The following is a 139,541-nucleotide window of genomic DNA, read 5'->3' as shown; positions in this document are numbered from 1 at the left end:
ATATGTTTATAAATTAATATAGATTATGAAAGACATGCAATACACCAAAAAGTGCGATATCTATAGCTTCGGGATAATTCTGTGGGAGGTGATGTCACGAAAGAAACCATTCTACCACTTAGAATTAAGTGAAGAAGTGGCCATTCCATTTTTTGCTGCCACAAAAGGTTAGAGTGTACCTAACATACTCAACTGCTTCTAATATTCTTAATTTTGTAGGAGCTCGACCACATTTAGATGACATCCGGAATATTCCAGAATACGAGCAGATAATAGAACTTATAGTACTCTGTTGGAATGGAGATGCAGAGAAACGACCGACAATGCAAGAAATAATAAGTAATATTAGTAATTTGTACCCAATTATGGATGTGGAAGAGCCTAACTTAAGTCTGAAAATACCAGTCAAAAATGAAGTTAACAGATTGATTGATGAAGATATGAATGCAATTCAGAAAAATGAATGGACAAATATTACTTTAGAAAAGGTATTTACAATATATAATATTATTATATAAATAATGACAATCTATTTGTACAAATTTCAAAAAGCTCATTTCTTATGGTGCCTTTGGAGATGTATATAAGGCTCTCTGGAAAACTGAGAAGGGACCAAAGATAATTGCAGTTAAAAGATATAGACCTCATTATTCGATCAAAGAACAATTAATAAAAATTCATAGTTTACAACTAAAGCATGAGCATATTCAAAAATTATATTGTCTATCCTTTGATCACAATAAGCGACCTATCGAACTTATGGAGTATCCCGATTGCGGAACTCTCTATAGTGCTGTGCATGATCGTACAGTGAATATTTGTAATAATGCATATGAAATGTTTTCTTTAATGTGGATGTTGCATTGCGCGAAGGTAAATTTCGGATGTATTATTTTTGAATCCATTATTAATATTTTCCTTGAATTTATAGGGTCTCAAGTTTCTGCATGAACAAAAGATTGTTCATCGGGAAATAACTACAAGGAATCTGTTTCTTTTTAACAATTATCAAACCCTAAAGATTTCACTATCTGAAGCAGTGATGACAGAGGGTGCATCAATAATGCTTGGAAATTTTATATATATGGCTCCAGAAGTTTGTATTTAAAAAAAAATTGTTTTTACCGAAATTAGTGATATGTTTATAAATTAATATAGATTATGGGAGGGATGCAATACACCAAAAAGTGCGATATCTATAGATTCGGGATAATGCTGTGGGAGGTGATGTCACGAAAGAAACCGTTCAACGATAAGGAATCGCTACCTCTACTTTTTGGAATTATAAAAGGTGCAAGAAGGTTAAAATGCTTTTGAAATATAATTAAGAGTCTAACAAATTGTTTCTCTGCAGGTCTTCGTCCAAATGTAAATGATGTCGTCGATATTCACAATTCGGATGATATAAAAATTTTGATTACAAAATGCTGGGATGCGAATCCACGGAATAGACCTTCTATAAAGGAAGTACTCGCAATTATGGAAAAATATTCTTTTTATTAAGAGAACGGCAACCAAATTTTGAATATTATGAAAAAGATTATTACAATCTGCACGTTTATTTAAAATTATGTTATTATGCATATAATTCATTAATTCATTTTTCAATTCACGTTCTTATAGTTTTTGGTTATAATTTATAAAAATATAATAAGAAAGTTGCAAAGATAGTTCTCAAAAGTCTTTATTTGTTTAATTTGTTCACATTTTGATCGTTTTTCAAGGTTTCAATATCGATTTTAGAACATTTCTTCTCTGTTGAAAACCTATTAATTGTATAATACTACAACAATCAATAGCAACGAAATAAAAAAAAAACCTCTTCTCATTTACTCGCAACAGATTTACATCGTTCGAGTTTCTGATGTTTAACCAAGTAATCAATATAGTTCAATTGTTATTATTCAATTATTATTGGTAGTACTACCTAAAGCGATGAAATAATCTTTAAGAAGAATTAAAACACTTGGAGCTACGGCAAGAGTAATTACTTGCTACTTGGTCACATTGTTTTGGAATGCTGTATTTTAATTATTAGGTACGAAACTTATCAGTTGACTTCAATTGTTTGGATGAAAAAGAACTCAAGTGCGCATATTAAGAAAATTATAACCACAAGAACTTAAAACTTCTGCGTCAATACTCTAAAAATATAACCCCTAGAAATTCAGCAATACCAAGCAAAATCACGTCATTTGAAATTCGCCAACCTTTGCTATTATACTTAACATACGCGTTTAATATGACACATAAAATAGATTGGAATGAATTGAGTTTTTAAAACGAGGTTGGATTAAATTGAAATTAGCGGAAATAATGTTATTAAAATATAATCAAACAGATTCTCGGATGGGGTAGTCAAAAGATGGCCCACAGAAAATCGTGATTAAAAGATTTGGACCCTTTGTGAAAGACTCCGCAATTGAAAAAGAATTCGGTCTGTTATCGTTAGCCAACCATGTCATGGAATACGCAGACTGCGGTTCTCTCCATAACGTTTTGTATCAAGAAATATGCCATATGAGACGTATTCACTGAATGCTTCAACGTGCCAAAGTAAATTAATAAATACATAATGTAATACCTTTCTCACTCGTTAATCTAACTCATAGGGTATTGAATACATTCATGAATTTAGTCCGCAAATTCTTCATCTAAAACCACAAAATCTACTAATTTGCAATCAATTTTCGACATTGAAAATTTGCGATTTTGGTACAGCTAAAGAGTTGGATACCAAGATGTCAAATATTGTACTAATTCCGATTTCACAAAATAAGGTCAGTATAGAAAATTCCTACACTAAGAAATGCGATGTTTATAGTTTCGGCATCACATTTTGGGAAGTAATGTCAAAAAAAGAAGCCATTTTACCACTTGGGAAAAACTGTGAACTTTAATATTCAAAAGAACGCCATAGAACGTAATTTTTAAAATGCTGTAAATATTCATTTACTTACCATTATTGTTTTTGTAGGCGATCCACTCATAATTGTAATTCAAAATATCCACAAATCTGATCAGATAATAAAACTTATAGAACAGTGTTGGGATGAAGATTCTAAGCAAAGACCAGCTATGCAAGAAGTTATAAGAAATATTGAATTTTGTTATTCCAAGGACGAAGATAAACACTTTATAGATTTGAGATTCTTCTTTAAAAAGCGTGAAGAAGCTTGAAGAATATAATGTCTGTTGTGTAGACATGGATGAAGATGGTTATTCTATCGATTATGAAGTCGGATGTTTACCTTATGAGTTTCGATTTAAGCCTCAACCAACTGTCAAAATTAACTGGATCAATATTTCAATTAATGAGCTATTAACATATACACAGAAAAATAATTCTAGTATAAAATTAAGAAAAAAATAAATCGAAAATGAAAATTTTAAGTCTCCTCTTAAGAATGCTTATAAACTATAAGTTTTATTTCTGTTTAATGTTTATGTACATATGTATATAAATGCGATGTTTCGTATATGTATATAAATAAAGCGCCAATTACTTAAATATTTTTATATAATAATAGTACATTAGCTCTGGAACCTTCAGCGACGTATTTAAAGCAATTTGGAGAACTAAATGCAAGAAGAAGATAATCGCAGTTAAAACATATAGACATATAAACAGTTAAACTTTTAACAAAACTATTTATGTTACGATCTTGCCATGAAAATATATTGACATATTATGGCATAACAACAAATACTGATGGCAGAACTTGTCTACTCTCAGAATATGCTAATTGTGGAACTCTCTATATTGCTCTTCATTTATGTGACTCTTCATATTGCAAATGCATTAACGTGGTTGCTTCAATTGGCCAAGGTAAATTTCATTTATTATCTTTTAATCGTGTAATAAAGTATTCTCGTTGCAAGTGTAAAATGTCGAAATTATGCATCAACAAAACATTCTTCATGGCGATCTTAAACCAAAGAAACTGCTTCTTTTAAACAATTATCAGACTCTAAAGATTTACATAAAATTATATATACTTACGTATATTTCTGGATCGATATAAACATATGTCCCAATACCTTCCGTATTAACCGTTGCAAGTTCTTTAATTGTGCCAAAATCACATATTTTCACCGTACGATATTTGTTGCAAAGCAAAAGGTTCTTAGACTTAAGATCCCGATGGACTTTTTTTGGTCATGTAAGTATTCCATGCCCTAAGAGCAATCGAATTCTGAATACGGATCAGATTTTAAAGTCAATTCAGCTTACCTTTGCTATCTGGCTCATCCAATTAAGCTTTCCATCTAGTGTTATTTTTATATTCGATTCATGCAAGCAGCTGTAGAGTGAACCACAATCGGCGAACTCAAAAAGCATGCAAATTCTATTTTCGGAATCTTTTGTTACTCCATAAAAAGTGATAATATTCGGATGATTGAGAACTTTTATGTTTTTAATTTCATTTAAAATTGCTTTTTCATTATTTCCTGCATCGTTTATGACGCCACGACGCGATTAACAACAATCGCTTTGTTTTCAGTTCTCCAATGTGCTTTGTAAACATCACCACCGTCTATCTATAATGAGCAATAAACAGCATGAATGATAAATTATCAAAATGACTATAAAACTTACAAAATTACCCAATTGAAGATTGCCGTACTCCACATTAAAATCAATGTTTTCCATTATTGATTGTCACAATATTAAATCTTACTAATTCTTTTAATGAATTTAAGCTGATAAGAAAACATCGATAATTCGTCATCACAATGATGGGATTATTAAAGACATTCACACAATATTTTTAAAGCGATGAACTCAATTGCATAAATCAGTTGCATACTTTTAAGCAAAAGTAAAATCATTCATAGTTTAAAGACACTTATTCAAAAAAAAAACTGTTTAGATTGCTTATTCACTTTGAAGAGATAATTAAAAATGAAAATCAACGATTTTGTCAATAAATTACAAAGCCCTGAAGAGCGCTAATGTTTAATCGAAATTTCTAATATATGTGTGAATAATATATGTAGAAGAATTATTCATATCATTGTTTTCCATTTTGATTTTTAAGCTTTTGTAAAAGCGTAGCGAGTCGCCAATGTCTCCTTTTTCGTCTTCTTCTTTACTGACGCTTCGAGAACAATCGCGCCACGCTCAGCCCGTATAGCCGTCCCGCTCGGACCTCGGCTTCACCAATCAACCATCGTTTTTCTTCATATTTTTATTTAGCACTAACAATGTTCTTAACATTTACATTACTAATCTAATTATGCTAATTTAACAGTCATGGGAATTCAAATTTTTTTTTTTAACTGTCTGCTCCACGACATATATAATATACAATTGCAATGTTTGTCTTGATTTTTCTGTATTTGTTATTGCTCGAAAGTAATGCTAGCAAAACAAAATGTGCTTGAGTTGTTTGCAAATGCAATTACACACATGTTTATCAATAACAGCACCTTGACAATGCGAATTCAAGTTCTCTCAACTCAAGTCAAATGCCAAAAGCATTTTATACTCGAATTTGATTTATTTTATTTATGGCATTCAAATGAAAAACAAATGCAAGTGCAATTAAGTGTATACACAACACTTTTTTTAATGCCAACTATTGGTGCAAAATTTCCAAAATTAATACTTGCAAAGCTTTACGAGCTCTGTGAAACTAAAAACCCCGCAAGCCAAAAACTATTTCAAATAAATTACGAACGCAAAGATTTTTTCTGGTTATAAATACTATTTGTTTATTTATTTAAATATTTTGTAGAGCTAATAAACATGATAAATATAATCTCATAGCTATTTGCATCTCTTTCTTTCTACGCTCGCACAGCCAACGAAACTCTTCTATGCTGCGCATTCGTGTGCGAGCGAGAACGCGAACGTCCATGGGAACGCCCCCCTGGAATGACCGCGAGAGCGGCCACGAGAGTGAGAGCGATCGCGCTTTCTGTCTGCACCTCGTCGAGACAGTCGCTCTCGCTCAACTACAGAGCTTCTCCTCACAACCAAAAGCTCGTCATCAGAAGAATCGGAACCTTCAAGACAACGACAGCGATCTCGTGTTGAGCTTCGCTTCTCTGACTCTAATTGCTGCAAAATATCTGTTATCATAGATTGAGCTTTATTTGCTTGATCAATTAGTTTGACCAACAAATCTGTCTTATCATTTGACATTTTAATTTTATGGTGATAACACTGAAAACTTTATAAAACTTAAAGAACTTACTAACACTTCTGTATTGCTACTGTTACTGTATTGCTGCAATGCTCACTGCGAACTGAATGAAAAGCTCAGCTGGGCCGCAGCTTTTATACGCGTTTGGTAAACGTTTACAGACGTTTTAGCTTATCAAACGTTTGCAGAACGTTTGAAAACGTTTTCTCTTATCTTTCGTTCATTTTGTATGTGCGATAAACGTTAATCACAATAATGCTGACTCATATAGAAATGTTTGTATCGCATTCAATGTAGCGTCAATTTATTTAGCACCCGTCAAAAATCGTGCCAATTGGCATGACAATCCAAAAATTTCAACAACATGTTGAAGCTTTGCGAATGTCGGTGGAAATCCACCGTGAAGCTGAAGAGAAAAAAAGGAAAAATCAAATATTCGCTCGCTAAACAGCATCAGAAAGCAAAGAAAAGTGTAGGATAGCAGAATGCAATTGAATTACCGAGGGGTATATTGACTGCCTTGTACCCTGCAATAAATAATAGTATTTTTAATATATGGTATATGAAATGTAACTACATTAAAATTTATCCAAGCAAGATAATTTTGAACTCTCATCATAGGACTAAATAAATTTAAATAAATAAATGAATCAAGAATAAAGAATAATTCGTAATTATTGATAAAATGAAATAATAGTCAAAGAGTATAAAACTTCTTCCCTTAAAATATAAGTGTGTTGCAAATTGGAATTATAGTTTTAACCATCATCTTGAACATGTCAATGTTAATATACCCCACTGTCAAAATTGATTAGAGAGTGTAACGAGAAATCGCGACTATCGCGCACACAAACAGCATAAGAATGAATCCCACGCAGGGCGGGCGGAAGAGAAGAGAAGATGCTTCAAGTTAGTTTTGCCATGAAATCCCAGGAAACTTCAATTGTCGATGGGTCTGAGTTTGGCCAAAGCACATTTCATGCACTGCAGAAATACGTGTGCTGGGGTAGACCACGTTCATCCAGTGCCTCGTTGTTGTTGCCTTGCCTTAGTCTCTGGTCTATGCTGCTCAAGTAGCTTCAAGTTAGGAATTCATTGTTAGTTATGCGATTTCATTGCTTGTTTTCTTTGCGAATTTCTTGCGACGACAACGTCGAAGATGAGGAGGACAACGGCGGTCGACGACGACGACGACGACGACAGGATGAAGATGAGAACATCCAAGCACAACTAAACGCCTTTCATTGGATTTCGGCATGCCAAGCATCAGGATTGGAATCACGACCAACAACGACAACAACAGCGAGCAGGAGGCGGGCAAAAACAATGGAGAAACACAAGAAGACAAGGAGACAAGGAGACAAGGAGAGCTGTGTAAGCCACCCGCTCAATCGCATTGCATTGCACGGCAGCAAGTCAAAGTCAAAGTGTTCGACATTATTTGAAATTCATGAGTGGCATTCTCTTCAGCTCGACTCGGCTCAGTTCAGTTCCAGCATCCACTTGGGCTGCCTTTACTTTGTCTGCTGAAATAAATTCAAGTAACAGCAGCTGATAATGGCATATTACCCCACCCACCTCCTCCCCTTCCCCGCTATTGTTGCTGCCTGCTCCTTGATTGTAATTGAACACGCACGCTAATTAAGACACCAATAGTTTTAGTTTCAGTTTAAGTTGCGGATTCTCTGTGTGTGTGATGTTTGTTGTTGGTGTTTGGTGTTCAGTGTGTGCTACGCTTTGGTTATTTGGCTCTATGCTTTTCTTGGTTTTGGTTTTGCAATCCAATTTCGAATTGGTTTCTGCTGCCTCCTGCTTTCGCATCGCATTTAACGCAATTATTACGCTAATTAACTGTTTAAGTTTATGCTAATTAGGCGCAGCTTTATTTTCACAATACATTTCCTGGCCAATGTTCAATTAAGAATTAAAAGAAAGCTCATTGCCAAAGTGCCTCAGGCACATTAAGAATGCATGAACATTTATTACACATACGCAGCGTGTGCTCTCTGAAATTGATTTCAAAATTATGCCCCGACAAAGGCCATAAATAAAAACAAAAATAAATAATATGTATGCGTATAATTTGTATATAATAGCGTCATGCATAAATATAAATTGTTGAATTTATATAACTAATAATTTCATGTGTGCAAATTATGTTTAATATTGATTGATAAATACTTACACTAAATATTAGACTCTCAGCTACCCGCTCACCGTGTGAATTAAAGGTAAACATACTTAAAATAAACCACCGCACAATATTAAAATATACCAATATACCATATTTGGTATATCGAAAATATATATACATTATATAGACATCCTTTTGCCACACAGTTATAATACCCCTCTATTCTATGAGTAGCGGGTGTAAAGAGGTAAATGTGAAATATTCATTAGTTAATAGATTATTGATGCATATAAAATTAATTTTAAATTATGTTAAAATATTAAATTATGCATAAAAAAGCATTTATATTAGATTCGAGCTGCATAATTAAACGTTAAACATGAATTTCTTTCACATTAAATATTTGTATATTTTAGGAATTGTTTGGAATCATTTTCTACAAGCAACGATGTTTGTAATATGAGTAGATATAAAATTTAGTCTCTTCCCCCTCAAAACATTATATAAATAACATATAATCGTAACATGTATAAAAAAAAATGTAAATGTCAACAAATGTCAGCAACAATATTTTAAAGTGGAAATTTCTGAAAGTTTCTCCACAATTTGTATCTCCCCTCATGCAACAATGTCTGCAATGTGAGTGCATATAAAATTCCTTCTCCTTATCATTGTTGTGCGTTTTTCTCTCCCCTCTTCAGCTGCAAACAACTATCACCATCTTTAACTAATGCACGTACTATATCATCGCTAAAAATCTCTCAACATTTTCTGCACTCTTTAGCACTTGTTTCCCTTCCCCCCTCTCCGTCCTTACATATTTCCTGCTTACACTGGTGTCCATTGCAAGTAATGCTTCATTCCTGGCATTCGCACGTCACCGTCGTCACTCAGAGGCAAGCGGAAACAGTTAGCAGCCATCATGGCTGCCCCTTCTCCAAAATGTCGCTTCCTGCTGTATGCGCTTGCATTTCTTCAAGTCTGACAGTATGTGTGTGTGTTGTGCATGCATGTGTGTGAGTGTTTGTGTAATTATTGTAGGTCCAACGTCAACGTCGTCGTCGCCGTCGTCGTCGTGTTTGTGTCGACAACGCCGCCAACTTGTTTGCATACAAATTAAACTCGTCATTTATGTGCGCGCTCTCTTTCGCGCTTTCTCTCTCTCTCTCTCTCTCTGTCTTTGCTGCTGTTGCACTCTTGTTCTCTTTGGGTATCTCTCTGCTGCTGTTGCTATTGCTGTTGCTTTCTTCCCTTTTTTGTGCTCTTGGCGCGCCCACTCAATAGCGCGCTTCGCTGCACACTGTAGATTAATTTATCATCTCGCTTTACAAGCATTCTATGAGTGTAATGAACTTTTAACAAGCAACTGCCACGCCCACAATAAATCGCCCCCCCTTTGACGCGTTAGTTTTTGCGCATCCAATTAGTTTTCGCAATTTTTTTCAATGCTTTTATTAGCGCAATGCAAATATTTTTCCACTGGTCCACTACACATCCATCAAGCGTACACAAATTGTACATAATATACACTCTAGAGTATGTATGAGATGTGATTTGCTGTTGCCGCTGTCGCCTCATTAAAGTTTAAAAACATAATTAAAGTTTTGCCACACGCAGAGAACAAGAGAGAGCCAGAGAGAGAGAGAGGGAGACCCTTGGGAGAAATGCCTGGAACCAGGACTAAAGGTTGACTAATACGCGCAGCTTTCACGCGCCGAAAGGTAATTAAAATGCTAATAAACACTCGTTAAGTACATAATAACCCAACAGCAGCAGCAGCAACGAGGACAACGAGGACAACAAGGACAGCAGTGAAGCGAAATAGAAGGCCCAACTAATGCGACTTATCTGCAAATTTACACCCGGCACGAGTTCTCGACACGTAGCACACTTTGGTCTCGGGCCAAATTTGCTGAATTTATATCTCAAATATTCGCATACACACACAGACACACACACATACACATAAAGAGGGGTCGTTTTTTGGGGTCTGCACACTAGTCGAGTCGACAAGTAGCAAAAGCATTACTACTCTTACTCGCACTTATTATGCGTCCGATGTCGCCTCTAAAATATGAATTACAAGTGAGATTTAAATAAATTAACTCACGCATATACACACAGCAAGAGAGAGAGAGAAAGATAGATAAAGATATAGAGAGAAAGCAATAGAACACTCGATACACATGCTCGGTTAGTCGAATCCCTGCCACACAAATAACAGCAACCTGACCAACTGAGCAACTACAGACTCTCCCCTCTCCCCCTTTAAGTTAGGGGTTCTTGTTTTAGGCCTCATATTAGTTTCACTAAAATTACATAAACATAAAACCCAGTTGAGTGTGTGCGTGTGCGTTTATGTGTTTAAGCAGTTGGGCTATTAATTTGTGTATATGTGTGTGTGTGTGCTTGTGTGCGAGACTGTAAGTAATGGGTGCTTTGAGCGCTCTTCTATGCGAATCTCAACCGACGAAACTGTGGAAAAATACTGAGATTAATCTACGAGTAAAATGTTGCGTGGTATAGCTTTAAGTAAATATTTAAATAAATATAAATTCTCAATTATATCGAGTGAAATATTAATTTGCAATTTTAAAGAATTTTTCGAATTTGAATTCCAATAAAATTTAAATTCACAGGCAAAAATTGTTAGAATTATTACGTATACGTAATGATATATGCCATGTTTTGAAATTAAATTCCTACTATGAAAAAAAAAAACAGTTTCCTAAGGAACTTTTATAAATAACATTTAGTTCTGCATCACTTTTATTATACATTTTATTTTGAATAAATAAATAAATACCGTTTGCGTATGTGCAATGTATAAGCATAGCATAAATTATTTATTTCAATAACTAGTTTAACAAATTTTTCAAGCAAAAACAATTTTCTGAATTCAAAGTAAATTTCTTGGTATACATTTTATATAACGTTTAAGTTGATTAAATTATTACGTATACGTTTTGGAGTGCATGCTGTTCAGAACATTACAATGTAAATACATTTAATATACTCATATTTATTTTAAAACTTTTTATAATAATTACATACATATGTGTCTGCCAAATCGCCTACTATACCCATATCTCCCTTTACTCCATATATATTTTTGATAATACCTTTAAAATTTGATATATTACCAAAGAAATTAATGAATTATGAATTTAAATTCCTTATTGTAATGACACATTAATATAACTTAGTAAATTTTAATATTCTCTGAATCAACGTGATGAATTTCCGTAATAAGTTTAGCGCATTTCCTTTCGCTTTTCATTAAAATGAGCATTTGGAGGAATGTTTGCAAAGGGACCTAGGACAACAACACCCTATACGGAAAACAGGTTGCACCCTTCAAGCCTGCTTAAAATCCACAAACACTAAACTCAAATTTTAATTAAGTTTTTTCAAGTGTTTTTTGTGCTTATGAAGCTGGAAGCTGCCCAGGCACTCGCTACGGTTCTCTGACCCTGTGGTCCATAAATTGCCAGCAATTTCTCATGCCATTGTTGTTGTCGGGGAGGGGGAAGTGTTGGGGCTGGTGGTAAGAAGAAGATTCAACCCAGAGCGCTGTTATTTAATATGTCAAATATGTTGGCCTTGCTCAGATATTAGGCTCCAAGGCAAGCAAAAGCAAGCACATTAGAAATTATGACATAAAAATATAATAAACTACAGAATCAGCCCACAGACGGAGAGTGTCAAATATTGAGTGCACTCTCTGAGAGTGTTGGTGTCTTCTGGTGTGTCTTCTGGCCAAAATGGTTAGTCAAATGTGTTGGGAGCGTGGCAAAGCAAATGCTTGCATTATTCAAAACTATTGTTGGGCATTAAATATGTAAGAGCATTTGGGTGAATGGAAGGAAATGTCAAGTCAAAGTTTGCAACTTTATTATGCGACTTCGTGTAGTTGTTGCTGTTGCTGTGGAAAATGAGCAAGGAAATGCGCCCGTTACGAAAATTTGCATAAAGCTGATGCAGTGAAAGGCTGAAAGAAAAGCGCGCAAGTGTTGCCACATAAACAAGCAGGCGATGAGCGAAGCGTTACAAATGCCAACAGGTTAGCACCCATCACCCCGACATCCCTTCGATCCCTTTTCGCCCTCTTTCTCCCCGTCATAACACCTAGGCCATGTGTAGCTCTGTTGGCTTGCGCTGGCATTATGACAATATAACAAAGCTAAAGTCGCCTCCAACGCTTTCCGCCCTCCGTTCTCCGTTCTCCCATTGCCTTTCGCTGTGGCAACAGAAACGAATTTGCATAAATAACAAAAACATATTTAAGCCAGCTTCCAGTCTGCACCCGAGACCCTCGCATCCTCCTTCCCAGCTCTGACTCTGACTCTGACTTTTGAGCGTCTGTGATGCCAAAGGAGCAGGTTCAGAGTTCGGGCTAGGCCAGGTCATGGCACAAGCTGGCAAACTTCCTTGGCAAGCGGCACCCGGACAGTTACCTTCAGCATTTCCCAACATTTTCTTTTATTTTCGCTTATTTTTCTTGTGCGTTTTTCTTTTCTTGTGCTGTTTTTCGGTTGCTCGGGCGTTTGTTTGCGCTGTGCATAATTTAAGGACACGCAATGAGCCGAGGAAGTTGCGTTGACTCCTTGCGGATATCTTGTCTGCTTGCTGCTCGCTGCTTTCGGATAGTTGATTTCTTTTTGCCCATAAAAATCTGGTAAAAGAAAAAACGTCATTCGTTTTTCGTATTTTCTCTATGGGGTTTCCACACTTTTCCGGCTGCTCTGCTGTCTTTGGCAAATATGCATGCAAAATTATTTGTAAAATGTGACGCCAAATATTTGAAATGAATGCAAAGCGGCAAATAAACGACAGCCAGCAACCGGAATAGCAACAGGATATGCAAAAACGCGTTAAGGAATTCCATCGTTTTCTTCCTTAGCTGCTTTGGCAAGTTTTTTGTGAGGATAATACCATAAAGGGTAAAGTTAATTTAGAGCGAAGTAGATTTGATGTTGGCACCCAACGGGTTTCAACGGGTTTGTTTTGCTGATTTATTGCAGATAATATTTTGATAGTTTCAGCATTTTGAATTTCTGGCAATAAATAACAAATAATTGGAATTGATACGCAAAACAATTGCAAATAAATCTCAAATATTTATACGGGAATTTCCAAATATTCGCTGGCAAGTTATGCATGAATATTTTCAATATAAGCAAACCAAAATTGGCAACGCGTCAGCTGCAAACTCATCTTACCCCAAAAAGTATGCTACAAAATATTTATTTCAAAAATTTGCTATCGAACGCTGATTATCACAACTTATGAAGTCCAACAATATAATATTATTTATTCTATTGATATTTAAGTCACTGTTTTATAAATTAAGAAATATAGAAAAATATTGTAGTAAGCCAAATTTATTTCTTTAACTCAAATTACCCCAAAAAGTATGCTACAAAATATTTATTTTAAAAATTTGCTATCGAACGCTGATTATGACAACTTATGAACCCCAACAATATAATATTTATTTATTCTATTGATATTTCAGTTTCACTGTATTATTAATAAATAAATATATATAGAAAAATATTGTAATAAGTCAAATTTATTTCTGTAAGTTGGTTACAAAAAGTGTTATGTGAACGTTACAAAAATCGAAAATAAATTGTTAAATTTAATATAAATACAATTTATTTATAATTTTAATATTATTTCTATTACATTTTATGTTCTGTATTTTATATGTTTCCTGAATTTATTATTATTATCATATTTTATGTTCTGTGTTTCCAAAATTTATTATATTTTATATTCTCTGGCCTATGTTTTTCTATAAAACTATTAACCCCATTAATGCTGTAGCTGCGTGCTGCTTTGCGAGTGCATACTGCAGTTAGCTCTAAATAAATTTTCAAAATGAAATCATGGCCCGTTTTGGAGCTACCCCAAGGAACGCCAATCAATTTAGCCAATATCAAACAGTGGCGCACCCTGTTTGCGATGCACCACGACTCGGGCTGGCAGACAGATGGAGAGAAGGACGGAGGGACGGAAGGACGGGCAGACTGAGAGTGCCAGCGGGCTCCAATCAATATGCCCCACAGACCGCAGTGCACAAGTCCAAACAAGAACTCGGAGCCAAAGCCAGCGATAATGTTGCTGCGGTGCGCAAAACAACAACTGCAATAACTGACAGCAGCAACAACTGAGAATAGCTAGAAAAACCGCAACAGCAGCAGAGACAAGCTCAATGTGTCGCGGAGGGAGAGAGAGAGAGAGAGAGAGACAAAGAGGGAAAGAGAGAAAACGGTAGAGGAAGCAATAATTTAATTCTGCATTGCAAATGCAAACAAATTTTGTTGAGCCGCAGAGAAAAACTTAAACCGCAACGCGCGCGCGACAAAAACAAGCAGAAAAACAAAACTGAAGCGCGTAGCCAAGAGGCAAAGTGGAGCAGAAGAAGCAAGGACGAAGCAGGACGAGGCAGGACGAAGGAGCACTGGCAAAAGTGAGCGAGTGTTTATTTTATAGCCGGCATAGAGAAGTTGACTTTGCCCCGGTTTCCCGGCCAAAACCGCCAAACGTTTTGCCATTGCTGTTTCATAGCTTCCAGTTACCTCCCCACTCTTCTTCACTCTTCTATAGCCAGGGCGTCGGTCTGTTATTATTGAAGAATTATTACGCGGAGAGGCAACAGAAGTTGCCAATGCGGGGGACGCCAGACGATGAGGACGACGACGACGACGACGATGCCTAATAGCGCAAAGCCCCCGCACAATATCCCAGCTCGGTTATGTTCCTGTTTCGTTTTTGCCCTCTTCTCCCTTTTTTTTATACGCTTTTAGATTTATATATTTGTGCATAAAAAGCGAGTGTAAAAGTTTTGCATATTCATGGCGCTTTAAATGTCGTCGCGATGTCTGAAGTGCAGCAGCCGCAGCTACAGCTACAGCAGCAACCACAAAGGCAACTAGCAATAATAACAGCAATAACAGCGATACAAACTTGGCAAATGCTCTACGCAATGAATGAGTATAGAGGATTAGTAAGAGAATATGCAGACAAGATATCAATTTATATTTAAATAAAATATTTTGGTCATCTTTAATCCTTTTAATCTCTAAAATAGTATATAATTTGATTAAAATATCAAGACTTTAATAAATCGTTGAAATAAGTATATTTGCATTGTGATGATTTTCATTTCGATTTATTCCTTTTATTCTCTACTACATTATATAATTTGATTGATACAATTAACAATTTTTGATAAATCGTATTGTTATTCTAATAATTTTTTTTTTTTGATTTGAAGTTAAACTAAAACCAAAATGAGCTCATTCCTTATAGTCGATAAAACGTTAAAAAAAACGTCAATTAAAATGTGTCTTCTAGAGGTGGAGAACTATCGATGGTACTATCGGGACTATCGATGGTTGGCCACTATCGACACGCTCTCGATAGCGGCGCGCACTCTCGATAGTGGTCAATCGCTATCTTCGATAGTGTTCGATATTTCTTCAAATATCTTTGTATACCCGCAAACTCCGTAGAGTCGGAGAGGGTCTTCAACAAAGCAGGACAAATCGTTTAAAATAGGCGTACAAAATTATTGGTTGAAATAAATATATAAAAAGCAGTTAAGGTAAACCTAAAAAATAAAAAAATTATATTATTCAAATAATAATTATATATTATTTCCAGATAAAGATTGGAAAACCAATTTCATACTCGCATATTTTTAATACATATGGATTATTTCAAAAACTAATTAAATTATTTTCTTTTACTACACTATCGACAACTATCGAAGATAGATTTTCCTTGCTATCGTCGATAGCCGATAGTTTTTAGATCAATCAGTCTGCGATAGTCTGCGCCATCGATAGTTCTCCACCTCTAGTGTCTTCCAATAAAACAATTTTTAATTTAAAAGAATTTTTAAGCATTTAATGAGTAAGAATATGATGCAAGCATATGATAGTAAAAATATTTTGAAACATAATAAGTATTCTTTAAAATACACATTAATATTCCTTTAACATTAACACAACTGTTAAGTTATTTAAAAACTATCACAAATTTAGTTAATTTCAATAATCCAAAAAGCAAGAGTATTTCGTATTCAACTCGTAAAAGTTGTGAAAAAGTTGCCAAGCTTTTTGCGGAACAGCTGCTAAGGACTGAACGAGAGCGCGTATTTCTAGGGGGAATGAGATGGGTAGTAAAAAAAAAAAGAAGAAGTAATAACATCAACCATAAAAGTAGCAACATCAGTTGGCAACTGCATGCAAAGCAAACAACAGAGCGACAAACCAACCAAAGAGACAGACAGACAGACATCGAGGCAGACATATGGACAGACGGACCGATAAACCGACAGACATATAGCAGACGACCGTAACAGACATATTGTGTCTGCAAAACTTTGTTGACAACAACAACAACAACAGCAACAACAACAACGAGTGCAGCGATGGTGTCAAGATACAACAACAAGGAGAAAGTGTTTTAGCAGTCGAGTAAAGTCGAGTCGCGACTAAAAATCGCGGCCAATGAAGCTCATGTGAAAACAATGAGATTATTGGTTGAATTTATGTGCGATGGCTTTCTCTGTCTCTATCATATATACATCTCTCCCTCTCTCTCTGGTTCTTTCACAGCGGGCTTTGCCCAGCCGCCCAGTAATTGTCGACTTGTCAGCACATTAAATGGCCATAAAACGTTGGCAAACTGGCAAATCAAAGCAACTTGTCCCGCGTGGAGAAAACTTTTCTAATTTATGGCCACATGGAATGCAACAGTTAAGCGTCATCCAACCCCAACGACCTCAACCCCTGACACCGCCAACATTTACATGCTAGCTTCAGTTGAAGCTGAAGCAGAAGCTTGGAGCCTCGTCCACCTGGTTAGAACGACGCGAAGTTGCTGTAAAATTTATCATGACACTAATGAGCATGAAATAGGACAAGGTTTATTAAATTTCCTTTTTAAAATGCGCACATGGCAAGTTGCCCAGCTGCAAGTTGCAATGCAGCAAAAGCGACTGCTGAGGAGGCAACAAGTTCATTTTTTTTTTCTTTTTACTTCTCTGCTCTTCGCTTTACCTTCGCTCTGCGCTCTTCGCTGTGGCCATCATTCTCGTGGCGACATGGACATGGCGCCATTGCGACTTTCACACCCTTTTGCTACCTATTAGCTGGCTAACTCAACTCCCCGCATTCCCAGCATCAACAACAGTGTCCCACTTGGCCGCATAGACGTCCGAGCAGCTGCCGCCCGCCTGGGTAGCGAAATGAAAAATGTCCGCAAGTGAGAAAATGAATCTGCCCCATGTTGCAATTTATTATGCCAACATAATAAATATTATATACAGATGCTATGCCGTCCTCCTTCTACTTCTCCCTCTCCCTCTCTCTCTCTCTCTCTCTCTCTCTCGGTGGGGAGCCTGGCGCCCCTCTTTTTTGGGGAATTGCAGAATTTTTTTTGGGGGAGGAAGGGAGAAACATTGTCGTTTTGTGACAGTTTGAGAAATGCTTGCAGTCTTCTGTCCCCCACTCCCCCTCAATTGCTTTGCCTAATTGCGGCAAGGGAACATCAGCCATTTTAGTACGTACAAAAAGCATGAAACAACAAAACACAAAACTGCAGTAAATAAAATATGACCAATAGCAAACAATGCGGCAAAAACTACTTTTCTAACATGCAAAATACCAAAGAAGCATCTCGGAACTTTTCTCTCATGCAGCTGCGAATTATAAACGCAAATAAGAAAGAATTCTGCTATTGAGTGTCCAGGCTATAACATACCCTGTAAATTTATTGTATGAATTCAGTTTTTATGATATATTATATGTATGATAAATGCAAAAGGAAACAAGTAAGAAAGCTAGTCGAATGTGCTCGACTATGAGATACCCGTTACCCATTTTCAATAAAGACGAATATACCGAATTAATAAATAAAAAGAAATGAAAAAATATACCAAAGACTATAACTGGTATATTGATATATTACTACATTTAAAATATACCACAGAGTACTAAAATTACCTGATTGTCAGCCAGTGCAAGTAGGCGTTTTTTTTTTCAAACAAAAGCATTTCTTTAATAACTTCTATACTTTGAATCTGGAATTAGAAATCATAAAGACTACAGTTATTATTGAATGTACTAAAACTTGCGACTCTAGCTTATATAATTTGAATGTTATTTCCTGGAGGAACAAAGTTATAATACTCTTCTACTCTATAGATAAATATTTTTCTAGATTTTAACATAGTCTGCAAAGAGTATTAGTAAATTTTGTAATTGTCAAGATATTTGGTAAGTACACATTATATATTTTGAACGTGTTCGCCAATAAAAGCATCAGACAGACAGACAGATAGAATCAACCTCAGCCCAACAGACTGACTTTAATCAGTTACTTAATTACACTCGATTGATATATTACAAATTAATAATTAAAAATTTAATTTTGTATTGTGTACAATTAATTTATTAATTTATTATTAATCACTCTATTATACCCTACTTCCTTATGAGTACGCGGAATTTCCCTTTCTTCGCCTGCTCCCTCGCAACGCTACATAAATTATCAAAGATTTTAATCAGTTTCAAATTTTTTCAACAGGTTTGCCAATTTTTTGCTATCTAATTGGAAAGATCTTTTGTGCTGAATAAATATAATATTATTGCTCATTTCACTTGTGCGTGTGTTTGGGATTTCGTTTTGTTTCGTTGTTTTTCCGTTTCCCTTTTGTTTGGGGTATATGAAAATTTTTGCTACGCACCCCATAAATAAATCATTCAAATTGTCAACACGAATTTATTTGCGTTGCGTTTTCGTATCGTGCAAGTTACTTGCGGTTTCCCAAGCGGAAATGAACCACATGGATGTGTGCGAGAGCGAGAAGTTGCTGATTGTGCGAAAGGGATGGATGGCTTGAGAGCTTGAAAATCTTTATTGTACTCGTATTGAGGGGCGTAAGGAGGCAGCAGCATCAGAGGAGCATTGTGCCCTTGTCAGGCATATCAACTTGCTGGCAATGCATTCTGACTGAGTGTGAGTGTAAATAATTCTTTATGTGAGTGAGTGTGTGTGTGGGTGTGTGTGTGTGTGTAACAATCTGTGTCTGTTAATGTAACTGTTTGCGTGTATCGTCGTTGCCTTGGTCGCCTCTGTGGTGGGCAGCTTAGTTACTTGTGGGAATACCCTAACTCAAGCGACGACAATAATCGCTTTCAATTGAATTGCGAGCGAAACCAAAATGAATTTTAAATGCGGCAAAGGAATGAGGAAAAAATAAACATGAGACATGATGGGAAACAATTTTTGAATACTTTATATAAAAAACTTGGAAAGGAGAAAGTTTAATCGAAAAATAAATAAAGATAATTTTTTTTGCGAGAATATTAAAGTTACTCCAAATATTTATATACTTTTGTCAACTTTGAACTTTAATTTTGTTTGAAATTTATTTTGTACCTAGCACGAGGATTTTTTAACTTAGCTATAAATCAATTCAAATACAAATACCTCAGTCAATATAATTCTTAAAATATACCAAATTAATTTACCAAAAAAGTTGTAAAATATACCGAACACTAGATTAGATATATTGATATACCAAATTAATAGACAAAATAAAATATACCGAAGACTATATTTGGTATATTTATATATCAAATTAATATACAAAATAAAATATATACCAAATTAATATACAAAATAAAATATACCGAAGACTATATTTGGTATAACAACATAGTACTACATTCCAAATATACCATAGAGTACCAAACATACCAGATTTTCAGCTAAAGCAGCTCATAACGGATTGCAGTTGAAATTTTTTGATATACAGCAATATAAAATAATTTCTGAACTTTCGAAAGAGTATCTGTGCTTCGTTATACTACTGGAACTTCTTGCCTTCCTGCTGTTATTTAAGCAAATTTATTTGTGTGCTGCTGGCTCTGCTTGCACCTCTCCTCTATAGTTGCTCCAGTTGCTGTTTCTGCTCTTGGTGATGACGATGGTGATGGTGGAGCTGTAGATGTTGCTGTAGCTGTAGCTGTTGCTGTTTGCTTTTCATTTCCGGCCACGTCGACAAATCACAAACAACCTAAAAGGATATTATCTGCAGCAAAACTGTTTCCTTGGCCACACTATCATCATCTTCTTCATCGTCGTCGTTGTCGTGGAGCTGCTGTTGCCGCTCTCATGTTTATTTGGATAAATAATTTGGAAAACATTTTTCGTTTTTCATTGTATGCTTTCTTAATGGCCTTTTAAGTGGTCTCCCAGTTCACTTCAAAGGCAGCCACAGCTTAATCTGGTGCAGGGTATCAAACCTTCTAGCGGGTCACGCAAAACAAAAAAGAAACCCACAAAAAAAAGAATCAGAAAAGAGTGTCAGTTAATCCGTCGAACATCTCAATTTCAGTCTCACGTGCGCAAATAGAAAACCAGAAATGAAACTAAACTGATTTTCGGGTCTCTTTAGAATTAACTCGGACCCAAAACGAGAATGCTAATTGGCTGGACAAATGTTTGTCTCTCTGAAATTTCCACTTGTCATCGTTGATGGTTCATTTAGAATGCGGTCTGTACTTAGCATTGACTACGACAACGTCACCCACAGTTGTTCTTCAAACGCGCTTCGACCATGTCGGCCCTAAGGTATCTGATCTTTGGCCTCACACTCCACTCCGCCTTGGCGGCTCACAATCTCACCGAGTTCCTGTTGCATCGCCAGCGTCGCGGCCTCATCTTTCAGAACAGCGGTTCGCTGAAGTTCAGCATCGGACCCTCGATGCCTGTACCTCTGGGTGATCCTGTGTCCTTTCGCTCCTGTGTCCTCTCCTATACGCTGCAGGGCGGCACCTACAGTCTGCCCACGACGCCCATTTGGCCATGGGATAAGTGGGAGGTAACATTTGCCAGATCTATGCAGCAAATGCGTCGGAATATCGAGAGGCATACGGCAGGCGGAGGCGTTAGATATGCGGACGATGCACGTTTGTTGGCCTACATTGCGCTCGAGGAGTATTTGGGCAGAAGGAACAATGATATGACTGTGGGCAGACAATGCCTGCTGCGTTCCATATGCGAGAATGCCCAGGTCCATCATCATGTTGGCATTTTCTCCGAAATCCTAAACATTGTGCTGAGGTGAGCAAACAATTTAGCCATGTTCTTTGCCCCCTCGCACTCTACGAGTATGCACTCATCATTGCTCATCTTTGAACCATCTCTTTTGTAGTCCGGGCAAAGCGGATTTAGATAACTCGTATCACGATGCCTTTGCTGCCGGACAGGCGGGTGCTAATTGCCTGGGCCTCTTTAAGGCATGTCCACGTGGCCTCAACTTCCTCGACGAGCTGCTGATGTTGGAGCACAGCTTTAACTGAAGGTTTGATTGATTGGATTTTCGTTTGCTCCGGTTTGTTCGTTATGGATTGATGACGCATGGACGCATGAGACAACAATAAAGTTTGCTTTTTTTCTTCCTGTTTGCCAAATCAAAGCGCATAACTAATGCTTCTTGTTGTTATTGTCGGTTGTTGTTGTTGTTGTTGCTACCGTTGCTGCTGTTGCTGTGGCTGTTGCATAATTTGTGTTGCTGTCAAAGGACTCTGCGGTGAGTAGGGGACAGAGAGAGAGGGAGAAAGGAGTTTGGAAGGGAATTGTGGCAGGAAACGGCATTAAGGGAGCCTGCACAAACAAAACCTACAGCAGATACAGCTAAACAAACATTAAGGTTTACACGCATGACGATATCACGAAAGGAATTTATTGTGAAAGTAAGATTAGTAATTAATCATATATGATTATTTTACTATACATATCTAATGAGTTCTTATTTAAATAGTCATTACTTTGTAATTTAATCTTTAATGTTAGCATAAGTATGCGACTGTCTATGAATGGAACCTGTTACAAGTTAAAGGTTGTAAATTTAAGGGGTAACTTGTACAGCTCTAAAATACATTTAGAAGTTGGGTATGTTCCTTTTAATCTTAGAAATTAAACAAAATGATTGCAAATATCTGTTGCTAAAGAGTTTTCTATTATAATTTTAAAAAGATATACATATACTTACTCAGACAGCGCGTAAGTTTTATAAATGCCTTATTGATGTGTTTAAATCTTATTTTATTCATTCTTACTTGATTTTACAGAACATTTCTTTGGTAAATAAGGAAGCAAGTAATTTGCACTTATTCATGAAACTTCCACAAATTTATATTTACTGTAGCTTCTGTTGCTGTCATCTTCCACACCTTTCTTATCATGCATTTGCTGTACACATAAACGTGGCAGCCACAGGATTGTTACCTATTCGCATGCTGCATCACAAGTTCAAATACCGCAAAGTTGCACAACTGCCGCGCGTCTGCCTCATGCCACCCCCCCGCCCAACACAATGCCGCGCACTTGCCACTCCCACACCATGCCAACAGCGCACTCATCAACAGCGTTGTTCGCGTTGTCATAATCGCATTTGAATTAGCTGTGCATACAAAACGACGACCGATTGCAGAAACAGGGTGTCTCCGCTGTACTTGGTTTGCTATAGCTCAACACTGGCAGTGTTGGCAACACCCTGTGCTGCTGTCGCGTTGTCAGTTGTCGTCAGTGTGTAGCCACCTGACAAGCCTAATGTGCCACTTAAGACGCATTTATTGTCTTTCAGTTGTCGCTGCAGCAGAAACAACAGCAGCAGCAATCGTTGTTGTCGCTGTTCTTGTTGATGGGGCTGCTGCATTTCCATTTAATTGACGCCATTGTTGACAAAATGGCGGTCGCTTGCTCGCTGCATTGCACAGCACTGCAACTCAACGAACTTAGCGAACGCCTCAAGGCATTAATGCGACGGCTTTCTGGGAGGAGTTAGGCAACACTTAAAGACTGTCAAAATCAGCATACAACTAATTTACAAACATTTAACAACACTGATTTATATGCTTTTTAAATTTCATTCAGCAAACTAAAACAAAGTGATATATTTTTGTTCAGTTTTTTATTTGTAAACAAAACAATTTAAATATAAATGTTGTGCTACAATTTTCTCTAATTGCCTTTTTCACTTTACAACTTTAAACTCAACCTGGAGTCGGTTTTGTAAGGAAACTTTTTATTTAAACTTTTAAATGAAAAAACTTTAAACTCAGCCAGAAAATAAATGTATGTTGCACTACAATAAAAACACAATTTCAATTAAAAACTTTAATCTTTAATAAGTTTATTTAAAGTAAAATATTTCACTTTTACAACTTTATTTATTTGAACATTTGAATTCAGAATTTAAAGCTGAACTTAGCCCGCTAAGTCAACTCACAAACCTGCACTTTAATGGCTCACATCCAAAGCAAAGGCGTCCAGCACAGAGTCACCTCGAGGGCAGCCCGGAAAGTGCCGCAAGCAATCCACACCTGCCACGCCTGCAGCATGCGCCTCCCTGTAAACATTCCCGAGTAACGCCTTGCCGGGTCTGCAATTTATCACGTTAGGAGAATTGGGGAGGCAATTGGGATAACGATCATTTGCACTTACGTTAGCAGCACATTTAACAGCTCGGCCATAATCCCCACATGATGATGCACTTGCGCATTCTCGCACATGGCACGCAGCAAGCACTCTCGACCACGACCCGTGACGCCACTGGCGCTGTCCATGTATTGTTCCAATGCAGTGTAGGCAAAGAGTCGTGTGTCATCCTCATGCGAGGCATCCAGCTGTCGGATCTGTTCGTTCAACGATCTGGCAAAAATAGTCTCCCACTTGTCCCAGGGATACAAAGGCGTCGAGGGCATTGAGTATCCTCCAAAGTGCAGCGTATAGTAATGAAGGAAACTACGCCACACAACCGGATCGTCCAGCTGCACACCCATCACAGGGCCGACGACCAGGCGAATGGTTGCTCCATTTGGATATACCAGTTGATGACGCTTCTGACGTGCATGAAGGTAAGCCGTTAAATTCTGTGTGGGTGCAACGACATCGTAAGCGGCGTGCAAGAGTTGCAAGAGGCACAACGCTGACAACAAGCGGAGAAGTATATGCATTACGAGTTCCAACAGCAGTCACAACCGTTATGACAAAGCTGAAGAATCGTATCAGCCGCCTGAAAATATTCTTCGTCAAACCAAATAAATATTTACTTGCGCAATTAGCAGTGAAATTGGGTTATAAAGCCATCAAACTGAGCTGTGCAATAATAGGAAGCTGTGTACCAGCTATTTGTTGAAGCTGCACAGAATTATTTCTTGTTTGCCCAACTAATTTGTTGTTTCATTTGTATTGTTAAACAAATTTGAATTGCGCGCTCAATGTGTAGCACTGCCAGCCGCAAGTATGTTGCCGATAACACACACCGATAAGTGGGAGTGTTGCAAATGAATGCTAGCGGCACAACTGTCAGTGTGACCGTGTCAGCGAGCATGTAAACACAAGAATTTCGCAAAAACGCCGCGCATTCAACGATTCGGTCACACCCTAACGAACTAGCATTCAACTTTAGTAGACATCTGTTTAAAAATTAACTAGAAAAATGAGCAACGAAGCGGCGAAAGCGCAAATCTCCCAGGAGAAAATTGTGGCCCGGTTCCAACAGCTGCGGAACGAACAAAGAAATTTGGCCAACAGCCTAAATACGTTGGAAATGGATCTGCGTGAACACAAGTGAGTCAGAATGCACCGCTTAACCTAACCTACAAAAAAAACGCAAACAATTAATTGGTATTTCTTGTAATTCCAAAATCGTCAATAGAACTGTGATAGAAACCCTTAATTCGGCGGATCCGGAACGTAAGTGTTTCCGTCTCATTGGCGGAGTGCTGTGCGAACGCACCGTCAAAGATGTACTGCCCCAGTTGGTGGAGAACAAGGATTTCATGGCGAAAACAATTACAATGGTCACCGAAGAACTGAGCAAAAAAGGCTCCGAAATCAATAAATTTAAGGAAGAGCACAACATTAAGATACGTGGCGAACAAATTGGAACCGACGGCTCCAAGGCATCCGAGGCGGAAAGCGCCACCAAAGCGGAAAACCGTAATGTGCTTGTGTCCAACTAACATCTCTAAGAACATAAAGAAGAGCATAAGCCAAAATGAAGAGAAGAACGAGGCGTATTTATTGTGGTTCACGAATGCATTGATTGATTCTAATGTTATATGTAATTTTAGCTATTAAGGCGCAGTTCGACACCAACATCATCAACACCTACTCACACACACTAATTAATGCCTTGATTCCAACTAAAATGCAAAGAGACGAGACACCAAATTCATACAGCGAGAGATATAGTCACGGGTTCCGCATTTGCTTTATTGTTCTTCGATATAGTCACGCGATTTGCATATTCTGAATTTTTCCTCGAGTAGTGCTTTATATATGCGCGAGTCATTTTGAAATGATTGAATTGTGCACTTGTCAGTAAAACTTAAATTTAGTTTTCTGCGCAATTTATTCTTGTATACAATTTATCTGTATATGTCAAAACAAAAGAGATGAGATACTAAATGCATTTGTAATGTACATAAAGCAATATAAATTATCAATATCTACTCCGAGTAGCATAATATTTGAAGAAACTATATTAGCTTTTCAATAATATGTACGATTCTGCATAGAGTAAAATGTTGAATGTAATTTTAGTTCATGTATTTTGAACAACTGCGATTTATTGCAATACCATAAAAGTGATTGAATTTTCCAGAATATTCGGCTTAAGAAAATCTCTTGCATTTCAAAAAATTGCGATAATAATTTGTTTAAACTCAATTGATAAATTGAAAATGTATCTTAAAGCAATACAACAACTAAGTCGAAGTCTCTCGGTCTGTCTTAAGGACCTTCGCACCTCGATAATTGCAATCAAGGCATTATTTCACATTCATTCGCCCATCGAAATCCCCTCATTTAACACAGCCTCAACCACACAGTCTTACACACTTAACAACAACACGCCCACGTTGAAGTCCGGCTAACAATTAAAAAAGAAAACGATAAAGAAATTCGATTGGATGATCTTTATTGACGTTGAAAGTCGCGCTTGCCGCCCGATTTGCTCAGCAGACGCACATTCGTGATGCAGATGTCATGGGACACAGCCTTGCACATGTCATAGACGGTAAGAGCAGCGACGGCGACAGCAGTCAGCGCCTCCATTTCCACACCAGTTTGGCCGGTGCAACGCACGCTCGCCTCGAGACGGACGCACTTTTCCGCCTCGAGAAGCGTGGCCTGCACACGGACCGAGGAGAGCGCAATGTTGTGACACAATGGGATCAGCTGGGAGGTCTGCTTGGCACCCATTATGCCCGCCAGCTGGGCAATGCTCAGCACATCGCCCTTGGCCAGCTCGTTAGCTGCAATCAGCGCCGTGAGACGCTCTCCCACCTGGACGAAGGCCTCGGCTGTGGCCACGCGTGTCGTCTGCGCCTTGGCGGCCACATCAACCATTTTTGCTTTGCCCTGGGCATCGATGTGCGTCAAGTTGCTGCAGTTGCGCATCTGTAAAAGTGGTTTCTGATGAGGATGAAGCAAGTGCTGCTGCCTGATGTCAACTGTGGCGTAACCTGCAAGCAAACAGCATGTGGGGAATGATGGAATGTGTTGTGGCTGTCTCTCGCTCTCTCTCTCTCTCTCTTGGGGATCTAGCCGCCTATGAGTATCATTGGGCGATTTTCCATCTGCGACAGATTCAGCATGCCTAGAGGATGCCCAATTAATACACATAACTCTAACTACACGAATTCTTGGAGTCCTAAACTCACCTGCATGTTGTCGCTTCTTGCGCTGCACAGCGCTGCCAATCAACTCGATGAGCTGCTCTTCCGTGCACTGATCGCTCCGCAGGGCATCCCTCAGAGAATACTCTTTGTTGCCAAATAGACACACCTTGATGTTGCCATCGGCCGTGAGACGCAGTCGATTGCAAGTGCCACAAAAGTGTTCCGTCATCGAGGTGATGAAACCCATTTGACCTGCAAAACCTGGCACCGCATACGCCTTGGATGTGTCATTGGGACCATTGGGCAGTGCCTGGAAGTCGGGAAAACGCTCTCGAATGATCTTCACTGTTTCGCTGTAGGAGATGAGACGTTCCGTCTGCCACTTGTTGCCCGAGAAGGGCATGTACTCAATGAAGCGGACATCAACTGGTCGCTCACGTGTGAACTCGACAAAATCACAGATTTCATCCTCATTGAAGTCGCGCATCAGCACGCAATTGACCTGGACATAAACTCGCATTAGTTCTAGTTGATGGCGGGTAAGCGCAACTCTCACCTTAGGTCGATAGCCCAGTTGAATAGCCAGATCGATGCCGGCAATAACTCGCTCCCATCCCTTGCGTCGCGTAATCCGCTCGAAGCGATCCTTGCGCAGCGTGTCCAGACTGATGTTGAGCGAATCGAGGCCAGCGCGTTGCAGCGGCAGCAGCAGACGTGTCAGCACCAGGCCATTGGTGGTTATCCCTACGTGCTCCAGCTGTGGCAGCGCCTTCAGCTGTGCCACAATCTCTACAATGTCGCGACGCACTGTTGGCTCGCCTCCCGTCAGGCGAATCTTTCGCACTCCCTGCTCCACGAAGATGCGGGCCAAGTGAAGCACTTCGTCGGTGGTCAGCAGCTGTGATTTAGGCTGGAGCGGCACACCTTCGGCGGGCATACAGTAATCGCCTGTAATTTCACCATATGTCGTTAGTCGTACAATTTGCTTATCAAGTATACGCAAGGTTGTTCAACATTAGAGAGATAACATTGATTGGTTTTGGAGGCATTTTAATTGAATTCGTTTCTTCACTTACAGCGCAAATTGCAGCGTTCGGTGAGTGAAATTCGCAGATACGTATGATGTCTTCCAAAGCTGTCTGTGAGCGGTGAAGTCGCTGCTTGATTCTAATGATGAGACGCCTTAATTTAATTCCATTCCTGTTTAGTATATTAATCATGTTTACCTGTCTGATTGTTGATCCCCTCAAGTGGCTGTCAGTATCCAAATCGTGCTGTTGAGCACCTGTTGCCACAGTTTTTGTCGCCGTTGCCGTCGCTGTCGCCAATCTGTGGAATTGCGAACCGGTTGCCATGCCCGAGAAGGGGCGGCGAGAGATTTGTGCGCCGCATTGGAACAGCATTAGCTTGGCGCGTTTCACCAGCAATCTCATTTTGATGAATGTGTATTATATCTCTGTGTATTGACTTGTTTAGGACTAATCAAAATTGTTATTAGCACGCTCCGCTTCGTTGCCTCGATTACCTAACCTGCAAGTGCCCTGTAGGGGGGCTGGCTGTGTCTGACATCAATTCAACTAATTCAGACAACTGGAATCGTGATAAGCAATTATTTAAAAGTGCTTACCTTAGTACGTTTGTTCTCCAAATTTCGGCGTGTTCCTCCAGCTCTAGCTCGAGCTATTGCGCGATGACGAACTGCAGCCGGCAACTCTTGTTTATAAACTGAACGCTCCGATCATATGGCGAATTGTAACGTTGCTTAGAGCTTTTCACGCAAAAGCTTCCACACACACAAGCACGTTGGTTGTCAGTGTGTGTGAATGTGGGGCAAATTGCTGAATGGGCTATTATCTCTCTAAGCTACAGCGTCTGTACCAATGACCAGCTTGTGAAATACCCTGTGGACTATGAAGATATTTATCAATCTTAACAGAATAGCTATTTAACAATATTAAAAAAAAAGTTAAGTGTACTATCTACAAAATTAAAGATTATGAAACCATTCTACAACTTTTATGGAGATTTCCTTTTTTCGTTAAATATGTATAAATGGTACATATCTATGATTTCTTCAACATATAAATTTCTTCATTGTCGCAGAAATCCATTTCATATATCTACCTTATTATTAGTATGATTTCTTCTATAACAAATATTCTTAATTGCCACTAACTTACTATTTCGAATACATACTTTTATTGATTTTTGTCCTCTATATTATGAACTTACATGAAAGTAATAAAAGATTTGTATATGATAGGTGGCACTTAATCTCACCCTATCCAAAATACTTTCAATATACTTATACATACGACACTTGATAGTAAGGAGAACAAAAATCAATAAGCTTCCGTCAAAATACATATGTTGGATTGAATTAGAATCTCTCCCCTTTTATGCCCTATGCTCTACGCCTCTGTGTCAGCCTCCGTTGAACTCCGATAAACAGTCTTCTCGCATTCACACATTCTCTCGGTTCTCGCTGAAGTTCCTTCAAATTCAAATTCTTTGCCGCACTCAGTCTTCTGTTTGCATCGCTGCTGTTTGGATCGTCCGCTGGAACATTGTTTACTCGAGATCGGCACTGCTTGACTTTGTTTATTTGAAATTCGAATTGGTTTCCACCAAATACATACACACATCATCATCATGCGTTCTCGCCACACATGGAATATCAAGCGGGTGTCGTTCATACTCTGCGCTGTCCTCGTGCTCTATGTCTTTGTGTTCTCGGGAAGCTATCGCAAGTATCAAATAGACTCTGTTATCGGCAATACGAAACCGGAAAGGGTTTGGGAATATGTTGCGGACTTTAACAAAATGCGCCTACTAAATCCCACAATGTAAGCTATCATAAACTACCCGCACTTTCTTCTTCTAACTGACAGCAATCTCTTCATTTTTCCAGCCTGAATTTCAAGATTCTAGCTGATCACGGACATGCTCATGATTGGCGCTATACGGTGGAATATACGGAACGATTATCCCATTGGCCGCACTGGCTGAACACGGCGACAGCCAAGTACGTGGTGACCAAGACGATGCCGGGTGTCACGCCCCAAGAATGGGCAATTGAATCGAATCATGAAACTTGCTTCTTCAACGGTTTCTATTGCTGTAAGTTGTGCCACAAGCACTTGACTCTCTGCCACATGTTTTCACTTCTCTCTCTTTATCCCTCAGTGCATTCGCATAGCGACTTCCGTTTCAGTGCTCGCGGTGATGATACCTACGCCAATGAGAAGATCGAGTATCAATGTCCACCGCTTCTGAGCAGCGCCTGTCGACGGGAGCTCGAGTTCCAGCGACGTGCCGTCATGTACAATTTGACGCACATTCTGAAGCGTACATAATAAAAATAGCTCATCATTATAGTCCATATTCCATCGGTCTAGACTAGTTTCTTTTTAATCTGCATGTATTTCCGCAATTAAATGTTTAACAATTTCATATAGTGTGCACAAAAAAAATAAGAGTAATGAACTAAATTAGCTAGTGAACCATTCAGCTAGTTGTGAGTTTAAACAAATTAATTGAATACATATAACTTCATGTACTTGGTAACTAAATTATAGGGTCAAGTTAAAACTTCAAGCTATGCACAGTAAAAACTTTAAAAACTGTCAATGGCCTCAATGTGATTTTGAAGCTGTTAACTTTTCATCGAGGTATTTAATTCATTAGTGAATACCTCTCTCAAATTAAAGTACGATAGAGTTAATTTAATGAGTGGCTACAACTCAATTGTGCTAGAATTGTGAATTCTTCGACTTCACATTAAAGGGAAAATCTTAAAAATATTTGTAAATCCATCGAACGGATTTCGTTAAAGCCTTGGCAAGTTGTCAAAGCACGACTTGAGTCTTGGTCTCTCGAGTCTTTTTTCAATTAGATCATGATGTTGCTTGTAATCTTTATCCTTCTATCACTTGAAGAGATTAAGTTGCTTGCGCTTCGTTGGTCCGCCACTTCGTGCCACACGAGCTGCGGCTGCTTTGTCAGCTGGCACCTGTGGAGTGCTGGGTGCACTTTGTGAGGTTGTCGCATCGGCGGTGCCAAACCAACGTGTCAGCTTCGTTGACTGCGTCGACTTGATACTTTTCGGTGATTTGCGTTGTGCCGGACTGAGCACCTGAATACGTTGGCCAGTATCCTCGGGTGTGCAACCAGAACCTATCAAGTACTTTGTTATTTTATTGCGCTGTTGCAATTGCTGCGTGGCTTGTGGTTGCTGCTGATGCTGCTGCTGCACTTGAAGAACAGGCGACACATGGCCATTAGAGTTGAGACGCAGTCGACTACCGAATTCGCCATTATTTGTTATCTCAAAGATATCCTCGTCAAGCAAAGTGAAGCGACGCTGTGGCAGCTGCTTCTTTGGACTCGGCAACATGGGCAGCAAATTGATGCCAGATTTGTTGGTCTTGGTTTTATGTGGCTCAAACATGTTCTCTAAGATGTCCAGGCAAGAGCGCTCTCGCTTCTTTTGAGTTCCTATTGATTGCTGCGTCTTGACTTGATGCTGTTTCACCTCGGAGCCAAAGATCTTGAAGCCTTCGAAAGGCGATGGCTGGGGCACAGGTTGCGCCAACGTAATCTGCGACAAATCGGAGCAATTGCTAAAGATGTCCGGCGATTTGTTCACTCTGGCACGCTGCTCGCCGAGCAGCAGACCAAAATTGGAAGTGGATGCGCTTGGCTGTGATGGTTCCTTGGACACCTTTCGCTTCAAGGCTCGCGTGCGTCGACTTTGCGTGTTGGACTGTTGTGAGCACTCTTCATTCGAGCTGTTGATCACCACAACCTCTTGCTTGGGTATGGAGCTGGGCACAACGATCACCTCCGAGTCGCTGAAGAAATTCACATTCAAGCTGGACGACAGCATTAGTGGCGTCGCCTGAGGCACCTCGGGTATACGAAAGTCCTGAAAGGCCTCCAGCTCGGTGAGGTTGTCGGGCAGCTTTTGGGCGCACTGCAGATACGAATAGTCGGAGGCATTGGAGCCGGAACTGAGCAGCTCTGGCGTGTCCACTTTTTGAGTAATATTCGCTTGCCTTGATGACTCTTGCTTATCAACTTTTTGAGTAATATTCGCTTGCTTTGATGTCTCTTGCGTGGCAACTTTTTGAGCTATCTCCGTTTTCTTTGTTACCTCTGGCGTGACAACTCTTTGATTATCCTGCGTTCTTTTTCGTGGGCGACCTACTTTTCTTTTTGGCGGTGGTTCGTCTTCTGTCATTGTTGTCGATGATCTGTTGTCCGCTGTCTCCTCCTGCTTAACGTTATCTTCCTCCCGCTTGCGTTTACTCGCTTTTGGTGTTTGAACCGCATCATGGCTACGCTTGCCTTTGACTGGGCTTTTCTTGTCATATTCCAAAGCCTTCAAAGGTGACATGTATTTACTTTGTATGCGCGATTCGGCAGATCGCGTCAGTCGTTGCATGCCACGGGTCTGTCGTTGGTCCACATCATCGGAGTTCCTGTCGCGTAAGTATGAACGCCGCGTCTTTGGCTCTGAATTGGGAGTCGCTGATCTTTCTTGTTTGAGTGGTCCCATCTGCTCGTCTGCTGAGGTCTTTTTCTGTTGTGGCGTCTTCTTGGAATTAGCAGGCTCAGTCTTCATAGCTTGCTTTGTCTTCGGTTCCGTTGCCTCCTTAGGAGAAGTCTGTTTAGATTTCAAAGGTGTCTTTTCTGTTTGTGGCTTCTTTGCCGTCGTCTGTGATGGTTTCTTTGGCGTGGCCTGTGTTGATTTCGTTGCTGCTGTTTCTTCTTTTGCTGTCTTAGACTTTGTCTGTTCCTGTGGCTTCTTTGGGGTCACATTAGCAGGTTTCTTCACTTGCGTTGACTTTGTCTCCGCTTGTGGCGTCGGCGTCTTCGACGCTGCAGTTGCAGGTTTCCTTAACTGCGTTGACTTTGATGACGTTGCTTCATTTTCTGGTGTCTTGGACACTGTTTTAATTGATTGCGTTGGCTTCGATTGCGTCTTCTGTTCTTGTGGCTTCTTAAAAGTCTGCTCTGTTGGACCTGTAGATTCGGATTTTCTGCCCCGCGTTGCCTTTGATGTTGTTGGCTGATCTGTCGATGTATCTGCCACAACATTTACAGCTTGAACTCTCTGTGGTGACTTTTTCATTGGAGTCTTCTGCTGTTCCCCTTTTGACTTTGATGTTGATGCCTTCTCTGACTCAGACTGTGATACCCCTGTGGATTTTGAAGTTGTCTTTTCATTCGATGGTTTTTTAGTCATCTCTTCATCTGTTTTTTTCATTGCAGGATTTCTCAATGGTGCCTTTCTGGGTTCTGCGCTCTTGGAGGCTGTCTCCGTTTCTTGGTGCTTTTTTTGTGGCAACATCACACGACACAATCTAACATTTAATGACTTTCTGTTGCTATTTGAAGGCTCCGCTTCCTCTGTCTCTGATTCGGTAAGTTCAATATTTTCCGCCTGCTGCAAACGTTTAGTGAATTTCCGTTTCTTTCTGGTTGCTGGCGACCTTGTTGGCTGATGCGGTGGCGGTGTATTTGGTAGAGATATAATCTCGCAATCATCGCTGGAGACCGTGACAACATCGATGAATGGGCTGCGGCATTCATCTCTCTCATCATCGGCGCGCTCTTTGGATGCATCCTCAACTTCTGATTCAGACAATTGCAAGAACAACGGTTCCATGGCCACGACTTCATCACTGCACTCGGACAATATCTCGGCATTATCGTTTCCACCCGTCGTTTCGGGCTCTCGCTTCATGTTCCTCAGGCACTCGGATATCTCGTCTGTGTTGCCCGTGGAAAGCGGCTCTGATGAGGACTCTAAAGTTGTTTGGCTTATGGTGCTATTGCTATTGTTTTCTCCCAGCCAACGAGACAAATTGATCTTGTATTGCTCCTCAGTGACTAATGGCAAATAAGACTCGAACTGATGGCGGTAACGACGCAGGCGATAATCTCTAAAAAAACAGAAGTCAGATTAATACATATTAAATCATTTAACAAACAGATTATAATTGTGTCTACTTGATATATTCGCCTAGAACGCCGCGCTGCTTATAATATTCCTCGAGATCGACGCGTTTGCTGAGCACTTCCTTAACATCGGGCAGATGGAATTTGCGCTCAAAGGCGTGAATGGTTTTGTACTGATGTTCCAGGCAACCGCCCAAGCGCAGCACATTGTACAGCAGTTTTACGTCGGACTAGAGAGTTGTGAAACAATTAATATAAAATAGTAATTTAATAATATCAGACAGATAATACCGTTATGTCCACACTAGAGATCACAATGTTGACTTTGCCCTCATAATGCTTGAGCAGCATGGAACTGCAAAAAACTGTTGTTCAACGTAAACCCACGATGATCCACAATGATGTAGTCAAACTTCAGCTTGCTGAGATCACCGATACTACGCAGAATGCTCCACTTGCTCAGATAAACGCTATGCGCTGACTCTGTGCTGTCTGTATGAAATGTACAATAAACAATGGAGAAAATGGTGTAAAAGCTGTAGTCAAGTTTAGGCAACAATAGACCCTTTGTTGTGTGGAATATCAAAAAAGAGTTGCTTACCATTGACATCCTTTACCACACAGACGGACAGATCGGTGAGAACGCCGAGGTGAAACTGCCAGCCTGCCAACAAGTGATCATCATTCTGCAGTACCACAAGCGTCTTCTTAGACGTGTTCAGTCCACTCAAGAACGCTGCAATTGAGGCAGTTTTACCCAATCCGCTCTCATCGTTAAAGATACAAAATTCTTTTTTCGAGAACCGATCGTAAAGGAAACGCACAGCTTCAAGTTGAAAGGGTTTAAGATACTGCGTCGTCTGATTGCCGATGAGCACATTGTCGGAGAGGCGCAATTCCGCTGTTTGCTCAGAGACCAAATGATACATTTGCTCGATCTCTTTTAGATGTGGACGTGGTGGAGGGCCAAATAGATTGCCACGAGTATATAGAGAAGTTTCAAATATGAGAATATCACAAACATTGAGAATGAGCCAATTAGCATCTTCTTGGACGTCAGGGGTCCATCGATGTAATCGGGACTAAAGATATCCGCGAAATTATTGTTGTTGTTATTGTGGCTGTTGCTGATTAAGTTGTTGTAATTGTAAACGATATGCATGTGTAGAGCAAATGCAGCAGGTAGACGGGAGCGAGAGAGAGAGAGAGCAACAAAAAAACGCGCGTATTATGCAGCGCGGCAAAATACTTTGTTCTGGAGTCACACTCGAATTGTATCGAATACCGCTCGTATTCCGGCAACTTTCTAGAATATATTTGTTGCACTATTTCACAATAAATATTAATTTTAAGACCCGTTAAAATTGCCGAATGAAAATTCTTGTTCTTGTTGTGTGTCCAACAAAAAACACGTCTTTTCAACACTGCATTGCATTGGTCTGACAGTGTTGGCAATTTCGTTTTGAAAAATGTAACGAAGAATTATGCGTTTTTAATTAGCTGTTTGTGGATTTTATTACCCTGTCATGTAAAATAAAAGACATTTTATACATTAATATATACTATATAATACTATCAGTGTTATCAGTGATAGCCAACAGCTGGTAAAACAGCTGTCTTCTTACTCGAAACTTGGCAGCACTGTACGTTAGTGGTGAGCTGTTGCTTCAACCACAGATGGTCGACAGCTCTGTCAGTCACATTGCATCGCTTATCAATGTCAACAACAATAAAGGGTCTGCTTAAGAGAGCGCTCTAGTTTAAATAAAGTGAAACAAAGATAATAGAAATTGTACTTTATTATTAATTACCATTCAACGTACTCAATATTAAGTAACTAATAATGTCTGTGACTAAGAAAGCAAAACGCGGCGTGAAACGCTCTAATGACGGTGATCTGGTCACATCAACAGCTCCGCCGCCGGCCAAGAAGCGAATGGTGGTCACACCTTGGCGCGACACGTGCGTTTGTTTGAATATTGAAATCCACAGAATTCCCATATATGTAATCGCTTTATGCTTTCAGTGAAGAGTTTGGCTTGGTATACGATTGGTTGTTTGGCAACGCGACAACGCCGGACGATATTCGGAAGGCGCTCAGCCAGATGCGCATCTGGAACTTGCGACGCGGCAGCCTCTGCCCCGCCTCGGTGCTTGCCACTGCTGTCCTGGTGCATGCACAACTAGAAGACAAGCTGGGCAATGTTAACATTCAGACAACTTACGCCAGTGCCTTTACTCGCTTCTTCAACTTCATGTCCTCCATCATGCAAAGCTATAACATGAGCAGCATGTATGAGACAGCTCGTCAACTGGGTCTGCCCTCGTTCATTGTGGACTTGCGACATCTTTGCGCCCATGGACAAGAGCTGCCTCCCACTGCGATCTTACGGAATACCGCACAACATTGCATGAAATGGCTACATGAGTTTTACTGGCAGCCACAGCAGGTAACGATGAAGGATCTCGATGCACCGAAGTTGCAGCGCAAGGATAAGCTGAAGTTCGAGATGAAACTGAAAAGCCTCTTGGATATCTTCGACGTGGCCCTGGAATGTCAATTGAAAGGAGCTCAGAAGCTGAAGGAAGTGCGTAAATTGAAAAGCAGCGCCGAGTTTAACAAGTTGCGCATATTCTGCTCCAAACACAATGTAAAAACCTCATCTGAAGTTCTCAATAAGGTGATAAACCAACTGGGGATTGTAATTAAGCAGCATAATACAGCCATGAAGGATCTGCTAGACATATATATGGCCAGTGTGCTCAAGATGAAGTATTTCCTGGGCGCAGGAATCAGTCACAGCAAGGATGATCAGGAGGATGACATTATTCAGGCTACCCAGGAGCTGTTTCGTCTGTTGGCTGTACAGGGTTACATTTTGAATATCTTTGTGGCCTTTGTGTATCTGGCTGAGAATCCAAATGCAGATACGGAGAGTCGTCAAGGTGCCAGCTATTGGGCCATAAAAATGCTACAGACTTTTGGCATGCTTGGCCGCATGAAGCGCATGTATTCCGAGGAAGTGGAGATTGTAAGAGAAGTTGTCAAATATTTGAAACTCGTAAATTAAATTAGATTTGAATTTGCAGAATCCAACGACGACAAAGGCGGTAGACTTTTCGATGTACAACAATCCAAAGATGACGAAAATAATGCGAACTCTGCTCACTCATTCGGGTGTAGACCCAACTCTTACCTTAATCTTCGGCGATTGTCCCAAGAAACCATGTTCCTGGGTATTTGAGCAAGACTTCCTTCTGAACAGAATTGGTCACCTAAGCTTACACTCGGCCCCCCATTTTAAAGGGGTAAAGTTGTCAAACATCTGCTAAAATTATTTTATTAATGATGTGTTTTTATTGTAGTTTAATGCCGCTTGTGGACCCGCCATTCAGTAAGGAACAGACAAACGACATGCTTACACTATGCGACATGATAATAAAAAAATGTAATGGAGAAACAAAGGACGATACAAACGATAAGCAACAAAATGGACACAAATTGGGATCATTCTAAGCCCAAGACTTTTGGCCTTTGGACTTTGGATGAAGGTAGTTTTGTTTACTATAGTTTCATATTTAATGAGCTAATTTAATTTTTGTTTTTCAAGACAAACGTTGGTCAACTTGTGCCTTAGGAGTTGTGCCCCTAGATTCTGCATCGGATTAGTTATAATTTAATGTAAATTTTAAGCATGATATAGGCTGAAAGAAGTATGTACACTTAATTACTTTAACTAATGAAATGTATTTTACAAAGACTGTGACAATACAAGCTTTTGGATGACGCTTGTATAGTTCACATATAATAAACCATCAAGTAAATACAGCATTTATTTTGAAATAGAGCAGCATTCATTCCTGTTATAGTAAAATCCATTCAGTTTGAATATTCGCGCCAATGCCTCACCTCTTTTTGCTTGTTGCCACACTAATGTCGTTTTACAACACTGCCGCAATTCAAGCCATTAAAAAGCGAGTGAATTATAAACAAAAATAAATAATCATGGAATTTCAAAGAAGCGATGCTATGTTAATGGAAATATTGCAAGAACGTAAAACAATAACTGGATTTCTTGACGCAGTTTTTGGTTTCCTGAAGCGCAAGTAAGAAGACTACAAAGTAAATCCAAAATGGTTTTGATAAGCGTTGTTTACAGCACAGATTTTTATCACACGAAAAAGGATGCAACCGACAAAGTTGGCTTTCCGAAGGGAATGCGGGATCAAATCCTGTACGGTGCCATGCAACGTTACGATCCCGACTGCTTGCTGCAGACGATGACCGCGGAGAGCAGCATTGATGACAGCGGCATCAATGCACCGCCGGCAATAAACGAAGTCACAGTGGAGACGGAAGATCGGGAAGTGGAAACTCGACCAACACCAAAGGCCAAGAGCAGACGAGGATTTGAGCCTGCTGACCATAAGAATGGTGCCGTCTTCGAGCATCATTGCTGGTCACAAACCCTCAAGGATGTAGAGCTGCACATCCAGTTGCCCGAGAATCTGCAAGCTGCCAAGCAATTGAACATCGAGATCAAGGCACAACAGATAAAAGTATGCAGCAAGATGGGACCACAGCAGCTGATCCTCGAGGGAACACTGAGTCAGCGCATCAGGCACAACGATGCCGTGTGGTCCATTGAAGGTGGCCAACTGCTCATCTGTTGTGGTAAGTCAATGATCTATAGTCATAGCAAATTGTGCTAAAATTATGTATTATTTTGTAGACAAGGCAAAGGAGCGTTGGTGGGATCGGCTCTTTGAGGACGACGATGAGATTGACATCAAGAAACTGGACACTGAGCGTTACATCGACGAGTTGCCCGAGGATTCGCAGCAAGCCATCGAGAAGTTGCGCGTCCAGCAAATCGCAGCGGATCAGCAACAAAAGCAGGCTTTAGCCTCCATAGATCCCGAGCAGAGCAAGACTATGGAGCGTCTGAAGAAGGCGTGGGATGCCGAGGGTTCACCATTTAAAGGACAACCCTTTGATCCATCAATGGTGCGCATGAGTTAGTGATTTATTGATGAAATACAAACATGGGTTAGAATAAAATACTTAAAACTATACGAGAAGGCTGCAATCGAGACCAAGAGTTTGCAATTGAGTGAATAGCTCCTTAGAACGCCTTCAACTGGCGCTTCTTGCGCTCTAGCTGCACTTTCTGGTAAAAGACGTCCTTCTGATCGGTGGACCAGGCCACAAACATGTAACTGGTGAGCAGTACAGCAAGCAGCAGCCGATCCACGCTCATCACATTCGTTACAAAGAGAATCAAAGTGAAGCCCACGAAGGATGGATGACGCACATGTGAATACAGCTGATGCAGCTCAGGTGACTTGTATGCAGACGGCAGTGAGTAATTGTGTAGACTGTAGTACGCCTGCTTGATGCCCAGAAGATCCTGCAAGTCCATCATGGCACAGCCACCAAAAATGACGAGCCAGCAGATGGCATGGAAAATGAGGAAAGTCCACCAAAGAGCTGGAGATTCATCGACATCGAACTGCCAAAGCACTATGGAGGGGGCTGGCAGCCAGTTCGTGACTAGATGCTACAGAAATAAAGCGTGTTAGTTAATGTGCATGGAATGTAAACAAATTCCAAGGCTACAAACATGTAAACACAGCGATGACGTCAGAGCGTAAATAGTTCTCTCTGCGGTGGCCAAGCCCAGTTTGCGTAGGAGATTTTTCACAAAGGCTGACTTAAGGAAGCTGTGCTGAAATATGAAGGCAATAACGTAGAGCGTATCAAGCACAATAGGTCCATATGCGGTCTCCAAACGCGATTTATTGTCGAGTAAATTAAAGATCCAGGTGTGTGCCTTTGAAATAGAGCGCGGTGTGGAGAGGAAGGATGTGAAGCGTCCAAACACGTAGAACGTGTAGCTGATGGTGGCTATGGAGCACAGCAGCAAGAATAGTTTTGCAATGTTTGCCATTTTTTACTGTTTATTTATAAATACTTTGGATACAAAAATAAACAAACGAAATAAACAACGTAAATAACGCAAGCTAGTGAAGTGAAAATATGAAACCACTATCGATAAAGTTGAGTGTTACAAAACGTCCAGGCGACAAAGCAACTGGTCACCCTGAAAACGCAACAGCTGACAATTGTTTTCTTTCGCAGTGACTGGCAAATGCGGCTTTAAAACTGACGTCAACAAATTGTTTGCTTTCTTTGTTTTTTACTTAAATAGTTTATATATACGCTATACACAATGTTTACACTGTGGACACTGATTGAAGCCTCGCTGCTCTGCTTAAATGCCGTGTGCATTCTGCATGAAGAACGTTTCTTGGCCAAATGTAAGTAGACTAAAACCCAGACTTGCCGCAATTGCAACTTTTGACACGCTGCATTTACAGTTGGTTGGGGCAGACAGGCGGGTCAACAAGACTTTGGAGCTCCCAGTGCAAAAGATCAGCTGCTGAACCTAATTCGCTCTATTCGCACAGTTGCCAAGAGTAAGTAGCACATAATAATGGAAGCACTTTAAAGATTAACACGTGTCCCATCTCTTTCCCACTTTCAACAGTTCCGCTGATATTTCTTAATATAGTTGCGATTATATTTAAATTGTTACTCGGGTAAAACTTACAAGCTATTCTTTAATTAATAAATGTCATTGTCGATTAATGTCCTGCGTGCGACTTTCGCTGTAATACACACTTGACCCTATTCTCCAGTGCTATGCTATAAGCGTCCAATTTGTAGGCTGCCGCCTCCAGCTTGTCTACGGTATCGGATATTTCATCGATTTGCTGCATTAGCGGTGCCAGCTGCTGGAACTTGCCGCACAGCTCGCTAGTGCCCACATTGAGATTTTCAGCTATCTGTCGCATATCCTTGTATTTACCAATAGTGGCTCTGTTCATCTCCTCAAGCAATTTATAGTCCTCCAAAGGCGCGTTCAGTTCGTGTGATATATAGTCTTCAGTCTTCTGGAACATCTTTGTGGCCAACTTGCTGAGATTTGGATCATGGGCGTGTGCCAAGGCTTCAAAACTGGACGTCGAGGTAGACAGTGTGGGGCCACGCATCGGAGAGTCCAGCATGGGATTGTGGTCCTGATCCTTGGTCTGGTTCTGGGCCTGGGCTGCATTAGCACTTGTTGTTGGCTGCTCGTTATCCATGTTTACGATGTAAGGAAAAATTTTCTTGAGAGAAAATTACAATTCGAACAGCTGACGACTGATGTCGTTCTATTGTGAATGCCTATTGGTAGTGATGCGAAAATTTATTAGTGCCCACATCGATGGTAATCGAAATATTCGTATTGTTTAAAAATATACGTTAATAATTGAATGGAGTGGAAGCTGCTAAAGCACATTGTTTTTTAGCTTACAAGAAATTATAGAATTCGATAAATATTTCTATATATTTAAAAGTTGCTTCGGTAACATAGCTATGGATGTTTTCATTGTTGAATGGTTGCGGCTCGCTGTGATTGTCATCGGTCAGCGTGAATGGCAATAAATTTGTGGCGCTCGCAATCAGTATCAAATCGCATTTATCAAAGGAAAGACACTTGAATGTCACTGCAAAATAAAGAACAGAAACTCAAGCATCTCTTCGATGGCGGCGCTTGGAATGTCTATGCACCGGATATATTAAATCTTGGCGTGGGCGCTCCAGGCACAGATTTATTGGAGCCCTGTTGCGATCTATTTCAACAGGCATCGGCGCATTGCCTGGTGAGTTATCTTATCAGCAACCACCTGTTGTCAATCCACAGCAATAATTCCCGCAACCTTTGTAGAATCGAGAGAAGGACGACAATCAGTCGTTGATCTTTCAGTATGGACCAACGAGCGGCACCTTCGAAGTGCGCCACCAACTTGCGCAATACTTTACCCAAATGTACGCTGGTCCCGTCAACAGGTAATTTCTAACGGTTTATTATATTTATCTTTTAATGATTCAGCATTGCTTGATTTTAGTGAGGACTTGATAATCACTACAGGCGCCACACAGGGCTTGCATTTTGTGCTCTCCACGTTAATTGACTTCAATGGCTTCATCTTTGTGGATGAATTCACTTATATGATTGCCTTGGATAGCATGAAACACTTTACGACCCTTCAGATTGTGCCTCTTAAACTTAACGACGATGGAGTTGATCTCAAAGATCTCGAGGCGAAAGTAAGCCAAAGGCGCTTTAAATCAAACAGTAAAGAGTTTTGGGCCATGTACTATACAATTCCCACATATCACAATCCTACGGGCATTTTGTTCTCGCCAGGTGAGTTCATTAAACCGACAATTCTAACTTCCCTTAAAGGCCTCTAAAGTTGGACAACCGATAGTTTAAAGTTTTTAAATTTTAAAAATATCATGGGGATTCAAAATTTAAATTATATATTTTTAAAAATCAAATTATTTTGAATACATATTTTTCAATACTTGTTATTAAATGTAAGATTGCTTTTCATATTTTATTATTTATGTCAATATAAGATTCTAGCTTTCCAGTAGCTTATAAATGTGTTAAAGTTGAATCGATAAAGATCCCTTTAATCCTCCCACAGATGTTTGTCGTGGCATTGTGAAGCTGGCGCGCAAGTATGACTTCCTGGTGTTGTGCGATGATGTCTATAACATACTCAACTATGTAGAGAAGCCATTCCATTCACGTCTTCTTTCCTACGATGCACGTACGGATGAGGATTTCGCTGGCAATGTCATCTCCAATGGCAGCTTTTCGAAGATTATTGGTCCAGGAGTGCGTTTGGGTTGGTTGGAAGTGCCGCCTCGATTAAAGCTGCAGCTCGACAGAAGTGGAATCATTATGAGTGGTGGCTGCTTCAACAACTACACAGCTGGCATTGTGGCCAGTCTCTTTGAGCTGCAATTGGCCCAAACGCATATAGCAAGTGTCTATGAGGCATACAAGGAGAGAATGTTAGCAACGACTGCGATACTTAAGGCTGAGTTACCTGAAGGTTGTCAATTCTCAGCCCCACGCGGAGGTTACTTTATTTGGATAAAATTACCGGGGGATCTCGATGCTGGCGAGTTTATGGAATACACTTTGAAGCACGAGAAGATCACATTTATAGCTGGTCCACGTTTTGCAATAGAAACGGGTAAAGGTAAGCAATATTTTCGTATATCGATAGCCTTCCATTCCAAGGAGAAACTGGAGGATGGAGCAAAACGATTGTGTTCAGCTCTAAAGAGCTTTATGGCAATTACTGCCGACGTCAAACTTTGATAAGCGAAAAAGAAAAGACTATTTTTAACTGTTTTGTTTTTTTATAATATGGCAAAATATTTTTTATTGCTTGTTGTTGTTTGTTATCGTATTTTAAATAGTGCTTAAACAGATAGGACTTAGACAGTAATTAACTATAAAGATCGTTATCAATTACGAACATGTAATAAAATATGCGTATCTAAGAAAATGTTTTTTGGGCACAATGCTTAAAAATATCACAAATTTGATAAATTTATACAAATATATTCAAGTTGTATTTTACTTAACAATAGTTTGACACTCAACCCATTTGTCATGCTCTTTTAGAATATTTAACAATTTAGTTTTTGCTTTTGTGCATAATACTTTGCTTGAAATGCGTGGCGGCAAATTCGAAGGAAAAAGTAAAACAAAATCCTATGACTAAGAAAAAACAATTCTACTTGTAAGATAACAAGGTTATTCGGTGAATGTGAGGACGATCTCCTTCAGAGAAGTATAAGTGCCAATTATCAGGCCAAGAATGCCCACAATAATCAGCACAAAGTTGCCTGCGATCGATGTAATAGATTAATATATTGTAAAAATGAAACTATGGCTACAAATACTCACTCAACAGCAACCAGGCCTTGCTTAAGCCACTCGTCTCATACCAATGCGTGCAGATCTGAATCAGAGCTGGGAAAGCCAAGCCCAGAGCGGATAAGCAGAGAGCACCAAACAGCGAAATGAACAGCTCCAGATTGGGAATAGCAACAGCCAGCAGAACTGTAAAATAAAGCAAAGGATTTGTGTAAATTCTAAAGGAAAATGTTTTTAAAGTAGCTAATGTTATTACAAATTAATTTTAATGCATAAATTAAAGTTGCAATTTGCATAGCCCAGAACAAATTATTTATGACACTTGATTCTATAACAAGGAAGAATTTTCATTACTCCTATTCTAACTATGTATTTCTATAAAAGGATGAAATTTCGTTAATATCTGCTAATGCTAAGAGACAGACCATAGCTTGTATTTTAAACGGTGCTTAGCGAAGACACGAACCACTTGAAGAAAATTCAATTTTACATTATTTCCATTCATTCTGGGCAAGCTGGCAACTAATAAATACTATAATACTACTATGTAACATTTAAAATGTATATGCTTATAAAGACTTTAGAAGAAGTAGATATATGTACATATGTATCTCTATCGTTAAAAGAAGTTTATATATAGTATGTAGTAGCTCTTGCAGTACCCGATTTCAAATAACAAAATACTTACAAGTGATGAGCACCAATCCAGTGCGCACAGCGTACTCCCAGAACAGCTTGTTGCGTTGTGGGCCCAGCTTCTTGCCCACATAATCGTTCCAGGTGATGTCAATGGCCACGTAGCAGGCCAAGCCGTGAGTGATGTAGATGGCAAATGCCAGCATGCCTTTCACGATCTGTGCTGGACTGCAAAAAGGTTGAATTCCAATTCAGTTTCATTCCAAGAGATTAACAATCAAACTACTCACATCTCGTGCTGTGGCAGATTCAGGGTGATGGAACCCAAGACGTCGGCGCCGTAGTTGAGGTAGCCAAACAGACCCATGCCCACATAGAGGAACACAATCCACACCATGGACACATTGAGCACGCCACAAGAACCGCCAAACTTGTGTGGCGTCTTCATCTCGTTCTCCAGCGGCAGAATGACACCAATGGCCTCCAAGGCGAACAGCACAGTGCCAAAAAACAATGGGAAGTTCTCGATCTTGCCAACAGCATCCTTGCCCTCTGTGGAGATGGGTTCACGGAATATGTAGTAGCAGATGATGGCAAAGGAGACCATGGTTATGAGGTTGGCCAGCGTGGAGAAGGGAGCCAGATACTTGAGTTGACGCACCCAGTTGATGAGTATCAAAGGCACCAAGATGATGATCATGCAGAGACGCACATCCATATTTGTGTCATACACTGCATCCACAATGGACTTGATGTTGGACGCCACGAAGACGACATAGACACAGCATGTGCCCAGTTGATAGATGAGCAGAAAGACATTCACCACAGTGCCAATGTAGGGAGCACAGCACTTGAAGAAGCCCGGACCCTCGTAGAGTGCTGACTCCGCCACAGCGGGATAGTTCATGCTGGGCACCTGAAAAGAGGAAGGAAATGTGAGAAGAGTTTAAGAGAGAAAATGATAGAGTAACTTACTCGCTTGCGACGACACAACTCATACTCTGCCTTGACCAACTGATGTATGCAGTAGGTGCAGATGATGCCAATCACAATGGTGCCTATGGAGCCAGTGACGTAGCCAGAATTGCGGAAGGCATTTGGCATGGCCAGGATGCCAGTGCCCAGCGATCCCTTCAGCAGATGGAAAAGTGTTTCCCAGTTGCTGCAAATGAAATACAATTAAACATGATTAAAGTATGGCAAACATAAAATTGGAGCTAATTAAAATAATAAAAAAAAAATAAAATTATAGAATTCAATTGTTTTTCTCTTTGTCCACTTCAAATTAAATCTCTAATATAAATAGATTATACAATTTATAAAAAATATACATATATAATTTAGAAAAAATTGGTATGTATAACTTGTTTTAATAATTTTATGCCAATTAAATTCTTGTTTCAAACATTTTTTCTCCAAATCGAAGCATTCGCAAATTGAATATTGCATTCATATGAATAATTTAAACTGATCAGAATTCATTTAGTCTGAGCTTATACTAAATGTATACAGACTTTGGTGCCTACTTTAAAGTAATGGTGATAATTATATATATTTCCTTGAAGAGATTAAAAGCAGTACTTTAATAAAAGATGTTCGGATTCTAGACAAATTGATTCTTCTACTTGTTTCTCCTGCAGTTGAGATGTCAAAATTTGGTTTGTGCTTACGTTGTGGGATGCGGAACTTTGCGATGTTCGTAAGGATTGTAGTCGGGATCCTTGGCCGCCTTGCTGGCACCTTTTTCCGCCAACTCAAGCGAGTATTTATTGGCGCTCTGCTGCTTGATGTTGTCCACATGATCGCTGACAAACCCCGGATTGTTGTGTCCATTTTTACTCATGACTGTCAAAGAGAGGGAGAGAGAGAGAGGAAGAGGAAGAGGGAGAATTCCAGTTAAATTTCACTCGTAATGGGCGATAAATCAAAGGAAAGGCAAGGCAAGGCAAGTCCAGTTGGAGAGGCATTATTTAATTGCTGACACTGTCGGACGATGATTATGATCGCGATCTAAGCGCTGCAAATGCAGCTGAAAATAGTTTGACATATTTCTAAATTAAAAGCAGACCCCGCACAATGTCAAGTTCAATGTAAGCGAACGAAGCGTTGCCCCCTCAGCAGATGAGTCCACATTGTAGGTACACACACTATACTATATATATAATATATATGTTTTGTACTTTTATGTGTGTGTGTCGTCAACAACATGTCGTGAATGAAACGTGCTAACATTTTGTAATTGCAGCCAATTTTACTGTCACTTGGCGAGTTGGCTTTGGCTTTGTCGTTGGCTTTGCACTCGTACTTTGTTGTGATTTTCCATTCAATTGATTTAGCTATTTAGCTGTTACCGTTATCCCCCTTTTGTTTAAGACAACAATTGTTTATCTGCAACACACAAACACACAAAAACAAAAGGCAGACAACGCATGCCTTAATTAGAAATCTCGATGTTTTATTGCCCCATTCCATCCGAGTGCCAAGATAAGCCTACGGCCGAGAAATGGAAATTTTGGCAAATCAACGGCAAAGGCAAAAAGTTTTCCGGTTGTGCAAGCGTCGTTTGCAATTAGTATATTTAATTGCCCGAGTTGACTTCTTGACATTTCTCTATTTCACATTGCGTATACGTAATGGGTTAGCATGCAAAGTACAGCTGTGAGTATTATTTGCAAGTGCACTGCTCATTTGCATAAGATGGTTATTTAAAAAAAAAATTAAAACCGTAACAATTATTATAATTTCGTCGTCAGACAGAAGAAGGTCACTTGCAACTGATTCATCAATGATGGTAGACCGCGAGCTGAGTGAATTTTTGCTCGTTGTTATTTTTGTGTTTTCTTCATTAATCTTTAAACCCAAAGCCACATTTCTCACACCCACACATCGAGCTGTTGGTTGTTGCTTAAGATGATGCATGCATAATTTCAAGTACAGCCAGTTTTATTTTTTCTCTTATGATTCGTTCTAGCCAAGATTACGAGTCAGATTTAATATGCGGAAGTCTTTAGAAAACAATGGGAGCCAAATGACTTTAGGGCAATCAATTAATGCATTAATAAACTTCTACATCTATTAATTAGACAAGTATTTTACTTTTTAGGTATGTTAATATCGAATTGATCCCATTCAAGGCGGATCGAATTACCATATAATATTAATGTCATTAAACTGTAGGCAAATCAAATTAAGCTACTGCGCATTATTTTTGGCTTCAATTGTAAATTACTTGAAATTAGAAATTTCCAAATTCTTTTGTCTTGGATTTCAAAAAAGAGCGTCATCAAACTCACTTTTTATTTTATTTTTATCCATGGCCTAAACGAGATTTACGTAAAGACAAAATTCGCAGAAATACTTTGGATAATTTATTCTACGATAATTTATGCGCAAACTAGCTCAAAAATAAAGTAAAAGAAGTATTTTCAAAGTTTGTTTTATTAATGAACTGAACTGCAACCGGTTCAAACCAGATGCGCCCGTTTGTATAATATTTTAAACCTTTGTTGTAGACCAAATTCGAGAGGCGATCACAATTCGCCTAAGATATTTGAAATTTATTTGACAGAGCCACAAATCAAAGAAATTGCGCATTATTTAATGCAAATTGCCAATTGCAAATTGAGCAAATATGCAAATTCAATACGTGCAAGAAATATATCAAATTTTTAAACTAGAATATCCAATGAACCTGATATCGAATTGAAAACTCAGACACTACACTAAAAACGCGATCAGCACGCGACATTTTCTTTGTTTGATTTTTTATTATTATTTTCATGTTGTTGCTGTTGTTGTTGTTGTATTTATTTTTTGCTTTGCGAGCTGAGCTGAGCTGAGTTCGAGGGGCGAGTTCAATGTGCCTGGCTTACAGTCAGTTTGGCCTTAGCGGTGCTTCAGGTGTGATTGACTGTGTTTGGAATTTTGAAAAATTTCAAATTCATTTGTCAGCGTCATGCTGGCCATATCAATTGGTCGTCTTCGACGACGGCGCCAGCTTCTGAACTCGAACCAAGTTGTTGGCCTTGCTCCGCATTTACTTGAATAATTTTAAACGAATTATAAGTTATAACGGCGCAAATGTAATTCCTTTTGTTCTAGTCAACTTTCAATTTCACTTAAAAACGAATCAACGTTTTTTTTGTTTTAGTTTTCGGCTGTAAAGTTATGATTATGAAATAGTCGATTTGCAGTGCAATTACTTCAACAATTGCTATGCATACGAGTATTTAATATTCTTTTTTTATGAACATTTGAAATGCCAAGAGGCAATTCAATGTTTTTGTGTTAGCAAGTGAATCAAGTATTCTAAATTTCAAAATATATAATTTGGGATAAGCATAACTTGTTTTGTTTTTAAGATTGAGCATCTTAAATTATTTAAATTAAATTCTTAGGCCATAAATCATTTCACGAACTGATCTCATTCATTAGCGCATCTCAAAAGCGAGTCAACGAAGGTTTTTCCGGCAAACACAATTGAAACCGTTATCGAGTATCCTCGCTCAAGTTTAGTTGGTTCTATTTTCGTCAGTTTGATCAATAATACTACGTCAGTGTGTGCTAATTTTAAATGCAATTAATTTAGATTTACAAAAGACACATTTTGAGTTCGTTTCAAACACTCTCATCACAGCAAATCTCATCTCATTTCTCGCTCGCCAAATTAATGCTGCGATGTTGAATGTGCACTCAAGCTCGACACTCATGAGTGTTTTTTCGGTGAATGTTGAATGGAGCAGGGGATGACGGGGTGGAGCGGAGTGTCAAGTAATTTGCAAATGCTCTCTCACTTCCGTTGTTAATTAGACTAGACTCGAAAAAAATATAATATCTAGAGAACTCAACTTACCTAAAGCCCTAAGAACACTTTTTGTATTTTATAGATTTTAGGAATAGAATTTAAAATATAATTTTGTATAACACAAATTTTGTTAACGATTATTTTATTTGTAAATAATAATTTGCATTAATGGAATGTTGCACAAATTCAAATTAACACATGCTAATTTAACGAAATTAAAATCGAAAAGAGAAGAGAAGCCGACTCGCGACAGGTGTCAAAATTGGATGAAATCTAACGGATGCGATCTACAATGGGATCGAGACGATCTGCAATATACGATGTGATCGTGTTGACCGCGCGCTAACGACTAAATCAGACCCAACGTGGGTCACCGGTTTTATGCACTGCGCGAATTGTTGTTGTTGCTGTTGTTGTTGCTGATGTTGTTGTTGCTCGACGTCGATCGCGATGCCAGCAGACCGTCAGACAGGCACTCATGAATACTCGTTCTCTCAAGTTACGGGGAGGCACGAAAAAAAAAAAAAAACAAAATCACAGTGACAAAATATATATCATAACGAAATTTTCGAGTTACGATACAGAATCCGGCGATTCGTGCGTGTACCAAAAAAGGACGGAATGAGAACGTAAAGAGATTGTGGTTGAGATACGTTAATGTTAAACTGTTTAGTTAAATGTTATTAATACGCAGCTTTTAACTGTTCTGTTGATATGTAGACTAAAGCTCAATTACTGTACGGCGAAAGCTCTTTCCTCAATTGACATCTTTATGTTACGAGTACGAAACTACGAAACTATCGAAGACATTGCTTTTATTAAATAATTGTTACTACAACAAGATCGTGATGACCATTTAAATTCGTTTCCTTATACTCGCATTTCCAGGTATTAAATTATATAAACTGTATAATAAATCAAATCGAATTAGAATGCCTTTTTCTTCTAACCAATTTGTCAAGTCGCAGCATTGCAATTTGTTTCTTAGTAAATGCGAATATAATATTATCGAGTATGCTTGTAAATTCGTTGTGCATTCTTGTTTGTTTCATTATCGATGCCATGACAAATGAACAGAAAAAAAACGATAATAAATGTAAACAATGTCTGAACAACTTGATGGATCTCTCACTCTCTTTTCGTTTTTGTTTTTTTGTTGGCTACGCTTTCGTGTCTTGGCACAAAGTCGTTGCCAAATATTCGACAACAACAACAACAAGAGCAGCGAGTAATCGTAACTATGGCAAGACTGCATAAAGAACCAGTACAAGTTGAGGTGTAAGGTGTCTTTACTGCATAAACTGCAGCTACCGTGGGTAACTAACTATGGGCAACAACAACAGTAAAAGCAACAACAAAACTGTTGCCAAAATGTGCAATTTACATTTTTTTTGTTGCCTTAATGCACTTTCTCAGGCGATCAACCGGTTTTGGGGCAAAGAGAATTTGCGCGTTTTACGCGAAATTTCATTTACAACGACGACGACGGCCTTCCAATCATTTTGCATGTATTGCGCATACGCCGCGTGTTACAGTTTCATATGGCAGACACTAAGTACATACACACAACAAGCATAAGCAACTATCAACCACAATGAACACAGCAGACCAAAAGCCGGCTAAATATTTGCCCATGCCCATGTCTAGCTACTGTTTACCTGCCTGTTCACCTGTTCACCCGTCTGTCCGTCTGTCTGTCTGTCTGTCCGTCTGTCTGTTCGTCTGCCTGACTGCCTGTCACAAAACCGGTCAAGCGTTACCCCGACTCTGACGTAGTCTTTCTCAAAGTCTACCCCGAGATATTATCGTTTTCGACTGCGACTTCGACTTCGTCTTGGCTTCGTCTATGCTTTCCTCCTCTTGTTTTTGTCTGCCAAGTGTGACGTCAATATCAAACGCTAGACGTGAATCATGTGAATCCGATTGGAACCAGCAGCAGAGATCAATTAATTGCAACTCCAATTCCAAATCTCTGCCTACGCAAATCTCACATAAGCTTTGACACATTTAAACTGATCGCTTATTGTGACGCTTATTGTGTTTATCGCTCTTTTGGGAATGGCTTTATCGTCAAACATTAGGTGCTAAGAGCTGCCTTCAAATTATTTGATAAATTGGTGTTAATTTGCAGAGATCATTTGGGGTTTCCTTTCTGGTTTGTTCAGCTGCTAAATAAATGTAATTAAATTATGATCATCTATAGATTCATTATAGAAACTGGATTTTTCATGTTTATATCATATTAAATTCATTTTAACATTGATTTTGTGGTTTTGGAAGCACACAGAAAAAAACCTTTTAACTAACCAATCAGTGGGTCAGCTAAAACACGCTAATTAAATGTGAAGCAATTTCAAATATAATTTCCGTGCTGTCACGCAAATACAAAGCAGATAAATATGAATTGCATCTAATAATTACATGTGAAAATTCACTCGAAATAATGGCAAACACATATCTGATTGACGCCAGACACAAATATAGAAAAAAAGGTGATGACAATAAATATAATAATAATAGAAACATGTAAATAACTAAAAACAGTTCCATTAGGAGCCGCATTAAGTGTAGCATAATTGTAAATTGTTTTCGCCATGAACTTGTGGCAACACTTATCAACAAACAACAGTTTTATTACAGTGAACACGTGTCATTATCACGGTTAACTCGGGACACTCTTTCAGCTTTTAAAATTAGAATCCATTCGAAGTTTGCCCTTTGGCCTCCGTCGGTCATAACTGGATTTATTACGCGTGCGTCACAACATCAATTCGGTTGTACTTTACATTAGTTGATATTGAAATATGACTGTTAGCCACTCATAGACTGATCATCATCATCAGCGATCATCATCAGTAGTAACCATGTAGTAGGTACAACACAAGTGGATTTGTGTGGCCTAATTGAATGATTACCTTGTTATTGTCAATTTGCGGTGTATCTCAACTATTTGACGTACTATATATTTAATAGAAATAAAAACTAAATAAAAAATTGCGCATAAAATGTTTGTTATGGTAAACTGTAAAATCTGGGTGATGCTCCTCGGCAGCTGTTTGATTTATTCGCTGCGTTCGCGCTCCCAAATTAACATAAAAGGAAGTGTGAATTGAGAGCAGCATTGTTTTAAAGCAATGCTTGATCTACTAAAAAAAGCATCTCTACATTTTTAGAATTAAAATATTTGATAGTGCTGAACTCTTTAAAGAATTCTTAGCAATTTAAGATAGAATTCTATTCCGACTTCTATTGAAATATAAGTCGATTAAGGAAGTTATTTAGCATGTGTCAAAACAATTACAAACAATGAGTGTTGCTCATAAATTAAAATATAATTCAAATATAAATATATAAATAAAGCATCTCTATATTTTTAGAATTAAAATATTTGATAGTGCTGAGCTCTTTAAAGAATTCTTAGCAATTTAAGATAGAATTCTAAGCATAAACTATACCCGACTTATATTGAATTATAAGTTGATTAAGGAAGTTATTTAGCATGTGTCAAAACAATGACAAACAATGAGTGTTGCCCACAAATTAAAATAGAAATATTTCCAGTTCAACGATTGCGTTAAAACTCACTCAATCGCTGAACCTCAATTAGAAATACATCTGGCAATAAAACACATTCTCTGGTGCCTTACACTCTTCGCACCGATTACAACAGTTAAGTTTGGCCTAATCTTTACAGCCGCATACCAATTGAATTAATTGTATGTAAAAGAAAAAAACTCCATTCTGAGTGATATTCTTAGCGGTGGCTGGTTTCCCTTAACACTGCTGATAAGCAGTGAAAACAATGTTTAATCGTAGTCTCCATTTTATCAGTCTCAACTGAGTTACCTGCACAATTTGTCTCGTATTTTGTGAGTCTATTTCTCACGTTTTGCTGTCTGCGTCTCAAATATGCGCTAAAACTATTGCAATAAAAGCAGGCCGAAAAAAACATGCCCAACCAGACAAGAACGAGTATACGAACAGCATTTGGCTAGCAGGTGGATTTTTCAATGTTAATGTTAATGTTAATGCTAAGCGTCATTCATTGTCAGGCACTTTAAGTTTTTTTCGAAGTGATCTCAGTTTCTGTTTTGAGTAGAAAATCCATTCGAATTTTGAATCGGCGAACGCAGCCTGTGCAAATATAGTTCACTCAACGAGTGAGCGGGTTTTGAGTGAAGTTGCTGATCAGATTGTATTAACCGTGTGTGTTTTAAACACAATTGTATTGTAAGATTTGTGCTTTTATTCATTGTGCGCCAACCGCTTGAAAAGCAGTCGAGAGTCGTCAGTTCTTGGCGCACAACCGCTTACGTATACTTAATATAATTTCATTAATCGATTTAAAGTGGAGAAGGCATAAACCATAATGACGGTCATCGCGATTAATGGTGCAAATACCATACCAGATAATGGAACAGTAAGTTCTTAATACACAATAATACAAAAAGTGCTTAGCTGTTATCAGTTGTCCTATAAACTGTTTGATTGTGCGGGACATAAGTGTATATTTATGGATCAATCATTAAAGCTATATCTGTATAAATTCTGATTGCGAGTGGTAATCGAAATGTTCACTATCGTGTGGCGATTTCCCAGTCATTAAATTATCATTAGGGCGACGTAAATCAATGATGTTAATATTATCATAGTTGTGAATTCCTGTGAGTTCTATTTTATTAAATCTATCTCAGCTGCTGACATAATTTGCATGTAGGGGACAAGTTCGTATATCATTCGTCTGGGACGACGAATATTATTTAATAATAGTAAACATTGCCAGCGACATTTCAGTGAGTTCTCTTATCAATTCGCAACTGGTGAATTGCTTAATGACAGCTCGTGAGATGCTCGACAATGACAGAAGTCCGACAGTAGGAATATTGTCTGGTTACCCAACAGCCACGCTGAGCCGAGTGCATTAAACGGATTAGCGTTATGGCTTCAATAAAGGTAGAGTACAATGTAATTGCCAATTTGGTATGAACTGGAGATTGTGGCCATGCCTTGTTGAACAAACACTCGAGAGCACTCGTCGCGATCTCAGATATAACGCCGTTGTCGTGACGTGATACAGCCGCAATTATTTGTTGTGCTTCTCATAAACTTGACCCGCTGGCAGGCGGTAATTAGGCAAATCAGTTCACGTGCAGTTTCCGTAGATTAAATTCTACTTAAATGTATCAATAAAACTTGTTTCACAATCAATCAACAATTGAATGTTGAGAATGTGCTAAGATTATGTTTATTAATCACAATCTTTATAACCGTGATTCAGCATCATGAATCACCAAACACTTATTTTGTATAACTATTTTTAAATCTGGATAAAAGATAAGAACCTATATAGATTTTTAATTAAATAAACATATGGCCCATATGGTTGTATTTTCGATCGTCTGGTCCAAAATTGAATAACAAACGGTGCCTGAGATCTTCAGTTGTCGGCAAAGATTGCAAAATTGCTTCATGACAAGACAAACGAAGTAAGCCGCAACATTGAAACTCAAGGCAGTTTGTACTTCGGATGATGGCCATGGTCAACGCCTAAAAACTTGAAGTGATTTGGTCAGTGAAAGTATTTGTTGAATAACAGTTCTTCAAAAGTGTTGAAACTCAAAGCACAGATGCTTATGCTGCATATCAATTAACATTAAAATGACATTTAATAGTGAGGTGAGTAAAAAGTGATGCGAAGGATGCAAACAGTGTTTTAACTACTCGCTGTACAATGAACTGTGCGCGATCTACGACTCGTCCGCTGTGCATTCTAAATATGCTATTCAAGTTCAACCCAGTTTACGGATTTAACCCATTAAAATCGCTTAATTTGGGTTTTTTTGTGTGTGATTCCCTCGAACGTCATCAACTTATGGAAATGAGTTTCGCATATTGTGCTCCGTCCTTACTGCGTATTCAGTTAACACTTCTCTCGCGAATGTGCCTTGCATACATAATATGTTATGACTGCCGCAACTAGTTGTTGCGTATCCGGTACTTGAGTTGTTTCTGTTATGCCATATTGTTTGCATCTCTCCTGTTTCTCAATATTCATGTTACGAGTGCGACGCCTGTTTTTATTTTTTTGTGAAATTTCTTTCTCATCTTTTAAATGAGTGTGATAAATGATCGTAACCGGTTGTCGGCCTAAATTTAGAATGCATTTATACTCGTTTGTGCCTGTTCAGTATGCAAATTTTACTTAAATTCGGTTCAACTTACAACTAATTTGCGTGCCAGCAGCATGTTGAGATGCTCGGAGATTGCACTAAATTAGCATTCAAGTACGATTTGATTTTGATTTGTTATTCTAGTGTGTGACTGTTTTTTAGTTTTCAATTAGTTAAATAGTTGCATTTGCTGATCTCAGTGCAAAGGTCACATAAATTAAGTGCTTTAAATATGTTACAAAAATAATGCATGACTGCGGGGCGTATGCGCAATATCCAGCCAATATGTCGCGCTGCTAGATTTCGTCAAGTGGCTCAGAGTATCGTTCACTGCGTTTGTCGCTAGTTACGTTAGTTACGTTCGCCGATAGCTGCCGATAGATGGCGCTATCTTGCGTCGCCGCACAAAAGTATGCAACGCTTTTTGTTTGCACATCGATGCAAACGCTTATCGGAAATTTAAACATTTTTTTGCAATTCATGCTGCGTACAATGAAAAAGGCAACATTATTTAATTTAATTAAATCAATTTATAATCCATTAATAGATACAAGGACAATTATTGAGCTGAAATCAATGTCGTCTTCATCTAATCTGCTCTCGCAGTGATTAGTTATAAATTGAGACATAAACTCGGTCAAGTTTAAACAATTTCGCCATATTCAATTGATTTCTACTTAGCGAAAAATCTAAAAAATTTCCATATGCTCAAATCGAACCGCTTCGCACTGGTTGAGTTAGACGAGATCGGTATTGGTTCGATTTTTGCAGCGTTGTCGGGTAACTTGGCACGTTTCGAGTTTCACATGAATAAATGCGCCGCAAAGAAACATAAATTGATTTAAATTTGCAGTTGTTTCTCACACACACACACATACGCGTGAGTGTATTTATATAGAGTATATATATATTTATATATTTTGTCGTGTGTCTTTGGTGTCTGAATTGGCCCTTGAGTTGCGTTTCATATTTTTGGCTATCAATTGTTCGTAATTTGTTTGGGGTAAACGTCACACAATTCAATTGCCGCCCAATTGAGTGAGCTGACTGACTATAATAATATATGTCTCTGTTCGCCGTTTGCCGTTCACTGTTCTCGGTTCTCGCTTCTCGGTTTCGACCCGTCACGTTTATTGGAAAGCGGAAAATCGGAGCGGAGACTGCAACTTCATGACGCGGCAGTCGAGAGTTTTGCGCAGTTGAAATTGGCATCGAATGGTGAGCTGCCTTCTTTTTAGAGCGTGCGACGATGTTATTATTATTATTTATTTATGGTATATGCCATTTGGGCTCTTTCTTATCTAATGGCATCGCTAATTAATTAGAGTATTATTTGCCATGCATATTGTATTGAGTTTTCCACGTAATTCGTGTGTCTTATCGATATACCCTGTAGGAAAGTCTGAGGATTGAGGGGTGTATTACAGTACTAGAAATTAATTGATAACTATTTACTTAGATCTAGACACTAAGCGGTAATCTTTGTTCATTTAGCTGTCAGCAAAGGGAATTAAGATTGTAATTTATCGATGTGTATTATAAATAGGGTGTCGAGCAGTTCATATTATCGTGTAATTAGCATCGATGGATTTATTAGGCATAACTGATTCATGCCAGACTATTTAAAAACTAACTTTTATATACTATATACTTTTCTATTCTATTGTATTGAATAGTAGAAGGTGCGCTCTCTTTCTCTCTCTCTCTCTCTCTCTCTCTGGGAATCTTGGCGGCTTGTGACGCATATGCCTTATTAGTGAAATTGCAACGGAACTGATTTGCAATAGGCAATATCGGGTAATAGCCTCTGTTTGAGCCATATGAGGGCCGAGCAAGTTTCCTTTTCGCTGGAAGTTTTGCACTTTTCATTATCAGAAGCGGAACCAGACGTTGAAAATATTGAATGCACTCTCCACTTCAAACGGAGTGCGCTCTCTTTCAAACAATTGCGTCTCTCTCTCTCTCTCTCTCTCCAGTTCGCTCTCTTTCTTTCTTTCTCTCTGGGCTTGCCGTTGCCCGTGAAATCGTAAAATCGTCAAATCGGGGGGTTTTACTCGCTCGTTTTTGTGCAAAGGTTGGCATTCTTGTTCTGTTTGTCAAACCGTGCGGTTGTCAGAACTTTGAAAATTTTCTTTTGCAACGTCTTGGCGACGTTTTTAATTCATTTCTTTCGGCACAAAGAAAAGGCAAAAGGCAACGCAAAAACGTTGCATATTTTTCAAAGCCAGAGCGGTCGCAAGTTCTTGAGAATTGCATTAGTAATATTGCATTTTATCTTTATCCAAAATTAATAAAAAAAAAAATAAAAAAATCGAGTCTCAATAGTTTGCACTAAATTTCCTCATTCAAATTCTATTTATATTATTGTAACAAGTGTTTGGAAGTTGCTGGAAAACGTGTCGCAACGCGTTTACCGAGAGTTTACGATATACGTTAAACGCGCTCCAGTTGCCATTGCCGACAGGATAACACACGCCCCACACACCCCAGGATAATCGCTGCTCGTGAAAATGAGTTTTCACAAAAGCGACTCACGCACGCCGCTAGCACCGGCGGAATATACCGTAAGTACTCTTAGCTCTCTCTCCCCCTCTCCCACTTTTCCGCTCTAGGTCTAGGCTCGAGCGCAAACATTGGGAATTCCTTGTTTTTTGTGACCCACCTTCACATCAATTTGTCGACAAACATTCTGATGTCTGATGAGAGTCTCAGATCTAATCAAATAGCTTTGCGCTTATCAACTCCGTTTTGCAATGATAAATTTCTAGAGCATGACTCTTATTCTTAGGTAAAGCCATGACTCGGCTTTGCTTCTATTGCTGACTAGGTCATATGATATAAAGCTGTGCATTAATTGTCATTAGCAACCATGAGCTCTTAACCCTTTGCTATTGATTGATCGCCTTTCGCATATATTATATTAATATTAGTCTATGCAAATCAGTTTGTTTGAAATGATAACAAATTAGTCCCGAAAACTGAAGCCTAATTTCGGGGATGTTTTTTGTGGTCCGCTTGCTCCTGTTTCTGTTTCGTGTGTTGTTGTTATGAGTAACATAGCCATAAACCACCCTCACCGACTGTTAGATACTCCTAGACACCTAGCCCTAATGTTGTTGTCTCTAATGTTTACTGTTTGCTTTGCTCGTCTCAGTCTGTTAGTGGAATTTTCCACTCGCGTTGCCTGTGCGAGCGAACGCCTTGCACTTTTATGTTTGCCTGGCTGCGATTCGATTCGAGTCGAGTCGAGTTTTATTGGGCAGGGGACGAAGTAGGGCATTCAGCAAATCGTCTATAGCTGACTTAGCTGTCGCGACGTCGTCGACTTCTTCGACTTCGACTACCTACTGCGTCAGCGTTTTTCAGGGTTTCAATTTTACGAACTACAATTTCGTGGCTAAAAAATATGCCATTTATTGTACTTTGACTTGAAAATATTCAACTGTCGATTTGTCAGTCTGTCATTTATGTTGCTGCTGCGCAAGCGCCGTTGATGAATTTGCTGCGTTGCTTTTCTACAAACTGGCACAATAAAACATTCGATTGCATTTGGGAATTTTCCATGCCCAGAAGTCGCGCTCTAAAAGCGTGTCCAGATTCTCAGCACTTGCAGCGTAATAACTCGACTTGCTCGCTCTCTCTCTCTCTCTCTCTCTAACTCACTCTCTCACTCGTATTTACTTCTATTGAATTGCATCAGCCGCTGTGCACTTGAAACTCGACTGCAGAGTCACACATTATGTTCAGGCATCAGGTAATAAGTCTCTACCTCATTACATAGTCTCTAGTTTCGCAGATGTTTATATTTGAGGAACATTAATTCCTGCAGTTCGTTATGTATTAAATTGCAATTCGATTGACACCCGTTTCCATCGGTATCTAGAAATTGTAGAGCCCCTTTTTAAACACACATATGATACTCGTATCTTATCTAACATAACATATTTTTATGCATTTCGAAGGTGCCCCAAATGCATATGACATTTGGCACACTGCGAAGAGAGGGTGAAAAAGCCACAGCTATAAATCGTAGCTAGGTGTTTGCATTGACTGATTGCTGACAGTTTTTTTTTTGTATTTCGCTAGAAATGCAACAGACCGCAAAGGGAGAAGGGGGATGAAGAAGGGGGTTGGGGAGCCACGTGATGCACATTTCTCGTCGCCAGCATTTTAGCCAGTTTTGTTAAAAACTTTCCACTACAAATTGTTTGCATTTGTTTCGTTTTCGATTTCGATTTCATTGCTCTGTTCGGTTCGGTTCTGTTCTGTTGCTTATGTAAGTTCAATGGCATGCAGCTATTGAGCCAAGTTGACAGTTTTAATTAGAAATATCGCAATGTACATGAATGCATGTTCGATGCCGCCTCTCGTACGCCTGCGAATGTGGCTTAGTCATTGTCCTAGGATTGAGAGTTCTATTTGCTGTTTGTGATTTCGTCATTGCATGCAAGGGAATTAATACTTAATACTCTCTTTACATTTCTAATTACTCATTATTTGCGCACAATTTGTAATAACACGTTTCGAGATTGTGCCGAGATTTCAGCTTGAGTTTTAAACTCTACGGGCTTCTTATCGCTGGCTCCTAGAAATTACCGATGTTATCGATGAGTGGGAAATACTTGAAAAATTATAAACAAATGGAATACCCATTGATTGATGTGAGTTTCGTGAATTTGCAAATTTTATCTAGAAATTTCCATAATGATTACTGTCGCTAATTATATTTATTTCTGTGCTGAATCAGCTCATGTGAGCTGATAAGAATATATGCTATTTATAATTATTATAATCCAATACAAGAATAAGTTATAGCTCAACATTTGTCATCAATTATTTTACACGGTATTTTGTCTTATGTAATCGACACTTAAGCGTATAGTCATCCCTTTTTTCTGATGTTTGATTCGCAAGTTTAAGCAATTGAGTTGTCTTCTTCCTCTCTCCCCTAGCTATCTATTACAACAAAAATAAATGACATCGCTATCTCGGCATTCGATTAAATCATTTTTGCAAAAGCATTTATACAAATATTTGCGACCTAAAACACTTTTGCCATCTCATCGCTTGTGTTCATAGTCAATTTATCTCTGCTTATCTCTGTTATCAATGGGGCAACATTGCTGCAGCTCGCAGCTAACGGAACTTGCCGCCATATTGAACTTGAACTGCGCCAATGACACGTATTGAGAACTGAATGCTCTTTAGGGGAGCAAATGCAGTTTGCAGTTTGCAATTCGTTCGCTTCCAGGTTGCATTTTGTTCTGTTGTGCTTTTGTTCTTCTTCGCACATGTTTCTTATTTTTTCTATACTTTGTTTTTTCTGTTTTGTTGGCTATGCACTTTGCTGTGCTTGCGCTATTTGCGTAGCTGTTGCCGCCATTTGAATTCGAGTACAAATTCCACTTCCCTCGCTCTGCAAACTCAACTCGAAGCAACGAAAAACGCAAACGCAGTTAAATGAATTTCGTAATTGTTACACTGTGCATGAAGTTTCCGACTTTAGAATTATTGCACGCGACACAACACGAAATGATTGACTGACGGAATGTGACGTTTATAAATACGAGTATGACAATTGCATTATTTGGCGCTAAAGTTCAGCTCAACTTTTTGCACGGCACAGCTGCCCAATTACATGTAAACAAAACTATTTTTATATTTAGTTAGAAATGGCGTTTAGCTATTTTTAGCAACAGCTGATATACCCTACACTCCACGGGGTATATTTAACCCATTTCCAATTTCGCTTACTACTCTGCTTACTGAAGCGTAAAACTGTCAAGTTGTCGTTTGGCATATGCGAAAGTTGTTACGATTTATTGCCTCTCAAACTCATCAACAGCTGGGCGTGAACAATAGTTTTTTAATTGCATTTCTCCAAGTTTCAAATTATTTACCTAATAAATTATATTACATAAATTATAATTAATAGTTGTCGCTTGAATTGCATTGTTATCAAGTACATTAAATTAAAATTCAAACATCTGAACAATAATAGTTTCAATTGCATTTCAACTTGTGTTACGTACTTCTCAAAATTTATAAATATTTATGTAAAAAATTATATTACATAAATTATTGTATTGTTTGAAACAATTAAACTAATATTCAAACATCTAACGGATATCGTTTTGAATTCGCCGCAAAAGTTGTTGCGATTTATTGCCTCTCAAAGTCATCAACAGCTGGGCGTGAACAATAGCTTTTCAATTCCATTTCTTAAAGCTTAAAAATATTTACGTAATACATTATATTACACATAATTAATAGTTGTCTCTTAAATTTCATTGTTGTCAAACACTATTAAAATAAAATTCAAACATCTGAATTTACCGCGAATGTTTTTGCGATTTATTGCTTTTCAAAGTAATCAACAACTGAGAACAAAAATAGTTTCCAATTGCATTTCAACTTGTCTTACAAACTTCTTAAAATTTAAAAATATTCACGTAATAAAATACATTACATCAAATATAATTAATAGTTGTCGCTTAAATTGCCTTGTTGTCAAACACAATTAAATTAAAATTCAAACATCTGACGGATGTCGCTTTGAATTCGCCGCGCAAACTCGTTGAATCAGCTCGCTTGGCAAATTCGCCGCGCAGGTGCTTGTGACTCGCCGCTGTTACGTGTGGCGCTGTTGTAACAGTTTCCTGTGCAGGCCCATAGATGGCGCCAGCCGCATTCCGACACTCAACAAGCATACGCACCGTTGTCGCTTGCGCGGGATAAATTGCCGCGCGTAAATAAATAAAATGTACAAATTTTTGGCGTTTGCTTTAATTAGTAAATTTATGCTGCAATTTTTTAATAAACTCAAATCGCTGTCAAATCTGAATATTTTGATGTCTCTTTTTGGGCAGTTGATTCAATTTGGACAAACCAAAATAAACATAAAATTACTACAAGAGGGCACAATTTTTGGCCATGGCTGGCTGGCTGTTGTTGTTGCTGCAGTCGTAAATATTTTTCGCACATTTTTTGCGCAAATTTACAGCTTCCTCATTAATTTTATTTACGTCGCACTTGCTTTAGTCGCGTTGCTCGGATCATGTCGCTTTCTGTGCGGCGTCGCACTGATTTTGATCAATTTATATGTGGGAGCACTCACAATACGGATTGTGCTTTTTTTTGTTGTTTTTTAATAGCCACCTCGCTGCGACTCACGTTTCCCCTTACCCCTCAAACGCTTGCAGCTGCTCTCTCTCTCTCTCTCTCTCTCTCTGTATCTCTCTTTTCCACACGCTCGCTGGGGCACGTGTGATCTGATACAATGTGTAGGAAACAATAGAAGGCAACGGGCAGCAAGCAAACCGATGACGACATCGAGAAGCTCGATCTAGCTACGACTAGCTGCTGCTGCACCCCCAATGAATGTATCTCTGGCTACACCTACAGAAGCCGAAAACCGACAAAAAAAAAACCTCGATTGCGATCAAATCCCGTCACAAACTGCTTGTTGCTCAATTGCCAGAGCCCCTAGCGTTAATGCAGTCGTAGTTGTTGTTGTGATTGTTGTTGCTGTTGCTCAGCCGTGTGTCCCACTATTTATTTGCAGCTATTTGCAAGAGATCATAGACAACTCTCTGAGTGCGCCACGTCGCAGCAGTGTCTCATTCTGTCGGCTGCTGGCTGCTGTCCGCTGGCTGCTGCGGCCTGTCGCTTTTCATTTTGGCCACAAATGTGCATATAAACGGACGACATTGGCCGTGAACGCGAATAGATTTTACATTGCTGGTCTCTTTCCCTCTCTCTGGAACGTGAATTGAACGTGTAAACGTCGCGCATGTCGCTCGAACACACGAATTTGACATTTAGCTCGATCTCGATCTCGATTGCGATTGCGATCACAATTTCAAACACGACACACAGTGCAGTGCAACGCCATCAAGCTGAACGCCACAGCCGGAAAACCGCCATTGCCGCCGCGTCAGCAGCCGCAGGATCACGAGCTGAGCAGTCTTGGCTCTAGGGCAAGGGAAACACGACTATCGAGTGCTGCGCTCAGTCGTCATAGGTTGAAAATGTCGCTGAAACGAGGCGGACCACCGCCGGCGCCATCGAGCGGTTCCGCTGTGATGACAACGTCATTGAGTGCGTCTAGTTTGGATCAGCAGGTGCGACTCAAAGACTCAAAGAACAAAAAAATAAATAAAGAATGGGCTGAGAGACAACGTGATCTTGTCGACTGCGTGGGTGATTAAGTGTGTGATAGTGTGTGTTGTGTTCTGTGTTCTATATTCTTCTTCCGCATAACAATTTGACTATTGAACTTGAATATTGCGCATACGACGCGTGTTGCCAAAAAATGTCGCTATACGCTGCATTGTCGGGCGTTTTGTTTACCAGCTCTTCTTGCTGCAATTGCTGCAGAAACTATTCGTTTGACGACCAACAAAATATTTGACATTGCGCATAAGCATTGTCAAGGTCAGAGAAATCATTTGCAAATCCAGCAAACAAGTAACCATAAACTGCATTTATCTTGCTGACAACCACAAAAAAAAAAATAATGAAAAAACTACGTAAATCAATTCTTGGCTCGCTCTCAGCATCAGTTGATAGTCCCTCAATGCGGTTTACATAAGCATTCGCTCTTTAGCTTTTTCGACTGCACTCTGCAATCTTTAATTCATTGCATACATATTCTCAATCCGATCTCTCTTTTGCTTATACTCGTATATGTGTTTTTCTTGCAGAAAATTCCGACGGTTGTGACGGTCTACGATAGCGAGAAGAAAAACGGCAGCAGGAATAATGCGAACATTGGGCAACCCAAGTGAGTGTTCAATTCATTTTAGTGTTCGATGCCATAGCAAAACGTTTGCTATTCGCTCGTTCAAATATAATTTACAATTAAAATTTAAGTGTGTGTGTTGGTGCACTCGGTGTTGATGCAACAATGTACAAGAATATCGATAATGAGTCCTCGACTACAATGTTTGAAATGTATTCATCCTCGGATAGATTCATACGCTCCGATATGGCCGATGTGCCTGTCCAGCAGGCGGCTGGCTCGACTCTTCCCCTGGTGCTGACCCGTAAAAAAGGCGGCGACGATGGCGAGGATGGCACCTACAATCCCTTCGAGCATCGCAAAGTGGTGCATCCAACTTCGTAAGTAAAACACTGAAGGATATTTTGATCCGCTTAAGCTTAAATATTATTTGGTGAAGGATGCCTTAAAGTTGACCTCATTCATTGTAAGATCGTTCTCCAAATATAGATGATCTATTTTCATATTATTTCTTTGCCTATGTCAACACGTCGTATACTCGATTGATTCGCTTATATAAACAGCTGATATTATTGTGCGCACCGCATGTGATTAAGATAAATCAATGACTAACTAATTAATTAACGTCATTGAACTTTTGCCTAGACTTTGATTTCTCGCCGCGATTGCCTTTTGTAATCTAAATGAAAAGGAAAAAATAGACAGACAGAACATAACAGAACAGAAAAGAACAGAACAGAAAGATCGGAAATGCAAATTGCAATTTTATTGACATTGTCCTTGGACTTTAAATGAAAAAGCTTCCACACTAAAAATAAAGTAAATTCGCAAATAGACAGAGAAAAAAATAAATAGAATTAGGTATGAAAAGAAAAACCCAAAACAAATGTCGAAATTTCATTGCACGATTCGTTGGCAGTGCATAAATGTGTAACAAGAGAGAATAGTTTGAGAGAGGGCTAGCGCCATAAATGTACACTAAACAACAAAGAAGCTAATTGGCTGCTAAATATGCTGAAACTACAAATAATTGATTCACTCTTCAGAATTGATGCACAAAACAATTACCAGACAATTAGAAGCTGGAATTAAGCTAACAAATAACACAGCATCACACGATTGTGTGACGTCTGTGTGTTTGTAGGTGTGTGTAGCTTACTCGTATATTAAGTATTGTTGGCATTACTCTCGCTCAATGAGGCAACAACAAATAAGATAGCTAAATAAATTCTCTTATTTTTCGTAAATATTTTGGATGCAACTTAAGATTTCGTTTTTATTTTGGCAGCCAGACTGGTTTTCTTTTAACCTATTATAGATATAATATAATAATTGTCCATATTCGACTTGTCTAATGCACTTGTGCAATATTGATCTCGATTTGCAGCGATATGGAAACATTTGTGCATCTGCTCAAAGGTTCGCTGGGCTCCGGCATTCTGGCCATGCCCATGGCCTTTGCCAATGCCGGTCTTTGGTTCGGTTTGATTGCCACCTTCGCCGTCGGCGCTCTCTGCACTTATTGTGTCCACATCTTGGTGAAGTGTGCGCATATTCTGTGCCGTCGCCGCAAGATTCCCATGATGGGATTCGCCGATGTCGCTGAACAGGCTTTCCTCGATGGTCCGCCGGCATTGAATCGCTGGTCCCGCTTTATACGCTTCATGGTGAATACGTTTCTGGTGTTCGATCTGCTCGGTTGCTGTTGCATCTATCTGGTGTTTGTGGCCACCAATCTGCAGCAAGTTGTCGATGTCTATTTGGAGACACAATTGAGCGTTCGCCTGTGGATTGTCATTGTCTCAGCTCCGCTGGTCTTCATGTGTCTGGTGCGCAATCTCAAGTTTCTGACACCCTTCTCGATGATTGCCAACATTCTGATGTTTGTCGGCATCGTCATCACGTTTGTCTACATGTTCTCCGATCTGCCAGCGCCCGCTGAACGCGAAGGCATTGTGAAGCCAACGCAATGGCCGCTCTTCTTCGGCACCGTCATCTTTGCTCTGGAAGGCATCGGTGTAGTTATGTCCCTGGAGAACGACATGAAGAACCCCACTCACTTCATTGGTTGCCCATCGGTGCTCAACTTCGGCATGGGTCTGGTCATTGGACTGTACACGCTCGTTGGATTCTTTGGCTATCTGAAGTACGGCAGCGAAACCGAGGCCAGCATTACGCTGAATCTGCCAAAGGAAGACAAGTGAGTTGGCATCTCAATCGATATATTCAGTTGATTATAAGTATATTTAACTTATTCCAGATTGGCTCAATCTGTCAAGCTGATGATTGCCATTGCCATATTCTTTACCTTCACGCTGCAGTTCTATGTGCCCGTCAGCATTCTGTGGAAGGGCATTGAGAGCAAGATTTCCGCTGCACGCCAAAACATCAGCGAGTACGCACTTCGTGTTTCACTTGTGGTAAGTCTTGAATGCTTTATTTATTTGATATATACTAAATAATTGTTTATTTTCTAGGTGCTTTGCTGTGCCATCGCTGTTGCGCTGCCCAATTTGGGTCCATTCATCTCCCTCATTGGCGCCGTTTGCCTCAGCACTCTGGGCATGATTGTGCCCTCGATAATTGAGCTGGCTGTGTATTATGAGGAGCCTGGCTATGGCACCTTCAAGTGGCGACTGTGGAAGAACTCGGGCCTGATACTATTCGGAATTGTGGGCTTCGTGACGGGCACATATGTGAGCATACGCGAGTTCCAGGCTGAGTTCGCTGGTGGACATGAGAAGTGAGCAAAGATGTCGAAAAGATGTCTCACGTTATGCTAATTTAATTTAAATTAGTTTTAATAAAACTCTTCTAAGCACAGGGATATCTAAGTTAAGTTTTTAACTAATTTTAGGGCTAACCAAAGTTTTGTAAGATTCTCCCTCTGCTTCTCACATCCATATCTTAATTTCGCAACTAAACAAACCAAACAAAACTAAACAAAAAGCCAGCAAAATCATTCTACAACTCTTCAATCAGGCCAGGCGCAAGCAGCTTTCTACTTACTTTTACTTTTAGCTCTATCTTTATCCTAACATATCTAAAACTCTAAACGCTCGACCTAAACCTCTACCGATATCCAAACACAAAGTATTTGATTTAGTCGATGCCGCATTACTTGTCGTTGGGCAATCGTAATTGTGGCATCAAAGTTATTTAGAGAATTCTACTAGAAGTGATTTCGTAAACGTAGTGATCTTTTGACAACAAAACAATATAGTTATAGTAGTTGTAATTAGTTCCTAGCTGAACTAAATTGGTTACACACCAAAAACAAAAACGAGAAAAGATTTAAAAAACAAACAAACAAACAAACACAAACACACACGCATAAAGTGTACAAAAAACTATACACAACATATTTTCATTTTGTTATACATTTTCGTTTATTAAATATTGATTTTCCGATTTGTATGCCCTATTTAATAATCATGACATATTATATACATATATACATATAAAATACCTATAGTAAAGGAGACCAATTGCATAAATCGCAAATAAAATTTAAAACAAAAAAATTGATTTAATAAAAATATAAAATGTACCAAATGTTTTACTAATTTTGGGGGTTAGTGAAAAGTATTCTAAGCAGGGAAATGAAAAGTTTGCTTACGATTTACACGACTGAATATATGTCGTTATATGTAGTAGACATTCTGCTGCTCATATTAATTTATTGTATTTTACTATTTTGTTGTATATTTACATAAAAAGTACCTTAACAACACAAAAATATGAAAGATATTGGAAGATATTATGATTATGAAAGCCTATTGGATAAGCAAAGTCTTGCCGTTTAAGACGCCTCAAATATCTAGGTGGAAGTAGCTTTCTAGGTAATAGGCTGCGGAGTCTCAAAAGCCTATAAAAATCCGCTCTTCGGCAGTATACAAGCTTATTTAATGTGACGCCTGAAAGTATGCTCTAAGTTTTATTGTTGTATCCAGCACAAAAGTATGCTAAGGTTATGACTTATTAAAGTTTGTTGCATACTTTTAGGTTAGTTTGAAAATCTAATTCTTTTTGTAGGAAATCAAAAACAAAAACCAAATGTCAATAAGGATGAACATACATTTCATTTGTTAGAACACTTATAAAAATATTAAAAGGGAAATACGTTTAAAGAGTACAGGTCAATTTGGAATTTTCATTTTAAATACAATAACTTAGCGATACTAAGAAAACAATGTAAAGCACATAGTTTGTAGAGGAACAAATATTAGCAAATATCTCACTAAATAAAATTGGATATTGCAACGATTTTTAAATAATTTGGTAAATAGAATACTAAGAGTTTAAGTATAATGTTTTCTCGCAATATCTTCAGACGGATTGGCAAACAGATAAGGATTTTATTTAAATGTTTGTATGTAGTCACCCCGTGAAACTCAAAAAAATTGAATAATTATTAACCGAAAAGCAATAAAAGACATAAAAACAAGCAAAGCAACCAAAAAGCCTTCAGTTTTTGTTATTACTTTAATTACATTATGAAATATCAAATATAAACAAACGACTTCTTTTTCAAAATATTAATTTTAACTTTAATACTTTCCAATTAAGACATCTTATTTTTATTCGCTTACTCGTATTGTTTAAAACTACAATGCACCTCTAAAGTTGCGAAGGTCTGCTGGTTAACCAGACCTTGAACACGCCAGCTACATGAGCGTTTATCGCCTCCACTTTGTTGACAATTCCCAGCGCCTGGCTGCCTGCCTAGTGGCAAAAGATTTGCCACACATGTTTATTTGCACAATCCAAACACTTGATAGCGAGTGATAATGCTGGAATACGGCTGCCAAACCGCAGCGAGAACAGTTTCAACTGTTCCACTATTCCAAAAAAAGGGCTTGAAATTTGCAACAATATTTTTTAGCGCATTCCCACGCTTCTTTATGACGCTCAGAGAACAGAGAAATCAAATTAATATACGATATAAAGCGCTGAAAACTGAAACGAAATGCTGATAAGATATTTATTCAGGTGCTGCGCAGTAATCACCCACAAAAGTGTTGGCGAAAAGGTAAAGCGAGTAATAAAAAAACCAAAACCAAAAAAACAATATAAAAAGGGAAATGTGCAAACGCAATTTAAGTCGGAGTAACTGAAAAGTGAACCGTGAGAAAATTACACCCACAGATAACACAAGACATCAGAACTCTGAAGACGAGTTGTAGCAGAGTCTTGAGCGATAAGCGTTTTGCATTGTGACGCAATGTATGGTTGTATATGTGTGTGTGTGCGTGTGTGTACAATTGAAAAATTACTATTTACCAAACGGTCAAGGCAGCGACTGAACGAACGGTTCGAGTAAGAGTTTAAAGTTCGTGCACAGTCGAAAATCAAAAATTGTATCTGACGGGTACACACACGCGCAGTATTGGCACTGCCTCTGTATGTGGTTTATTTTCGTGCGTTGTGGTTCTGCGATAAGCACAGCGTGTGAATTTTGAGGAAAAAAAACAAAACATTTCGAACTCGACTTCGTCAGTCGCTGTATGAGTATCTTATGGATACACGCGCTCATAATTTTGTTGGCGCCCGTTAAGCCATCATCATCGAATTGTATCTCCGATGATATTTCAGCAGCTGTACATAAATCACTCGGATGCGTATGCACAACCTTTGAACCGGCAGATTAAACTGCCTCAAGACAAAATCGACAAAGTCGAAGTCCGTGGCCAGCTGCATAAATTGAACGGCAGCCAACAAATTCATTTGGATTTTAACTACTGTTAATTTGCAATTGATGTTTGACTGTTGGCCAAATCGATTCGCTGCGCTACAGTTGCACACAGGTTTCTCTGCAACTGATCGATGCACAAATGCATCTGAAAAGAGAGAAAGAGAGAGAGACTTACTCCCCTTTCTCTCTGCATCTATTAGCTTGCTTGGCAGCTTAATGTCAGTGGCACAATGTTTGGGCCATGTTTATTGGGATTAGTTGCTAAAAATTATGACCAATTTGTCGAGTTCAATAAGATGCAGCCAAGCAAATGCGAATACTATATAGGCAGGTGGCAGGTTGGATGTGGCAGCAACTGCGGCAGCGAGTCCCCAAGGCAGGGACAAGGCATTGCAACAAAATCGCCTTTCAAGTCAATTGCATGCAAATGCAGTCAGTGCGAGTTGTGTGATGCCACAACACCAACACCGTAGAAGGCGTCTCGCATGTCTCTCGCACTTATTTTGCGTACATTTTTGGTAACACAAAATTAAAGCCTTAAACAGATAATGCGCTATCAGGCAGACTGACTGTTGGCCGCATTCAATGCAAATCTCTGTGTCTGTGTGACGTCTGGCGAGTTAATAGAAAATTTATAATGCCACTCGTGCCATAAATTTGCAACATACACCCACATGTGTTGTGTCAACGTTGCAACTTGCAACGCTGCAACGTTTTGAGATACGCCAGGCGGCAGAGAAACGTGTGGGAAAAAGTTGTAATTTGCAGTTGACAAATACGCAAAGCTTCGGGGCTGGCAAAAATTAACTCATATTGCAGCCAGCAGCAGCAGCACTCGAGCTGGCAATTCGAACTTGCTGTTTGGAGTCAAGTCAATGATTTATGTGCACAGCGCGGCCTACGAAAATGTGTAGCAGCAACAACAGCAACAGCAGCAGCAGCAGCAACAAGGAGGCAACTGCCTCGTTCTTTTGCCTGAACAATGGGCAATGGGGCAGTGGGAGCTGCTAGAGTGGCTAACCAATCTTTAGACGCAAACTCCTTGCCTTTGCCTACCTGCTGCTGTGTTGGCGTTGAAGCTGCTGCTGCTGTTGCTTCTATTCCCGCTGTCGACGTCGCTGCGCCGCAGGCTGCAATTGTCTGCTTAAAAGCGTTCATTCTGTCCACAATGAAGCCACATAACTTGGCCGCAGTTACAGGCGGCAGCCCAGGTAGCATAGACATACAGTCAGACAACGAGTCGTGCCCCTCCATCCAACTGGCTGCCTTCGATGTGATGATTTATTGTGGCTGCGCCTGCAGCGACCTCCTGCACACTGACTCCTCTTTTACCCCCCCTCCGAGAGAGCGAGTAAGAGCGACTCACACTCAGTTCGGTAGCCGTTGTTCGTTTTGCAATGCGTTTGCCCTCCTTGCAGTTTGTTCGAATTGAAACTTTATTTAATAAGTTGATGTTATTTGTTAACTGAGCCAAAGGCAACGCGCTGCGAAATTATGTTGCTCCCGGCTGGCTGCTCCTGTCGTACTCCTCGCTGCAGCCATTTCTAATGCACTCATGGCACACTGGCTGCAACATGGCCAAATGTTTGCCCATAAATCAGTTGGCCAACTTATGCTTAGGCGTGGGTTACAACTGCAATACATCGATTTACTTGCTTAAATTGTTGTTCAAAGTGCATTAAAATTCAATTGGCTTTCGCATTTGTGCTTAGGGCTAACAACTCATTTGATTAGTTTAATTTCACGATTTACAAATAATTATACTGGCAATTAAATATGTGAAATTACAAACAGACAGAAATGTGGCCTAAGGTTAAATGTGTCTGCTATAAAAAGAGTTTTTTTAAAGTAATTAAAATTTAATTAATATGGCCAAAGGGAAGCTATTTTTGTACTATAACTTAACCATAAAATAGTTTAAATAAGGCTTTTAAATTTTTATGAGTACAATTTAATCCTTATTAGAAAAATAACTTTATTTCTATGTGCATTCTATATGGCAATCCAATTATAGAAACGATTTATTGGCAAGTGGTTATTAATTTTGAGTTAGTAACTAGTTTATTGAATATTGTTAATATTCTTGCTAAGTTTTTATTTGTAAATAGTTTATTTAATATTAATAGTATCTCTGCCAATTTAGACTTTTTAATATGTCCTAAATTAAAGTTCTACTTCATTTCGGTATATTTTAGTATTTTATGGTAAATTATTTGGTATATTTGACGAATAATACCGCACTGTTTTGTTTTGTAGCTCTTTTACTTATTTTTCATTTAGTTTTTGATACTCACTCATTATAGTTTCATTTTACTATTCAGTTAATTATTTAATCATCCAACATTATGATGAATTATCATTGAATGATTTTAAATTTCTCTAAGATTTTTTATACATCAGCGAAATTACTTCTCCTTCTGTATTATCTTTAATTTGGTCACTCTTTCATTTACTTTTGAGTGGATCCCTCATTAAAATTGCTATCAAATGTACTTGCCTTATTTGAAGGACCTTAGCAAATCAGTGACCCAATTGGTTGCGGCTATTAAGTTGATATTTTGCGGATTCTTTTCATGTTGCATTTAATGGAGTGTGTCAATGCATTGTATTAGAAAGTACGAGTGCGGCGAGTGCGTCGTGTCACTTTAATCTGAGCCGCAGCATCTGGCTAAACACTTGCTGACAAATTGCTGATAAATAAACCTCAAATGCGAGAGATTTGCAATAATGCCTTTCTAATTTCATGTGCCATGTGCTGTGTACGCTGTGCGTTGTGCGTTGTGCGTTTTTGCAACGCTCCTTTGTGGCAATGCATGCAAAGCGCACAAAAACAACAAGCAACAGCCTTCCTCCTGGCATGGCGCCTCGGGCCTTTGCAGGCTAAAAAGTCCGCAGGCTGTGCTGCAATTTTAAACATTTTCCACACGTAATGCGAAAGTTTGAATCATTTGTCCACAGTGCACAGAGTGCAGTGCAGCAACTTGCTTTTTTCCTTTTTTTTTCATTTAAAATTCTTGTCACAGACATGTAATTGCAACCCGCCGCCGTCCGCCAACTCCAGAGTTCCCGACTCCCGACTCCCAACTCCCGACTGCAGACTCCCGACTTAACCGACTAGCGAGTCCCGCAGCAAACGGATCTATATTGCTATTGGCCAGGCCTATTGACAATGCGTTTGTCAGCAGCAGCAGCAACAGCAGCAACATCTGGCTGTTGCTGCCTCTGGCGCTGTGTTGACACAGATAAGTGCGTGGCGGCGGCGTCGGCAGCGATAAGTAGCGTTTTATGCATTAATTTTTGCCACAAAGTGGCATTATTTATTACGCATTAATGCGCTGAATTAACGTTTATTTAATTAATATTAATGCTGGCACAGCAGCAGCAGCAACAGCAACAAGAGCTTGAAGTAGTTGCTGTTGCTGTTGCTGGTAGCAACAAAGTTGTCAGTTGTTGCTTCACTTTGCTGTTGTTGGCTGCTGCTGCTGCAACCGCTTTTAGTTAGTTAGGCATGACATTTTGTCTATAGATTTTGGGCAGCCAGGCAATTAAAGGTACCGCTAACAGACATTACCTGTCCAGGCAGTCATTCAGTCAGTCAGTTCAGGCAATTGTCAGTTGGCTAGACAACATGTTGCTGACATACCTTCCAAGCATGTTGCTGCTGTTGCTGCGGCTGTGGCTGCTGCTGCTGCTGGGCTCTGAAAATTTGGTGCAGTTCAATGGGCGTCTTTGTCGGCATCTTTTGTGTCGCGTCTCCTACACAACACAACTTGTGTCTCTCCATTTTTGACATTCTGACTGTTGCATGTTCCGTGTTGCATGTTCGTTGGCTGCTCTTGCCGCACAGGTCAAGGCCTTGGGGGCAGCATAATCAACGAGTTGATGACTTTGGCGACTCTTGACGTGTCTCCGACTTTATCCAACAACCTACTCAATAGTCAGCGACTGCCGCTGACCGTTAAATTGTGCAAATATTTAAACAAAATTTGAAGAAAAAAAAATCGAAAGTATTTACAACCAAAAAAAAAAACCAATAACTTCTCTCTCATTTCTCTTTTTTTATTAAGGAGAATATTTCGATAAACCAATATTTGCGTTAGGTCGAGCGTAAGATAACGACGGGCACGACATTTGTAATCCATCAGTGTCGGGGGCGGCCTCAGGCTTCAAGCCTCGTACTCATACTCAGATTCAAGCACTCACACATTCAAAGAACGCACATTGAGTAGGTTTTTTTGGGCGCAATAAACTTTATAATTTATAGACCAATCAGACGTGAATCGCACGCACTAAAACAAGTGAAAAATCATAGTCCAAACACATAATGCATCAGTGGAGATCAGAGAGGCAGGCAATTTATAGGATGGCCATGCCAATAGACATCGCGCAGCGGGTTGTCAAATCGAACCGCACAACTCCCAACTCCAACTCTAGCTCCAACTTCAGTATCTCGACTCTCGACTCTGGACTCTCTTGGCTGGCCAATTGATTTATACAAACGGCAAAGCAACGGAACACAAATTGGTTGCCGAGGATCGCAGTGGATAGCTCCTTCGGAATGATTTGTGGCACTTTGGGGCAATCGTCGCATACGCAGAACTTGATGCTTGCGCCTGCTGCACACTGTTTAACCTTTTGCCCTCCACTTGGGCCACATGGGTGGAGTCGTCTATGTCTGTGTGCTGCACGTGTGCCACATTTTCATTGGAAATCATTAGCCAAAGATCGCTGGCATCACTAACTGAACTGAACAATGTTTTGTGTGTGTTTGTGTGTGGTGAACAAAAGAGTCTTGTGGCTTTTGCATGCCGATTGCGTAGCTAATTAGAGCCATAAATGCGAGTGCGCTCAAATCCCACGTTGAACTCACTCAAAGCCCCGATGGATTTGACGGAAAGTGATATGCAGGCGTTGGCAAAAAATGTTTCTCCAGGCCAATAACAACATCGGTGGCAGCAACAACAACAACAGCAACAACAACAACTGCAAACAGATGTCGCCTGTCGGCCGTTTGCCCATTTAGGTTATGTCGGAATCCAACACCAGTTTATCAAGCGACGGCCCAAACAATAAATTACGCAATCCAAACGCTCAACTGCAGTCCATCAATGGCATAATGAGGCAAGCGGCGGGCCGCCCCAGCAGCAGCAGCAGCAACAGCAGTGGCTGCCACAGCACTTGCAACAGCGGCCCCAGCGTAGAGATGCATTACCATATCGGCATAAATTCCGGAGCATCGTTAAGTGGGCCTGACTCGGCGACGTCGACAGACAAACAGGCTGCTGCTTGTGTTGTGGCAAGCAGGTTGCCTCGGCCGCATGCCACATGCCAGGCTCTACGCCAGATTGGTTACCCAGAGACTGCCACCTAATGAGGGAATTACCGGCAATGCCAATGTCGACATCACCATCGATAATGGGCTGAGCACTCGTCAGCGGAGGTGGAGTTGTGAATGCTGTTGGTGTTGAACAGTTGGGAGTTGCTTGCAATTGCAACTGTGCCATCTTACCGCCCTCTCGGAATATAATTCATTGATGTTTACTTCAGTAAAATTATTTAGTAGCGTGTTCTTATGCAATACACAATGTAATTAACGAAAATATTATTTTATTATAGAAATTTATCACTACACAGAAAAAAAAAGTGAAATAAGATTTGTTGAACCGAAAAAATGTTATTTCAACATTCTTTTTTTTTAAGATTAAAAAAAAATCTGATATTAAGATGCTTCAATCTAGATTTTTTCTCTCTGCGTACTCGCGGGCTTCTTTGGTTAATTTAAACAAGTAAGAAAGCTACAGTCGAGTGTACTCGACTGTGAGATACCCGCTACCCATTTTGAATAAAAGAAAAATAGTGCAGTATTTTATAAAAATATACCGAAAATACAAATTTACTAAAATATAATATATGGTATACCGCATTCAAAATATACCAATCATAAATATTATAGTTATTATTGTATATGTTATTCGATTTTATTGATTTGCGGGGGCGGAAGTAGGCGTGGCAAAAATTTGAAACAAGCTTGATCTGCATGAAAATAAAACAAATACTGTCGAAAAAAAATTATAGCTCTATCTCTTATAGTCTCTGAGATCTAGGTGTTCATACGGACAGACGGACAGACGGACATGGTTAGATCGTCTCGGCTGTTGACGCTGATCAATAATGTATATACTTTATAGGGTCGGAGATGCCTCCTTCTACCTGTTACATACATTTCCTGACGGCATAAAGTTATAATACCCTTCTACCCTATGGGTAGCGGGCAAACGTTGTGATTTAACATTTTTTTGAACCGAAAAATGTTATTTCACCATTCTACGTACTCGTGCCCTTCTTTAATAATTTGATTTATATTTATATTTTTATATTTATTGTATATTTTATACATATATGTATGTATAAAGGGACTATGTGTGTTTATTGTACAGATCTTTCATTAGATTTTAAAAAATAGAATTTGAATGTACACATTACTTCTACTTTCAGAAATTACACTATCCAAAATACATATACACAAAGGTACTTTACTATTGACTTTAATACTCATTTCTGTTTGTATAACTCTACTTGTCAATATACAAAAGTAAATATGATTGCTAAACGTTTTTTTAGGTCGTTGCAACCTCAGTTGTTGTATCTTCCGCTGTTGTTGTTTCCTCGGACTATGTAAAATATTCTTCAATCATTTCCACGAACGCTGTATAACTGCCATAAAAGAATATAATTGATCCAAAGATAATTATAAGAATATTCTTCCAGAGTTTCCATAGAAATTTGCCATAAGAATCGTGGTACAAACACAACTCGATGAAGCATGGGAATATCAAATTCAGCACCGAGATGGAAAATGCACCCACCAACGACAGCAATGGACCCAAGTTGGGAAAAGCGATGCCATTCAGTGTGGTTAACAGGACAAAGCAGATACGTACGATATATTCAACCATGTGTGGATTTTTAAGATCGCGCTTCTTCAAATGATCCATGATAATGTTGACGGTGACATATCCGCTAAGTGGATATGTGAGAAATATGGCAACAGCTATGCCCAATTTTATTACCTGAGCGAGACTGAGAATAATACAAAAATGTTTTATCAAAATGTGCTCTAACGAGAGAGAGAAAGAAAGAAAGATGAATAAAAGATGGTAAAGGAAGATTAAGGGGCAAAAAAGGAACGTATAATAAAGCTTAGTAGATGCATAGATAATATATCTTATATAGTAAATTAATAAACCTCTTTTCACTCTTTTTTCAGAGTGAAGGGTTTAAAACACACATATATGTATGATAGACCTATTTTCTGTGCTCTCTACATGAATATAGTGAAATCAAACATGCCAAATGTAACTTACATTTCTTCAACTGGAATATTGAGAGTTATAGTCGCTTCAGTGGCATCACCGTAACGCCAGTAGCCAATCAATCCGAAGAAAATATAAAGTATGCATATCAATATCGCGGCGACACTCAGAACACCCAGCCAACCCAAATATTTCTTCGGCTCTGCCATTTTTGATTCAATAGCGAGCATCTAATGAGAAACCGCAAGAGTTGGAAAATGTTCTCTAAATATTTTAAATAGTCTTACTAACCACACCCACGGATGATATGGAAAACAATACAATGCCTAAAGCAAAGGGTATTTTAATCAGGTCCGGGAACATATTTCGCTCTGATATCGATGGCAGGCCACGGAATAAGTACCAAAATATAGCCAAGATTCCGAGCAGAATCAGACATGTAGCGAGTATATTGCTGGGCACCAGATACTTCAGATGTCGCAATAAGAATAATGGAATGCAACAAATGCCAACAATTGCGATCAAAATCCGAAGATCGATTTTAGCAAAATACTCTTCAATGAATTGTTTCAAGTTGACAGCCACAAAAACAATATAGACAACATTGACACCATAATGCGATAATCCGAGAATAATATCCACCGAATATCCAGCTGCCTTGGAGAACCAACGACAACATTTGGGTCCCTCTTCAAAGGCGAACTCCATGGTCTCATGGAACGTCATATATGGGACTTTTTTTCGTCTACACGACTCCACCATGCACATGATCTGTAGAATAAGTTGTGCATAGTAATTAAATGTAAATAAAAGTATTCTTTTACCAGCAATTCCATGCCATAAATAAGCACAAACATAGACAGCACAGTTAGAACGCATCCACCCAGAACGCCAGTGAACTTAAAGGCTAAAGGCATGGCCAAAATGCCAGTGCCAATAACGCATTTTACCAATGAGAAAAACGCATCCCAGACGCTAAGAAAAAGCGATACTATAACGAGTTACATCTGTAGAAGTTAAAACTTACGTCAGCGGAACTTCCACTTCTCGACTTGCATATGGATCATAACTGTGTGTGGACATTACTACATATAAAAGCTAGATCGCAAGAAGCTAAGATAGATTTAACTTACTCTGCCATTAATAACTTTTAATTTTGGTAAACTGACTAAATATGCTTTATGAAGTCAACAGTACAACTGAAAATGGGAACTAATTTTAATATTTTTAAAGTAATAGTAAAAGCCAATACGATTGTTAAACTACAAATCTTCACTTCTCAGTTGTCGATGTCTTTTAGCTGTTCTCGCATTAATGCCAATGAGGTCACAGTGCCTGCAATGCCGCCACCCAAACCCACAACGATGAATGCCAATGAACGGAAGAGTAGAAGCTTAAAGCGACCATAGCCCTGATCGTAGCAGACACAGAGATTGATAATGCCCGGATAGATAAGACCCACTTGAGCCAGACAAAAGGAGCCAACCAGCGAAAGCAGCAATCCAAAGTCCGGATAGGCGATAGCACAAAGCACAGAGGCAATCACCATGGCCATGCGCACCAGATACTCAAGCGATCGGGTTGCATTATCCACCAATCGAGGCAGCATATAGTTGCGCCAGATTATCTCGATCGCAACGTAGCCCTGCAGGGCATAGCTGAAAAAGATGGCTAAAGCCAGCATGGCTCTAACGCATTGAGGCAGTCTGCAAAGCAGTCGATACTCGGATTAATGTGTTGCTTAAAATATTTGAATTAAAGCTTACATTTCATTGATGGGCAGATTGTTAAGTATCGAACTGGCGGTGGCATCGCCATACTGCCAATAGCCGAAAAAGCCGAATGCCGCATAAAACGCAATCACAATGAACATGGCCCGATTGAGTATACCAAAGGTTCCCAAATAATGTTCAGGCTTTTGCATGTTCATTCGCAGCGTGAGGATCTGTGGGATAACGCATTTTACAAGCGATTTGATTAACGATGGGAAACGAACAAAGTATGTGCACTTGCCATGCCAACGGATTCAATGGCAAATAATATTGTGCCAAAGACGAGGGGATAATGTGTCCACACCTGAACAGCTTGACGTTCTTCCAGACTTGGCAAATTGCAGAATATGTAGCTACAAATGATTGCAAAGCCTGTAATGGAAGTTGGATGAGTACACATTTAAATATTAAAACTACACAAAATACTTGCTTGTCAGCATTAGCATATTTGAAACTATCGCAAAGGGTACAAGATACTTCAGATCTCTTATGAGAAAGGTCAACAGAAGCGGCAGCGTGAGCAGCGCCATATAGAAACGTATGTCAATGGGCCGCAAATAAATGTCGCCCAATTCCTTGACACTTTTGGCCACAAACACAACGTACACACAATCTACTCCAAAGTGATAGACACAAAGAAAGACATCCACTTGACAGCTGAGAGAGAAGTATAATACAGTTTAATTGTAATTAATTGTGATAGTAACAAACAGTATATTTTAAATGTAGTAGTCTATTGATCTATGAAATATAGTTTTCGGTATATCATGGTATTTTTAATAATAAATGAATTAAATAAATAAATATTTAAAGTAAACATTTTCTTAAAAAATATAAAACATCATTGTAGCAAATAATATATTTTGAATGTAGTAGTATATATATACATATATATATTCTAGTATTTTCAAATAAGAAATTAAGTATATAAATTAATATTTTAAATAAGCATTTTCTAAAGAAGAATAAAGAAATTCTCAGAAAAGGTCAGCTAAGTGTGTTAAACATTTGTTATATCTTACTTTAAATGTAATTATGGCGATTAATTTATTCATATTATTACTTTATAGGGTCAGAGAAACCTTCGTATTCGGTTGAGGGTTAAAACGAGCATCACAGCTTACAATTAAATAATAACTTATTTGTTAAACTTACGCTAGCAATTTGCCAAGAGGCTGCAGCCACTGTGGTCCATTGAGAACTGCGAGTTCCATGGTCTCGCTGTAGTTGAGTGTCGAGAACTTGTGTCGTTTGCACAGCGAGTTGATATCATTGAGCTGTGGTCAAAGGGAAATCGTATAAGCTGAGTATTAAACTAAAAATCAAGAGCCAAGTTTACCAGCACGTGCATGGCATAAACCACAAAGGAGCCGAGCAGAATTGTGCTAATCAAGCCGAGCAACCAGCCAGCATTATAGTAGGCTCTGGGCATGGCCAGACAACCCGTGCCAAGAGCGCATTTGAGCAGATTAATAAACGCTTCCATATCGCTAAGTATAAGGTATTTAGATTGAGAGTCGAGAGCTGAATCTTACGAGTATTTCATTGATTGCTGCATACGTAATTGGATGTTCCACAACGTGTTCAATGTGCGAATTATAGGATAGCCCAGAGCTAAGGATAGTTAATGGGTCAATATAAATATCGACTCGAATGACTCATCGCAACTTACCCCAAGTTGCGTTGTAGAAAGTGAAAAGCCCGCACATGAATCGGTTGCAACACATCCCTCAGGTCCTTGTTCATTTGTATGGAGAAACGCCGACGACTTGGCATCTTAGGGGGCAACATTTTAGGCTAGAGAGCATTCCACACACACACAAACACATAAATGTTTTACATATATATTTATTGTGTTGTTCAGGGCCAACTTGGTTGGCAATTATGCAAATGGTTAAGAACTAAATGCGAAGAGTTAAAGTCAGAAGATCATAAGTTGTAGTTGTTTGAATACTCTTTTTGAGAGTGAGTTATTTGATATTAATTTGTGAACTGACTTTTTATGTACTTTTATGATAAGAAAAAGTATTTAGTTAATAAAAAAATATTTGAATTAAAATGCGAGTAGTCCAACTTTATTTATAGTTTCCTAATTGGGTACTTTTATTAATACAAAATACTTGTCATTTCAGAGCTGAAGGCTTAACTTAGTTGTATCTTAGATATTTAAAATATATTTATGACTTAAGTTGAATAAAATTTCAAATTCGCAGAGTATTGCAACTTCATTGTTGTGCTAAAAGTTTGCTGCTTTATGGCTTTTAAATATTAGCATGGCCCAGAGCATTGCTTCATTCCTGGAAATTAAGAACAACAAAATCAGCAGCGCGGAGAGCAACAAATGCCTGTTGTGTGGGCGTTTAAAGCCTGCCAAAGTGATCTGACCATGAAGACGCTGGCCAGTGCCTCAGCTTGGCCAGTGGAGAGTGGCTTCTGCTGCTACCTAAATTATGCAGCAGCCCGCTGGCGATCGAGGCGGCAACGAGGAGGCAAGAAGAAGACTAGCTGGTGAGGCGGCGAGTTGGCAATGATCCGAAATGGAGGCTCGTTGTAGGCCAAGCCAAAAGACAAACTAATTAGTGTGGCCAGCGTTTGTCGTTGTTGTTTCTTTGCACGCATTTTTCACATGCCTAGCAATAATGGCATTGACCATAAATTGACTGAAAACCACCGCAACGCACCACAGCACCATCGTATCGTATCATTCAATGGCGATTGGCACAAAGTACAGTTTCTAGTTAAATCTGAGTTTGCTTTGTGTGCGGCCCATCGCCAAACCTCCCGCTGGGACAACAACTCTGAGAACGAGTGTGAGCACGAGTACAACTGTGAGTGCGACTGTGAATACGAATGCTAATGCGAGTACAACTATGAGTCCGCGGCGCGAGTACTTGTGTAATATATACAATTGTCTAACCTGGATCCTCCCCTCACTCTGTTCTGCAGCTAGTAAATGAAACCGCCCCTTTGCTCGCTTTGTATTTGTGTGTTGGCGGAAATGTTGTTTTTCCTATGCAAATTCAGCTAGTGCCCCTTTTTTCAGCTTTTTTTCTTCAACATTCGCCAAGTGTCTTTTGCTGTGTTGTTTATTTGCTTTTACCGAGGCCAAGTCAGGGGTCAACTACGCATTTGATTGCTGTAGCTGTAGCTGTTGCTGTTCCTATAGCATATTTGTTGTTGTTGCTATTGCCGTGGTTGCGTATTTCCCTGTTGCCCCCTCTGTTGAGGTGGCCGGTCAGCGATCAAGGTGTTTTTTGCGCAATGTGTGCGCGGGAGGTCAGCGAATTCCGATATCTAACATTCTGTTACACTTTGTGGTGACAACAAGACCAGAAACTACAAAACAAAAACCTTTGCAGGGTATTAATTGCGCATTACTGCAGTCGTCTTAAGAAAAGAATTACATTATTTGACTATGAAATAAATATTTTGAAGTTTGTGCTTTCAAGATGTACCGAAGACAGTTTAAAAATTGATAAATAAGATAAGTTTTAATTATACTTTTAGAATATATAAATTATATACTATTATTATTCATTTCTGTTCTTTTCGGTACAGCTAGGCAACTTTATCCTCCGCCGCTCCTAGGGGCAGCTGTTTAACCTACCTATTAATCATTTTGGATGAGGAAAATTCATATATTGAAAGATAGAGCTTATTGAAATGTATATATTGTATTTCCATACTCTTAAAATCAGAAGCCAATCATATACAATTAAGCTCAGAGATAAACATTATTAATATAATATTTCATTGATAACAAGAAGATACATTTAATGACTTTAACTTTAGCTTTTTGCTGAGCCATCCATAATTTTCGCCAGAATGTACTTCAATTTATGTTTTTTGGTGTAAAGTGAATAAATAATTTTCCATTGTAAAATTTTTAAAAACTTTATTGATCGTACCTTTCTTTATTGTTCTCTTAAAATGTATTTTGTAGGAAAAAAAAGTTATATACCTTTATTTAATTTATTAATACTGCCTTCATTTCTTTTTAGAATTATCTAAAAAATGTAAAAGAAATTTGAATCTTTGATTTTCTTTTCACCTTACTAAGAATTATCTTAAAATATGTTGGCTTTCTTTGTTTTGGTAAATTTGATAATATTCATTCATATACAAAAGTGTGCTACCAACTCGTATAGAAATAGTTTCCTTTCATAAAGTTAATTTACAATTGCAGCGCAATCATAGCTTGCAGGGTATTGTGAGAACCGCAAGCAAACGGCAGCTGAAAATTGGCATTTAAATATGCGCATTGACAATTGCATTGCAGGCGTACCACGCTGCGTATGAATTTTCAGTGAAATTAACATACTAATGACACTTTGGCCGTCCAAGGGTGGCAGCCCATGATGATGATGGTCACCTCAGGCGCAGCGGCAGTCCACCGCCTCCTTCCCCCTTACTTGCAGTATTCAAGCGACATCAGCTGGCCTGGTCTAGCCTGACTTGGCTGTAATGGCAAGTGGGTCAGCGACTGTAAGTCGAACTTCGCATGTGGTTCAATAATTCCAACAGTAAATGCTAAACTATGCGCATAGATTGTCAACGCGCCAAGATGCTTAGCTGATTGCTAGCGACGAGAAGGCGAGGATTGGGATTGAAGCTGCCCGTTGGCTGCTGTGGTTGCTGCTGCTACTGCTGCTGTTGCTGGCTGTGGTTGTTGGACGTGGTGCGTCATTAAAGTGCAGACAAATGGCAACGGCATGTGCGGCACATGTCAAACTGCAAGCAGCAGCAAATGGCAACAGGTGAAAATGTTGGAATTCTGATTATCTACTGTCTGTTGCTGCTGCTGTTGCTGCTGCTGTGGTGATTGGCAGCAGCCAGCCATCGAGTCAGTCAGCCAGGCAGCAACTTAAACTGTAACTTTCGACGATTTGTCGTTCGACGCTCTACGTTTGCCTCTTGTTGACTTCTTAGTTGCGAGTGTGTTGGTTTTTTTTTTTGCTTCGACTATTTGATGTTTGGCTACAAAACCATCAACTTAAATACACAACAACAGCAGCATAATTATGCGCATGTTGCTGTGGCTGCTGCTGCTACCTGCCAGCAACATGAGTGCTACATTCCAATTGCTTTTGGTTGCTTTGCTCAGTTGCTCAGTTCACTTTTTGGGGGGCAGTAACAGAGTGACACGCCCACATTCAATTTACAGCCGGAAGTGTGGGTGTGCACGCATTTTGATATGCCCACTTCTACTACTGATTCCTTTTCCCTTCGTTTTTTGTTTCTTGTTGTTTTGTAAACTGGAACTCATTTGGCTGCGCATAAATCAAAAATCGCAGCAGCAACCACGGCAACAGCAACAGCAACTTGTTTTCCTGGCCGAACTCCCGCATAAAAAAGTATGAAAAACGCATATAATGATTGGCTCCACAACAGCAGCAACAGCAACAGCAACAGAAACAGAACAACAGCAGCAACATAATAGCCCCAATGCCTGGACCACGTAGAAGCAACTACAACAGCAAAAAAAGACAGCAACAACAACAGCAGCAGCAGCAGCGGCAAAAAGTGGGAGGATGCAGTGAATTTTCTCCCTCGGCAAAACAGATTTTTTAGCTTCGGCTGCCGTTTGCCTGTTGCCTGTTGCTTGGGAATCATCCACGCGATTGCTTGGCTGCTCTTTTGCTCTTGCTGTTGCTGTTGTCGGGCCGTTTGCCTTTTTGGGGCCGTCGTCAGGCATTCGCGTAAGCGGCAGGTTCCTGTCTGCGCCTGCGTCTGGAGCCCATCGAAAGACGTTGACTGCATTTTTAAGCGCGCTGCGCATAAAATAAAAGCAGATTGCAGCAACCTCAGCAGCAGCAGCAACGTCAGAGTTGCCTCGGGCAATGGGCGCGCGTCGTTTCTTCAATGAAACGAGTAAAAGTGCAGGATGCTTTGTTGTCCTGCCCATCGGAACAGCTTCTGCAGATACGGCAGCAGCTAATTTCAAGATCGCTCAGCAGCAAAAAAGATGAAATCAACTCGAACCCACGAACCCTTCCTCACCAGCAATTGCAGAGAGCGAGAGCGGGAGCGGGAGAGAGCGATCGAGATCTTGTGCGATAATGATGCAAGTTAATCATTAGCTTGGAACGTGTATTATGCGATTATTAGTTTGGACCTGCCGAAGGATTATAGCTACGAAAGTGCACTAACAACTTTGTGCTACCTGGTGGGCGTTTATCCTTCTTTTTGCTCTCTCTCTTTCTCTCTCTCGAGATGTGCAATTTTTAAGTAATTTTCAATTTCCGTTTGGCATATTCCCAAGTTGTCCAGTTCGCAAGTCGCAAAGTCGAGCAAAGTCTGCGTAATGCGATGCTGCTCAAGTTTTGCAGAGCACATGTAGCAATTTGTCAACGTTGTTGCGACTGGCAGCGCGACAACCAGCCAACCAGCCAACAGACGTAGGCAAATCTCAGTCGTAGTCACAGCGGCAATATGTTGCTGCAACATGTAAGATGTCAGCGTTTTTTAAGAATCAATTGCCGCCCAACAACAACATCTAAAGCAGCAACAGCAGCAATCGCAATTCGATATTGTCGTTGTGGCTTTTGGCGTTGGTGTTGCTCAGACTGTGGCTGCTGCTGCTGTTGCCCGCCTTCTGGCTGCCGTCTGTCAGCAACATGTTTCCCTATTCCCTCCCTTCCCCTCCCCTTCCCATGTACAGACTCAGCTTATTGCCACACACGTCGCCAAGAAAAGGGGCGGCCTTGAAGAGTCTCTGTACTTTGAAAAAATCATTGCAGAATTTAAATAAGCAGACAACACAGCGAACAAAAAAAAAAGAGAGACGCACTCAAATATTTTGCGAGCTGCACAATTGACGTGCAACATGATTTTGTAGGCGTGCAACATGCGCATGCTCAACAGCCGCAACTTTATCAGATTGCCGCAGCAACCAAAACTGACTGCTGCTGCCCCCAGCTTGGAGTTTGCTTTTGTTTTTTGCCTGCTTTTGCAGCTTTGCGGCATGTTGTCGACTGTCAATTGTTTTGTGGGCGTTGCAGCAGCAACAGCAACAGCGAAAGCAACAGCAAGAGTAACAATAGCAGCAACATCAACAACAACAACAACAAAAACTACAACTAGACTCAACTTATAGCCCTCGACTGTGAGCTATATCAATGTCAACAGCATTATCACACAGCGTTGTCAATATATGCAAATAAACACACACCGAAGACAACAACAGCAACTGCAGCAGCAGCAACTCTAGCAGCAGCAACAACAACAACAACTGCAAGCAATGCAATCAAGTGACAAGCACTTGCCAGCTAAGCAGTTGGGCAGTAGCAACAACCACAACAACAACAGCAGCGACTGCAACTACGGCCACAACAGCAACAACAACAACTACAACAATGCTTGTCCAAGACAAATAAATGCGTGTTTCTGCCTGTCTATCTTTGTGTGTGTGTGAGTGTGTGTGTGTGTGTGTGTGTGTGTGTGTGTATGTGACACTCGTTAACACGAAGCGAAACTGCGCGAAATGCGATATTTCACACGATTTATGCACGGACAACGACAAAAGTTGCAACCGCTAAAGCCAACGCCAGCAGCAGCAATTGCAATAGCAATAGCAATATGTAGTTGCTGGTTTTAACCTTTAACAGGCCACACACGTCGCAGGGCTTTCCACAGTTCTCCCCCTCCTCGCCTCCTCGCCTTCTAGCCCATCCTTCCGCTTCCATCCATGCAGCATGTTGCTGCTGTCGCTGCAATGTTGCTGGACTGCGTAATTGTTGCGTTAAGTGCTAGATTGGAAGTAACTCATGTGAAACAGTACTAAATGTTGCTGTTCGGAGAAGTCATTAGCGATATTTATTATATATTAATAAAAAGGAGGTTTGGCACTAAAATTAATTAAAATTATTTTAAATACTATATAAAGAAGTGTTTTAGATTGTCAGTCAAAGTAACTAAGACCCGATTGTTGAAGACGTTTTTTGCCATACAAAAGTATTTTTTAAAAAACTTTCACAATTATTATTTGGTCGCAAACAAATTTTCAGGAATCATAAGAACAATATAGTACTACTTAATAAAATATAGTATTAATATAGTATTCTAATAAAGTATTACTTTATTGAAGCAAAGAAGTAAAAGTAAAAAAATGAAAAAAAAATTTTCAACACAATGAAAAGATTCTGAATAGATTCATTAGATAATTCATTTATTTATTATGTAACTAAACTTTTTCCCACTATCTTCTTAATATTTTATTAAGAATATTTACTTTCTTAAAATAAATATAATAATGCAAAAAGATTTTTTTCTATTACAATCTTAATTAAACATTTCTTAAACAATTTCGATTATTCGCATAGTTATACAAACTTTTTCTCTGTCTAATCTCAAGATTACTTTTAGTTATTTATTTGTGAGCGTTAGAAATAATCATTGTATAATCGTTTAATTTATTAAATTGCTTCTACTAACTTATTTATCGTTGTTATTTTGTGATTTTCTTCATATCAGATTTCCTACTTGATTTCTACTTTATTTTTCACATTCTTCGAATTCAACCCTCATCTAATCAGCGAAGTATTGCCAACTGGACCAATTGGCCAGTGTTGTCGAGCTGCAGTTGCAGTTGCATGTTGCTGACAGCATCAACGGCATGTTGCTAAAAGTCAAAGACAGCAGCAGCTGCTGCTAATGTTGCTGTTCATGTTGCTGACTGAGTTTCTTGCTAATTTGACAGGCAGTTAATGCAGCTGATGCTGATGATGATGACAGAGAGAGAGAGAGAGAGAGACAAAGAGAGAGATAGAGAGGGAGAAAAAGAGTGTGGAAGGAAAGTGCTTGGTTAGATGGATGCTCGTTAAGATTTATGCGATGCCAATTGGTTGTGCCAACATTTGCCCATATACATAATTGAAATGTAATAAATTCTGTCGTTGTTGTTGTTGTTGTTGCTGCTGTGTTTTGTGCTTTTCGTGCGCAATTAGCGCGTTTTGGCCAGCAGCGACAAAGCGACAATTGTTGACCATTTTCATATACATACATAGTAGATGCGAGTATCTTGTGGTTATTAAATAAAATAATTTCATAGTTGGTAGCAAAGTGTTGCTCTTGCAGTTGGCAGTTGGCAGTTGCCATTGCTGGCTTTTACAAGCTGTAAAGTGCGAAATCAACACGCTTCATGCCAACTTTGCAAGCAGCTGCAGCAGCAACTGATTCGAGATTGAGATTCGCAGTTGCAGTTGTATTTCTTTGCACTCCCAGAGTATCCACAACAGTGTGTTAGTTGTCAACACAAATGGCAATCGGCGTTGATAAATTGTCGCTGCCTTGGGCCAATTATAACCGTCTTTGGCAAAAGTTGTTGCTGCTGTTGCTGGTGCTGCTGTTTTTCTGCTTGGCTGCTACTCACAATGTTGCTGTGGTGAAATTGCCAGGCTTTATGCAGATCGTTGTCTGCAATTCCTATCTGAAGCCCCGCAGCAGCAACACTTCCTGCATCCGCTGGCGCGTGGGTGTTGAATGACCAACAATCGATATTCATATGCAACTGCAACAGCAAAAAAACAAAAATGAGTAACAACCCGTTTGGTAATCAGATACGTGGATGCCCCTTTGATGACACTTTTTACACAGCTCGAGACTCATATGGTTAGATAATTGAGGCACCCGCAATCACGTCTGCGATGTTGTCTTTATAAGGTCGTCGTCTGCCCAAAAAAGGCGCCAACTTTGCCCCGGTGTCACAATGGCCAAATAGGCCACGTGCTACAAATTGTTGCCAAGCGGTAGAGAGAGGGATAAGGCAACAGAAGCTGCTTCTTTTGCTGCTGCATGACAAAAAAGTGAACACCCTCGCACCTGAGGCTGAAACTGAAATCCCTGCTGTAAGACGATCTTTGAGTTCCTTTTACCTTACTTCACTTCACTCGACTGCTTCTCAGCTGTTCTTCGATCTCTGCTTCCTCGTTCCTCGTTCCTCGTTCCTTATTCTTTGCTTGGCGCGCGCGTTCTTCTTGGTTGTGCATTATCATTATTATTGTTATTATCTACGGCCCGGTGTGTTTCCCTCTTCCGCTTATACAATAACATCTAATTTCTGCTACCTACCTTTGCTAGCTGCAGCATCGTTGAGATTTGCTTTGATTTGTTGCTGCTGCAAAGAAAACACCCGCATGCCACAATTCAATGTAGCAAGAAGCATGCCATGTTGCGTATTTGTATGCCGCACACTAATGACATTTGCTATAGAAGGTATAATGGGAGAGCTACTAGAGATGGGGGAGAATGCTGCAGATTCTGTTGATAGCAGCGAAATGAGAGTAGAAATCAAGCAGATTTGATTGCGATTGGGGGATTTCTTAGAAGCAGACTTGAAATGCAAAAACCAAGATTGCAAAACGAAGATTTAAGATTGCCTGCGGACTATATTTGAACTTGATATAATCTAACACACATTAATATATTTCCAAAAAATAAAAAAAATTTGTATATCCATTATGCATAATCTTATAACATACCTAAAATAGATTAGTCACAAATTAATTTAAAATGTATTTAGCTTTCCGAAATGTATCTACTTACATTTCTTAAATAGATTAACACAAAATTAGTTTTAATGGTATTTAGGTAATTCAAATTATCCTTTACATATCTATAAATAAATAAACTTCAGAATTCTCAAATTATTTTAAGGAATTATTATTTACACCCTTCCCATTTATATACTTTTCCTTTATCAAATAATTCGTTATGTAAAGAAATGATTTTATATTGAAAATAGCATTTAAAACTATTCGCATATTAAGTTTACTACATGGAGAGAAAACAAATTAGATTGAAAATTAGATGCCAAGAATAGATTAGATACTTCAAATTATACTTTAAATTTTTATAAATAATTAAACTTCAGAATTCTCAAATTATTTTAAAGAATTATTATTTACACCCTTCCCTTTTATATCCTTTTCCTTTATCAAATAATTTGCAATATAGTTTTCATTTCTTTGTAAAGAAATGATTTTATAATGAAAAAAGCATTTAAAACTATACGCATATTAAATATATATTAAATTTACTACATGGAGAGAAAATAATTTAGACTAAAAATTAGATTTCAAATCTTGATTTAAGATTTTGCTTTTCTGTTTGAATTGTGTGAATTTTCCATTCCCAAAACAAGATTTTAATTTTGATTTTCAAGTTTGCGCAATCTAGAATTTTTGTGGAATTTTTATCAAGATTTAGGAATAAACACTATTAGTTTAATTTCGATATCATACATGTTACTTAATCTTGATTCAAGATGTTTTTCTTGATGGTTGTATTAGAGAAAGCAATCTTAAATATTGTGTTGTTTTCTGACATTTATTCATTTTGGAAAAGGCATTCAGTTGTTCTATCTTAGAAGTCCACCAAGCTATATTTCATCTTTTTCTTTTTCCATTTTATAGAATATTAATTTTACTTCATTTCTATTTTGAAGTACTTTATTGCCATGTCAAGGAATGTAGTTCCTAATGCGATAAATGCCAGCACATAATGCTGCTGCCTAGGCTGACGAGGACCTCTTGAGATGCAGTCAGCTGACTGCATTTCTAGTTTTTGCACACGTTCCCCGTTGTAAGTTGTAAGCCACCCTAAGGCAGAGATTATTGACCTCTAAGCAAATAACAACACAAACATATTGCAACTGCAGGCGGCCTGCTTTGTGTCCTTAAGCGAGAACAGAAGCAGAATCAGCAGCAGTTGCAGTAGGAGAAGAAGCAATGCCAGCTGTTGCCTTGGCGCGCTCCTACGCAGAGAGAAAGATATAGAGAAGGAAAGAAAGAGATAGTAGACACACGCACAATTGCAATTAAAAGCAAAGAAAGAGAGAAAAATCAGATGAACAGCTGAGAAGAAGGTGTGACACACGAGTTACCCGAAAGGAAGTGAAATTACAGCCAGAGCGATCTTCGATCTGTTGATCCTTTGCGGTTGCCAAAGGTGTCAGAAATGTTGCAGCATATGTGGCAAAAACAATTACATGAAACTGCGGCAATTAGTCGCTGGCGCAATTACAGCCAATTGATTGGGCGCAGAACAAGTGTCATGCCACATTCGTCAATGACATGTGGACGACGCCAACGCGCAGACGAAATAGTTGGCTTCCAGTTGCGTTGCAGACGCATTGCGTGTGCTCTTGGCCAGACGGTGAAAAAACGTTAAGAGAGCGCATGAACCGTTAGCAGGCGGCGGCAGCTACCGTTAGACTTAAGTCCAAAGAAATGTTTATCATTTGAAAACGAGCGAAAAGCACAAAAAACATTTAAAGAAATTCAAACGAATTGGCACATTTTGTTTGTAGTTTTGTTTTTGTTGGAGTTGTTGTTGTTGTTGTTGCTGCCTCTGGGGCACGCCCACTTAAATTGCGTGGCATGCTGAAAGCATTCATTTTGATGTGGACTCAAGAGGAATCGTCGGGATGTGGATGTGGATGCCACTGCGACTACAATTAAATTTGCATTTGTATGAATTGTTGTTGTTGCTGCTGATGCCGCGGGTGAAATACCACGGCATAGGAAACATTTATCACTGCGTGGCAGCCACAACCAATGCCACAGCAACCGACACCGCCACCGCCACCGCCTTGGCAGTGCAGCAGACAACGCATAATAAAACTAAAGCGCTTATAATTTCATATGAAGTTCTTATGGCACTGAGAGAGACTGAGAGTCCCAACTATTAGCCGGACATGCAATTGGCCAAGAGGCTGCAGCCTGAGCAGCAGCAACAGTCTGAGCAGCAGCCAAGTTAATCACAGGGTTTGCCAGCTGAGTGGCCTAAACGAAAATGCTTAAATTTAATGACATAAATATACACGAGCCAAATGGAAGTTGAAGTTGAAGTCCAAGTAAGAGGCCTATGGCGGGTGGTTTTCAGTTTTGCCAACCGGCTGCTCGTAAATTATGTGTGCCACGGCAATTTCATTGTGCAATACTCAAAATGTGACTATAAATTCCATCAGATTTATCAATGTGCTACGCTCAAGCAAAGAACTGAAGAAAAAAAAACACTGAAAGCGAAAGCAAAGCCTTTGCCACACAGCTGCTCTGCCTCTGTCCATTTAGGGAAAACGTGTTCTCGAAGGTCGCCTTGGGTTGTTTAGGGCGGCGGCGTGGAAGACGATCCACCACCCCTTTTTCTTTTCGATTTTTCTCTACCGGAATCTTTTGCGCATTTGCGGCTGTTGCCAGTTGCCAGTTGTGAATTGTGAGAGTTGAGTTTGCCTGCCGCCGCCACCGCCACCCCATGAGCAGGATAGACCGGCTGCTCCTTTTTGTACAGGCGACGACAAGAAGAGGAAAGAAAAGACACTTCGCTGCTGTTGCGCAGATAACAAACGCAGCTGCGCATGGAAATTAAAAATTAGGCAACTTCTGCGCAGTTCAATTGGCCTGGGACTGAAACTTCGCATCTTCTGGCGGGGAAAAGCTTTGCCAAAGGGTGGCAAACTGAAACCGAAGCCAGCTGCTTGCAATTTGATGAGCTTTGTCTACGGCCGCGAAAGCCTTTTGTAAAAGTAGCTCAAGTTCCAGAAGAAAGAGTAGCATTAGCATATCCCAAAAGATTTAATAAAAAGACAACAATGGGTGCCAAGGAAATCTGTTGCACAAGCATGGGAAAAAACTTGAAAGCTTAAATAATTAAATAATGTATAATTAATTTAAATTCAAGTTATTGTTTGTTAACTATGATATTGCATAAATAACGGACTAGCGCTTACTTACTATATATGAAATCAATGAATCAAAAAGTGAATTTTTTGAAAATTGCTTGGGATCAGATAAAAATAGTAGAAGTTGTTTGAGAAATAGTTTTATATAGCGAAAAAACAGCTTGCGTAAATTGACAATCTGGTATTTTTTGTATTTTATGGTATATATTAGGTATATCGACATACTAAATATAGATTTTGGTATAATAATTTGGTATATTTTAAGAATAATTTCGCACTGTTTTGCTCTTACCGGTTATCTCACAATTGTCATTCAGGTATATTTTGTACAATATGGTATATTTTAAATATAATAGTATATCGTTATACCAAATAAATATTTAGGTATATTTTAAGAATACTTTCGCACTGTTTTGCTTTTATCGTTATCTCACAATTGTCATTCAGGTATATTTTGTACATTGTGGTAATTTTTGAATGTTATACCAAATTAAACCATAGGTTATCAATATTTTTTCGACATAATATTTTCGTATATTTTAAGAATATTTTCTCACTGTTTTGTTTTTATTGAGTATCTCACAGTCGAGAATGCTTTCTTATTTATTTTATCCTAACTATTTAATTAAACAATCCGACTTCAAGGTAGCTTATGTTTACACACATATTTCTGACCCAAAATGAACGATTCTTTAGACTCATTTTTCATTTTTCAGGAACCTATTTTTAGAAAAGTCAATACATTTATTTATAACAACCTTGCCACACACTCTAGCTATCAATTACAAAATTAGTTTAATTTTTGAGTATAAATTTATAATACACATTTAAAAAATTAGTAATCTGTTAATTATTTTCTGCAGTAACATTCACTCAACTTAAGCACGTACTTCAGAAACATGTTAACGAGTTTTCAAAAGCTTTGGCGGAAGTAGATCAGATCTGAATGGACGGTTCCTTAGATAGCTCCACTTCCCCGGAATTAGCAACGTGCTAGAAATAGAAAACAAAAAACACGCTGCCCCCAACTTGTTAACCTATTTGTCGTTTGGCAATTAATTCCATTTCTTGTTGTTGTTCGTGCCAAGTTAAAGATCATATCGAAGCACTTTGCACTTCCTCTCCAACACACAAACACACACAAAGACACACACCGGGTACAATACTGAAAACATTGGCTACCAACATGAGCTTACTTAAATCATGCGCACGCCTCAATCTCGCCAAGATCTCAGGGAAGACAAATTTCATATGATTTACCTACAGCGTTGACTACGTGAATGAACGTTGTGTGTTCCTCGGTTGGAGGGAGCTTGAGGGGGGATCGACGCCACACGAAGTGGCTGACTTCAACTTTATTTCATTCACTAAACTTTTTGTCTTAATGAAAGATCTGCCAAAACAAAAAAACAAATGAGACGCGGAGAGAGAAAGAGAGACAGAGAGGGAGTGAGAAAAAAGAACTAAACAGCACTTGGACAAAGTGAGTGAAGGCCACCAGCAAAGCTAAAATTTCGCATTAAATCAAATACGCAGTGGGATATAGAAAACTTTAAAAATACCCTGAGAATAATTCTTGAATGATTAAATAATAACTGCATTGATATTAGTAAGAATTTTTATTATTTTTACTTAATGCCTCTTTCAGTAGTTCAGAAACAAAATCATATTCTGTAAAATGTAAAACTACACAAAAATATAGTTCTTATAAAAATTATGCAATCTATATATTGACTACTGAAGATGTTTACTATTTTTATTTAATGCCAATTATTAAATAAACGTATGTACACAATCTACTACTTAATTGTGCTTTTCTTTAGAACATGATTTTATAAAAGTGTTTTCTTTAAGGTTCAAATGTCTATAATTAAGAAATGGTTGGAAGAGTTTTAATAATTCTTATTCGAGATGAATTACAATGCTGTAAATGAATTGTATAATTTGAAGCAAAATAAACTGCAACTTTTTACAAAGTGAAATATTTTCTTGTCATGCATTGTATTAACATTTTGGTAAGCACTACAAACGAATATAAAAACCCCAAATTAACAACATACATAAATGTAAAATTGTATAACATTTTCAATTGTATAACATTCTCTGTGCAAATTTTTAAAGATAAAATCATATTCGATTTTTGCATCTAGAATCACAATTATTAAAAAATCTTTATATAAGTTAACAGACAAAACATTTCGAAACCCAAACAACAAATCCCACAAGTCCAAAATGCAGACTCAGCGTCTGACCAACTTCCTGCACGCGCCGAGTGCACCTGCAAACATTCCAAGAAGACCCAAGCCAAGTTGCCCAATACATCCGCCACATGCCGGTGCAAGCAATTCCAAGAATAAGAAGCATTGCACCCAATTCACCAACCAAAGCAGCGCTGTCAACGCCGCTGCTGAAACTCGCAGCTTTATATAGGGCTAGCTTTAGAATTAGTCTTTAGTCTCTAATTTGATTTCAATAAAGAACGGTTCCAATCGGAATCTTAATCAAATATATTTTTGTTATTATTTTTAAATAAATAATTAACTGGCGCCCGAGCAGGGACCGGAAAGTTCGCGTATCGATAGTGCAAAACCGTATCTAAGTGCGCCAAAGAACATTTTCGGTCAAATCGCGTTACGATAGAGCAAAACCGTATCTAAGTGCGTGAAAACGAATAGTGCATCGACAGAACAAAACAGTTTCTAAGTGCGCAATTCAAGTTATTATCCCAATAGAGGCTCGTGATAATTAATCACTGGGAAATAACAATCAGCCAATCGGACATTAATTTGACGAAGTGCAACTAAGCCAAAAGGACGTTAATTCGACCAAGTGCGACCAAAGCAATTAAATTTGCAAAACCTTCTCGACTATTAAATTAGTCAGTTGAAGGAACAGTTCAAGCAATCTCGGCAATTAAGTTAGCCAACACAAACCTGTACCAAGCCATTAAATTAGCTAGTGTAACAGGTGAGATTGTGAGAACTGCATCGGTGGACCACATATTCTGCAAGATCCGTTCTCAGAATACTCTCCAGAAGGTATGGATCACGGAGCCCCAGTAGCAGCTGCAAAAGGAACAACCCCGTCCCATCAGGAAAGGTGGCCACATCATTGCTAATGTAAGTTAGATATAAGAAATTTTACAAAGAAAAGAAAACAAAAACGGAAATAAAAAACATAAAGCAAAGTGTAAAATACACAAGACTCCAAGGAGTCCATATAGAATATAGCAAATCGCAAGCAAATAAATAAAACTAAAAGCGAAAAGCAAAATTTTGAAAAAATATATAAGAAAAGAAACAAATTATTGCAAAGTAAACAAGACTCAAAAGAGTCCATAGTAAAAGAGTAAATAACATAAATAAGCGTAAAGCGATAAATCAAACAAAAAAGATCACAACGGTGATATAACTTATTCCAACTTTGCGATTCCCAAGGACCCTCCAAAGTAGAAGGAAAAACCATCCACTGGTTATAAACTTTAATATAAAACAAAAAAAAAAAAAAACAAAAAATAGCTTTTAAATTTCATCTTATCGCTTATGGCCAATCGTCATAACTTAATTCGACCCCCCATACTAAATCCAGAAGAAATAGAACAAGTGAACGAAGCACAAAGACAACGTTCAATTGAGAGACAAAACAATAGGCATTTAGAACATCAACAAAACAGACCCACAATGAACGAAGATAACAGAGCCGCTCTAACAGCCGCTATAAGCGAAATATTAGCCGAACAATTGCCAATATTAATAAGACAACATACCAATCCTGTAGAAGATTTTCTAAGTCTCCCAGATCATGTTATTGCGCCAGAACATCAAAGAAATTTGACAGATCTTGACAGAGTACCCGACATAGCAAAAGGTTTGCGTGAGTTTAGTGGAAACCCAGAAGAATTTAGCTCATGGAAAAAAGTGTAGAGCGTGTTTTACAAGCATATAACTCATACCAAGGTACGCCCAAATATCATAATATCTTGCACACCATCCGAGACAAGATAACGAAAAGTGCAGACCAAGCTTTAGAAGCATATAAGGTACCGCTTAACTGGGATGCCATGTGCAGATGTCTTTCACTACATTATGCAGATAAACGAGACATAGCAACCCTAGAATATGAAATGACTACATTAGTACAAGGTCCGAATCAATCAGTGGAAGATTTCCACAAAGACGTATACAGACACTTGTCTCTAATTTTAAATAAAACGAGTAGCATGGATATTGACAGAAACGGGAAGCAATGTTGACAAAATTATACAGAGACAAAGCGCTAGACACTTTCATTCGAGGGCTACAAGGTGACTTGCCTCGGTTATTAGGCATGAAAGAACCAGCAGACTTACCTACCGCACTACATCTCTGCTTAAAATGGAAAATCAAACCTTTAGGTCGAAACATGCCACTTTTAAAGGACATCCGACACATTTTAGAAACAGTAATGGTAAACCCATACCAGCCCCACGGAATGTCATCTTCTCAAACAGACAACCACCACCAATCCCTTTCAGACAACAACAGCCACGACAATACTTACACTACGGACAACTACCACCAACTCCACTACCAAGACAATATTTCCCAAATTCTGGGTATCAACCAATTGCCAACCCACGGCAATACACTGTTGCCACAACCTCTCAACAGGTTGCCCCACCTAGGCCAATGGCCCCGAAACCGCTACCGCGTCCAGAACCAATGGATGTGGATTCCAGCGTTCAAACGAAATTTGTCAACTACATGAACAGACCACGATTCGAAGCTGGGAAAAGACCCCCGGTCCTATACCAGACGGACAGAAACGACAGAGAAACTTTAACATACAGACAAACAACGACGAAATAACAGAACCTTCGACAGAAACTTACGATACCACAACTAACTATGAACAAGCAGTCGCTGAATACGAGACTCACGCAGACGTAGAACAAACAATAGAAGAATACGTAGAACAAGTAGACCAATATGACAACAACTATGAAGATGACACTTGCGAATTTTATGACTACTCTGCACTAAATTTTTAGAGTAAAGAGTTCCTCTCTCCCATACTTTACTTGTAGATTGAGGAACGGCCAAATAATTAGAATTCTCATTGACACTGGATCCAATAGAAATTACATCAAGCCGAAATTTGTAGAAAACCCCACTCCAAATAAAAACCCTTTTCACGCCGTCTCGATAGGAGGTAATACACTGGTAACACACCACAAAAATGCCAACTTGTTCAATATAACAGATGTTGAGGTGAAATTTTTCTTATTAAAAGATCTAGAAACTTTTGATGCTATTTTAGGAAACGACACCTTAAAGGAATTAAGAGCAGAAATAAATCCAAGTAAAAACCTAATGGTAATCAGAAACAAGATAAAAATCCCTTTAAAAGAACAAATCTTCGAAGCAGTAAATACAATAGTACCAAGAACAAGCCACCTGTCAGAAACACAGAAAACAAATCTAAACCAACTCTTAAAAAAATTTCCAAACCTCTTCGCCAATCCAAATCAAAAACTGACCTACACAACCAAGGTACAAGCAACAATAAGAACATCAACCGACACCCTGTATATTCCAAGTTCTATCAGTATCCAATGTCACTGAAAGATGAAGTGAATAAACAGATAAAAGAACTTTTAGAAGATGGAATAATTCGACCGTCTCGGTCCCCATACAATTCTCCCGTATGGATCGTACCCAAAAAAGCTGACGCTTCAGGAAAAAAGAAATATCGCGTCGTAATAGACTATCGCAAAATAAACAGAGTAACCATTGCAGACAAATACCCTATTCCTGAGATAGGTGAAGTACTTGCACAGCTAGGCAATAATAGAGTATTTTCGGTTTTAGACCTTAAAAGTGGTTTTCATCAAATCCCTTTGAAACCTTCCGATATAGAAAAGACCGCATTCTCCGTCAATAACGGAAAGTATGAGTTTACACGACTCCCATTTGGTCTCAAAAACGCGCCCGCTATATTTCAGCGAGCTTTGGATGACATACTTCATGAACATATCGGTAAGATATGTTTCATTTACATAGACGATATCATCATATTTAGTAAAGATGATGAATCCCATTACAAGAACTTGGAGTTAATTTTTCGAACTTTACAAGATGCCAACATGAAATGTCAGTTAGATAAATGCGAGTTCATGAAGAATAAAGTCGAATTTCTAGGTTTTGTAATTTCCGATAAAGGCATCGAAACAAATCCAAATAAAGTCGCAGCGATAGCCAACTATCCCTGCCCTAAAACACTAAAAGAGCTGAGATCTTTTCTTGGACTCTCCGGCTACTACCGAAGATTCATACAAAGTTATGCTAAGTTAGCAAAACCCCTTACGTCTCTTTTAAGAGGGGGAAGATGGACATGTGTCCAAAAACAGGTCATCAAAAAAAAACCAATTACTCTTGACTCCGAAGCATTGAAGGCTTTTCAAAAACTACGAAGTTGTCTTATTTCAAAGGAAATAATTCTTCGCTATCCAGATTTTACTAAAGAATTTCACTTGACAACGGACGCGTCTAATTACGCAATAGGAGCAGTCCTATCGCAAGACAACCAACCAATTTCATTCCTATCGAGAACACTAGCAAAAGCAGAAGAAAACTATGCAGCTAACGAAAAGAAATGCTGGCCATCATCTGGTCACTTAAAGCTCTCAAAAATTATTTATATGGGAAAGCAAAAGTCAAAATATTCACCGACCATCAACCCCTTACACATTCCTTGAGCAGTTGGAACGGAAATGCTAGAATTAAAAGATGGAAATCCTACTTAGAAGAATATGACTACGAAATATTCTACAAACCAGGAAAGGAGAACGTCGTAGCTGACGCACTCTCGAGAATATCAACTGATCAAATCAATTCCATAGCCTCAACTCAGCATAGTGCAGAAAGCTCAAGTCACGAACTAATACCCAGTATGGAAGTCCCCATTAATGTTTTCAAGAACCAAATATTTCTTAACAAATCAGATAAATCCGACTACATATTCTCTATACCATTCCCCACGTTCCATCGACACGAAATATACAAAAAGGAATTTAACGATAAAGAATTAGTAGAAACACTTAAAAAATACCTCAACCCTTCGGTTATAAATGGCATCCAAACAACTGAGGATATAATGGGGAAAATACAACTATTATATCCTAAATATTTCAAAAACGTCAAAACCCGATTCTCTCAATCCATGACTGTAGACCTCACCAACGAATCTAGACAAGAGGAGGAAATCCTCAAAATCCACAATAGAGCACACCGCAGTGCCGAAGAAAATAAAATTCAATTAGCAGAAAAATTCTACTTCCCTAAAATGAAACAAAAAATAAGCAACATAGTAAGGCAATGCAAAATTTGTAAGGAATCTAAATATGACCGACATCCCCCTAATCCAGAAATAAAAAAAACTCCAATACCAGAATATCCCGGTCACATCATTCACATCGACATTTACTCAACCAAAGGCCATTTAGTTCTTACAGCAATAGATAAATTCTCAAAACTAGCACAGGCACGCATAATCAATTCAAAAGCAATAGAAGACATTCGAACACCACTTAGGGACATTATTTTCTATTATGGAGTTCCTAAGTTCGTTGTAATAGATAATGAGAAATCTCTCAACTCAAGGTCCATAAAATTCATGCTTGAGGATCAGTTAAATATTACAATTTACACTGCGCCACCATATAAGAGTACAGTTAATGGACAAGTAGAAAGGTTCCATTCGACACTTTCCGAAGTAATGAGATGCTTACAGAAAGAAAACCACCATAGAACTTTCGAAGAGCTCCTGGATAGAGCTATATACGAATATAACTACTCTTTCCACTCCACAACCAAAAAGCGACCATTAGAGGTATTCTTTGGAAGGAGAGTCACGACAAACCCAGACCAGTACGAACAGGCCAGACAAGACAATATTGACAAACTTAAGATCGCACAAAATAAAAATTTACAATTCCACAACAAAAGCAGAAACGAAATAATAACTTATGAGCCAGGACAAGAAATATATGTAAAAGTAAACACTCGTTTAGGTTCAAAACTTTCCCCAAGATTTAAGAAAGAATTAGTTAAAGAAGATAAAAATACAAACATTTTAACAGAATCTGGAAGAATCGTACATAAAAGTAACATCAAATCATAATATTCGCAGGGTATTACTATGGACAATAACGGAAGCTACAATGGACATTACAAACTACACGAACGTTCAGACAGTGACCATTCATAGGGACTGGGAAAGTTACAGACATCCTCAACAAAATTAGTACATGTAATAGACCTTAATCAAATCCAGGAAGCACTAGACCTACTTAACAGTCACACTGAAGAGGGCCTAAAGCGTAGTCCGCTATATTCAACAATACATCATGAGTTAATCGCTACCACTAACGCACTCAAAACAATAACAGATTCCCCAAATAAACGAAAATCTAGGTCACTAAATTGGTTAGGTACAGGTTGGAAGTACATAGCAGGTAACCCAGATCATGACGATCTCGTCATGTTAAAGGAAAATATCAATAATCTCATCAGTAATAATAATCAACAGGTTATAGTTAATACACAACTGGAGCAAAGAATTAACAAACTTACGTCCTTATCGAACTCCTAACTAATTCAATACAAAAAGTAGTTTTCTTAGTAACGAGGTAGCCATTAGCCTTCATAATGAAATCCGATTATTAAAAGATGAAATAGTAAATATCAAATATGCCACTCAGTGGGCCAAATTAAATATAGCAAATACTCTTTTACTAAATGAAAATGAACTAACAGAAATTGGAGAAATATTTAGAAAAGGCAATATGCCACCATTGTCAATCGAAGAGATAATGGAATTTTCCGATATATCAATGCTTCATAATAAAACTACACTTTTGTATATTGTCAAAATTCCTAACCTAGAAGAAATTGAATATCAAAATATTTTATTAAAACCAATAGTAAAAATAACGCAATTGTACACTTAGAAATAAGTCAACTATTTTTGTATAATGATATAGTATATGGCATACCAAAAAATTGTAAAACCTACTTAAACATAAAAGTTTGCGACAAAAAGAATGTTATTGATGTAAGCCAAACACATTGTATTCCGAAACTAGTTAAGGGAGAGAGAGCACTGTGCAGTTTCAGCAACGCGGATCACATCCCGGAGATAGAGGAAATCGACAATGGTCTAATTCTCCTCAACAACTTCAACGGCAATTTGGTCTGGAATGGAACCGGAAATCATCTGGAAGGGTCATTTCTAATTCACCTAATCAACGATTCCATGCAAATCAAAGAGCGGCTATTCAACAATATGGAGCCAGTCATTATGCAACCAAAAGTGCCAATCTCACAAATAACAGCCGAAGAAACTGAACGTTTAAGGATTTTATCCCTAGAAGCACTGGAGGCGCTTCATCTCAATAACACCAACAAGCTGCAATACATACAGACGCATTCCATGGTCAACAGCATTACAATGTTAACGCTCTTCGGTGTCATCCTGATAACAGCGTTAGGACTTCACGCTTGCAGTCGGAAGAAGAACACCATTACCCTTCAACTTGGACCAACACCAGCTCCATCAGAAACATTGAAGCCACCACTCCGCAAGCAAGAAGATTTACAGAAAAATCCACTGCCTCAATTCAACAACATCCCATACTTTTGAGAAATAAAAATTGCTTGAGGACAAGCACGAATTAGAGGGGGAAGAGTTAACAGACAAAACATTTCGAAACCCAAACAACAAATCCCACAAGTCCAAAATGCAGACTCAGCGTCTGACCAACTTCCTGCACGCGCCGAGTGCACCTGCAAACATTCCAAGAAGACCCAAGCCAAGTTGCCCAATACATCCGCCACATGCCGGTGCAAGCAATTCCAAGAATAAGAAGCATTGCACCCAATTCACCAACCAAAGCAGCGCTGTCAACGCCGCTGCTGAAACTCGCAGCTTTATATAGGGCTAGCTTTAGAATTAGTCTTTAGTCTCTAATTTGATTTCAATAAAGAACGGTTCCAATCGGAATCTTAATCAAATATATTTTTGTTATTATTTTTAAATAAATAATTAACTTATACAAATTTATTTGTATGTATATCTACTATAGAATTAGGTTTAAATTGGGAAGTACGATAATAAAGCCAGAGCAACATAAGCCTTCAAGCTGTTTATGTTAATCCTATTTCGAAATATTTAATTTAGTGTTTGTTTTGATAAAGTGTTTTATGCTGCTTGGTTTAACTTTTCAATCAATGTATATTAATCATGCAATAAACCATTAACAAAATCACACATTATACTTCGTCAATATTTGCTATAGGGTATCCAAGTGCTTAATGACAATGCTGTCGTTGCTGTTGTTGCTGTTGTTAGTTAGTGAAGCCAAGCCAAGCCACCGGTGTTTGTTGAATTAATTGAATTTGTTGTTAGTTGTTTAGTTGTAGTCATTAAAGAAATGTGTTTTAGCTCCAAGCTCGAAGCGCAAAAAAAACTGTGGCGGGGCAAAAAACGAGGCTGCAGCTAACACATAAGTTGTCTTCGCTGTTTGCTGTTTGCTGTGTAGGCAGCCAGTTTTTGATTGGTCCAAAGTGTTTAATAAATAATTTCCGCATGCGATCGTCAAGCATCTTCATCAGCTACTTTTGCTGTTGCTGCTGTTTGCCATTTCTATTTTGTTGTCGTAGTTGTTGTTTTTGTAATCTAAGTTACAACATCCGCTGAGAGCTGTGGGCAATTGAATGTTGAGCATTTTCTCACGTCGCTTAAATGGCTTAATAACCGAATGCATTTGTGGCTTAGCTTTAAGCGCTGGTAATCGTATCCCCCTCCTCACTCTCACTCTACTCTGAAGAGAGAGGAATGCCCACGCAGCTGTAGCCGCTTCCGGTCTGTGGTCTACGCCCCATCAATGGGCCAACGGAGCAAGTGAATGAATGAGTCTTTTTTCAGCTCCGTTCGTCTCCTGCCCGAGAGTGGCTTGTTGTATTAGAAATGCCATAAAACTGCACCGCATAAAATTGATTTGATTGCTTTCAGGCAAAACTTACACCCGCCCTGGGAAATGGAGACCCAGATGGCGACGAAGATTGAGTTGGAATCGGAGTTGGAGTTGGCTTCATCATCGTTGGCAATACTAACCGAAATACGCGCCATGACTGGGCCAACTGATTTGTTGTTTCCTAGCAGGTTGCTTCGTCGTAAAAATGCGCCAATATAGGCCGACAAGAGTCCCAGGCCCCTCTAACGAAGATGATGATCACGATGATGATGATGACTGAAGTTGGAACTGTTGCTGATGGAGTTGCTGCAGTCGTGGAGTAGTGAAGCTTCCTCAGCCGCCCGGCACATTTAGAGATTAACTGGTTTTATTGCTCGATTGGCTATAATATCTTTTATTTACGAGTCTTGAGCTAATTTGAATTTTCAACGTTTTCTTTTGGCGCGTTTCGGCTTAGACAACGACGACTTTGACTTTGACTCCACATCGCCTTCTACTTCTACTTGCGACTTCGTTTGTATTTCGTTTTACCTTCCACTTTGATTTCTATTGATTTCAGCTGGGCTAAGCTTTTGCTTGACCATCAAAAACTCCAGACTCGATGGTTTCTTCGATGCTTTCCCACACTTTTACAGGTGAATGGGCAGCAGGCAGCCTCTCTATAGTGTGTGTGTGTGTGTGTGTGATTGAGAAAGAGTTTTTATCGCATGATTGTTATATTTTATTATACGGCTTATACATATATATTGAAATGCTTCAGTTTTCGACCGATTGAAGCCGTCGTGTGTGTTTTGTATGTTAATCGTTTATGAGTTTAAGCTCAGTTCATTTTTTGCCTCTTCTTCTTCATCATCATCTCGATCATCATCTTGAAAATGCGAGAGAGGCCAGACTAAGCGACGGGCCCAAAATAGTTTAATTTTTATTTGAATGAACAGTTAATGTTATGCGAAACTAGCAACAGAAGTTATCTTCGTTCGCGGGGAATGTCGAGAGAGCAATTTGGGAGTTTTTTCTCTGTCTCCGCTTTGTGGGAGTCAGTTGTCTGCATCTGAGGCGTCTAAGACTTTAATGCGTTTAATGTTGTACAACAGAATTAAGCTGCTTTAATGCCGAAGATTCTAGGCATTGAGCATAAATTATGCATTTGTCGTTGGCACCAAAACGAAAGACTTAGGCAACGAACTTGCTGCTCAAGAGCTCATCATAAAAATGATGGCTTTGGGTCTAGCATGTTTATAGGATTTGGAAAAACGTTTACGCACCCATAAAACGAAAACTATAATGCGGCATAAGGAAGTCGTTGTTGTTGTTTGTGTTTTTTTTCCATGTAATTGCAATTCTTTTCTAAAATTGTTATTGACGGTAATGAACAGATAAATAAAATGATGATACGACTGATGTGATGAGATTGCACATAAAAATTAAAAGTATTATGTTGTATTAGGGTATTAGACATTCACTATTCTTTTTTTTTGTTTAGTTTTTAGCGTATAAAAATATAGTTGGATATTCTATAGATTGCGAGGGACTTAAAATCGATTTTAATACGTTTTTCTATTAACTAACTATAAAGCGTCTTCTGATTGTTTCCCTATTTCCCTATAATGTAATAGCTGTAGTAAATGTTGTTTAACTGTCCTTCGCTCATCTTTTACAGTTGCATTTAACTGTTTGAGTTTAGTTTTGCAATTAATCAGGGATGATCTGTGTGTGATCTCTGAGCTGAGAGCTGAGAGCAGCAGCTGGCTATGATAAATCAAAAGAAGTTATCTACGAGAATCTCAGTCTAACTCAAGAGTTGCAAGCGCATGCAAATTAGATTTTGTTTTTAATTGGCGCATAAAAGGCGGCGACAAGTCAAGAAGCTTGCTTCGAAGTTGACCCCGCGGGCTGGAAGATTGCGTGAAAAGCGGCAATGGGAATTGCAATGGCAACAACACAAAGTCTGTTGGCGTCGTCATCGAGGTGCCACAATGCCATTTGCTTTTATGGTTATTGCACAAATGCAAATCAATGCGCCAAATTGTGGTTAACATTGGGCGCAATGTTGGCGTTTTTAATTGCGAATTGCGAGTCAGAGTCGAGTTGAGTTGAGTATTGAGAATTGGGAAAGTCAACCCCAGTTGCTAGTTGCTGACGCCCTCCCGCCGTGAGTCGCGTCAATGCCCCGGAGGACAACCGGAGAATGCACATCATTAAGATGCAAAAAGAATAAGAAGGCAGTAGGCAAAAAGGAGCAGCATGACATGTTTCGCTCTCCGTTCAGGTAAAGCTATTCAGGGGTGGCTTCGCCTCGCTTCCTTGCTGGGTTGCCTGCGGCATGAAATCCGCTTTTGACGGGCGGACCGCGGGCGTCGTGTGTTTGCCTATTGTTGCCGCCGTTGAAGTTGAAAGTTGAAAAGACGTTGCGTTAAGATTTCTTAGTTCCCGCCAAAAGTTAGGGGGTTGCACGGCAGGACAACAGGATAACAGAACGACAGCTCGACAGGATCCACGATCACGATCGCGTTTCGAGTTCGTGGTGGGTTGCACTCGGGTGGTGGTGGTGGCGGGCGACGAACAACGGGAATGTTGTGAGCCAGGAGAGAGGGTGATGATGATGACTGTGTGCCCAACCGTGGGAAGATTTCTGGCACAATGCAAAAGAATTTTTCACTGTGATTTCACTGAAATTTCAATGCAGCTGCGCAATAAGATGCCCGAAAACAAAACAAAAAAAAACTAAATAAAATTACGTTTTTTTTTCGGGGCAGAGCAAGGACAAAGAGAAGAGAGAAGAGGGAAGGGGAAGAGGCATCTCCTGGCGTGTTAATGTTTAGAATGCTGTGCAGCGTAGGCAATTACGACATTAAAATCTACTTAAAGCAGCCGCAAATTTGCATAAAACAAGCAACAACAACAACAACAACGACAACGACAATCGTTAACAATGTCGTCGACAACTTCATCAACAAATCAGCGACGCGACTAAAAAACGCCAACGCCAACAATATTTTGTTGCTGATGTGTTGGTTGATTGGCTGCAGACTGTCGAAGGCGTTAAAGCTACGAATCGTCGCGAATTGGCTGCTGCCACTTGTACATGTGTGTGTGTGTGTTGGTGTGTGTGTGGCTGCCACCTTCGCGTCGCGTTAGCCACGTTCGTGCCAACTGGGCCTACACCATTTTGGTTTTATTTGTTAGCGGCCTCGTCATCGTTTTTTGCTGTCGCTGTCGTCTCATTTCAATAACTTATTGTTGTAGTTGTTTCACACCAATCAACCAGCACTCGCTTACACTCACACACACACACACACATACACATGCAGCTGCCTATCTGCATAGCTACACCTACAAGCTGCGTTGTTGTTGTTGTTGCAGCAACGAACGAATTTTTGTACGAATCGCGTAAACGCGTTTTTGCGTTTCGTTTATTTTCCCTGCCCACAATTCACACACACACTCTCGCATCGCTGTGAGCGTGTGAGTGAGTGAGCTGGTGTGCGTGCGCTACTATTCGTTCATTCACAAAACGTCTTGTGTGTGTGTGTTGGTGTGTGTGTGCGCTTGGCATGCTTTTGGCTCGTCTCTGTTTCATTTTGGTCTTTGTTTTGTAAACACAACACACACACACGTAGAGTGTCGGCAGCTGCGTCGTTAAATCACAAGCATACACTCATACTCACACACACAGAGCTGGTGAGAGAGCACGCGCTCAGCTCTCAGTGCTCTCCACTCTCAGTCAACGCTGCTTGCTGCTGCATCGGCATTTCAAGTTCAGGTCGTGCGACGCTGGCGTTGAAGTTGTTTGCCGGCATTTCGATGTGTGTGTGAGAGAGAGCAGACTGTATGTGTGTGTGTGCGAGAGAGTTTTGTTGTGGGAGCGTATCTGATTTTTATCCGCTTGGATTTTATCCGGCATGATTTGTGTTATTCACAATGAATTATTATGGATGGTCGGCTTCGCCTTTTGGGCTAATAAAACAAATTGCTAAATAAAAATAAAATGATTTTATTGCTTACAAGGCAATACATTTATTATTTTATACATTTTATTTACATATATTTGGCAGTTTATTTAAAAATAAAGATTTTGAATGCATTAAATGAAGTGCTTGAAATTTTAACCGACTTAATTTAAAAGTAATATAAATGTATAATAAAATTATATTTAAAGACATATTTAATGAAGATGTGATAACATAAACTTTTAATGAAATGACACACATAAATATTATAAAGTATATTTTATCATCATTTAAATAAAAAGTAAAATAACATAACAGAAAGTAATATGAATAGATCTGTAATATTACAAAATTTAGTTTTTTATTTGTGCCTAATAAACATTTTACAACTCATTCAGTAAATGAGTTTCCACAAAAGGTAAACAATAAATTTTAGAAGTAAATTTCTAGCAACTAAGATTAATATTTAAGGTGCCATTTGTAAGCTACTCCATTTTAATAAGATAAATAACGTGAATAAATCGCAATCAACTGCATCTTCTATTGCATAAGCTGTGTGTGTTTTCTTTTTTCTCTTACTGCAGTAGCTGCAACCCCCAAACCCAACAAAAAACAACGACACCTACACTGTCTATGGCCAAAGCTCCAAAGCAGCCGAGCGCAGCGGCGACAGCAAAACAACAACAATAACAATGGAAAAGTGGGAGGCGCCTATTCGGAGCTCGCTTTCGCAAAAGCGAAAATGCAACGAAGTCTCCTCATTGGTATAAAGTTTGAGCAATTAGAAACCCACGCAGCCATAAACAACAACTACAACCGACTGGCGACTCGTAGGGACAACAACAACAGCGAAGCAGCTGCCCCCAACTGCCGAGTTGCAGCTACAAACACACACACAGATACGCCAACAACATCAGCTGACAAACTGCAAAGTCGAAGTGGAGAGATAAAAATGCAAAAACAACTGCGACAAAAATCAGCAGGCAGCTTAATGTTGCCTTTTGCACGTGCTGCGGTGTCTCCATCTCCTCCACGCCATCTCCTCCTCTCCACATATTCGTCTCTGTCGCTATCTTCGTCTGAGTCTCGCTCTCCCACTGGCTCAGTGAGCCTCGCACTCGCTCTCTCTCTCTCATGCTTTGCCATGCACGCTCTCAGTCATCGTTATCCGGCGAATGAGACGCCAACACACACACACAGCCGCACTTCGTTTGCGTTGGTGTTGCTGTGTGCGTGTGTGTTGGTGTGGCGTCGCTGCGCTGCTGCCAGCTACCGACGTCGTCGTCGACGTCGCCAGCCTATTCTACTTAGAAAGGCCGCTGGCTGCGCCAGTGTCTTGCTGGGCAGTGTCGGTTCAGGTTCAACGTGAGAGGCACGCACGCGTTCGTTCGTCTTTTAGCCGAAGTCGAGAAGTTTGTTCGAAGCGTTGAAACGTTTTGGGAAGAAGTCGAAGATACGAAATCTAGAGTTGTTAACTTCTAATTCGGTTGGCCAAATTGTGCGTGCAATTGTCCCGCTCTCTCTCGCTTACTCTCTAACTCACCCTCCACTGCTGCTGCTGCACTCACACATACACATACACGCTCTCTCTTCAGCTGTGTTGGTGGTGCAGCCGAAGCCAGCGACGATGCCAACGACGACGACGACGACGACGCGACGACGGGAAAATCTCTTTGCGTTGCAGTGAAAATTTTTTCGTACGTTTTCGTTATTTGTTATTTGCACGTTGACGCGGCGACAACAAGAAACGGTACACGGCAACAAAAGTGTATGAGAAACGCGCGTGCAACAACAGCAACAACAACAAGAACCGTTAAATGTTAACACGCGTCTGTTATTAAAGCAACAACAACAACAAGAAGTAATAAACAAACAACAAATTCGCATATTTATCGATATTCAAAAGCAAACGCTTCACGCATCATTTTTTAACTCAACTCAACTCAAAACTAAAACTCAACTCAAATCAAGTCAAATCTTAACTTAATTGTACCTAGCAGCAAATCCAACACAAAATAAATAAAAACAACTTCTAAAGCTAACCAATTTTTGCTCTCTCTATCTCGCTCTAATCTTACTCAACTAAACTTGCCAAATTTTTAACACAAATATATATACACAAATAAATAAAGAAAAAGAAAATTCAATTTACAACAAAATAAATAAATAAGAAGTGCATAAAGTCGCAATTGAAGTGTCTTAAAGAAAATTAAGTAAGCAAAAAAAAAAGAAAAGTATATTTAAATGCAGTTCAAATGCAAAGCTTGCCAACAATAACAACTAAACACAAAATATTAAAAGAGTTTGTGATATTTTTATGATATTAGCAATTAACCAAGTATACAACAAGTAAATCGATTCAAATTCAATTGAAGAATTAAATGTGTGCAGTGCTCATAACAAAACAACAACAAGAACAACAACTATAGAATATTTATTGGATAATGCTTGGATAATCAAAGCGCACTAAACAAACGAGGTGAGTTTCAGTTGCAAAATATAAAAAGAGACAATTCATTTTTTGGAATCTTTTTTTTTTTTGAGTTTCTTGATATTTTTTGCCGACGGCAACGTCTTTTAGGCTTAGGCGCCAGTCGCAATCGAGTCTCGACTGGCCTCAGCAGAAAGTCGCTTTTGAAATGTGTCAAAAATGGTATAGATCTAATTACAAGACAATAAAATGAAAAGCAACTCAGAGTCAGTTTACTGCAAAGTGCTGATAGTAAACAATATCAGATAGCTTAGCTTGATATATATGGGGAACGGTAGTTATCAGACAGCTTGCAACATCTGCGCACCTACAACACCTCGAAACTAACACAAACAAAAACAAAAACAAAAACAATTCAATAACCTCGCCTGACTCACACTGATAATTGCTATCAATACCAAGCCCCCCAAAGATGCGACTGTGGCTGCTGCAGTTGTTGTTGTAGTTGTTGTTGCTGCTGATTTGGTTTGACGTCAATCGCAACTTTGCTGATCGACATCGACATTGTGTGGGGCAGCAAATTGACGCACAAACCGAGAGCAGAGAGAGAGAACATCAACAGCAATCCCTTGATATGTGTGTGCTCACAATTAATGCGAAAGACTTTTAATTGCCAGCAAAATGCCATAAAAAAGAGAACACAACTAAAGACTGTGTGTGAATGTGAACTATGCCAATTGCCTACACCTTGGGCATAAAAATGGGCAAAATCGCGAGTCGCAGTTCGAAACTCTGACAAATTTGTATGCACGCGCTTCAAAAGTGCAATATTAATTAATTCCAGCAACAACTCCAGACTACAACTTGCAACTTTGCAACGTGCTCTGCTCTGCTCTGTATGCGGCATCAGTTGCTACTTAGACGGAGGCAATTAAATTGTATGTCATTCATTGGTAATTTATACCATTTAAAGGCAAACGACAAGAGCGAGCTCAGGACATGTTGCTGGCGTGCCATTTGCAGCAGCCAATGGTTGCTGTTGCTGTTGCTCTTTCCCTCTGCTACTTTCGAGTGCCAAACTCTTCATCACACCTGGCAATTAGCATAGCGTCTGTGCGTGTGCCACGTTGCGTATGCGTAATATCGAAATTATTCTAACAAACTTTATTTTTTTTGGTGGTTGCTGTCATCGTCTGTTGTTTGTTGTTTGCTGTTTGGTTGCTCTCGAGTTGATCGATCGCTCGTTTTGAGCTGATCGTCGATAAATGCAACTTGCCATGAAAAGTGCAAGCCTTAAATGGGCATTAAGCTATTGCACATTTCTCAATATGTCGCGCGATGTTTTTTTCTCCTCCATCCCTCATTCCCTCTCTCTCTCTCTTTCGAGTCGCTCTGTCTCTGTCGATGTCTGGCTTTATACGCACCGCACCTTATAAGACAATGCCAGACGGACAAACGAACAGACTGTCGTCTGTCTCTGCGACTGTTTGGCATATAAAGCAGCCAGCGGACATCGCAACTTCGCTGGCGACGTCACCCGCACCACAAGCGATCAGCCAGCGCCATTTTAAAGTGGCTCAAAGCCAGAGTTGGGGCCAAAGTCGATGTCACAGTCGCAGTTGGAGTCGGATTCAGAGACTTTGCCACCCTCAGTGCGTTGCATTGGCATTTGCATTAGACGCAAGTGAAACACTAAGAAAATCACTGCTCAACTTGAAGTTGCTTCTTAAAAGGTGGTTAAAGTAAATCTAAAATCTATACATAATTACAAAATTCATGATTTATGGCAGCAAAACTCACAAAACTACACTCAATAATAATGAATTTGAAAATCAAAAATTTATTCAGGATTTTTACAGCAATTGGACACAAAAATGTTTTCTTCTAGAATTGCTTATCAATATTTACTACATAAATATTCCTAAGGAAAAAAAATTTAATTAAAATATATATTATGTAAATAAATAATAAAAATATAATATATTTAATTCATACAAAATTCATTTTTACAAAATTGTCCTGTAAAGTAAAAGAAGCATTAACCAATTGCTTATCAATGTTTAGTAAATAGTTCTTTATAAAGAAAATATATAATATACGTTCTAAGAAATGCTCTTTAAAATAAATGATGCATTTGTTTTGCCTAAGACGTTAGCTAAGTTTTATATATTTGAGTGTCAAATAGAAAAATGTCTCACAAAAATAATAATTCATCATTGTGAAACTAATTTATTAAAATAAATACTTGCTAAACATTTGTGAACGTTTTGCCTAACTTTATATTATATTTGTTCTGAGAAGAAATCAATTACATTTTTGTCTAAATAAAAATTATTTACTGAACATTAAGAAGCTGCAATATTCGAGTAATATTTAGTAAATAATTATTACTTAGACAAAATGATAATATATTTCTTTTTAGAAAAAATTCCCTAATAAAGTAAAGTATGTTTACCAAGTATTTATTTTGTATAAATTTGTTTCAAAAAGTCAGTTTTTCAATAACGAATTATTATTTTTATGAATTTTATAAATTTGTTTCACAAATTTAGTTCTATAAAATGAAATTATTATTTTTGTGTAATGTTTTTCTAACTGACAGTCAAATCTACAAAAACTTAGTAAATTTCTAATAAATACTCAACTTTTCCTTGCTCTTCATTTCGTGTGTCAATGCCACCCTTTGGTCATGCTGAAAATTTCCAGGGTATGTCAAAAGCATTTAACAGTCTCGAGTCCCAGTTTTGAAGCGAAGCGTCGGTTCATTGGTTAATTTATTTCTGCCATAGCCTTAAATTAACAATTTTAATGCGGCGAAATAACAAGGGACCACAGCAAGAGCAAGAGCAAGAGAAACAAACAGCAACAGCAACAACAATAAAAAATATATAACAAAATACAACCAAAAAAAAAACAAAAAAAAAAGAAATAACAAAAGCGCGCATTGAAATTGAGACGTTGGGCAAAATAAAATGCACACAATACACAAAAAGGAAAATACTTAAATATATATATAAAAAAAAACGAAAAAATTTACAAACGAAACAAAAGCGTGTAACAGCAAAAGCAACAACAAAAAGCCAGGCGAGAAGAACAACAAAAGCTAGAAACAAAAAAAACAACAACAAAAACAACAAAAACGACGACAGCGAATCGTAACGAAGCGAATAGAAAAACTTAAGAACTGAAGAATGTGTTAGTTGAAATAAAAATTCTGGCGCGTTAATTAACTTTAAACGATTGAAAACGAATTGATTTTGAGAAGCCATTTGATTTGGATTAGTTGTGCTTGCTTTGAGAGGTTCAAGAGTCGAGACTGCGACTGCGACTGAGATCGAGACCGGGGCCAAGACCTTACTACATATATATACACCCAGATATAAAGACTAAAATTAAAATTTAATCATCACGTGTGCGTTAAAAAGCGGGACAGACTGAAACGACGACGCGACGCTCCATGGCAATGTGTCTACATATAACTAAAGCTGCTAATTAGAATGCGTTAAACAATAAAACAAAGAAAAGCCAAATGGAGAACACAACCCACAACACAACACAACACACAACAGAGAGCTATAGAAAAACCTCACACAAGTTGCGACAGTTGCGAAGAGTTTAACACCTTGGCAGACATTTGATAGGTCTTGATACGAATTTCGATTGGATTTTCTGATTTCGAGGGGGATTCAAGCGACGGACATGCGTTGTTATCATGCATTTGATAAACGTTTTGTTTTTCATTAGTGTGTGGCTCAGTCTCAATCTCAGATCGACATCCACAGCTGTCTCTGAGGCTGATCAATGATCACACCCCTTCAATTAGCAGCCAGCGGCGAATTTTTAGTCTAACTTTTTTCGTTGTAAGCGTGCTATTAACATCAACTGCGAGTGCGGCCATTTTTAAGATATATATTTTATTATCTTGCGGCTTTTATTAAAAATTATTATCATCATTATAGTAAAGTTTTTTCTACTGTTGCGGTTAACCGCTGAGAAGAATGTGTGTGAGGTGCAAGTGTTCTCAGGCGTTCGCAGATGTTGCTTTGTTGTGTGCTTGATGATAAGCAAAGTGTGGGCCTTACTACGTCAAAAGCGAGCGTGGAGGCGTTATCAGCATTGTCATATAAATGCGAGCATAGTATACTATATATATATATATGGCAGATTATTTAATATGCATGGGCTGTTTTGGTTTTCTTAATGGGAAACCACATAACACACTCACTTCCACAGAAGTAAAAATTATTTTTGGCTGATAACTAAACACACACACGAAAGCACATCATAAATACCTAAGAGTAGAAAAAAGTTCACATGAGTTTTTTTTATTTGAATTTTGATTTTGAAATTGAAATTGAATTTGAAATTGAAATTGCGGCAAAACGTGCCACGACTCGGGAGAGGGCACCTCCAACATGCCGCCGTCGCATTTGAAAACAATTTTTTAGCTTAATCTCAAGTAGTTTCAATTAACGTCATTGGACTACATAGATTGTTGATAATGCGACGCATTTCGTGCGCGCTTCGAATTAACATTACAAAAACAACAACAATCACTGTGAAATGAATAAAAATATATTTATATATAACTTTTAAATTATATTAAAAGATTATGCGATTGCGACCACCCACCAAATTGAATGGGAAATAATAACAACAACAACAAAAAATAGTTACTAGCACTTGGTCAAGCTTATCAGAAGAACTTGCGATTTACGTCACAAAAGACTGCGGGCAATTCATGAAATTTTACAATTTATACTTAATAAATAATACTGAACTGAACTCGATGTGTAGGTGTCGCGCTTGATAAGCGATTGATAAGTGTCAAGGCACTTCAATCGAATCGAATCGAAGTTTTTTTTGTGTTTTGTGTTTTAGTGGGTGGTTAGGCAAAGAAATTTACAAGTGGTCGCTTTAAGTGTGCATTGCATAAAAGGCCAATAACTGACTCATAATCTAACGACGACGACGACGACGGCGGCGCTTCATTAGGCCAACATTCGAAACCTGTTGCACGCAACACGCAACTTGCCCCAAAGAGTCTGTCTGTCGCTTAGCACATGCAACTGTCTGCACTTAGCGCTCGCTGTCGCCAATTTCAATGTTGTGTGTACTCATCTCGCTCCTCTCGCGCCACTTCTCTGGCAAGTAAAGCGGTTTTATCTCTCTCTCGTATTTTCATTTTCATATTTGTTGTTGTTGTTTTTCTTCGTTCAAATTCGTAATATGTTTGTGCATTTTATAAGCACAAATGCCTGTCGCATAAAAATTAATTGTAATGTTTGTTTATGCGCTCGCCAAATGTGAAACAAGTTTTGCATCGTGCGGCACACACGACGTATACGCAATTTGCCAGAAGTTTGCGCAGTTAAGCAGCGATATGAACTAAATTCTAGACTTCTGCTATGACTTTGACATATCAGTCGAATGACAGCTTTGAAAGCACATTAAAGCTTTCAGCTGATGTCCGTTGATTGAGGCACACATTAAGCACACTTCAACGGGGTTTTTCCTGCTGCCAAAAATGTTGCACTAAATGTGCGATAATGACTCAATTTATTTATTTTTTTTTATTCATTTGAAATCGCCCTCAATCTGTGCTCGGTCTCTTTCCCTCTCACTCTCTCTCTTTCGATCGTGTCTGGCTTCCTCGCTGCTAATGAAGTACATAAATCCTCGTAATTTCAACAGCTTTGAATTATAATTGTTTTTTTTTTGTTTTGTAGTGTCCGCTGTTATTTGTTTATAACTTAACAAAACACTGCAGCTGCTTAATTTATGTAATTCTCATTGTTGTTGACATATTTGACTTTCCTTTGCCGCCTCCAAAAAGCCAAACTTGTCGTCGTTTTAAGTAAGCGCAAATGGCTCTGGCTAAAATAAAAATAAAAACAAAAACAACAACAAACGCAGAGAATATCTTCATGCCAACAAATCCATTACAGTCAAGTGCGCGCCAGGCAAATAAATAAAAGTAAATGTGTGTGTGTTAACTTAAAAAAATTAACCGAAATTTTATTAGTATTTGCGCAAGCGCAGGCAATGCCACAGCAAATATTTGACAGACAGCGGGACTGACCAAAAGATCAGAGCTGAGAAGAGAGAGAGAGAGAGAGACTGCAGCGAGAGAGAGAGAGAGAGGAGAAGGGTCTGTTGTGGTCCATGACCAAATCTCTGTTTGAGTTTCGAGGCGGGCAAACCAAGCAAAAGGCAATTAGAGTTGACACTTTTGGTTTTGGCGGCGACTCGAAAAAGGGTTGCCCAGGCAGCCTAAAGAAGTTGTTGTCGTTGCTGTCGTTGAAGTCCAGGCGATGACGTGCCCAGGGACAGTTTAATTTTCACTAGGCAATGGGGCACTTAAAAACCATTTTCACTTGAGACGTGACCGCTGCTGACGTTGTTAACTTCTGCTCATTGTTGTTGGTATCTTCTAATGCTGCGTCTTTTGTTTTGCGTGTTGTTGTTGTTGTTGTTGCTGTTGGCTGTAGCTGTTATTTATTATCAATATTGACGCAGCAACAACAGGAGAACAACAACAGCGAACAGCGAACAGAAATCTGTAAAATACCACGCAACATTGTAAACAAAGTGTAAGCCGCTTTATAGTTGTGTTCTTCTTCTGCTCATTGTTGTTGTTGACGCGCCTAAAACCAACCAACCAGCAACAACAACAACACAACAACAATCGTTGTCCCCAAAGCTATTTTCGACATTTTCTTTTTGGCCACCTCCGCCTAACAAAAGCCGACGAACTAATCATAAATTTGTCGCGCGATTATTTTACAGTTTTCAATGTTTGATCACGATGATATTTCAATATGAAAACTGAAACTGAACTGAGCAAGAAGAAGGCTTTTCAGACAATAACAATTTTGAGTTATGAGCTCGAGAAATGATTGGAAACGAGCGCCAAATGAATATGCAAATTATAGTTATTATTATGTTTATGTTTATGCAAATACTTCTATGAAATTCTCTCTCACTTTATGCTGCTGCTGTTGCTGCTGTTGCTGTTGCCTTTGTGCGCTAATTGTCGAAAGAAAGAGGCAAATTTTTCAAAAGCGACTTTTAAATGCTGGCACGTGTGCCTAAACTTGGCCATAAATAAATCCCAGCAACAACAACAGTAAAAGCAAAGCGAAGCAAAGTGAGTGAAGAAAAAAAAAAAAAAAAAATTAAACAAACGGCAGTCGAAGAAGCTAAACATTGTATATAAATATATCTTTTTTTTTTGGCTCTTTTTTTGTTGTTAAGATATTTACTTAGTCTCCTGACTTGAAGTCAAAGTCAAAGTCAATTCACCCCTGAAACAGAGAACGCTATCTGTGAGTGTGTGAGTGTGAATGTGTGTGTGTGTGTGTGACCAGCACAGGAAAAGGGAAGCCTGTTGAGTGGCAAACTGATTTCCGTTGACAATTTATACGAAAAGCAACAGAGCAACAGCAACAACAACAGAGCAACAACAACAAGAGCGAACTCGAAGTGAAGTTTTAAATTCCATGGCATACACGTTGTTTGTTTTTGTTGATTTGCTTGTAGAATTTGTAGCAACAACAAAAATGCATTGGGGCAAGCCAAAGACAGCGAAACACATTGACAAGCAACACGAGAGAAGAGAAGTTCGAGTTCGCAGCTTGCAACTGTTGTTGCTGTTGCTGTTGTTGTTGCTTGAGACTCGCCTCGACGCAGTTTTGCTTCTCACGCTCGCCACACAAAGGACACGCAGACCGCAGTCTGTCCTTCTCTCTGTCCGTCTGTCTGTCTGTCTGTCCGTCTGTTCATTCGCTGTCCAGTTAGCCCAACAAGCAACACACACCCACAACAAAGCTGAATGCCGAAGCGCAGCCTATCATGACAGCTTATAGCATAAATTTGTGGCATGCTGCAAAGTGCACTCAAGTCGGCTCGACTCGCAGATACGCTGTAAATATCAACAGCTGCAGCTTAGAGGGTATTTCTGCACTCAGCTTTCAAGTTTGCTGTTTGCTCTCTGGCTGTCGCATTTTTATCGGCTTTGGCTTTGGCTTTGACCAATAAAGTCTTATTATATACTCATCAATTCAGCAGCAGATAAAAGTCAAAAACTTGAGATACGTTTGCGTCGCGTTGTCGTTGTCCAAGACTCTCAGTCGTTGTTGTCGTTGTGGTTGTTGTCGGGCCAGCAGCAGCAGCAGGCAGATAAATTATAATTAAAGCAGCCGCAGCCAAAGAAGATACCGATGTGGATGTGGATGTGGTTGTCGATGCTAAGACGCTGAAGATGCTGCTCTGTCTGATGTCAGAGCGTATTTAAAATACGAGTAGAACAACCTGCATCTCAAACGCCGACGCCGACGCCACACGACCAGAGCAGAACAGAGCAGAACAGAGATAAACAAAACAAATAAACCGAATCACAAAACTCAAAACCGAAGCTGAAGCTGAAGCGAGGTGAAGACAGTCCACAAGACGCGTCGCATAGAATTGAGCTTCAGTCAGCGCAAGAAACACCTGTCAAACTGGTCCACAACACAACACACGCGACGAGGGCCCGAAAAAAATCACTTTGTATATGTAGAGAGAGAGATATTTTAAAGGGGGGAATGCTGTTTGGATAATGACGTTGCCAAGGAAGCAGCTCAGATTCTCAGATTCTTTTCGAGAACGAAACGGATATGCAATAGACGCCCCAAAACATTGATTAGGCAGCTAGCATTTAATTGAAACTAAAACGGAAGTGATTACAAACTCTCGTTGCAGTTGCTGTTGCAGTTGCAGTTGCGACTGATTTGATTAGATGATGCTGCAATATTTGCTTACCTAAAGCCAATTATATAAGACTATGCGTAGCAATGACTCGGTTCTTTAGGCGACCACCAAGAACCTTTAAGCAGGAAGTGGGAAGGGAAGAATTCTTCCCTAAAGGCAGACAACATTTTGGTGTCATTTGAGGCTGAAATTTGACTTGTTTCAATTAGCAGCAAAACACGCGACTAGTGCAAAAGAAACTTAAACTTTCGACACAAAAGGCAAAACAACTTAACTTAACTGAGATACAAAACAAGCGAGCAGCAATCAAATTACAAACTAATCGCATGCAAGCGAGCAGAAAATCAGCAACAACAGCAACCAACAACCAACAACTAGCAACAACAACCACGACAACACTAACAAGTTCATGTCTATGGTGTGGATTACTTTGGAGTCAAGTTTTGTTGGCAGCGCGGCGCCTTCGTCGTTGTAGTTGGGGGTGTTGAGTGAGCCAAATGCAGAGTGAAATGCAGCCACGTTTTTGCCGCAACATGCTAAAACACAACTGCAATGCGTGCGTGTGGCAAGCAAAGAGCACAAAAAAGTTTTCTTTGCCGCCTTCGCCTTCGGCTTCGCTGCAGGAAATGACGCAGTACGCTGCAAAACGAGGACAACTTTGGCATGTCTTGACAGTCGACAGGAAGTGCGCAAAATGCCACAGCAAAGTGCAACCCCCACTCACACACACACATAGATACATACTGACACTTACACGCACACTCAGATACACTCAATTGCATTGTGTAAAAGTATCTTTAAAGTTGCATGTTGAACGCTTGTAAACAAGCTTGTCGCGTCGGCCTATAAAAATATTATTAAATTAAAAGTTGAGCGGACTGAAGCTGAAGCTGCTGTTGCTGCTGTTGCCTTGGAGGCGGCCATTGTGAGGCGTGACTCCACCCACCAACAACAACAGCAGCAACAACAGCCAACTTAAGTGCAACTGCAACTGGCCAAGACGAGGCACAAAAAGGCAATGCGCAAAAATGCAGCCTGTGCATAATTATGGAGTCATGACGTTGCCAACGTGGCGATTGCAATGGCGATGATGACGACGACGTCGAGACCCAAGCTGCCTGCCTGGTCATTAACTGCTGATGAGCCGTGGCAGTAGTTGTGGCGAGAAACAGTAGCCAATGCCAGTCTCTCTCTCTCACTCTCTTCGACTGGGCAGCATAAATAATTATTGGCAATTGTGTGCAGGTGCAAGCAGCAACCAGCAACCAGCAAGCAGCAACCAGCTAGCAGCAACATAACTTTGCCTACTTTAATACTTATTGTTGATATTGCACTGCAATTTAAGCATTTTTCACATTTTATGCTGCCGCTAAAACAAAAGACTTAAGCAACGAACTTGCCGCCGTTCGCTCTCTCGCTGTTAATTGAAGAAGAAGAAGCAAGCGAGGGTAGCTGACAGTTACACGCAGCGTGCCCCCGAAATTATGAGTCTGCTGACCACCCAGCGATATTATTTCACTCGTCTTAAACAAACTCAGCCCCCTGTCAGGCAGTTCCCTTCCCCCTCCCCCGCTCCATGTCTCTCCCCCCATCCTCTGCAGACAGACAGTGCAGCTGTAGCTTTAGCTCGACGTTGTAAACGTCAAACTGAAAAACCACTCAAAGTTTTCAAGCGGCAGCAGCAGATGAAAAAAAACGAAGAAGACGAAAAAAAATTATTAACTGACATTTTAATGATGATAATGATGATGCCGTTGACGTTGCTGCAACTGCGTCGGTGGCTAGACATTAAAAATAAGAAGAAGAAAAAACCCTTTTTGCCCCACCAGGTAGAAAAGAGAAAGAAAGAGAGAGAGGGAAAACCATCACTGAAGCTGTTGTTGGTTGTTTGTTGATGTAAGCGGCGTGATTTTTATCAGTTGGAGCCGCTGTGTTTGCCCAACTGGCGCCAGTTTTTATGTATTTCAGTCGCCCGAAAAAAACATACGAGTACAACAACAAAATGAAACGAGAAAACGTTTTTCGAAAAGTCTTCTTCAACAAAAAGTGAGTGTAGGTTGCATCTGCGTGTAAAAGGCATTTTCAATTGCAATTTTTGTTGTTGTTGTTTGTTTCGAAGTGTGCACAAATCAATTGGCTATGAATTTTAATTGATTTTTTTGCCAGCAGACAAAAGCAACAACAGTGGAGTAAAGTTGAAAGTTGTATTTCATTTTCAGTTTCGTTGCGCTTGTAAAAGGCTCGCGCTCAAATAAAGCATGAAAATAAGTTTTGTCTGCCCCACACACACACAACACAGAAAGCGAAGCAAGTTGCAACTGCAACTTCAGGCGAATTGTGGCTAATTTCAGTAATCTGCAAAGAATGCTGCAAAAGGCACCCACAATTCGCTGCACAGACTGAGCTGGACAGGCAAAGCAAGAGGGGGGAAGAAGAGGGGAGGGGGAGTGACACAGTCAGACAGTGCTGTCCAGACATGTGTGCGTCTGTTTGCAACCTGCTTAATGTCATGCAGCGGCAACAACAACAGCAACAGCAAAAACAACGCACTGTCACTGTCATGCATCATCATCATTGCAGCCCGAACTGTGGATGGAGCCGGTTGCTGGCTGGAGTCTCTGCAGTCTGCAGTCTCTCTCTCTCCATGCTGTTGTATTTGAAAATTATTGCATGTCCAGTCTGCAGACTGCAGACTGCGCTTGAGTCTGCCCCGTCTGAGGCTGCAGGCTGAGTCTGAGTCTGCAGTCTGGAGTCTCAGAGAAACTGAGAAGGCGAAACACTTGCAGCATTGGCATGGCCAGTGAGTGATGCGATTATCTGCAAGATTCGCTTATCTACGGTGATCCATCAGCTGTGTGGCACTGTGAGCCACTCGCAAATGTCAGCTTGCCTTTCTCCTTCCCTCCTCTCTTTGAGTGTTGCTGCTGCGTGCAAAAATGCGTAGCCTGCGCGGGCGTTTTGCCTCATGCAATATAAATTAGAATGTGCCTTGTTATTTACCACATATAAGCACATAAATTTCAAAAAATATATACACATGAATTTATTTGTGTTTTCTGGAGGCTCCCACGGTTGAGCAACACCCGCTAGCAGCGCCTGCGGTTTGTGTTGCTGCTGCTGCCAGGAAGCGTTGCTGTTGGCGTAAACCACAGCGTGCCTCTTTTTTTTTTGTTGACTTTGATTGAAAGTTGACACAGCCAAGCGTTGAAAACCACATCCGTGGTGGGCAGCAGCAAAACATCAGCAACAACTGACAACTGGCCACTGCAGCAGCAGCAGCAGCAGCAACCAGCAACCATCAACAGCAGCAACTTTTGGCTTGTATGCAAATGCAATTAGTTTTTGATTAAGTTGTACTCTTTCAGCCTAAAAAAAAGTACTAGCCAGAGATGGCTTCTAACTGCTGCCACAGCGCACCAAAAGTACACTTAAGCGCAGCGCAAAGGCAAAAGCAAAAGCAAAGGCAAAGCGACAGACCGTTAAATTGTTGCAATTACCAAAGCTAGCGTTGAATGTTGCTGCCGCCATATTTGAGCATGTTGCCGGCGTGCAGCTGTAAAACAATATGCACAGTGGCTGCCTTTCGCTGCTTGTATGTGTTAGTATGTGTGGGTGTGTTGCAGACTAATGTTGCTGTTGCTGCTGCTTTGGTTGGGCCAATTGTTTAGCACGCGCTACTAATTTTTTCGCTGCTGCTGCTGTTGCTGAGTTGCATGCACGCCTCGTTGATTGTAGTAGGTGGCCCAGAGACCAGCAACCAGAGACCAAGCCAGCAACCATTATAGCCGTTGCAGTTCGCAGGGTGACCAGAGCTGAGCAATCATGCTAATAACAGCTTTGTGTTGCTGTTGTTGCTGCTGCTGCCCGTTGTTGCTGTTGCTGTGGTCAGTTGCAAGTTCTATGTGTGTAATTTATGCCTGTAGCTAATTGCATTTGAAAGTTTAACTGCAAAAGTCAAACGGTTTTCAGATATGCATAAAAACACAATAAACTTGGCAGCCGCCCCAGTGAAATGCTATTTTTCTCACAAGAATCTCTGAACTGATTTTTCCCCTCTCTCTCTCTCTCTCTCTCCATCTCTCTCTCTCTCGCGATCTCTTCTATTGTCGCTGGCTCATTTGAAATTCCAATTTCAATAACGCTCAATGATGTTTATCGGCATTTTTTTCTATTTTTATTATTATTTTTTTTTTTCACTTTTGAGTAGGCGTTGTCCGCAGCAACAGCAACAGCAACGGCAGCAACATAGCTTTGCCTTGTACCAATTTACGCACATATATTGTAGACGCGATGTGTTGGGCCAAGGTTCAGGGCGGGGCAGAGGAGAGGGGGACTGAGACTGGGCAGTTCAATGGCTAGATAACGCCATGGGAAGCCGTCAGCTTCAGTGCGTGAGCCGATGCTTTGGCTGCTGCTGCTGCTGCTGTTGTTGTGGGTGCGCGATAAGACAGACCCCGAATGAGAGTCAAAAGTTTATCAGCAACTCTGTGGCCTGGGCAACAGCTTGTGGCAGCTGCAACACATTGAAAATTCAAAAAACTGAAACTCAAACTGAAACTGAACAACGACAAAAATCGAACATTGAAAATTGTTGCGCTAATAAATTCATGTCGCTGCCGCAGACAGCAATCGCCTGGCTGCAACATAGCTGAGATATATGTTTAGAAACAAGTTTGTCGGGGCGGCATATTTGTTAAGGTCGCACAGCTGCGACGCCAGCAACAACAACAACAATAGTAACAACAACGACAGCAACTGTTGCTGCGGTAGCCATTCCACACAAATAGCTGCTGCTCAAGTGGCACATGAGTTTCTCATAGCGCATTTTATTTTCCTTGCTTGTTGTAATTTTTGTTGTTTTGTGTTTTTTTGGCTATTTGCACACCCGCATTGGCAGCCGCAATGCAACAACATGCCATGTTGCATGCCTAATTGCAACAGGTGGCAAATGCCAGCCAGCCAGCCAGCCAGCAGCCGCAGGCAGACACAGTTACCATGTGTGGTTACAAGGGTTGCTGCTGTTGCCGCCGCAGCAACATGTCACATTTGTGCCAGCAACAAGCCAATTAGCGGCAGCAACAACAACAACAATAGCAGCAATAATAACGTTTGCAATTGTCAAACAACTAAATGCAAATGCAGCGCCGCAATTGTTGACAATTCTGCTAAATGATTAGCAAATAATAGCACACATTAAAACAATTGTTAATTGTTTGTTGTTTGATGTGTTTGATGTTGACCAAAAAAGGCAGCAGCAACCACTTTATGTTGTCACTTTGCCGTGTGTCATTTGATTGGCCTTTGATTTGTTGCTACTGCAGCAGCAGCAACAGCAGCACCACAAATAATTAATGAGTTAAATATTATAATTTATTTAAACCTGGCCACGATCATTAATCAGCCATGTAAAATGACTCTCCAACAATATATATTTTTTATTTTTTTTGCGCTTGGGCTTGGCATTGACTCCAACTTCGACTCGGCTTCGTCTTTGTTGTGTGTCTCTGCCACCGTTTTGTTAAGGAGGGGGGGGGGAAGGGGCGGCTGCTGCCACGCCCCACTAATTGGGCAAGCAACTGTTTATGCTCGTTTATTTGGTGGGTGGCACCACGCTTTGCTTTTCTACTAATTTCGCATTTATTGCCAAACACACTCAATCAATCAATGTCCCCTCGCCTCGCCTCTCCTCTCCTCTTCACGCTGCGCGTTCGCAACAAATGTTGCAATCATTCGCAACATGTTGCGTAAAACGAAAAAAAAGGGGAAAAAAACTGAACAAAATCAAAGCCACGCAGTCTGCTTGAGAAAAATCATTAAATAAAATCATCATAAAGTTTAGCAAAACTATTTTGTAGACTTGTCGATTTTGCGGCATTAATATTTATAAATTTGAGTTGTGTGTTGTGGCAGATACAACATTCTCTCTCTCTGTCCATTCAGCATCGTGATTAATGATGTTTGATCCGTTTTGTTTGACTGCTGCGTTTGCTTTAATTACTGCGGCAATTAGCAAAGAGTTTTTGACCGCAGCCACAATTTGTCATGAGCATCGAGCAGAAATGTTAACACATTTCCATCCACATGCCACATGTCCACCACACACACACACACACTCAAATATAGAGGTAGACATATGTAAATAGAGTTGCCTCGTAAAGTGGCAATAAAATGTTGCGAAAGTTTTCTAGAAAGTCTCTTTTATAGCAAAAGGCATTTTTTATAGTTTTTGTTTTTTTTAGCTGAAATTGCGCTTGTAAATGATACGTTAATAAAACCATATATCTCTCTCTTTTCTCTCTTCTCCTTACAGAATACAGAATGTCCATCAGTTGGCCAGCGATCATCAGATCCTAACTCAACCGAGGTAAGCATACACAACTCGTAAAATATAATGTATTAAGTTAAGTTGAGTTGAGTTGCACGGCAGCTGCTTTTTTCGGCTGACAATGGCAACCCTGGCCTGGCCATGCACAGCAGCAACCTTCGAGTGCAAAAAACGACAACAACGACAACGAAAAAAGCTGCAACGCATTTTGAATTAAATGCGTGCGTAGCAGTAGGACAAAGGAGGAGGAGGAGGAGACTGGGGGGGAGGGGCAGCTCGGCATTCGGCATTCGGCATCGATCATGTGCGCCTGTCCAGCTTGCAACATTCAAGTGTCGTCTTGTGTTTCGCATGAATTTCGTTTCGCTCGTCGTCTCGCTCTCTCTCTCTCTCTCTGAAGTCTCTCCGAAAGTGTCTCTCACAGAGTCTGCGACTCCGATTGCGATTGTTGCGACTGCGTCTGGGGCAAGCTTGAAGTTGCGGGCGTTGTGTGTTGTGTGTTGTGTGTTGCACGGCAGGCGACCTTCTAAGTCGGCCGCTAAGGAATTGCCAACTGCCATTGAAAATGAGTGAAGTTGAACATTTTAGACAGATTGCCAAGTTTTGTCATAAAAAAATAAAATACACAAACAACTTCGACGAATGCGTTGTGGTTGTTGTTGTTGCTGCTATTGGTCTTGGCTCTTTTTGAAGATTAATTGCTTGCGACAGTTTGCGAACGATGGCGACGTTCAAATTGCAACAACTGCAGCCACAGTGAATGTGGCAGTGGCAGTGGCAATTGCAGCTGCCCCTTCTAGCCATAAAAATTGGCATTTTGTGGCTAAAATTAACATGACTTCTCGCTCTCTCTCTCTGTCTCTCTCTCTTACTCAGTCGCGTCGTCAATTGCTTTTTGGCTTAGACTGCGACCTTTGGCTGCTTGTTGTGCGATTAAGGCCGCAACAGCAACAACAGCAACAACAGCAACGACATAAACGACAACAGCAACTACAGCTTAATCTCATTCGCTGTTGCCCGGCAGCTAATTTTTAATTTATTTGTTGAAATTTCTTTTGACACGCCCTAACAAAAGCGACGCGCTTTTGGTGTCATCACATTTGTTGCTTCGTTTTTTGTTGTTGCTTGTTTGCTTCTTTCGAACATTTTTCATTTGTATGTTTTTTTGGTGTTGGTTTTTTGCAAAACGCAAAACGCAAAACCGTTGCTTTGGTCGCTTTTATTCATAAAATGTATCTCGCGACACATGAAATACAGCTTAATTAACAAAAAATCTGAAGACAACCTGCAGCTGCTGTCGGCTCAAAAGTCAAAAGCGCAGTTCCATTCATACATTGAATCCATTCAGTTAAAGTCATTCAAGTCATTCGGTGCGTTTTTCAGCTCTCTTGATTTATGTTGATCAATTTGTCACAATATTGTTGTCATAATTTTTTGGGGTGAGTAACAAGCTTCAACTTCAGCTTCAACTTGAAGCCAGCAGCAACATTCAACATTCACAACGACAATCGAACAGAAAACAAGCCAATGAAATCAATTAACACCTGCGCGAAAGCAAAAGCTGAAGTCAAAGCTAAGTCCAATCCTGCCACGAGCTGCATAAATTAAATAGCTTTGGGCTTTATGTTCTTTTCATTGGCAATCAGTAAACAAATGCTTTAAATTAACATATCAAATACAACATAATTGCGCGATAATAACAAACAGACAAACAAGCGAGCAACATGAAATGCGAAACCTGTTCTCAAAACATCAAAATCTTTCTATGATAAATGGCAACATTTCTCACACACAATAGTAAAGAGTAGATAGAGATAGAGAACAAGAGAGAGAGAGAGCGATAATCCTGACTCAAATATTATTTTAAAAGCTATTTTGACGCCTGAAGCTCGTTGAAAGCCGCCTGGCAACGTGCAACGTGCAACGCACAACGTGCAACGTGCAACCTGCAACATGCCCTGCTCCTAACTGTTGTAATGCAAAGTGACAGCGACAGCGAGTTGTAGGCAATCAAAATGCAGCATAAAACATGTGCAGCTTGCAATAGTTAGGAGAGTGTTGCAGGTTGCTGGTCGCTGGTTGTTGGTTGCAGCTGGCAAGGGGCACAAATTGAAAGAACTTGTTGGCTGCACGCAGTTGTCGACGACAAGCAAATTGAAAGCTTTAGCTTTGCACTTGCTTTGCGGTCAAAAAGCAAATACTCCAATGGCAAGAGCAACTTGTGGTGTTGCTGTTGCTGGTGTTGCTTGTGTTGCTGTTGCTGGTGGTGGCCTGTTTGGTGGTTACAACTATTGATTACAAGTTGCCAATCGCTGGGTCTCACATTACCCAATACAACAAGCAAAAAGCAGAAACTGGCAACGACCTCGATGCGGGTGTTGCAGACAGGCGCAGACAGGCTCCAATAACAACCAGCAAACAGCAACAGCAGCAGCAGCAGCGGCAGCAACAACCACATGGCATGGAGGCTGTAATTAATGCGGGAGCCTGTGCTGACATTTTGAGAAATTTATTGCTCCAAGTGGATTTATAGTCTGCGACATTTTATAGTTTTGCCTTGCGGTCGTTTTGCGATCGATGTTGCCAGCAACATGTTGCTCCGTACTGGCTGCTGCTGTTGGTGTTTTGGTGTTGGTGTTGGTGGGAACTGCAACCCTTTAATGCGCATCATGTGCGCGCGCGCATATATAATTTGGCTACCCGATAATGATCGGCCTTTGGCATAATAAATTTACAGCAATGCCGCAAAACGTTGCAAGCAACTTTCAACTCGCAAAGCTAAAATGTTGTTGGCGTTACCTGTTGTACATTGTGTACGGACGTTGAATCCTTTAAGGGAACCGATACACGATATGTGCGAGAGAGTATCTCTACCTTGCAATCTATATTAATTTTTATATATAGTCTCGAGTCTTGAGTCTTGAGTCTCAGTCACGCTGCACTTTCATAAATGCCCAAAAATTTCACCTGCTTTCACAAAGATGATTAAAAATAAATATGCAGTGACTGCGAATGAAACGAGTGCAGTTCTGAGCTGCAGCCATGATATACGATAATTTCGTTCTGATAATGTGACGGACAGCGAGCCAAAGACTCCGTCTCAGTCTCTGACCCAGATGGCAATGCGTGAGTGTTGAGCCAAAAATCGTTTAAGGCTAATTGCAAAGATCGCTTTCCGTTGATAAACGAGCCAGCACAGCAAATCAAGCCGATCACATCGACTGAGCAGCAGCAGGAGGAGGAGGAGGGGAAAGGAGGCATTGGGAGGTAAGGGCGGGCGGGTGAAACGGTTCACTCAGGAATTGAAATGCCTCTCGGCGCTGACCCAAAACCTTTATGAGCCAAAAACAAAGCACAAAGCTCAGCTAAACAAATACGAATACGAAGCGCGTAGTTAATGATGATTGCTGGCCCCCAAAGGTTAAAATTAAATAATTTTCAACTCCATCTCCAGTCTCGAGAGTCTTGAGAGTCTCTGCCACACAAAATGGCGGGCGTTTCATGCATCCATCGGAGGCATTCATTCATTTCATTCCATTCATTTGCCTAGCCATATAATTAGCATGAAATGAGTAGGATTTTTAGTTAAATATTTCAAGAGGTTTGCGCTTCTGGCGCTTTTTTCTTCTTGTTGTTGTTGTTGTCTTCTTCTCTCTATGTTAATTTTTAGTGGTTTTTTTTGGCGCTTTGGCAATTAAGCAGAAAATCGTGTAGCTAATTATGATAAACATTTGTGAGAAGGAGGTAAAACACAACACAAATATTTCTCTCTCTAAAAACCACAAAAATGGCAACAGGAAGTGGAAGGTCAAAACTCAAAAGAAACAAAAGAAAAAATGATATATGGATTATAGCAAAGTTCATAAAGTCATCAAAGATTACAACAATTGAGCAGAATAATTAAGCGAATGAATCATTTTTGCTTAATGTGTTGTTGACAAATGAGAATATCAAATAATTACGTATACGTCTTCAATTGAATTTTAATGAAATTGTAATAATTTCTCCTCCCCGCTACGCTCTCTTCTCCCCTCTTCTCGATTAAATTGTATGAATTATCTTTTGTAATTTGAAAATGTTTTCAGTTTATTTCAAGCACATTTATGAGTCGTTTAACTTGACTTGGCTTATAGACACATCTCGGCATGCAAAAACCGGTTTGGTTGCAGCTCCTTTGGCCCATTTTTATATGCTCATTTGGGGCGACCGCAGGCGCCGCAAGTTGTGGCAAGTTGTTGCAAGTTGTGGCAAGTTGTGTGCTGCTTTTGGTCGTCGATAAGGCGGCAATGGTTTAATTTAGCTGAACAGCCAAACAAAAGGCAACAAAAAGCAACTGCGACGGCAGCAGATGACGACAGGATCGTTGGGCCCAGCCCACGTGCAGCTTGCAACGTGCATCATGCAGCGTGCAGCGTGCAACGTGCAACGTAGAGCGGCAACAAAAACAAATGTGTCTGTATATCGCAACTAAATTGACTTTGATCACGCGATCCCCCGGCCTTTGTGGCAAACGGAAGTATGCTAAGCAACTTGTTGCTGCCACGCCGGCAACATCCAGCAGCAGCCGCAGTGGCAGTGGCAGCAGCAGCAGCAGCTGAAGGTGTATATTGCAAAAATAATTACATTTGATTGTAAAAGGCCAGAGCGTCTAGGCCGCAGTCGAAGCCGGACTCGAAGTCGGAGTTGGGGCAGTGCCAAAGAAAAATGTGCAACATGATTGCAGTTAACAGCGATGCAGAGTCGAGAGCCAACACCGGCAGCAACAGCAACAGCAGCAGCAGCAACAGCAGCAGCAACAACACAAAACCAACAGATAAAATGCATTTACAATTGAATTTGAATGTAATTTTATTTAAGCTGCGGTCAGCCAGGGGCATATGTGTTGCTGTTGGGTGTTGCTGTTGCAGCTCGGCAGCAACAATTGGCCAAGTGGCAGGAAATTGCCATTATCTGGCATTATCCACTTGTGCAACGGTTGCAACAGATAGCAGGCGGTAGCAGGCGTAGGTTACACATCAATCTTTGGCCAGAGATCAGAGGTTTTGCCATCGTACTCTCTCATCTGATGCTCTTTATTAATGAGGCCATCAAGGCAAAAAGCAAACAAAGCGAATAGCAACAATTAGCAGATCGTTAGAGATCGCAATATTGACGTCAAATTTCGAGCCGCATTTAATGAGCAGCAAACAAAACAAAAAAAAAAGCAATTGAATTCAATTCGTAGTCTCGTACTCTAAATTACGGTGATCATTTTAATTGCAGTGCGCCAAGCCAAGCCAAGTCTAAAGCCAAAGCCAAAAGCAACTCTGAAACTGGACGCCACCCAACGCTCAATTACAGCAGTGGGAGCGAGAGCGAGACAGCTGATTGTATGTGTGTGTGCATTTTAAATCAATTAAAAAGAGCTTTCTAACAAGCTTTGGCCTAGCTTAAGTATGTTTTGAGCTTCGGCTTTGAATGGGGCGTGTTTACAGCTAGCATTGCAACATGTTGCTGACTCAACTTATGTTGCTTTCATTGCTGCGTACTTGTTGCTGTCGCTGTTGATGTTGTTGTTGTTGCTGTCAAGTGGGCTTTGCTCATTGGCTCTTTGCTTAGGCGTGGGCGTATGAATTGCTTTTGTCAGTTTCGTTTCGTTTCGTTTCGTTTTGTTTTCTCTGCTTTTCACTTGATGCGCACTTCATTTGTTTTTGTTGTTGGTTTCTCGCTGTGGTTGTCGTTGTTTTTGCGTTAAGCAAATGGCGTTTTATTTTATTGGCCATATTTGTGCGCTGTCATGCTTTGTTTGCTTTCGACTGAACAACTCCATACGCAACTCCGCATTTGTTGTGCGTCTTTGCGCTAAGCCAGTCAGTCCATTATCAATGCGTATCACGTTGCTTGTTGTTGTTGTTGTTGTTGCTTCAAGTCGTTGAAGTGTGCTTAAATGGCGTCAGCAGCAAGACATTTGCCAGTGCTTAATGGGTTAGTCTCTTCATGCCATGGACATGCTACCAAAATGTAAGCCAACATTTTCAGCAAATAACAAACACAGCGCTAATAAAGGAGTCCACTTCAGGTATCGCTTTCTCTCTCTCTTTCGCTCACGCTGTGTGGGGGGCGCTGCACAGGGCGTGTCGTGCACACAATTTGTTTACATTTTAATTTCTGCAATTTTGTTTAGTTAACTTTGTGAGGTTTCGCCGTAGGGACGCCATAGGCACACACAAACACACACACAAACATATACAAACACAAGCACACACACACAGACAGAGCTTATCGCTGACAGCCGCAGCAGGCCAGTTGACAGTGCTGGCCAAAGGGGGGCGCCACTGTGTAAAACTTCATCAAGTTTCAGCTGTGCGCCCTGTGCGAATGTGTGTAAGCGTGACAAAAGCTAAATAAACTCACTCACACACACTCACATGAGAGATATGCGAAGCGCAGCAGGCGCCCATTGTGACCGCCATTGCAGCAACTCCCCCTCACACTCTCACACACACAAACACATGCAGCAACGTTGCATTTTTATGCAACAATACTGTTGACGCTTTTGTTACTTGCATTGTTTTATTTGGTGTTAAAACTGTTGTCATAATTATGCAGCTTAACAAAAAGCAAAGAAAAAAACACAATGTGACAATGAATCATATTTCCATTGGCATTGCACATTTTTAGTTTTCCCCACTTTTCTTCTTATTTTACACTTTTGAGTTCACAATGAACAACGTTCGACGCATTGCAAGCAAAAATCAACAGAAATAAATGAATAAAATAATGAGCGCCATTTAATGCTGTCCGCTTCCTCGTTTCATTTATTGTTGTTAATTGTAATTAAGCATTAAACATTAAGCGTTTAGCTTAGCATTTGCCATCTCACTCGCACCATTTTGCACTTGGCTTGCACTCGCAGATACAATTGTATCTGTATCTGTATCTGTGTCTGTGTATCTTTATGTGTGGCGGCGTTCCAGTTCCAAACATTTGCTTACAAGCATGTTTCGCTGTTTTGCGCCATGAAGCGCCATGTTGATGAGGTTTTTATGTGAGATATTTTGTGGCCAAAAACTCACTAGTTAAACAAAATAACTTGCTTTCTACAGATTTTTCATTTGATGTCTTTGGCCATTAATGGAACTTATTGCAGTGCTGCTGTTTGCTGACTTTGCAAACGAACCACTCATAAAAAATACATATATTTCTTTTTGTTTGTTTGCGTTGGTTTTTTTAAACGACCATAAAATATGTGTTTTGTATTTTGCCTTTTTTTGTTCCCCTCTTTTTTATTTGGGTAATTGCACAAGACATAAACAAGAAGCTAACTGGCCAGGGTTGCCACCAACTGCATAAATATTTATGGCATTTGATGTCTGCTGGCGCTTGATGAATAATTTGTTGTTCAAGAACACTCATAAACGGTAATTGCAGCATAATAACAATCGCTTTGATTGAGTACGAGTAGTAAATGGATTCTTTGACAAACTCTTTTTGTTTGCCAGACTGAAGTGCTGAGGCAACCCTCGCTCTTTCAAGTCATTTGACTGTCGAATTAACACTTCATTTAGCATAATTTCACACCATTCTCAGTCCTTCTCTCTCCTATTATGCAATCTTTTCTGCAAAAAAAAAGAATGAAAATAAATTTATAAAAAAGAGATATGAAAATCTGGTGCCATAAATCAAAAATCTCCGCTGCTCGTGGACAGCGCTTGTTGGCCATTTGCTTCCCTTCCTTTTTTTTTTTGCTTCGCCTCGCTTGTTGGCCTTTTCGCGTGCTAACAAGGCACAGACACGAAGAGGGAGAGAACCTTGGAGAAGCAGCAGCGACATTGCTCCAACGCCGCAGCGTGAAAATTTATGTTTTTTTTACAAGAAAGCAAAAAAAACTACAACTCAATGTCTTTTGGCACAAATAATAATACTATATGCAAAAAAGAATTATGAAAAAAAGTGAAGAGTGTAGCCGTAGAAACATTTGGTTTGCTGGCGGCGAGCAAAAGTTTTTCGCATAGTTGTCAGCGCTGCGTTGCTTAATTACGCTAATTAAGAATATTAATTGCCATTCGCCGTTTCGGGGTGCCGCTGTAACTGTGACCCGGTGTCTCCCCCTCCTCATTTGTTGGCCCAGTTGAAGGTTCTTTATTGCGCAATATAGAGAACATGAGTTATGAGATATGATATGCGACATAACGAGTAAACTTTTCCCTATTTTCCATTTAACTTGCTCGCAATCGAAAAAGTTCCATCACCGAGACCGAGAAGGAAAAACTTTTTAAAGTAGAGACAAAGGGCAGCGCACGCACTCCATTAAACGAGTGTCGAGTGCGCCAGACATATGCGACAACAGCAACAGCAACAATAACAAGCCACTAACTGGCACAGGACATGCCTCAGAGTTGAGGGGCAGGGCAGGAGTAGGGCAGGACTCAGGTGTCCATATCGCTGGCACTTCAACACCCAAAGAGCTAGGCACACAGCGCACGTTCGTTGGACTCTTTTCATTTTCTCAACACGTAAAGTAAACACGTGACCGTTAAGGACACGGATACGGACATGGACACGGCGAAAGCTACCTGCTACAACCAGCTACTGTTGTAGGCGCAAATTGCAAACAGAAGGACAACGACGGCAACGACGAAGTCGAGACTCCGCCATAAACTGCCAGCTTATGTCAGACACAAAGCCAACTCAGTCCCTGCTAGCCAAAAGCCAAGTGAAGCGTGTGGCATACAAGAACGAGTAGCAACCTCTCTCGCTCTTGCTCCCTCTCTCACTCGCTCTCCCACTCTCGGCATGCGTGTGTGCACAATATTCATATATCACAAGGATAAGCGCAATGCAGCAAACGTCCTTACAGACGTGCCGTCGCTGTCCCCTTCCCTTAGTTGCGAACACAGTCTGTGTTACTGTGTGTCCTGTGTGTTCTATCCTATATCCTATATCCTGACAGCAGCCAGTTGGCACTGACCACTTGGGGTTGGGTTGGCTGCAAACTAAACTTGCGCTTCATCTGTGTGTAACTTTTAATTATTTGCGAATGTTGGCGCCAGACGTCGACGTCGGCTTAGGAGATGCTGTTGCAAGTTGTGTCTGTGCGGCACAGGGCAAACATTCATTGATTTCCAGTTGGCGCTTTTGAGTGACCAACGAGTGGCGAGTGGCGACGAGTTTGCAACGAGTGAAGCGATGCGACGACGGTCAAGGCAATGTCATAAACTTGAGCACCATAAAATCTGCTGGCAGCGCAATAAAAAATGCCACAGCGGGATATAGCAGAGATGGCGATGGAGTTGTTGTTGTTGTTGTTCTGCCAGGTCCAAGTCCAAGTCCAGGGCGTGACCAGAGGGAGCAGCAGATTTAGTGACAAACGCCAAACGCATAAAACTAACGCAGCGTAAACGGGCAATGTTTGCTGTGTTTTGGCAGCGATAGCGAAAATTTATTTTATTTATTTGTTGAGCGAAAGCCAAGAGAGCCAAGAGCAAGTGCAGCATTTTGATGCTTGACTGATTGCAACGAGTTTATGAGGCGCCACAGCACAGCACAGCACAGCATTGCCAATCGGTGAATGAAAATTTGCGGCGTTGCCAGCCAGTCAGACAGTCGAGTCAATCAAGTGCGGCGTTGCCAATTGCCGTTAAGCAAAATACAAACTTGACAGGCCAGCGAATTAAGCAAAAAAAAAAACAGTTAAATAAAGCGACTAAATCGGCTTAACTTTCTATTTCTTTAAAATATGAAATTAATTTTGCATTTAAATACGACTTTACATTGCGTCAAACAAAAGTCAAGTTTCGCCACGCTTCGTAGTTGGCAACGCGTCAAAATGTGTGTTGGCAACGCTGCGCGGTTAACTTTGAAATTGAACATAAGGCGTAGGTGGTGTGCGTTAGAGCGGGACGACACGAGTAACATAATAAGCTGTCGGCGCAAATTGGGATTTCAATGCGTGAAATTGCGAGCAATTAAATCGGGTTGCATGACCAAAAGGAATTAATTAGAATTAAAGTTACTAAACGCTAGCAAAGCAACAAAGAATTCAGACAGTTAATGAAAATGCCGGTAGTCGAAGTATTTATGCGTTTTTTTAGTACAATGTGTGTGGAATATGAAATTAATTTGTGCAATTTTCTTTTGTGTTCTCTTTTGTATTTGCAGCCATTTCGGTCGCGTCAGGTCGCCCGCAAGAATCCACGGCCGTGCAAGCTGAAGTCGACGGACTGCAAGGAGAACCACGTTGCACGTTGCACGCAGCACACGCAGTCACAAAAAGTTGACCTCATGACGATGGCAGAAGGCACCGACCCCATGGGGCATCATCATCACGCCGCCGGCTCGCACAATCCCCACCATCACTACCACCACCACCACCATCCCCACTCCCACTCCCATCCCCACTCGCAGTATCACCACCAACACTATGCGCCCGCCCAGCAGCCTCCACTGTCAGGTGCAGCTGCGGCTGCCTCCCACTATGCGCCCTACGCCCAGCTACAGTATCCGCATCCGCATGCCTTGCCGCCCCACCATCAGCACTTGCCCTTGGCCCTGAGTCTGCATCAGCAGGCTGCCGCAGCGGCGGCGTCCGCAGCGGTTGCTGCTGCAGTTGCCAGCGTTGAGCAACACAACAACAACAATAACAATAGCAGCAACAACAACAACAATCAACCGCTGATGGCGAACAACAACAATAACAACAACATAATGCCATGGAAGCAACGCAAGCGCAAGCGACTTTCGGCTGTGCTCGACAAGCTGCACAACAACAACAATAATAACAACAACAACAGCAGCAACAACAACAATAACAACAACAGTAGTAACAACAACAACAACAATAATGGCGTCACCTGCAAGACAGAACCCATGGACATGGATGAGCGGGAGCTGGACGACATGGAGGAAGAGGAGCCGGAGGAAGACGATGAGGATGCGGCACGTGAAGCCAAGCGTCACCAGGAGGCTAACTACATTAAGAGCGAGCAGCGAGAGGCATCCTTGACAGCAGCCAGCGACGATGAGCAACTCGAGGCAGATGCCGAGGCAGAGCTCTCCACGGAGGAATTATCCCACTCGGATCAGGAACCCGAACAGGAGCACGATAATCTGCGCATTAGCATGAGTCCGCTGCAGGTGGCAGCGACGCCAGCATCGAAGCCAGAGAACGCCGCGGTGGCCAAGGAGAATCCACTGCACGTGGACATCAAGACTGAGCACATGCCAAGCCCGTATGATCGCTACTTTCCCATTCCCTCACCCCTGTTCGGCTACTATCTGCACACCAAGTACTTGAACGAAGTGTTCCGACGTCGCCATGATCTCTACCCCTCGCCGCTGCAGCACACGCCCTCGTCGATTGCCTCCGAGACGGAGACATCGCCTCTCAGCCAGAGCAAGACATCCTGCAACACATCGAATGGCAGCCAGAGCAATGGCCAACAGCTGCTCCCTGCCGTGATGATCAATGCATCGCCTCCACCCTCGTTGCCATCGCCGCCTCGCAGCGACTCCTCGCAAACTACAGCGCAACCAACGCGTGTTAGTCCGAAATTGGGGGGAAAGAAGAAGGCAGCAGCCTCATCAGGGGCTGGCGAGAAGCCCATGCCACCGCCCCAGGAGCGTCCGCTGGATCTGTGCATGCGCAGCGACGGTCTCGGTGAGCCCAAGAAGTACAAATCCTGCTCGCCACCGGCGGGTGCCATGATGCCACCGCCACAGACATCGATGAGTGCCGCGAGTAGTTTGGAGAGCATGAACGCGCTTTCGCCCGCATCCAGCACACACTCGAACACCTCGCTCACCAGCAGCACGCCCACATCCACGCTAGCACCGCCCTCAGCGATGTCGCCGTATGCCATGACCGCTGCAGCGGCTCACGCAGCAGCCGCGGCAGCTGCCGCCGCAGCCATGATCAAGATGGAGATGCCCATGCATCCGTTGCACTCGCATGTGCCGACCACAACGGTGGGAGTGCCGGTGATCAAGGGGGACGTCGCCTCGCCCACCACCAAGGAGACGGTGGCCTGGCGCTACAATCTCGATGTGTCGCCGGTGGTCGAGGAGATGCCGCCCGGCTCGGATGTGGCGTATGTGTGCCCGACCTGCGGCCAGATGTTCTCGCTGCACGATCGGCTGGCCAAGCACATGGCGTCGCGTCACAAGTCGCGCAATCCCGCCAACGACATTACCAAAGCCTACTCCTGCGATGTCTGCCATCGTTCGTTCGCCCGCTCCGACATGCTCACCCGCCACATGCGTCTCCACACGGGCGTCAAGCCCTACACCTGCAAGGTGTGCGGTCAGGTCTTCTCCCGCTCCGATCATCTCTCCACCCATCAGCGCACCCACACCGGCGAGAAGCCCTACAAGTGTCCGCAGTGTCCCTATGCCGCCTGCCGACGCGACATGATCACTCGCCACATGCGCACTCACACTCGCTACGAGTCACGTGGTGGGGGAGGTGGCGGAGGAGGCGGCGGCGGACGAGGTGGCGAGGGACGTGGCGAGGAGCCAAAGTCACCGCTGCCGCTGCTCGACATGAAGATGAACATGAATCTGCCGCTGTTGCTGCAGCAGGAGGAGCTGCTGCAAAAGTCGCCTCTGGGTCTGGGCGGACCCATGCCCATTGTGGTGAAGACGGAGAGCGCCTAACGGTATCTCTATGCGGCCGCCGCCAGGCAGTTTATGACCTTCTAGGCGCCCAGTCCTTGCCCCTTGCCACCCCTTGATCCCTTGCCCTGAACAGCCCCCATAGATCAGCTGTAGTCGTCTAGCTACGCGCAACACTGGAAATCTCTCTGCCAAGACTGAGAACCTAATTACTACCTACAGTTAGAAGGCCTAGGTTTATGCATAGACATACTAAATATATAGATATATATAGTATATACCATTTAAAGCAATTAAATACTATTTTTTCATACCATAATTTGTACTCATCAACACACAACAGACAGACAGAGACAGCGATAACTCAGACCACCAGCCAACGTATTAGCGTTTAAAAAAAATCTATACATATAGTTTTAGGGTATTCGAGACAGTCGGCTTTAGTTCGTATTTGTATTCGTATTCGTAGTATTTTAGTATTTTTTGCATAGATTTGTTGTAGACAACGTTCAGATACAGCTAGCAATTCCATGTTCCACAATTTAGTTGCGTTTATGTGGCGTCAACTTATTTTCTAGTAACTTAGTTAGGCAGAGGTCAAAGTTCCCACCTCTGGGCATTTTTTAAAACACAACAACAACATTGAAATTACTCGTATTAAGCTAGAGACACACACACACAAGCACACAGATAACTAGGCTATATATATTTTGCTATTATTATTAATATACACTTTTAGATTTTATTCGTATTTAGTTAACTTAAAAGCAAAGCGGACAAACCACAAAATAATTATTTAGTTACTTATTGTAATTTTACACTTCATATTAATTTATTTTAGTTTTTATCAACTGCAGCATTGCGCATTTAGTTTTTAAACATTTTTAGCGCTTAAAAGACAACAATTTGTATTAATTTAATTCTAGTTTTATATATTTACAAAATTTACATTTACAAAAACGCTACAACAACCACAACAACAACAACAAAAAAGACAAAGAATTCTCCCTAGGGCACAAACAAAATTTATTTCGAATTCGTACGTGAACATTTCGATGAAAAACTTTACAATCTATTATACAATATTCCTTCGGTCTTTTTGTTTAACAAAAATCTTGATTTTGTTCTTACATTTTTATAATTTTCTCTCTATTCTTTTTGTTTTCATAAAATGAAATAAAATTCTTTGCTGTTTTCCTTCTTTTTTTAGTTCAAATACATAAATTATTATTTTAATAGACTTTTTTCGGAGAGACACCTATTTGAATTGGAAGCAAAAATGATATTTAAAATTTATGGCGATTTTCTGTTGAGCCACAAAAATATTGAAATTTCTTGATATTTGTTTCAAAGTTGAAGTTTTTGTTATTTATTATCACTTTTTTGCGGAGCGTATGAAATATTGATTATTAATTCTAATTAAACGTTTAAATAAATTATTAATTTATGTTATTGTAGTTGGTTATGATTAGTTATTAGTTCAAATGTTTTTGACAAAATAAAACAAAACACACACACAAACACAAAATAAACAAACAGTAAAAAAATAAAATACAATGAAATTCAACACACAAAAAACAATACACATAAATCTTATTATTTATTTTCTTTTATGGTATTTTTTTCATCTTCTGGTATAATTTTGGTCTCGCCCTCCAATTGATTTATAGCACACTGAGAAGGTGGAGACGCCACATAAATTATTGGATCAACATAATTAACGCTATATGGGGTTTATCGAGGTCTCAAGTTTCACCCAAAAAACACCTAAACAACAAATTGAGCTAGCACCAGCTAGAAGAATGATATTTTTTATCTCTTTCATTTCTTGTACACTTTTCCATTTATAAGGTTGACTTTAAAGTTGCCTCTTTTTTGAGTTGCGTTTAAGTTTTTGGCCCAA

At 39.9% G+C, this 139,541-nt stretch overlaps 18 protein-coding genes and 1 long non-coding RNA gene across 31 annotated transcripts in view; 10 read left to right on the top strand and 9 right to left on the bottom strand.

The window, feature by feature from the left end:
* LOC133843557 (dual specificity protein kinase pyk3-like) overlaps positions 1-3,394 on the top strand; it is a 7,281-nt gene extending 3,887 nt beyond the window's left edge. For 2 of the 5 annotated variants that reach the window (XM_062277163.1, XM_062277162.1), the window contains 6 exons: positions 23-167; positions 220-488; positions 553-873; positions 932-1,096; positions 1,159-1,291; positions 1,355-3,382. In XM_062277163.1, coding sequence (XP_062133147.1) covers positions 23-167; positions 220-488; positions 553-873; positions 932-1,096; positions 1,159-1,291; positions 1,355-1,503 — 1,182 coding nt within the window. In that variant the 3' untranslated portion in view covers positions 1,504-3,382. Of the gene's footprint in view, positions 1-22; positions 168-219; positions 489-552; positions 874-931; positions 1,097-1,158; positions 1,292-1,354 lie in introns of all 5 variants that reach the window. The other 3 variants (XM_062277164.1, XM_062277161.1, XM_062277165.1) reach the window with 3 other exon arrangements.
* A 617-nt stretch (positions 3,395-4,011) lies between these two features.
* LOC133843597 (uncharacterized) lies at positions 4,012-4,855 on the bottom strand. Its single transcript, XR_009894526.1, has 3 exons — positions 4,601-4,855; positions 4,235-4,542; positions 4,012-4,179 (listed from the first exon to the last, which is right to left on the bottom strand). It is a non-coding gene; the product is annotated as an uncharacterized LOC133843597 (long non-coding RNA).
* A 16,038-nt stretch (positions 4,856-20,893) lies between these two features.
* On the top strand, positions 20,894-21,802 carry LOC133845574 (uncharacterized). Its single transcript, XM_062280062.1, has 2 exons — positions 20,894-21,435; positions 21,527-21,802. The coding sequence occupies exons 1-2, from the start codon at positions 20,930-20,932 to the stop codon at positions 21,672-21,674; spliced, it is 654 nt and encodes a 217-aa protein (XP_062136046.1). The 5' UTR covers positions 20,894-20,929; the 3' UTR covers positions 21,675-21,802.
* A 1,718-nt stretch (positions 21,803-23,520) lies between these two features.
* On the bottom strand, positions 23,521-24,721 carry LOC133841511 (uncharacterized). The gene is made up of 2 exons (XM_062274055.1): positions 23,821-24,721; positions 23,521-23,758 (listed from the first exon to the last, which is right to left on the bottom strand). The coding sequence occupies exons 1-2, from the start codon at positions 24,330-24,332 to the stop codon at positions 23,617-23,619; spliced, it is 654 nt and encodes a 217-aa protein (XP_062130039.1). The 5' UTR covers positions 24,333-24,721; the 3' UTR covers positions 23,521-23,616.
* Positions 24,722-24,742: 21 nt separating this feature from the next.
* On the top strand, positions 24,743-25,934 carry LOC133841512 (probable prefoldin subunit 2). The gene is made up of 2 exons (XM_062274056.1): positions 24,743-24,948; positions 25,037-25,934. Exons 1-2 carry the CDS (start codon positions 24,818-24,820, stop codon positions 25,341-25,343), a joined length of 438 nt encoding a protein of 145 aa, XP_062130040.1. The 5' UTR covers positions 24,743-24,817; the 3' UTR covers positions 25,344-25,934.
* A 351-nt stretch (positions 25,935-26,285) lies between these two features.
* On the bottom strand, positions 26,286-28,754 carry LOC133841510 (molybdenum cofactor biosynthesis protein 1). 5 transcript variants are annotated; one of them, XM_062274049.1, is made up of 6 exons: positions 28,633-28,754; positions 28,232-28,567; positions 28,082-28,172; positions 27,562-27,953; positions 27,048-27,507; positions 26,286-26,849 (listed from the first exon to the last, which is right to left on the bottom strand). In XM_062274049.1, exons 2-6 carry the CDS (start codon positions 28,436-28,438, stop codon positions 26,302-26,304), a joined length of 1,698 nt encoding a protein of 565 aa, XP_062130033.1. In that variant the 5' UTR covers positions 28,439-28,567; positions 28,633-28,754; the 3' UTR covers positions 26,286-26,301. The 5 variants fall into 5 exon arrangements, with proteins under 5 accessions (XP_062130033.1, XP_062130034.1, XP_062130036.1 ...); XM_062274050.1 differs by having other exon boundaries at positions 28,232-28,561; positions 28,633-28,740; XM_062274052.1 differs by having other exon boundaries at positions 28,232-28,483; positions 28,633-28,731.
* A 903-nt stretch (positions 28,755-29,657) lies between these two features.
* Positions 29,658-30,458, top strand: LOC133845991 (uncharacterized). Its single transcript, XM_062280690.1, has 3 exons — positions 29,658-29,851; positions 29,917-30,125; positions 30,192-30,458. Exons 1-3 carry the CDS (start codon positions 29,658-29,660, stop codon positions 30,359-30,361), a joined length of 573 nt encoding a protein of 190 aa, XP_062136674.1. The 3' UTR covers positions 30,362-30,458.
* A 257-nt stretch (positions 30,459-30,715) lies between these two features.
* LOC133845985 (protein suppressor of underreplication) lies at positions 30,716-35,027 on the bottom strand. Its single transcript, XM_062280684.1, is given in 5 exon segments — positions 30,716-33,955; positions 34,023-34,201; positions 34,263-34,334; positions 34,336-34,463; positions 34,573-35,027. Coding segments are annotated over 5 exon segments (3,729 nt in total). The 5' UTR covers positions 34,901-35,027; the 3' UTR covers positions 30,716-30,933.
* A 609-nt stretch (positions 35,028-35,636) lies between these two features.
* On the top strand, positions 35,637-37,319 carry LOC133845987 (uncharacterized). The gene is made up of 3 exons (XM_062280686.1): positions 35,637-35,933; positions 35,998-37,003; positions 37,062-37,319. Exons 1-3 carry the CDS (start codon positions 35,815-35,817, stop codon positions 37,302-37,304), a joined length of 1,368 nt encoding a protein of 455 aa, XP_062136670.1. The 5' UTR covers positions 35,637-35,814; the 3' UTR covers positions 37,305-37,319.
* Positions 37,320-37,908: 589 nt separating this feature from the next.
* On the top strand, positions 37,909-38,994 carry LOC133845989 (nudC domain-containing protein 3). The gene is made up of 3 exons (XM_062280688.1): positions 37,909-38,078; positions 38,132-38,646; positions 38,705-38,994. Exons 1-3 carry the CDS (start codon positions 37,978-37,980, stop codon positions 38,992-38,994), a joined length of 906 nt encoding a protein of 301 aa, XP_062136672.1. The 5' UTR covers positions 37,909-37,977.
* LOC133845990 (nurim homolog) lies at positions 38,974-40,023 on the bottom strand. The gene is made up of 2 exons (XM_062280689.1): positions 39,596-40,023; positions 38,974-39,532 (listed from the first exon to the last, which is right to left on the bottom strand). Exons 1-2 carry the CDS (start codon positions 39,920-39,922, stop codon positions 39,098-39,100), a joined length of 762 nt encoding a protein of 253 aa, XP_062136673.1. The 5' UTR covers positions 39,923-40,023; the 3' UTR covers positions 38,974-39,097.
* Positions 40,024-40,150: 127 nt separating this feature from the next.
* LOC133845994 (immediate early response 3-interacting protein 1) lies at positions 40,151-40,623 on the top strand. The gene is made up of 3 exons (XM_062280692.1): positions 40,151-40,292; positions 40,353-40,451; positions 40,523-40,623. The coding sequence occupies exons 1-3, from the start codon at positions 40,205-40,207 to the stop codon at positions 40,576-40,578; spliced, it is 243 nt and encodes an 80-aa protein (XP_062136676.1). The 5' UTR covers positions 40,151-40,204; the 3' UTR covers positions 40,579-40,623.
* On the bottom strand, positions 40,183-41,212 carry LOC133845993 (biogenesis of lysosome-related organelles complex 1 subunit 2). Its single transcript, XM_062280691.1, has one exon. It carries the CDS (start codon positions 41,118-41,120, stop codon positions 40,620-40,622), a length of 501 nt encoding a protein of 166 aa, XP_062136675.1. The 5' UTR covers positions 41,121-41,212; the 3' UTR covers positions 40,183-40,619.
* A 159-nt stretch (positions 41,213-41,371) lies between these two features.
* LOC133845988 (uncharacterized) lies at positions 41,372-43,391 on the top strand. Its single transcript, XM_062280687.1, has 4 exons — positions 41,372-41,681; positions 41,747-41,868; positions 41,928-42,229; positions 42,516-43,391. Exons 1-4 carry the CDS (start codon positions 41,520-41,522, stop codon positions 43,199-43,201), a joined length of 1,272 nt encoding a protein of 423 aa, XP_062136671.1. The 5' UTR covers positions 41,372-41,519; the 3' UTR covers positions 43,202-43,391.
* Positions 43,239-49,562, bottom strand: LOC133845986 (proton-coupled amino acid transporter-like protein CG1139). Its single transcript, XM_062280685.1, has 7 exons — positions 49,254-49,562; positions 46,072-46,246; positions 45,377-45,563; positions 44,692-45,317; positions 44,454-44,629; positions 43,796-43,951; positions 43,239-43,734 (listed from the first exon to the last, which is right to left on the bottom strand). The coding sequence occupies exons 2-7, from the start codon at positions 46,242-46,244 to the stop codon at positions 43,643-43,645; spliced, it is 1,410 nt and encodes a 469-aa protein (XP_062136669.1). The 5' UTR covers positions 46,245-46,246; positions 49,254-49,562; the 3' UTR covers positions 43,239-43,642.
* Positions 49,563-53,497: 3,935 nt separating this feature from the next.
* On the top strand, positions 53,498-67,673 carry LOC133841050 (proton-coupled amino acid transporter-like protein CG1139). 3 transcript variants are annotated; one of them, XM_062273299.1, is made up of 6 exons: positions 53,498-53,625; positions 64,081-64,160; positions 64,349-64,498; positions 65,506-66,318; positions 66,379-66,538; positions 66,596-67,673. In XM_062273299.1, the coding sequence occupies exons 1-6, from the start codon at positions 53,575-53,577 to the stop codon at positions 66,863-66,865; spliced, it is 1,524 nt and encodes a 507-aa protein (XP_062129283.1). In that variant the 5' UTR covers positions 53,498-53,574; the 3' UTR covers positions 66,866-67,673. The 3 variants fall into 3 exon arrangements, with proteins under 3 accessions (XP_062129283.1, XP_062129282.1, XP_062129284.1); XM_062273298.1 differs by lacking the exon at positions 53,498-53,625 and adding an exon at positions 57,459-57,939; XM_062273300.1 differs by lacking the exon at positions 53,498-53,625 and adding an exon at positions 63,331-63,498.
* An 8,669-nt stretch (positions 67,674-76,342) lies between these two features.
* Positions 76,343-78,338, bottom strand: LOC133843374 (glutamate transporter polyphemus). 3 transcript variants are annotated; one of them, XM_062276886.1, is made up of 6 exons: positions 78,260-78,338; positions 78,154-78,195; positions 77,951-78,101; positions 77,418-77,897; positions 77,178-77,356; positions 76,343-76,893 (listed from the first exon to the last, which is right to left on the bottom strand). In XM_062276886.1, exons 1-6 carry the CDS (start codon positions 78,265-78,267, stop codon positions 76,485-76,487), a joined length of 1,269 nt encoding a protein of 422 aa, XP_062132870.1. In that variant the 5' UTR covers positions 78,268-78,338; the 3' UTR covers positions 76,343-76,484. The 3 variants fall into 3 exon arrangements, with proteins under 3 accessions (XP_062132870.1, XP_062132871.1, XP_062132872.1); XM_062276888.1 differs by lacking the exon at positions 76,343-76,893 and adding an exon at positions 76,904-76,928; XM_062276887.1 differs by lacking the exons at positions 78,154-78,195; positions 78,260-78,338 and having other exon boundaries at positions 77,955-78,096.
* On the bottom strand, positions 78,260-80,819 carry LOC133843373 (proton-coupled amino acid transporter-like protein CG1139). The gene is made up of 9 exons (XM_062276885.1): positions 80,571-80,819; positions 80,459-80,512; positions 80,238-80,388; positions 80,054-80,175; positions 79,329-79,555; positions 79,140-79,270; positions 78,893-79,071; positions 78,403-78,832; positions 78,260-78,338 (listed from the first exon to the last, which is right to left on the bottom strand). The coding sequence occupies exons 1-8, from the start codon at positions 80,687-80,689 to the stop codon at positions 78,406-78,408; spliced, it is 1,410 nt and encodes a 469-aa protein (XP_062132869.1). The 5' UTR covers positions 80,690-80,819; the 3' UTR covers positions 78,260-78,338; positions 78,403-78,405.
* Positions 80,820-134,798: 53,979 nt separating this feature from the next.
* LOC133841561 (zinc finger protein 697) lies at positions 134,799-138,269 on the top strand. The gene is made up of 2 exons (XM_062274132.1): positions 134,799-135,100; positions 135,188-138,269. The coding sequence occupies exons 1-2, from the start codon at positions 135,080-135,082 to the stop codon at positions 137,678-137,680; spliced, it is 2,514 nt and encodes an 837-aa protein (XP_062130116.1). The 5' UTR covers positions 134,799-135,079; the 3' UTR covers positions 137,681-138,269.
* Positions 138,270-139,541: the final 1,272 nt, after the last annotated feature.

Source organism: Drosophila sulfurigaster, chromosome 3 (genome assembly GCF_023558435.1).
Source record: "Drosophila sulfurigaster albostrigata strain 15112-1811.04 chromosome 3, ASM2355843v2, whole genome shotgun sequence".
Classification (NCBI taxonomy): Eukaryota; Metazoa; Arthropoda; class Insecta; order Diptera; family Drosophilidae; genus Drosophila; species Drosophila sulfurigaster.
This window is presented reverse-complemented; position numbering and strand designations above follow the sequence as displayed.

Bases quoted from the DNA above. Each gene is read 5' to 3' on its own strand.
- LOC133841510 (XM_062274049.1), bottom strand. From the start codon at position 28,438: ATGAGATTGCTGGTGAAACGCGCCAAGCTAATGCTGTTCCAATGCGGC. The intron at 27,508-27,561 runs GTGAGAGTTGCG...GTTTATGTCCAG, and splicing joins AACTGGGCTATCGACCTAAG to GTCAATTGCGTGCTGATGCG. The intron at 26,850-27,047 runs GTGAGTTTAGGA...GTTTGCTTGCAG, and splicing joins CAAGAAGCGACAACATGCAG to GTTACGCCACAGTTGACATC.
- LOC133845989 (XM_062280688.1), top strand. From the start codon at position 37,978: ATGGAATTTCAAAGAAGCGATGCTATGTTAATGGAAATATTGCAAGAA. The intron at 38,079-38,131 runs GTAAGAAGACTA...CGTTGTTTACAG, and splicing joins TTTGGTTTCCTGAAGCGCAA to CACAGATTTTTATCACACGA. The intron at 38,647-38,704 runs GTAAGTCAATGA...ATTATTTTGTAG, and splicing joins CCAACTGCTCATCTGTTGTG to ACAAGGCAAAGGAGCGTTGG.
- LOC133841512 (XM_062274056.1), top strand. From the start codon at position 24,818: ATGAGCAACGAAGCGGCGAAAGCGCAAATCTCCCAGGAGAAAATTGTG. The intron at 24,949-25,036 runs GTGAGTCAGAAT...AATCGTCAATAG, and splicing joins ATGGATCTGCGTGAACACAA to AACTGTGATAGAAACCCTTA.
- LOC133845574 (XM_062280062.1), top strand. From the start codon at position 20,930: ATGTCGGCCCTAAGGTATCTGATCTTTGGCCTCACACTCCACTCCGCC. The intron at 21,436-21,526 runs GTGAGCAAACAA...TCTCTTTTGTAG, and splicing joins ATCCTAAACATTGTGCTGAG to TCCGGGCAAAGCGGATTTAG.
- LOC133845990 (XM_062280689.1), bottom strand. From the start codon at position 39,922: ATGGCAAACATTGCAAAACTATTCTTGCTGCTGTGCTCCATAGCCACC. The intron at 39,533-39,595 runs GTTTGTAGCCTT...TTATTTCTGTAG, and splicing joins CGTCATCGCTGTGTTTACAT to CATCTAGTCACGAACTGGCT.
- LOC133841511 (XM_062274055.1), bottom strand. From the start codon at position 24,332: ATGCATATACTTCTCCGCTTGTTGTCAGCGTTGTGCCTCTTGCAACTC. The intron at 23,759-23,820 runs GTAAGTGCAAAT...GATAAATTGCAG, and splicing joins CTGTTAAATGTGCTGCTAAC to ACCCGGCAAGGCGTTACTCG.
- LOC133845986 (XM_062280685.1), bottom strand. From the start codon at position 46,244: ATGAGTAAAAATGGACACAACAATCCGGGGTTTGTCAGCGATCATGTG. The intron at 45,318-45,376 runs GTAAGTTACTCT...TCCTCTTTTCAG, and splicing joins AGTTGTGTCGTCGCAAGCGA to GTGCCCAGCATGAACTATCC. The intron at 44,630-44,691 runs GTGAGTAGTTTG...ACCTTTTTGCAG, and splicing joins AATCTGCCACAGCACGAGAT to TCCAGCACAGATCGTGAAAG.
- LOC133845987 (XM_062280686.1), top strand. From the start codon at position 35,815: ATGTCTGTGACTAAGAAAGCAAAACGCGGCGTGAAACGCTCTAATGAC. The intron at 35,934-35,997 runs GTGCGTTTGTTT...TTATGCTTTCAG, and splicing joins GTCACACCTTGGCGCGACAC to TGAAGAGTTTGGCTTGGTAT. The intron at 37,004-37,061 runs GTAAGAGAAGTT...TTGAATTTGCAG, and splicing joins ATTCCGAGGAAGTGGAGATT to AATCCAACGACGACAAAGGC.
- LOC133841561 (XM_062274132.1), top strand. From the start codon at position 135,080: ATGAAAATGCCGGTAGTCGAA. The intron at 135,101-135,187 runs GTATTTATGCGT...TTGTATTTGCAG, and splicing joins TGAAAATGCCGGTAGTCGAA to CCATTTCGGTCGCGTCAGGT.
- LOC133845988 (XM_062280687.1), top strand. From the start codon at position 41,520: ATGTCACTGCAAAATAAAGAACAGAAACTCAAGCATCTCTTCGATGGC. The intron at 41,869-41,927 runs GTAATTTCTAAC...GCTTGATTTTAG, and splicing joins TACGCTGGTCCCGTCAACAG to TGAGGACTTGATAATCACTA. The intron at 42,230-42,515 runs GTGAGTTCATTA...ATCCTCCCACAG, and splicing joins GGGCATTTTGTTCTCGCCAG to ATGTTTGTCGTGGCATTGTG.
- LOC133845994 (XM_062280692.1), top strand. From the start codon at position 40,205: ATGTTTACACTGTGGACACTGATTGAAGCCTCGCTGCTCTGCTTAAAT. The intron at 40,293-40,352 runs GTAAGTAGACTA...CTGCATTTACAG, and splicing joins AGAACGTTTCTTGGCCAAAT to TTGGTTGGGGCAGACAGGCG. The intron at 40,452-40,522 runs GTAAGTAGCACA...CACTTTCAACAG, and splicing joins TATTCGCACAGTTGCCAAGA to TTCCGCTGATATTTCTTAAT.
- LOC133845991 (XM_062280690.1), top strand. From the start codon at position 29,658: ATGCGTTCTCGCCACACATGGAATATCAAGCGGGTGTCGTTCATACTC. The intron at 29,852-29,916 runs GTAAGCTATCAT...TCATTTTTCCAG, and splicing joins CGCCTACTAAATCCCACAAT to CCTGAATTTCAAGATTCTAG. The intron at 30,126-30,191 runs GTAAGTTGTGCC...TTTATCCCTCAG, and splicing joins CTTCAACGGTTTCTATTGCT to TGCATTCGCATAGCGACTTC.
- LOC133843374 (XM_062276886.1), bottom strand. The intron at 77,898-77,950 runs GTAAAAGAATAC...CTTATTCTACAG, and splicing joins TTTATGGCATGGAATTGCTG to ATCATGTGCATGGTGGAGTC. The intron at 76,894-77,177 runs GTAAGTTACATT...TATTATTCTCAG, and splicing joins AATATTCCAGTTGAAGAAAT to TCTCGCTCAGGTAATAAAAT.
- LOC133843373 (XM_062276885.1), bottom strand. From the start codon at position 80,689: ATGTTGCCCCCTAAGATGCCAAGTCGTCGGCGTTTCTCCATACAAATG. The intron at 79,556-80,053 runs GTAAGTTTAACA...CTTCTCTCTCAG, and splicing joins CCTCTTGGCAAATTGCTAGC to CTGTCAAGTGGATGTCTTTC. The intron at 78,833-78,892 runs GTAAGCTTTAAT...ACTGCTTTGCAG, and splicing joins AATCTGCCCATCAATGAAAT to ACTGCCTCAATGCGTTAGAG.
- LOC133845993 (XM_062280691.1), bottom strand. From the start codon at position 41,120: ATGGATAACGAGCAGCCAACAACAAGTGCTAATGCAGCCCAGGCCCAG.
- LOC133841050 (XM_062273300.1), top strand. From the start codon at position 63,406: ATGTCGCTGAAACGAGGCGGACCACCGCCGGCGCCATCGAGCGGTTCC. The intron at 63,499-64,080 runs GTGCGACTCAAA...TTTTTCTTGCAG, and splicing joins CGTCTAGTTTGGATCAGCAG to AAAATTCCGACGGTTGTGAC. The intron at 66,319-66,378 runs GTGAGTTGGCAT...AACTTATTCCAG, and splicing joins AATCTGCCAAAGGAAGACAA to ATTGGCTCAATCTGTCAAGC.